General features: G+C 34.0%; 1 protein-coding gene across 1 annotated transcript; it reads right to left on the reverse strand.

The window, feature by feature from the left end:
* Positions 1-14,171: 14,171 nt before the first annotated feature.
* On the reverse strand, positions 14,172-73,953 carry LOC147072666 (cytochrome P450 4C1-like). The gene is made up of 10 exons (XM_085945936.1): positions 73,695-73,953; positions 53,826-53,912; positions 49,442-49,555; positions 41,657-41,836; positions 38,669-38,865; positions 35,068-35,134; positions 33,127-33,325; positions 23,252-23,403; positions 18,752-18,934; positions 14,172-15,973 (listed from the first exon to the last, which is right to left on the reverse strand). Exons 1-10 carry the CDS (start codon positions 73,861-73,863, stop codon positions 15,798-15,800), a joined length of 1,524 nt encoding a protein of 507 aa, XP_085802062.1. The 5' UTR covers positions 73,864-73,953; the 3' UTR covers positions 14,172-15,797.
* Positions 73,954-118,272: the final 44,319 nt, after the last annotated feature.

A 118,272-nucleotide genomic window follows, 5' to 3' on the forward strand; every position in this document is an offset into this window, starting at 1 on the left:
TTTCCTGTTTAAATGAGGCCGTTTTTCTTCAATTTTGTTTTTTAGCTGGTCCAATAAAGATGCATAATAATCCCCTGTTATTGTTTTTCCTTTTTCCAAATAGTCAACGAAAATAATTCCACGTGCATCCCAAAATACAGTAGCCATAACCTTACCAGCTGATTTTACGGTTTGCGCCTTCTTTGGACATGGTTCGCCTTTCGCAATCCACTGCTTTGACTGTTCTTTCGTCTCGGGAGTATAGTGGTGTATCCATGTTTCATCTACAGTCACAAAGCGACGAAAAAATTCATCCGGATTGCGTTGCATGAGCGACAACAGGGCTTTAGAGGCCACCACCCTATTGCGTTTATTGTCGACTGTGAGCAAACGCGGCACCCATCTTGCAGAAACTTTTTTCATGCCCAATTTGTCATGTAAAATAGAAATGACGCTACCTTTTGAGATCCCTGTAACCTCAATTATCTCACTCAACTCTAATCTTCGGTCACTTAACACCATATCGTGGATTTTATTGATCATTTCTGGTGTAGTCACCTCAACAGGACGTCCTGAGCGTGGTTCATCCTTTGTTGATGTACGACCACGTTTAAATTCATTTAACCAGTTATAAATAGTTGCAAGTGAAGGAGCAGATATGCCGTGAACTAAATCCAACTCATTTTTTATTTCCTTTGCTGTTAACCCTTTTATATTAAAATGTTTAATAACAGCTCTAAACTCAATTTTCTCCATTTTTGTAAACAAGCAATTTTTTTTTTTAAATGTATGAAAATAAAAAACAACAACCCGACCAATCTGATTGAAACTTCGCAGCATACTGAATCGGTAGTGCCGCTGCATGAAAACAAACCGCTTACAGTACTAGTCGCGCCACCTGTCGGCTTTTCTAAGGACTTATTGACCCACCCTCGTAGTATCATAAAATTTAGAATGGTTGGTATCAAATTTTGGGTTTGAAAAATCGATTATTATCGAAAAAAATCCTTATACCCTCTGCGAGTACAGCAGTAGATAAATTGGAATATAAAAATATAATGTGTAAAGGGCGAGTTGTATTGAGTTCACTTCTGGTTTGTGGAACGTCAAACAACATGATTTTCCAGGAGAATTGTAAGTTTCTTTTATTTTGTTAACTGTCAATTCATGGTGGAACTGCATTGTATTGTTGTTTTTATTTAATAAAACGCAATTTTTTATAGTACTTATTCCACTTTTAATTAATATATTAATATGTTAAAGGTTCTTTATTCACAAACTGCCAATTCCAAAAGCTAAGACAGATGATTTACCGAATACCTATGTGCAACAGGGAATCATTCCTAAGCGTCATCTCGAGTTTTTCAGTAATTTTATACCTATTAATACCTACCACTGAATTTCCACCAGCAGATTCTGAGGAAGATTGATTTTATTATTTGCGAATACGAACACCTATAGCAATTTGTGTTTTTGTATGATAAAAAGAAAATCAGCTTGATAATTAATATGTTAGTGTAAACAATATCTTTTCGGTTGCATGTTTTAAATTGTGCATGTTTCTTTTTTTGCATCATATTACAATTGAAAATTCATTATAAACTAAAAACATAGTTGCAGAATGATTTTTTTTAGTTTCATGTACATTCTAACTTCCCTTCCACCTAATAATCCTTTGATATTCCCTTTGTCTGATTTTACTTTGATAGTTGACATAATATTATTATTTAGGTACCTACCAAGAATTCGCAAGGACGTTGGCTTGAAGCGATTGTAATTTTTCTTTTTTGCTTTTAATTTTATTTCATTATTTATATACTTCCTTGAATTGGATTTTTGATTGAAATTGTTTCTTCTCTATTTTTTTCTGTATGCTAAATTTTTATCACATCATAAGGGTCTTAAATTTATTGTATGTTTTATGAATGAGAGTATTTTTTCTGACCTACCTATCTAACGACCCATACCGTAAAATTTTGGTGTAATTACCGTATTATGATTTTAAATAAGCAAAAAATCATAGGTAAAGAATTGTATCTAGCATATACAATGTTTCACCAAAACCATGAGGACGATTATAATGCATAGGTACAACTAAATGTATGTAAGAGGTTCCGCCGTAAACTATTGTATGTGCTTTATACAATACTTGGAACTAGAGATTCCAATCCCGGGATCCCGAACTATTTTCGATATCTATGAATCCCTGGATTGTGTAAACATAATCCCGAAACTTTATGGATTGATTTTTTTATTAATTATTATTATATATTTTATTAATGGAAAATAACAAAAAACGATAATATAACAGAAAAAACACTTAAAAACATATAACTACGTTAGAAATAAGCTGAGTTTGAATGAAGTTCAATTTATTACCCATGTGTTGCCAATTCATTTTATCTTTTCACATAAATTAATAAAAATGAGAGATTGGAAAAAACAATGGTTCCCACTTTCAACAAAGTGATTCGATCATGATCTTATATGTTTTACGACAGTTTCATAATTGGCTTAATTAGATTTATGAAGTGGAAAGGTCATAAACTATGATTTACTTATTTTAAATCTCCCAAACCCATTCATTACGTCTATACTATCAGAAATAGCAATCTCATATAATATAATATTATATAAACACTAAACACAATATTGATTCTACGAAATTTTAAAAGACTTTTAAATAGTTGACCATAAATTAAAAATTCCACATAATATAATAAATATAATATTTTAATTGAACTTCTATTTTTTATTTGTTACCTTTTCATAAATAAATAAAACTGTTTTACTTTCACAATATTATTCATATTACAATATTATTTACTCCATTAAACCTTTGTATTTCCAAGATTGAACGTCCACAATATTAACAATAAATGCCTTAATATTCACTATCGATAAAAATGCCAATCCCGGGATCGTCAAATTGTAATCCCAAAATCCCGGGATCAAGATTTTGGCTCGGGATTGGATTCCCTACTTGGAACAAATACTTGTCCGCAGTATAATGTTGTAACAGCATTTTCAAATAAACCACAAAAAAATATTAGATATCCTTTAATGCAAAACAAATCCAATAATAATAACAAAAACAATTTATAATAATTGACAATGAACATCCCAAATTTGGTGCAAAACATTAAAAAAGTCGACTTCTCCTGTAAAGTTCCGATTTTGAAGTTACAACACTTTACGTAGGCGGTGTCAAAAATACAGAGTTTATATTTTAACTACCTAGCGTCCTAGCCTATTTATTCATATACTTACGGCAAAAATTTACCGAGAATGATAACACCGCATAGTTTCGATTTTGTATGACGAATTTCAGCTTTGGCCGGGTTAAATTATACCTAGCCCAGTGTTGCCAACCGTACTAAAATTATAGTATTTGTACTATACTTTTGGTCCGCGCACTTACGTAATTATATACAGACATTTTAATACAGTTTTGTAGAAATATTATTGAGAATAACTAAATATTCACATTATAATTAATTATTATTAACAAAAACAAATAATCAATTCAAAATTGCTACTGAGGCCAAAGAAGTTATAACATTAACGAAGATAGTATATTATAACAATGATAAAATCAAGATAAACATAAATACAATATAGACAGGTAGATCTAAGTATTCCATAATTATTATCAAAATCCAAAAATAATCCACAAAACGTCCAGTAGGTACATAATATATAGTTGGCAAATCGATGTAATTAAATTAGAAAAAAAATAATAAAATTAAAATAATTGAGCTGAGTACAAAAAGGGCATTTGTCAAACAATACGATTTTCCAAGAGAATTGTAAGTTTTTAGATAATATGGATTGATCAAAAAATATAAAAATAGTTTGAAATCTTCAAAAACACTATAAATGTATGCATATATTTTTGTGTTACACTTCACCTTAAGAAACTTAAAAATACAAGAAAAATAGTATGTGGTAACTAGGAAGATTTATAAATAAAATTAAAAATTACATTGTCACGTACATTAATAAATGTGGAATAACAGTTAGGGAATTTGAAATTAGTTTGATTTTGTTTTGAAGGTCATCGATTGATTCCCACTGACCTGAAGACCGATGTACATGGGTTACGTAATGACCACTACAGTCTTTATGCGATGGTGGAATAAAATCAATCAATGCTTTTAATTTAAATTGTTTATTAATTATACTTAAAGTTAGAGGTATATTGGATTTATAGTTACTCGGTAGTTATTGTCTGCATCTTGAGCATTGATACCAAATATTTCAAAAAATATAAGATCGGAACTACATGAAAAAATTTATGTTATTTTACCATCACAATGTTTAGAATTAAATATATTATTACACTTTCGTTCATCCGACAACACTATAGCTTCTTGCAAGCTACTTATACCAAAAATTTTTAAAATATTGTAGTCGAGTGGAACAAATGCAATCATGTGAATCCGATCATCACAATTAAGTTTAGAACATTTGTCAGATCTTTGTAACGATGGAAATGTTAGCCTCACTACTTTATCAACTATTAGAGACACATTACAATCACATTTAATTTTTTTCAAGTTTTTGCTAAAATGATAGGGACTGAAAATGGAATCCAAAATTTCTGCCCTTAATTTGTATTTTTGTGACACTACTTGTTTTCCACTAACACAGTATACTAATTCACTTAATTTAGAAGTTCTCATTGAATCCACAACACTTTTATTAAAATTTTCTGCATCTAAATAAGTTATCACGAGTGCATGAACAACTGCGTCGAAGGCACACGTATTTTCTAATGCTATTAAATTAGATTTAAATGAAATGGCTGGCAATAAATGTCCGTTTTTTTAAATATTAATTGGCTTCACCGATATAACATCTGCAGTATCGGAACTCCAATCCGGTTGTATATTGAAATATGATTGCCGATTTCGTCGTTTCACAACATTTTGCCCTCGCCAATTTTCTTCCGGTCGTGGTCTTTGCGAAAAAATAGATTCTTCTGGAAAATCATCATCACTTATTTCTTTTGGAAGATCATCAAAATTTTTTTCACTTCCGAGAGCAGTGTGATATTTCGAAGACGCAATTTTCAACTGACCTTCCAGAGAAAATAAATGTTTGCTTAAAAACAAATCTGCCCTGATAGGCAAATTTTCATTTTTTAATGTCAAATTTTTTAAATCCTTAAAATAACTCTCCACATTCGAGGTAGTGCAGGAAAGATCGCAACTACTGCCATTAATTAGCGGTATCATGATGCCTGTCCATAACGGCATTTTAGAACAAATGCTCTTTAATGGCTTTTCCAGGCCAGGAAGCCAATATAAATTATCCTGGTTATTATCGATATTATTCATATCACTTTTCACATTATTCACATATTCTTCAAACCATTCGCATTCATTATCGTCTATATTTACAAAATTAACAGTATCATCATTATCATCACTATCAGTATGACTGTCTTCCTCATACTGTAATAAATTGTTACAAATTCCATTCGCCACATATGATATAAGGAATTTTTTAGCTGAATCAGTTTGAATATTTTCATGGGTAGATAATGCAACGAATACAATGTTTTTTATTACAGATTTTATATTTTCTATAGATGTTTCGTCGACCAATAACCCAATACAGTGACAGTAAAATTTCTTTAATCTTTTGTCTATCTCTGAAAAACATCTCCATTTTGTAACAGAAGATATAAAATGATTCCTATCAATTCGAATGAAACATCTTGGCCTCTGACATTGTTTATTCGACAGATATCTTATACTTTTTTTGATGTATTCTTTAATATCATTACAGTCGGTAAAGCAATTGATGACTGAATTTATTAGCGCGGAAGATGCATCGAGTCTAATCTCATCCGGTATTGCAGCGCCCGATTTAATCCATTGCTCTAGCCAAAAAGTAATGGAAAGTGTGTCGTGTGCTTGTGAGATCATTTGGATTACAGGGGTACCGCTAATATTATTAACTTTTAACACACCTACATATAAAAATATGCGTTTTGCCCTCGTGTAACCAATTGGCTTTGGTTGGGGTTCTATCGCTTTCACAAGACTCCCTGTTGCATCCAATGATAGTACAGACCAGTTTTTTTTTTATATTGTTTATAAAAGTCCATTTGTGATATTGTCCAATAGTGGACAAAAAATGGATCAAGTCCACAATTATGGATGGCACCTAAGAATGGCAATGTGTGTTTCATTTGCCAGATTGATAGAAGCACATTGCTGTGCAGTTGATTGTCAGTAGCTAGTTCATATCTTACTTGTCGGTAAATATGTTCCGGGTGTAATGTTGGGGGTTCCAAATCACCATAAGCCATTGTATTGTTCGCCAACTGTCTTTTATACACAACTGCTGATTGATGAGTCAATTCTTTCGCCGCTTCAATCCTTTTAATTCCAGATAAATGCCTTTTTGATTGTTGTGTATGCTTAAAATTTACATCGTAACCATCACATGAAATTATTTTGTCACCATCATAGTTCTTATTGTTTTCTTTTATTACACATTTTAAATACGCACCACATTCTTTGCATTTTGCTTCGCAAAGAAAACGAAAAGCACCTGTTCGAAATACCCATATACAATTAGTTTTATTGTGTTTGTAAATTTCGTCGTTGAGAACGTGCGTCCAAACTCCTTTTGGTGGTACAGTACGCGTTCGAAATTTTAAATTTGGATGATTGGGTTCATTCCTTATAGCAAAAATTTTATGGGGTTTGATCAGCTCCCACACATCCGATGATAATTTTAATTCAAATTTTAATGATACAGAATCTGAATCAGAGCTGTCTTCGATTGGGCACAACCGTTTTGTGGAAACATGTTCACTGTACTGACCTCCCAATTGAACAAATAATGCACAGTTATTTTTTCTTAACAAATTATATAAAGCTTTTGTAGACAATTTAAAGTTCAATTCCTTGGACATTCTTAAATAAACTTCATTTTTTGGAACAGGCACTTTCCGAACATCTTCAACAATTTCGTTTTTGAATTTTTCAAGACACTTCATTAGTTCATCGTCACAAACTGCTGCCTGTCTCGGCATATTGAAAAAAACTTTTAGACAAAAACAAAATTAATAAAAAAAAACAAATGCTTAACACAAAAATTATGAAAAACGATTTTACTAATCTAGCGACTAAATTTGTCTGTTCAGACACGTTTATTTACAAAATCATTCGCTACTCAACTAAATCACTGGAACAGTCCGAACAAAGCTTAAGAGGCGGTAAGAGGTTCAACGTTCGTCGTTGCAGGACAACTGAACTTGTATGTTCTTTCTTTTTCAAGGCTCGGTCAGTGTTGCCATCTTTTCAAAGTGGAATTATAGTACAGGACCTCCAAAATTATAGTATTTGGGGTAAAAATATAGTACACGTTGTCATCTGTTAAAAATATAATTAGGTACCAATAGGTTTCTTGTTTCTCAGAAAAAAATAGCGGAGAATACTAAATCAAACTAATTTCAACTTCCCTAACTGTTATTTCACGTTTATTAATGTACGTGGCAATGTATTTCTTAATTTTATTTAATGAATCTTTATAGTTGCCACATACTATTATTTTTTGTATTTTTAAGTTTCTTAAGGTGAAGTGTAACACAAAAATATATGCATACATTTAAAGTGTATTTTAAGCTTTCAAACTATTTTTATATTTTTAGATCAATCCATATTATCTAAAAACTTACAATTCTCCTGGAAAATCATCTTGTTTGACAAATGCCCTTTTTGTACTCAGCTCAATTATTTTAATTTTATTATTTTTTTTCTAATTTAATTACATCGATTTGCCAACTATATATTATGTACCTACTGGACGTTTTGTGGATTATTTTTGGATTTTGATAATAATTATGGAATACTTAGATCTACCTGTCTATATTGTATTTATGTTTATCTTGATTTTATCATTGTTATAATATACTATCTTCGTTAATGTTATAACTTCTTTGGCCTCAGTAGCAATTTGAATTGATTATTTTTTTTGTTATTATTAATTAATTACACTGTGAATATTTAGTCATTCTCAATAATATTTCTACAAAACTGTATTAAAATGTATGTATATAATTACGTAAACACGCGGACCAAAAGTATAGTACAAATACTATAATTATAGTACGGTTGGCAACACTGGGCTAGGTATAATTTAACCCGGCCAAAGCTGAACTTCGTCATACAAAATCGAAACTGTGCGGTGTTATTTCTTGGCATATTTTTTTTGCCGTATAGGAATGAATAGGATAGGTAGTTAAAATATAAACTCTGTATTTATTGGAGGCCAAACTTATAAAGATTCCGTGAAAACATTAAAATATGCAGTTATATATCAAGTGCTGTCATAATAATAAGTGACAGTATTTAACCGCTTGTAGGTAGTTATAAAAGTTATGTTAAGTAAAAGTATCTATGTTATATTATTATGATTCGTTTTATTTAGGCACAAGTTCGCATACCTACAACAGTTGTAGGTAGGTATATGAAGTACCATGTAATATGTTTGGTTAATGCAACGGGCGCTAAAAAATCTTGCTAAACTCCTGTGAAAACATTACCTATTTCAAATTACCTATTTTAGCATATCATTACGGAGAAACTTGATTGTACCATTTAAACACACGAAAGTAGGTAAGTATACAAAATATAAATACACTATTACCATTTAGTGCTGCCGATTATTAATTGTATAATCGGCAATATATTCTGTATCTGAACATGTCTATCTTTGGCAACAGTGTCTGCAGTCTGCAATAACGGAAAAGGCCATGGACACAATCCTTTGCTACCTTCAAACAAAACGAAAACACCATGCCTTCGTCTCATACAATCCACTGTTGCCCGTGCACACCTACTTATATTCGCGCATAAAACTTTACATTATCTTGTATTATTTTCAGGCTTTAATTATGAATGTTGTGTTATGAGGGTTAATTCTAAATTTCTACATTACCTAGGTACCTTTATTCTTCTAGGTAATCGTATCCTTCCATAGGTACATATTTTCCGGTGGAAACGCTTAATCTAATGATCCTTCCAGGTAGTTACCTACCTCCACGTTTCAATAACATCAGCTTCGGAAATCAGGCTAAAATGTGTACCTATCTATTCTAATCTATTTTTTCTTTCAATCTATCAATTGAGCTAGGTACTTACCTGTAAGTACATACAAAATTCACTTTAGTAGGTACCTACCTAAATGATTTGCTCATAACTTTTGTAATTAAATGGAAATAACGGTAATTTTTGCAGCACTAACCAATACTAATGTAGCACTAACGATTGGCTATGTTGGATTTAGAATTTTATTTGTTTTTCAAAAGTGGGCACTCCAACTAGACGCTTGTCATAATTTGATTTGCCCATAACTTTTTTATTTTAATGACAATTACGATAATTTTTACAGCACTAACTAACACTAACGTAGCACTAACGATTGGCCATTTTGGATTTCGAATTTTATTCGTTTTTAAAAAGTGGGCAGTCTAACTTGACGTTTTTTATAATTTGATTTGCCCATAACTTTTGCAATTTAATGGCAATAACGATAATATTTGCAGCACTAACCAATACTAATGTAGCACTAACGGTTGGTTATTTTGGATTTTGAATTTTATTTGTTTTTCAAAAGTGGGCATTCCAACTAGACGCTTGTCATAATTTGATTTGCCCATAACTTTTTTATTTTAATGACAATTACGATAATTTTTACAGCACTAACTAACACTGATAACACTAACGCTGATTGTGAATACTCCATCTAGTGGACAAAATACGAAGCTTACAATTTGAGACATTCAATAGGTGCCTCGGATAGGTGAAATATTCACTATTATTATAAAAATGTCGCACTTTTTTCACGCTTATAATATACCAATTAGAGAAATTAAAAAAAGACTAAAAGGTCTTTGCTAAAATTAAAATAAAAGCATTACATTGAATATTTATACAAGATTTGAGATATTATATTGTAGATTAAATTTGACGGCAGTCGATTTTGTTGTTTATTTCATAACTATGCAAGGTGAATGCTCCGCCTAGCGAAAACATAATATGAAGATTGTAATTTCTGGTAATAAACTGGGCAGGCCATGTCCAGCGCATGCCTGAGTCCCGGATACCGAAGAAGATCCTCGAAGGAAACCCAGGGGGGAAAAGGCCAGTGGGAAAGCCACGCACACGATGGGGTGATAATGTTACAAAAGATGCCAACCAGCTGCTAAAAATCAGGAACTGGAAAAGACGTGCGGAGAACCGTTCCGGCTGGAGGACAGTGGTGGAGGAGGCCAGGGCTCGACTTGAGCTGTAGCGCCATCGAAGAAGAAGAATTTCTGGTGAATTCCTTATAACAAAATGTGTCTGTTAATCCCATCTATCATCTCCTATATATTATTATCTTATGAGATTTTGGAAAACGCATCAACAGCTCATTTAAGCGACATTTTATTGTTATTTTTACACCTTCACTTCGAAATGTGTGCTACCGATTGAATTGAACACATTTCAGAAATTTTCCATGATTTCACAGGTACGTGACGTTTATATCCGATATTTTCTTACATACCGTATACGATCGCCATATTTACTGTTGACGCCTAAGAAAATTACATGCTCGTCGCTTAATACATTCTAATCCTTTATTGACAGTTAGAACTAATTATTTTTATTCAAATGTCACCATGTACACATTGGCGCACTTAATTTGCGGTGAAAAAACTATAATTTTGGATAACGGTTCGAAATCCTCGCATTGTCTGAAAACGCCCCTACTGGAATTATTCCATAGATCAGTGGTTCCCAAAGTTGACTGGACTCCGACCCATCTTACAAAAATTTCCAATCTTGGGACCCACCTCTTAGCTGTCAAGAGGGCATACATATTGGTAATGCTCAGATTCCCTAGTGGCGAGTCGTGGAACTACTTAATGCTGTTTTATTTGTTTTAATTGAAATAAAAAAAAATATTTTGTAGTAAGTGTTACCAATATGAATGAAAGACTGTTGAAATAAGAAACACAACTTAAATAAAAAAAATATTACTTAAATACCTACACCTGCAAGGTTTTTTTTACAAAGTTATTTTAATGGGAAGGATGTATTTGTTTCTTATTTTTCTTCATTACAGTTTTAGCATCAACTTCAACTTTAGTTACTTTTAATCGCAGTGAGTTTGATATATCCAATTTATTTCGGTATTTAGTTTTAATGTTAACCATAGCCGAAAATCCGACCTCACATGATATGAGATAGTAAAGAGGAGGAGGACTTTCATAGCTTCAACGAACAAGCAAGGATAATTATCAGCAACTGAGAGCCAGAATTTCGTTAACTGTTTACAATTGAAACTATTTTTCAGTGACGTATCTTCTGATAAATCAATGAGTTCTTCACTTGCTTTTGTTGACATACTAGTTGGTAAGTCGTCTTGAAATGGGTTACAAATCCAACGCAACGAATCAAACTTTTTCATCGCAAAAACAATAGACATCCGTCTCGCTCGGGACGTTTCGCTAGGGACGGGCTCACGACATGTGTTTCGTTTGCCGCGCTGTCGCCGACTGAGCTGTCAGTATGGCTGGCGCTAGCTCGAGCGCTAGCTGGCGATATTCCGCGACTGTGCTGCTATCTGTAGTGCATTGGCAATTCAAACTATTATTATTTTATCACAATATTTTCCGTAACTTAAGTTTATTTCATTTTTTAGGAATTATAAATAGCTGAATGAAATATCAAATTTATCACTTCCTATTTTTTTAAATTCATGTATACAGTGGCGAGGGCCCACTCAATATTCGCTCGCGACCCATAGTTTGGGAAACCATGCCATAGATAACGTAATTGTATTCCAAATTTGATTTTTTTTAAATACTTTGTGGCTGTTCACACACTATTTTTTTTATTGAATAATTACCTAAATATATTTGAGGCTATTACAATAGTACGAAATGTTTTTGCTTAATTTGAATCATTGCAAAGAATGAAAAAAATTTAAATCTTTATGAAAGACATCATCATTATTATAACAACGGGTGATATTATAGTATTGTAATATGTATCTACATATTTATTTCAATCCACTACGGGATGAAGAGCTCCGCAGACTGATTCTACTCTTATCGGTTATACGAATTTGTGATATTATTATCGTCCTTATCATCATCGACCTGGACCAATCCACTGCTGGATAAAGGTCTCCCTAACCTGATTATGCTCCTTTCTGTCATATGAATTGCTATAATCATCAACAACCAGGATCAATCCACTGCTGGATGAAGGGTTTCGCAACCTGATTCTACTACTATCGGTTTAACGAATTTGTGATATTATACCTATTTCTATCTTCCTTATCATCATCGACCTGAACGAATCCACGGCGGCCTCCCTAGCCTGATACTACTCTTTTCTGTCATATGAATTGCTATGTTTATCAAAATCGGTGATATTATATTTATCTACATATTCATATCGTCGTCATCATCAACCAGGATCAATCCACTGCTGGATGAAGGGTTCCGTAACTTGGTGATATTATATTATATCTATTTATAATGCCATTATCATCATGAGCCTGAATCAATCGACTGGTGGATGAAAGCCTCTCTAAGTTGTTTGTATTTTTGTCGGTCATATGAATTGCTATATTTATCAAAATTACTGATATTATGTTTACCCATTCATAATATCGTCATTATCATCATCAACCAAGATCAATCCACTGCTGGATGAAGGTTTTTCCAACCTAATTCTACTCTTCTTGGTCATATAAACTGCTATTTTTAGTAAATTTTTGATTTTATATACCTACGCATTTATATCGTCATTATCGTCAACAACCTGTATCAATCCACTGCTGGATGAAGGCCTCTTTAACCCAAAAGATTTAAATTTGAACCCTTGATGTGGAAAAGTGACACTTTATTTAATGGGGAAAATTATTCAGAAATTTTGATGTAAAATTAATTCCATTTCAAAGTGTTTTAATTAATCAATACAATATATTTAAAAGAAAAAAATATTTTATTTTGTCATAAATAAACATACAATTAAAAAACGTTATAAATAATGTAAATTCGTTAAATGATCCCATCTTATTATTACATAATATTGTATAGTCATGTGTCATGTATATTATCATTAAAATTTAGTTCACAAAATCTAAGTTAATCTGTCAATACAAACCTCCACTCTGTGGGGGCCCATATATGATCCTATTAGGATCGGACATGGTCAAAAAATTTTTTTTTTAATAAAAATAAGACTAAGTATATTGTTGAATCTTGAAATCCTTTTGATGGATGAATGATTGTGAATTAATATATTTTTATTTGATTCACAAATCAGGATGGATGAATTTGTTTTTGGAAACAGAGCTATGAAAAAAGCTCTTGACTGAATTTGAATGCCTACGATGGGCTGGCGTCAAGCGGGGCTTTATTTAGATTGATATCATATTAGTTGTACATGACCCGGATGATTTGACTCAAACGGCCTTTTCAATGGAGTGGCTCACCTCTCGGCATTCAACGTCACGCAAAGCCTGTAGCCACTTTGATGACCACTCATCAATTGGTGTTATCTGGGCATCCAGTGTTTGCTTTAATATTCCGATACGGCATATTCGAAAGACAAGATAGCGCGGATGACATAAATGGACACTTACAATGCAAATAATTGCCTATGACAACTCACAATAACACGTAGGTGAACACCCTTATTTATACCTGCAGGCCAGGTGTTTATCACTAAAGTGTGGAATGTCTGGGTATGAATAATGTACTTACATGGAAAAGTGTGTTATTCTATAAGTAGTAAGTGGGGTAAATGCGGAAGTCAGTGGTACATGGTAGATTTTGATAACCCCCGCCGCCTTAAAAATCAAAAAATTAATAATTTTTCAAAACAGATCTTCCTTCAACCATTTTTTTGCCTGCGCACCTGACCGATGTCAGGTAAATTATTTAGGTCTGTACGAAATCGCTTTACGTTCAGTGGAACAAAAGTATAATGGAGTGTGGGAAGATCCCAAGGTCGGTGGTTTAATCTTGATGGTGTATAGAGGCACTTGTGTGCATCAGGAGAGACTGACTGGCGAAGGAGATCGAATGACCGGGAAGAGTGTAGGAGTCTGTTGGAGGAAGTGAAGATCCACCACAAGCTATAACGCCTGAGAATAAGAAGAATATCAATTGTTAAACATATTTTATTAACACTAATATTTCCTATTCGCAATTGAGATTAAAAATCACTTTATTTTATTAATATCAAAATCCCATTAAGTATAACAATAATATATTAATTTTTATATCCCCTCCATCAAAAATCAATAATAAATTACTTTATTACAGATATTTTTCTGAAATAACCCTCCAATACTGTATTTCTGTGTGTGCCCTGTTAGGTTGGTAAGTATACAGTGACCGACATAAACAAAGTGGCGCCAAGCACACAAAATACCACCATATTATTATATTTATATAGTCACCTCAATACTACAACTAGATAACTTGATTTTCACTGTTTTTGAGATAACTATTGAATATGATTCTACATTTCCTTCTCTACAAAACGATAAAACTAGGTAAGTCAGAAGTTAATGGAAACTGTATTAATGTTGTGTTTTAAAATATTAGATAACTTTAAAACCATAAATGCATTAAATAAACAAAATAATATATCTACAATATTTTTTTATACAATTGAACATTATTTAATTGTTCCCAATTAAAGAAGCACAATTTTTATTTTTCGTTAATCAAGTAAAGTTTAAATTTCATTTTCCCAACAATGAACAAATTAGAGTTATCTAGTTGTAGTATTGAGGTGACGATATACAGTAGAACCTCGATTATCCGGACTAATTGAGGATGAAGGTTATCCGGATAATGCGAAATCCAGATAATCGAAAAAAATCATAATTGTCAAGTAAAAGTACATTTAGTATCACCAATTATTAATATTGATACCTATAATATTATATTGTAACTTCAATGTTAAACTATTTTTTAGTAAGAAATTTGGTTAAAGGTCGACATGGTATTAGAGAAGTGGAAATACACGGAGAGATAAGCTTTCAGCTGACATACCTTCAGCAATCACTTATAGATCACGTTGAAGATGTTTTTGGAGAAAGAAGAATACAACGAAGAGCTTATCTATAATGCTGATGAAACAAGAAATAATCAGCGCTCGAAATGGAAAAGTTTACGAACCGGAGCGCTCAGCATTTTTTTGAAGATGTTTACATAGTTACCAAGATTATCTCTAAATATATGGCCTCTAGCTCAGACGGTCAAAATATTTTTTCCACGAGACAGCGATAATTTTACAAATTTAAAGAACCAGAACGGCACTCCGGTCCATTTCGAGCCCTGGAAATAATTGAGGAAATATCTGCCTCAGAGTAGGTAACAAGATAAAGAGGACAAATGGGAGATTCCCGAGGGGGGAAATATTGGTCCTGTATTTATATACCAATAAAAATTGTTCATGCAAAATGTACTTTTCATTCCCTAACTATTATGATTTTTTTTATTACCAATCCGGATTTCTCACTATCCGGACTGATTGCATCCCCAATAATTAGTCCGGATAATCAAGATTCTACTGTATATTTTATTACCTATATATTTCAGGCTATCTTATACACAAAAATGCAATGAAAATCTTAAAAATAGAATGTACACATCCACTAGTGCGGAGACGATGAAGATCCGTGTCAACTCCGCAGGCGAAGAAATTTTCATGTCGAAACATGCTGCTTTTATATTCACATTCATTCCTTAAGCAGCACGTGATTTGACTGATCCTGCTTCACTGGTCAGAACTTGGGAATCTTGGCTGAATTGATATTGGGTATCCGTTAACCGGTCCTTGAACAACACCCCATTTTATATCCATGTTTTTATAGTCAGCGGTGGAGCTTATTTTTACACGTCTTAGTATGGTTGACAGCATCACCTTTATTGCCATCTTTGCGTATTGTATGCCTGAAATGTATAAAAAATATCACACGTAAGTTTACTTGTAACTGGAGCTATGTTTTATAAATTAGTTGGACACGGTTCAATGAATAAACAGAACGGTGACAAAATAGAACAGCTATAAACAGAACTAAGAATTTTCAGAATGGAGGAAAAATACGACATTTAATAATATTGAAAATGTCGTATTTCTATATGTTGTATAGATTTTTAATAACACAGGTTTTCAATACGCCGTAAAAGATCAAATTTCGCTAAAAAGCCTCAATTAAACGGGACTCAATTCGGTGTTGCCAGCAAGTTGTGGCTAGGTACAACGAATAATGAAAAATAATAACAGGAAATTAGCTATTTGAATATGTATTGTAATCTATCTAGTAACATAATAATATTGATTTATTTAACCAACAGTAGTAGTTTTATTTTTCCCCTGTTCTGAATTGTCATTGTTCTTTTTATCGCTATTCTGTTTTGTTGCCGTTATGTTTCTTCATGTTCTGTTTTATTTTGTTACCGTTGGACACAATATAATATTATGGTATATTAGTATTTTGAATATCAGACTTATCGCGAATAATTGGTTTTCTGATTATTTTCGGCAAAATTCTGTAACTACTGTCAATATTATTATAATAGTAAAGTTGTAGTGATTGGGGTTTAAATTTATCTAAACAAGGCAGGCCATGTTAATTTTTTTGAATTCATAATGTAAAGCCATTCTCGCATCCCGACAAAAGTACTAATAATATTGACCGTAAGTAGAGTTGGGTTTTTCCCGAGAAAATCTCAATCTCGGGATTCCCAGAAAAGAATTCCCGAGAATTTTCGAGATATCGGGAAATATAAAAAAAATGTAAAAATCCTGAAATCAGTGTTAAAACAGACGAATTCCAAAAAAATATGTTTTTTTTTGTATGTAAGAAAACAAACAAATAGATGTAGGAAAACAAAAATAATTCAAAATATTACCTGTTAAAATAGAATTTTAAAAAACACAGACTGTCAATCTCTCGTCTTTTGATACACAAAATTCCCTGATGTTGAAAAATTGCGCTCATTTTGAGTGGACGTTAGCTTAATATGCCCCGATCAGTCTTTGAATGTTTTGTGTTTTCTGTCCACTTTTTCATATGGGAAAAACGTTTTTTCAATTAATATTTGGTAATAAAGAAATCGCCCATTTCCCGAAATGTTAAAAATTTCAATTCTCGAGATTCGGGATGGAAATTCCCGTCGGGAAATTCCCGAAACCCAACTCTAACTGTAAGGTGCTCGTCCAAGAAAAATAATGCGCGACCTTTTTGCATTAATGTAGGTAGGTAGGTACTGCAGTGATGCAGTGACGTCCCGTGGGGGTAGGCAGATTGAGTTTCGCTTTGGGGCGGCAGTTACTTGAAGAGCGGCAAATCGGAAGAGAATCATTTGGTATTTGTACAGAAACGGCACGTGCACGGATGATACCAAAATACTGTATAAAAAAATGGGGCGACATTTTGGCGCTGCCCACGGGCGGCATTTTGTCTAGGGACGTCACTGCAGTGATGCCAACATAACATAGTTATTATTATTATTATAATATTATTATAATATTATAATAATTATTAAATTATTATAATTATACTATAATAATTTTGGTCCTCATACTATCTACGATAATTATAAAAAAGATGTAGTAGGTACGCCAAGTGTACTTAAATTATGCATATCTATACTACAATTTGGTATGAAATAGGTACTATATTTTTGTCGAATTCGAATGCATCGATTTCAAAAAAATTTAAGGGTAAGTCCTTTTTTTGCCGGAAGAAAAAAATGTAATTTTAGGTGATTAAAATCTATTTTAAGTTTTAAGTAGACGCCTACTATGGAAGTGTTACACCCCATCAAAATACGATTGGCTCTAATGGTTCTTAACCTGGGTTCGATCGAACCCCAGGGGTTCGGTGAGTCAGTCTCAGGGGTTCGGCGATATCGGTCATATCCAGCATGGGTGAGACAGCCGTTCACGTTTAATGTTGAGACAACAGATGTCAATCATGAATACCTTGATGAAATCATTGAAATTCAGCAGAGCCAGGTTCAACAGCAACTCTTCAGAACAACAACGCTCTCAACGTTTTGGTGTCAACAAATGGTAACGTACCCTGTTATTGCTAAGAAAGCTCTGGAGATTTTCATACCGTTTGTTACAACATATCTTTGCGAGCAATCCTTTTCGAGGATGCTGGACATAAAAACGAAGAAAAGGAACAGACTTTGTTGCGAAAATGACATGAGAGTGGCACTTGCCAACGTGAAGCCGCGCATTTCTGAACTGGTCTCTGAAAGGCAACAGCAGAAGTCACACTGATTTGCAGTAAATATTCATTATTATGTTTTTGTTTTTGTGTGAAAATCATGTTTTAATGGTTTTGTTCTTTGAACACAGTGATGTTGATGCACGGTTCATTTTGTGCACCAGTAAAATATATACCTATGTTTTGAATTTGAAAAAAATCATATTTTATTTTTCCAATTAAGAAGGGTTCTGTGAATGCGCATATGAAACTGGTGGGGGTCAGTACCTCCAACAAGGTTAAGAACCACTGATCTAATTTGAATCAAGTAAGATCAGGGTTGTGGTGCGTCGTAGTGCTTCAGTTTGCGTGAATTAGTAACACCGTGTTTTGACCCTATGGTGTTTATGCTATGTTTTTTTACCTTATAAAATAGGTAATATTATGTCAATTGCCATTCTTGGCGGCGGCGATCTTCTACAAAAGAACCGAATTCTTATTTACCCACCTATACAATTTCTTGGACCTCTGCTGAAAGGTATGTAGGAATATGGGTGACGCGTCGCACATTTTTCTGGCAAGAAGTTATCGGGGTCAAAGTCATCAGCTGCATCTCCCCATACGCCTGGATCCCTGTGAATCGCATGAATGGCGATCACACAGGCGGCGCCGGCGGGCAGGGTGTATTTATCTGAATAATAATACAAAATAATTACATACATAGTTAATAAAACAATGACTTAGTAGGTATATAGTCGAGTGTGTTTAGTCAAAAAATTATTGGTTTATTCTGTACTCAGATTGCCGGACCGCCACTGTCAAGGAATTCTGTGCAACTCTCATAGCTCTGCATACACCCTAACAAAACATGCACTAGCATATAAATCCGGGCCCTAATAATAATATATTGTACCTACTTACTATTTCCAGTTCAAATCCGCTATTTCTTATATCTTCTCTTACTTTACATATCTCACTCACAGTCACTGCTCCTTGCAAATTGCATTATTCAAAAATTTAAAAAATAAAACTGAAATAATGTCTTCAATCAATGACATATCATTATCAAGAAATTTAATACAGTCATGCAAAAAACACAAGCGGTAATTCTACAGGATAACATTAATAAAATGTAAATTCCTATCCTTGCAATTTGACGAAATTGATAAAACATGACAATTTGATAAAATTGGAGACCGTACATTATAAAATGTATACTATACAATCTCCAATTGTATTAGATTCAATATGAACACTAATTCAATTTTTATATTCAAATTTGAAAAATTTGAATTCAAGAATGAAAACTTAACCTAACCTAACAAATAATCTAGTATATCGGCTATTTTCAAAAATTTGTTTGCTGCTGGCTTCCTGTAAAGTGTAAACCGACAAGAATCGTGTTTTATTTAGATATGAATTTTATGTCAGTACTGTAACGACCCGAAGAGGTTGGACGGTCTTTAATATACGGCCATATATTTCCGATACAATATTTCACAGTTAAATGTGATACGGCAAACTGCACACTTACAAGTTTCCGGACATGGTTTTTTCGTGTCAATCCTAGCTGTGATGCATTTTTTTTTTATTTCTCTACCAACATTAAACAGAAACTTTTAACCGTGAAACATTGTTTAATTCAGTTAATTAGTACATGTACCTATATAATATACTTTCAGTTGTATTTACATAAGGCTATACCTCAGCTGGGGCGCGGTCTAAAAAGATCGTGACTAGGCGATGCGCGGATTGTGTAAATGACGCATGCCGAACGAAATATAATTTATCATAAAAATTAAGCATGCGTGCATTTAACGTTCTGTTTATTGTTCTATTAGTAACAATAATAACATATTCATTGACATGTTTTCTTTTTCAAGTAAATGGGTAACGTTTTTTAGTCATCTTTACACGATTTAAGAATTAATACCCCCGTCGCCATCACGAAACAAATTGACGTGTTCATAGCTCGACTTTCGCTCTCCGATTGCCAGCAAGTCCGAAATTTCGTCGCACCTATAGTTGAAAATTATTTGCCGTTTCACTGAAGTATGCTCTTAATGTGGGTTGTAAAAAAGAAGCATATTTACACGAATAAATTTAAATGCGTTTAAACTAGGTACTTATAGCGCATCAAGTTATACGAACACGTGACATATTTAGAAATCGTCTAAGGAAAATATCACAAATTTTTACGTTTTTTCCAAGTTTCTGACGCTGGAAGAGGCAGTAAAAGAACCAATGTGACCTTCACCAATGTCATTAAACCGATAAAATATACAATTCCGTCAACTATTAGTATATTATGTATGTGATTGACAATGACAATATTATAGGTTGGAATAAAAAATGCTGTCAAAGAAGCCAAGTATTCGTGGGTCTTGAGGAAAACGCCAGCTGTTTAATGTGGAGAACACAAATTATTCGTGTCCATAATTTTATTAATTGTTATACTTGCATCCAAATGACGGGACATACCTTGACGGGCGCACAATGGCGGTTTTCAGATGGTCAACAATTTTGTTGCATTTAGAAAATTTTCGGCATCATATTGCCAACGTGAAGATTTCTTTAAGTACCTAGTTAAGGCGATACTTCAGTGAAACGGCAAATAATTTTGAAAAGTATGTGGAACGATATTTCGCAGTACCTACTCGCCAATCGGAGACCGACCGTCGAGGTGACTGCACGTCGATTTGTTTCGTGATGGCGATGGGGGTATTAATTCTTAAATCGTGTAACGATGACTAAAAACGTTACCCATTTACTTTAAAAAGAAAACATGTCAATGAATATATTCTTATTGTTACTAATAGAACAATAAAGATAACTTTAAATGGACGCATGTTGGATTTATATGACAGATTATATGTCGGTCGGCATGCGTCATTTGCACTCGTGACCCGCAATCCGCGCATCGCCTAGCCACGATCTTTTTAGAGCTTGCCTCAACTGAAGTATTGCCTTAAATTGTTCAGCAGTTTTGTATTAGCTATGCAATTTAAAATTTTGCCTCTACATGCTACTCTCTTCCATGGGTAGGTACTACTCTTAGCTTAAGGGGGGACATGCTCAGCGTAGGTCAAAATGGAACTTTTATTGCATTTTCAAACCATGATCCTGGACATTCCTTAAACGTTGTAGATAATCTATTTATATAATTTTGAAGCCTTGTTATCCTTTATATTTATTTTAAACATTTTATGACTGCAAAAAGTTTTTTTATTACATAAAATAGTGTTCTTTTAAACCTCTCGCTCTAATGTTTTAGAATATAGTCATATTTCGGTAAATGAATGTGCAGCGGTGTTAAGATTTTTTACATTTATTAATTTTTAAACGCATTTATAAAACCATTAGTATAATTTATGACGAGATAATTTTTGTAAAATATTTACGGTAAAAAATTATATTGATAATTTCTGTGATCCCAAATTTGACAAAAATTAGGCATTTTATTATTCAAAAAATGGGCAAGATTAACACATTTGAAAATAGTTCGCTATGTTTTTGACCATTCATGTGTAATAAACATTCTACGAATAATGATTACTTTATAATAATTATTGACCTAAGTATAAGGTAGTGTTTTTTTGAAATACGCCATTTCTTTTGTCATTCCCCAGTGGTTAAGCTACAACATACGGCCGTATCCATATATTGACAAACTAAAATTGAAGTAGGGAGTAACATCATGTTAACGCGCGTGTTTGAACATATACTATTTATGTGGTATCTTAACAGCCTACCTCCACCCTTCGCCACTGCCATACACTCACAAATCGCAAACCAGTGGTTACATTTCTGTTAAACTTCGCGCTTCCCGGTTTAGAAGTCACTGTCCTACTATAACATTTTTTAGAATACATACAATGAAATAGAGCAGTGATGGCGAACCTATGGCACGCGAGACGATTTTGCATGACACGCAAATGTCATGCAAACATAGCCATGCGTATTTTTGTAGGTTTTTAATAATATTTTTATCAATAATATTGTTTACCAATCGATGCGCAAAAAGAAACGACAAAATTCATGCATAAATTTAATGACAGATCGCATTGTATAAAAAAAAGCAGGCAGATACTCTCCAAGAATAAACATTACGTGTTATTTTAAATGCATGGGTTAGGTTTTATATATCACAAATAATATTATCATATTACCGCACTGACCTTATCAGGCGCCGCGAACCTCTGATTTTGATCGATTTAGAATAATTTTACAATACTTGAGACCACTGTAGCTAGAAAGTGCCTTATCTTTACAAGTTGTGTTTAAAGAACTAAACTAAGTACTTAATACATAAATTTGTAGAGGCCGAATAACAACTATAAAATTCATCCATTGTTTAAGATATCAAGTTACTCTACAATTATACATTCCCACTGAATTTATTTTCTAGTAAACAACTGATCAAGTTCGGTCAGCGAAATCAGAGACGGTGTAATATTACATACCACAATACTTTATACCAGTACGGTGTATGAGCTGAGTAAACATTTCTCATAGTATTTGCTTACGACTATAATAATAAATAATATTTCTTTTCGCTATTCAATTTAAAACTGATTTTATATTTAGTTTAATATGATTATGTAACAGAATTTAATGCTAAATGTACTAACTTTTATTGTATAAATAACGAAGAACAATTTATCTCAATGTCACTCAAATCAAGTACGTAGCTCGTAACTATCATTGTATAATACGCTGCTAATAAATCTCACCCTGCTACACAGAAGACTTTGTCATTATCATCATCCTCTACCTGTGCATCGAACACCACACCACGAGTGACCCCCAACAGTGGCGACCAACAGCCAACAAATTTAATACTGAAGAGCTCAATTATATTTTTGAACTTTTTAATAGAACTATATTTTCCCTATGAAAAACTGCTCGGCACGTCAGACAGTCAAAAATAATATTTTACAAATTATGACACGTACGTAAAAAGGTTCGCCAATCCTAAAATAGAGTAACAAAAAAATAATTTAAATACCTATTTTGACTTCATTTTCCAATGTTCTAACAATAATGGGTGCGATAGGAAAAAGTCGACTAGTTTCTTTAATCACTCTGTCCATGTAGGTCATCTTGGCAAGGTCTTCTTTTGTGACAGATCTATTCGAATTACCGAAGATGTCATCAAGCCTGGAAAAATAAGATGACATCAGTGTTACACAACGAGTTGTTTCGAACAGAATATATTATAATGATGAAACACGCTGACAGAAATAGTATGGAGAGGTCGATTTCGTAAAAGATACACGAAATTATGTTAATATGTGATTTGTATTTCTACGAAGGAGGATGGGACTATCCAAAGGTCTGGTGCCGAAAGTCAAAACTTGGATTAGGTACTGAGACCAATATTTAACCCGGTCGCCCATTGTAAATCGTGTCGACTGGGATACGGTCATCAATGTTCCCTGTAAGGTGTGCGCGTGTGCGCGCGCACACCACCAAAATGTGTTCGCACACATGTTTTCATCCCCCGCACAATTCTCACACAAAAATATAACACAAAACAGAACATGACAAAACAGAACAGTGACAAAACAGAACAGCCAGGGGAGAAAATAAAACAATAATTTTTGTGGAATCTATTTGGGTTAGGTTAGGTTAGGTCATTATTTCGTTGTACCTAGTCACCCAATCATTTTGAACATATTATATTTATTACGATGAGATATTATCCTAAGCTCGCCGGCAAAGTCCCGTTTATTTGAGGATTTCTAGCGATTAGGAATGGAGATATTACGTATATAATTTCATTTGTTATGGCGTATTGAAAATCTGTGCTATTAAAAATCTATCAACATAGTACAGATAGGACAAATTCAACATTGAATTTATATTTTTCCTGAAAGGTCATAGTTATATTTAACGTTGTTCTGTTTTGTCAATGTTCTGTTTTGTCATGTTTTGTTTTGTCATGTTCTGTTTTGTCATGAAACCGTTTTGAGGGGGGGGCGTGTAAATTTACCGTACCGGGAGACGGTCCGTCACTGACAGGTGATACTTATTCTTTGTTTCGTTTATTTTATTTCATTTTAAATTCATGTCTAAAAACACTTAAAAATACATAGGTACATAAAAATACAATCATATCGTATACATATATTTATATAAAATTTAGGTGGGTGGTCGCAAGTCGTATCAGGTATTTAATACCAATGTTCTTATTGAATATTAAATAGGTAATTAGAGCATTACTGTCTGCAATGCTTCACAAACCAGTGGCGCACCCAGGATTTATTATTGGGGGGGGGGGGCAGAAGGAGGAGAATGGAAATTAGTCCCATAGGCTCTTTCCTTCTTCATATAAATATTTTTACATAATTTCACAATACACGGTGATATATTTGTACAGTTTCTCCTAGTTTTCATTAAATTGGAGGCATAGTGGCGGTAACCGTTGAGCGTGTCATCAGCGACTGGCGGATTGGAAGTGAACAGCGACCATGCTGGACATGTGTACCTAGTATGCTTAAACATTACTTAAATAATATCTGCTGTGCTACCCGCTTGGTCTAGAGCGGTGTTTCCCAAAGTGTGGTACGCATACCCCCTGGGGTACGGAAAGAGTTTGGTGAGGGTACGCGCTGCACCGGGTTATGGCTACGCCTGGTACAACAAGCATTAATACAAAATCTATGCTAGAAGGTTTATCGCATGCGGAAGAAGAGCAATTGTTGGAATTATTAGCTTCAGACGGATTCTTGCAAAATATCAAGTTTTAACAGAGAAATTCCTGAAATACATTGCCTTTTTCAACTTTATATCTATGTAAAGTTGCTTTTTCAGCATTTCTAGACATTAAGTCATCAAGCCTTTAGGTGTGGAACCGCATCTCAGATTAAAACTAATAACCAGGGAACCAAATTATGATGATCTGTCGTTTCAACATAAATAATTTCATCCTTCTCATGGTTTATAATGAATGTTATTTTTTATAATATAACTTTTATTTATATTTAATTATGAATGAATTTTATTTTTCGTTTATTATTATTTTGTTTATGTACTACAAAAGGAATATATTTTGATTGTTATTAAAGTACTTATATGCATTTTTTTTTGACGAGGAGTACTCAGTGTTACGAAAATTATAGAAGGGGTACACAGATGTCGAAAGTTTGGGGAACACTGGTCTAGAGAGCTACAATATTTATGCCGAATTCCACCGAAAAAATGTTCTTTTGATTTACACCACCACCGTAGTGGGTGTAGTCGTTCTTTTCGCCGAATGTTTATCGCAGATTTTTGGTTTGTTAATATTGAGGTTTCAACATATTAATTGAAAATGGACAAAAAAAGTATTATTGCTTTTAAATTATACACAACCTACTCAATACAACACAGCCTAATATCTCGTTTATCGGTCTTTTGTCTATTGCACTTGGTGTACTTACACCATGGCTCCCACATCCTGAAACGGGCCCTCAGGCTAGGGCAGTGGTCGGCAAACTGCGGCTCTTTGGCCCCTTGAGTACGGCTCTGCCACAGATGCTCTCTGCCATATTTGACATGACTACAAAGAAGAAACAAAGAAAATGGAAGAGGATAACTGTAAATGTAATGTTGAATAGACCAAGACTTCGCGTTTATTCAAAACTTAAATGGCTTACCGACCTTTATTTATGTGTCGGGAAAAATTAGCGCATTCAAATTTAGAGAGATACTACAACTAAAAACTCGTAATTTTGCGCTAAATATTCTGTCGATGATGCAAGGAAGAAAGCAGCTGAGGAGAAGAGTCTAGAAAAATAAAGTTCTGTATTTAATAAGGTACTGAATAAAATCTTTCAACAATGTTAATATTGCAAGTTTTGTGGTTAGTAAAAAGATTTCCAAGAGAGGAAATCAAGAGTAAATTGAGAAATCGATTTATTGATGAGAACCTGGAATCGTACTTAAAATTAAATCAACAACATACGAACCTGACTTACCCAAACTTTACAGGGAGATGCAAGGCCATTATTCACATTTAGTTTGTCAGTCATTGTCATGATTCAATTTTATGGATACCCGACTTACAATTTAATTTTTATTAATAAATAAGATCATTATTACGTATGATATTCAGTTTTATTCAGTGTACCTACCTATAATTTAATTAGGACTTAAAACTTTAACTAAAGTTTATTAAGTAAATTAGCAGTGTACCTACTTACTAACTACGCATATAATTTCAGTTTAAGAAATTTGGCTCTCAAAATAAATCTCAATCGTTGTACTGTTGATATTTGGCTCTATTGACTAATGAGTTTGCCGACCACTGGGCTAGGATATTTGACGGGCCCCCTATCCACCGCTTAGATTAAAGACAGTGTGAAACACTACATTAACGTTTTTCAAATTGTGTTTTAGTTCAAATTGAGGGTACTTATACAGTGAATTATTGGCGATTTTCAATACATCTACTTTAATAATGGAGCTGTCGAGTATCGACACATAATAATCTGAAAATATATTGGACAATTATATAATTTAAAATGTTCATAGTCATGAAGTGTAATAGCGCCGCAGGTGACTTTTTTTACTATTGAAGATAATTTATGATGTGTGTTTATCTCACTTATCTGGTCAACCCGACACGCCGGCCCCCCACAGCCTGGGCCCCCAGGCTAGAGCCCTGTCAACCCTCCCCAGACATACCACTCCAGAATTCGGGTGGACACCGAGAATTTCATTAGGGAACGGGTTTCTAAGAAAACCTGACATCAGTGCTTGGAAATTTTTGTGTTAGAAATTAAAATTTAATAAATTTTACTTAAAAGGGTGCTGGAGAATTACAAATCATTTTTTGCCGTGTTGTTTGTCTAAGCCCAAGGTATAGTTTATTGGCTTTCGATTTCAATGTGTAAAATCATTCTGATGATTTTCATATTTTGGGGGGGGCCAAGGCCCCCTGCCCCCCCCCCCCCTGGGTGCGCCACTGTCACGAACAACACGATATTTTCTGATATCGATACTATACGGCCATCTCTTTTTAGTAAGACAACTCACGTGAACTGAGCTACGGCTAAATTTATTTATTTATTTATTTATTTATTTATTTATTTATTTATTTATTTATTTATTTATTTATTTATTTATTTATTTATTTATAAAAAAGAGTATTACGGCATTACAGCTTTTGGCCAATGCGCCATAATACATAATACATACAAATATATAAAAATATCTTAATTACAAATAACAACTAATATGACAAGAAAGTGGAAAAGACAGCATGTGTAAATATTAAAGAAATATGATAATATATACAATTATAAATTTATCCTATTTAAAACGTCTACAAACATTATATAATTAATAAAAAACAAATCAACCTGTATGGTGCCATCAAATAAGCTAATTGCACGATACACAGCATCATGAAACATAACATCTGTCCTGCGACGAGGTATCTTGAAGACCGTGGAGCTGCGAGTGATATTGGTGGGAACATGAAAATTAATATTTGCCAGTATATGCGGATTGTAAATGAACCCACGAAGAAGTAAAAAAAATGCTTTAAAAGAACAATCACTCTTCGGGTAGACAGGGATTGCATTGATAGCATACCCAGAAGAAAACGAGTCGGGAAATTCATTTTATTGTCATTATCATAAGGAAAGAACCCGTATGTTCTTAAGTAGAGAAATCTAAGAAATCTATTGTGGACTCGATCTAGCTTAATTGTGTGCATGAACCTATTAGGACTCCAAATAATGCTGGAATATTCAAGAATACTCAACACAAATGATACGTATAATGTACGTAGCACTCGGACGTTTTCGAATGATTTTGAAACCCTCATACCAAAACCAAGCATTTTGCTAGATCTAGTACTGATGTTAAGAATATGCTGATTGAAAGTGCACTTTGTATCATGCAATACTCCCAAATCTTTTATCTCCGTTACCCTACTCAATATTATACCAGACAATGTGTATGGGAACAATAAGGTGTGCCTTGAACGATTGAATGAAATAATATTACATTTGGAGGTAGCGAATTCAAGTTTATTTAAGATAGACCATTGCGAGATAGCATCTAGATCAGACTGCAACATCGCACAGCATAATGGGGTTTCAATAGTTCGAAAAAGTTTAAGATCATCTGCGAATAGCAAACAAGAAGAATTGGTTATAACTTTGACAATATCATCAAAAAATATTAAAAACAAAATTGGGCCAAGATTTGAACCTTGAGGAACACCAGAGTTTGTTCTAAAAATCCGCGATTCATTCCCATGGTAATCAACAAATTGACGGCGATTTTTCAAATAAGAAGCAAAAAAACATATTATACTATATGACGCGCCAAATGTACAAAGCTTTTGTAATAAAATATCGTGATCAACACGATCAAATGCCTTGGAAATATCTGTGTACACAGAATCAACTTGAATTGACTTATCCATAGAATTTGAAATAAAATTATTATACACTATAAGATTTGTTACTGTGGACCGCCTAAGTCGAAAACCATGCTGCGAATCGGAGAGGCGAGAGTCTATTTGACGGTTGATGTTTATATGTAATATCGATTCAAATAATTTACATGGAGCCGAAAGAACTGCTATTGGCCTATAGTTAGAGATCTCTGATCTAGATCCCTTTTTATGAAGCGGCCTTAGGCGGGTTATTTTCCATGCATCAGGAAAAGTGCTGGATGCTATGATTAAATTAAATATATGTTTAAGCGGAAAGGATATATGTTCGTAACAGCCCTTAACCACATAAGGTGGCAAGCCATCTGGACCAAATGAACTTTTGGGAGACAAATTTGAAAACCCATATTCCATATCTTTCTCGTCAAAAGCTGAGATTTGAATAATATATCTTGCGTTGCAGACGAAGGACCAGCAGAATCGGGGTCAAGTAGCGGTTCTATTGAGCTATAAAGTGATTCAAAATGCTTAGCAAATGCATCAGATATAACATGGTTCTCTATAGGATCATTATTCAACGTCATCATGGCATTGTCTTTTGTAGTACTACTGGAACTAAGCGAATGAATATATTTCCAAAAACAATTAGGATCTGAGACAATATTTCGACCAATCGACGTTAGATATGATTTGTGAGCCGAAGAGATGTCACACTTCAATGAGTTTCTAAGACAGGAAAATTTACTATAATCTGCAGTCCGTCTATGTTTTTTCCGCAGTGCATGATAATATGCCTTTGACCTTAGATTATAAATAATTTCTGGCGTAAACCACTTAGGATATGAGTACTTCGGTAGATGAACGAGCCGGCGAGGGAAACAGGAGTCCAAACTATTATAAAATTTATTATAAAAAATAGCTAATGCCGTGTTTACATCAATTTGTTCATATAAAGAGGTCCAATCTGTAGTACTCAAAGAATTATACAGCGCTAAAAAATTTCCATTTGAAAAATTCCATTGCGGATTATGCCTATTCAGTGGAGGAATCGACGAATCATTTCTGTGCGATACATGCTTAAAAGATAAAATTGTGCAAGTAGAGGGATGATAGACATCTTCAGGAACGAGAGGCTCATCACACGCGCTGACCACCGTGCAACCAACGTTAGATAGCACCAAATCAAGCGTCCGACCGAGACTATTTTTCACAGAAGAAAATTGTTTTAAATTAAATAAATTATTAAAGCTGGTATAATCAGATTCAATTATACCAGCGGAATACAAATTAAAATCTCCCAAAATAATTAGTTTTTTGTTGGGCAGTACCAAATTTTCTATTATGTGAAAAAAATCACTGTATGTAGTCGCTGAGCTGCCGGGAGGGAAGTATACAGCGGCCAAGTACAGTGAACAAAAGTTAAAATTAACTTTACACAAATTAAAATCAAAATCATATTCAGTTAAATTTGATCTGGTTGGATATAAAGTTTGTGTGGATAATGCTACCCCATTTCTAATTGCCAGCAAAACGCCCCCACCTCGTCTACCATTTCGACGGTCTGTTCTATGCACAGAATATTCACTTCCGAACAGCTCATTGGCCGATATGGTGTCGTCGAGCCATGTTTCGCTTAGAGCAATTATCGATGGTCGGGCACACAATATACCCTCTTTAGATGTATTTACTTTAGTTTTTAGGCCTCTTACATTTTGATAATAAATCTCGCATGACCGAGGTGCGGAAGTTGTTGAATGATGCTTATTATAAGCGAGTCATGCTGAGGATGGGTGAGGGATTTCAATTGAGTAGTCCGTCATTGATCGCTCCCTCTGCTCCGCATACAGGCGAGCCGGACATGTTGCACTATGGGTCGGGTGGTCATATGGCCGCTTGTGACGGCGGCAGGCAACGCATTTTGGTGAAGCTTCCTTCACGGGGCAGTCCGCACGGTCGTGGCCTGGTTCGGCACAGTAAGAACAGGTGACGTCTTTTGCCGAGCATGATTTGGCCATGTGCCCATATAAGTGGCATTTATTGCACTTGGTTACCCCTAGATAGTTCTGGAGTGGGAAAGAGTCCCACCCCATGTACAGTCTGTCATCTGCAATGAGAGCAGACCACACCGCGGCAGGTACATACGTGATATAATGGCACCTGCCAGTCCTGGGACCCGCCTTGTGGCTGAGGCGTACGGCCTGGTAGGCCTCCTCAGATAGACCCGTTTGCTCTCTTGTAGAGTTGTAAATTGCCTCCCGAAGCTGGGGTTCTGTAGTGGAAGCCGGCATATTAAAAATAATAATGCGAGGCTGCTTTTTTCCTGCAAGTTTAACACTCAGAGCAGTCTCTGAGGTCTCCAGAGCGCTGACGAGACGCTTGGCCTCGTCCTCGGAGCGGGGGTGTACGATAACACCTCCGTTTCTGACGTTTCTAATTTCCGTTATTTGTACCCCAATATCCCTGGGGTTAAGGGACTTCTTGATGAGCTCTCTTGTCGTTTCCGATCGTTTTTCTCCTTCTCCCGTAGGGAAAAAGAGGACTCCAGGCCTTGGTGCTAGCGGCAACAGCGAAGGAAATGCTGACCCGGTGACAGCAGGTGCCGTGAATGGCGCCGCTGCCGGACGCTGCCGCCTTCCTAACGCAGTAGCCCAGGTGGTATCAATAGGGGGGGCAGTGATGGTAGGCTCCTTGTTGATTTGTAATGTGGCAGTTTTGAGAGTTTTCGTCTGCTCTCTTAAATCAGCAATGGCCAGGTTTTGATTTCCAATGCTTGATTGCTTATCACGAAGTTGAATCTGCAGGCCCTTAATCTCGCATTCCTGCGCTACGACTTTTATCTCCAGCTTGGCCATGCACAAATTCTGCCTTCCAACAGCCTCGGAAAGGCTTAGTAGGGCATTATGTAGCTTATCTTTAGAGTCAGCCCTAAGGGAGGAGTGCACTTCATGTAAGCACGTTTGTATGTCATCATAGATGACATTATTTTCAGGCTCGGTTGTGGTGTCCGATACTGCTGAATCTATAACGACGTTGCAGTCGCTTTCGACATCCGACGTACTCGGGGGTGCAGGCTGGTGGCTTCTTTGTTTGGTTTTCTTTTGCTTTGGCTCTCTTTCTCCATCTTCAGCAGTAGAGGCCTTATCTTGTTGTGATTTGGGGCTCTTCGGCGAGCGTTCCTTTTTTGACCGCTCGCGTACGCGTGTTCCGATTCCTGAAGCAGTTTTTGCAGGGCCTGGAATGTCCGGTAGCGATTCCCCACGAGGAGGGGTCCGTTTGAGCGGCATATTACTATGCCTTTGCTGCCAATATGATTTAAATGTCTGAACGGTTGCTACCTTAGGATTTTGCAAGATCACTTAGTTTTACCGGAGTGTAGGTCATTATAACTAAACACAAAGTACGATATTAAATTGTTGCCTTAATCCATAATAATAATAAGAAATTACAATATTAAACTATCCCGTTTATTTATTAACTACAAAATCGTTATTATTAATAATTATTATAAATATAAGATGAACTAAATCGAAACAATTTGTACAACGTTAACAAATTTTTATGAAACACCAAATTTAATTACTAGCTTAACACTAATTTAACGATTTATAATGATCGTTTATGAGCGAAATAACTAATAACATTATTTCGTATTTGTATTTGTACGTTCGGTACCGCGAACGAGAATCCTCGTGAAGAGGTAGAGAAAACAGTATTTTATATTAATCCAAATTAACTATACTGAATATTCATTCGACGATTCATGTTGAATTCCATAGCAACGAGCTTATAACAAACTCCTTCCAAAATTCCTTCTAGCTTTTTAGACGAGGAAACTTCGGAAGGCTCTATATTTTATATAATATTATATATTATATGGTATTAAATAATATTTTAATTTTTTTTTCATTTGTTTCGTGACATCTTCCAATGGAGGCTGGCCACCATCAAGGCGATCTTTGCCGTATCATACAAACCACAGAGGTTCAAATGCGGTCCTAAGTTCTTTGGTCCGTCTACCATTGGTCGTTTCTTGGATGACATGTTGAGAATTCTGTATTTTTGTACTCTCATAATATGGCCGATGTACCTACTATAGTTTTCTAGTTTTGATACTAAACAAAACTTCTCGGTCATTTCCCATTCGATTGAGAACGTCAACATTTTGTCAACTGGTTAGTCCAAGGAATTTTGAGTATGCGTCCATGCAGCCATAGTTGTCCTCAATCTCGTGCTATCTAGTTAGACCGGCTGTCAGAAATATTACATTTGACAGTTCATACCTCGAGATAGTTAACTCTTGGAATACAATATAATAACGTCTTCATCACTATTTTTTTTAAATTTTGGATTTTTGTTAAAAAAAGATTGGGGGAAGATTGCCAAAATTATCTCTGACGTTAGCGTATACTGCATAAACCATAAAAGAACAAGAGAAAATCTATTACGGAGTAAAGGATAGTCTGTTAAAAATTTATAAGAAATTTACTCACTCTTCGATCATTTTTTCTTGAACAAGTGGATGGCAACCAATCAGCATGATAGCAAAAGACGTAGTTTGCGCTGTAGTATCATTCCCAGCTGACATCATCGTATTGACCTCGTCTCGCAATTCTTCATCAGACCATTGACCTTCCGATAATTCTATTAACATATCAATGAATACCTTCTTTTTCGACATGGAGATATCACCTAGAAAATAATTGATTTTTATTATTTTTTTTCGACCATGTCCGATCCTAATAGGATCATATTATGGGCCTCCACAGAGTGGAGGTTTGTATTGACAGATTTTGTTTTTACGAGAAATGGATGTCAGCCACTTGCTCAACCTATTAGTTCCATACTCTGACTCATACACAAATTGAAAAACAATATATTGTGTACTTGTCAGACCCAGGATTCGAACCCGAGACCCACGATGCAATTGGCCAACGCTTAAGCTGCGCGGCCATCGTGGGTGTGATTTTTTGATTAGGAACAGTTATATTATTAGCGGAAGTTACCACACCCAAGGAAGGGAGGCTGGTGCATATGGAGTAGCAGATTGGCACTTTGCTCCAACCAATTGCAGCGGAGACCGCATTGTCATTCGCTGGCACTGACATTGAAGTCGTGTTCGGGATCGGGAAACCAGGATGTGAAACGCCTGAACTGATGGTATAGCTATAACACAATACTTTTAGGAAGGCAAACTTTGAATCAACACTGTAATTTGGTCCAGATCTTGTCCATCTTGTCGATGATAGGTTAAACTTGCACGCACACCAACGCCGTCAGTAGTTGCGTTTTTATGTATGTATCAGTAGAGAAGGGTAGAGGTAGGCTGTTAAGATCCGTCATAAACAGTGTACATTAAATTTTTTTAGTCATACGCATTTGTTTTTGTTGAGCTAAGGCTACAATTTACAGCTGATGGTGTTGGTTAGTTTTTAAAATCAATTAAACCCTGCTGAAACCACACCATAAGAGTTTTGTTATAGTTTGGGCGATACGACAAAATTGTACACACTTTTTTGTTCATACTTATTTGTTTTCGTTGGATTAAGAATGCATATTGCACAATATATTGTTGGTTCATTTTTTTTTAATTCATTAAGCCTTGCCTAACCAAACTATAATAGATAGAAAAATATTATTCTATCTATAAAATATCCATAGTTATGTATGATTTAATTGGACAATAATTTTAGACATTTTATAGATAGACGAGTATTTTTGACTATTACCTATTATGGCTTTCTTTCGCAGGGCTTAATTGAATTTTAAAACGAACCAAAACCATCTGTAAATTGTATTGTAGTATTATTTCAATGAAAATACGACTGACCGACAAAGTTTAGTGTACATTATTTATGGCGGATCTTAACAGCCTACTTCCACCCTTCGCCACTGGTATATATACTCATAGACAAAACGTTGCGGACCCCCAGTTGAGAAACAATGCTCTATGTAATCTAACCTCTATTCAATTCAACATACCGCAAGTTGTTGTTATTAGTCTCCCGCATTCTTGGTGTTTTAAAATAATAATCCGAAGTTCCACAATCAATTGTTTTTTTTTAAATAAAACCGTATTTTTTGTCATCAACAATAATTATTGAGTAGTCGAGTCGCAAAACCAACTCTGGAAATTATGCAAAATCCGCTTTGAGTATTTTTAAAACCCCCCTTTTTAATAAATTGCGTAACATTTTCCTGCGAATTAGGGTGCTTATCAGTTTATCATTTTATCAGTTGATATAGTGTACCTAATAGGTATAAAATAAAAGTTGTTTTTTTTGCGATTTTTAGCAAAAACTTACAAACGGTACCAGAGTGGGTTTTGTGACTCAACGACTCAATTATAAATCTTAGGATTTCTCGCTGGGATTTTTAAATACACCGTAAAATCGAAAATGTTAATTTAGATTTGTATTTTACTATTTACTTACTCATATAATCGGCGTCTTCAATATTATTCAGTTTATTATGATATTGTTGCTTTTTCACACGAATTATCTGAAAATAAGTGGGTAAGCGTTATAGTATACAAATAAAATTATGAATAAATGAACATACAGTCGAACTCGGTTATTACGATCACGCAAATAGCGAGATCTCGGATGTAATGAGGAAACATTCGTTGACATTTTAGTTTATGATTTTATCCATACATTTATTCACTTCTATAACGAGCTTCTTATCGGATACACCGAGAAAAAATACCGTCAAAATTTTTATTAAAACTGTCAAGGACGGACATGCTCAGCATTGGTCAAAATGGAGCTTTTATTGTATTTTCAAAGCATGATCCTGGACATTCCTTGAACGTTGTAGAAAATCTATTTCACTATAATAATGTCGACATAAATTATACTAATGGTTTTATAAATGCGTTTAAAAATTAATACATGTAAAAAATCTTAACACCACTGCACATGTATGCACTGAAATATGACTATATTCTAAAAGATTAGAGCGAGAGGTTTAAAAGAATACTATTTTATGTAATAAAAATACTTTATGCAGTCATCAAATGTTTAAAATAAATATAATGGATAATAAGGCTTCAAAATTATATAAATAGATTATCTACAACGTTTAAGGAATGTCCAGGACCATGCTTTGAAAATACAATAAAAGCTCCAACGCTGAGCATGTCCGCCCTTAAACGGTGATATCTTTTAACAGCCCCTCTCTTGACCGTGTCTTGAACTTTGAGAATGAGACAGAGTACGTCAATTTTACATATTGAAAATTAGGATGCAAGAGATGTTGTACTACAATCGCATTGATGAGACTAATACAATTTTCGGTTATGTTGATATGTCTGACGTGTAAATAAAAAAATCTTGTGTTGGGCTCATTACCTACTAGATGGCGCTGGTTCAGTTTTATCCGCTTGGGTTAGGCAGCACGAGCATATCCGAATTTGACCGACATGTCTACCAACCTAAATTTTCGCCGGATTATGAATTAGAGATGCCCGCCGATTACTTTTTTGATTATAGAATCCCTTCCATGTTAATTTGGAACAATGCAAATAACGGAAACGTGCTAAAGTGATAACCGTTAAGAATATACCTACTTCCCACCGGAATCAATGATGAACGAATTCAAAACGCGGCAGATGGCTCAAAAATTATATTAATTAATCTCTCATATTGTAATTATTAGTGTTTGAATGTTATTCGCCGGTCGGTCATAGAACTGAGAAATTTAATATTAAAATATTATATAACATATTCAAATTTATTCTCAGTTGTTATTATATTATACGGATTAACGATTAGGATGCATTTGACTTCAGAAAACGGCATTAAAATTTGTATTAATTACTGCTGTACGAGTTCAGCACAATATAATAATGACACCCCGGAAGTCCGGGTAGGGAGGGGAGTCGGGGCCGCACAGCCCAATCCGATCTCCGCGCTCGACTCTCCGGTCGGCCAGGCGTCAATTACGCCCTGGTAGCGTGCCGTCGGTCGGCAAGTGGGAGTCACACGACCAGCTTCCACCCTTCGACTAGCTCTGTGATTGAAATTGTTTAGGGCGGTCAATTGAAGCTGGGTTTTGGCGTTTTGGTAGAGCACGTTCAGTGTAAGGTTAGGTTAGGTTAGGTAAAGATGCAGGATTGACAGTTGATTATGTTGGATCTTCACAATGAAACACACGTGGTTCATAGCACAGAGTTTTATATTTAACAGTTAGGTTCACAACAAAAAAAACATACACAACACAATATCAATACACATTAATAATTTCGCCACAGCCCTAAATTTGTTATTGATGAGCGCCGTGGACTGCGGCAATTAAAATTTAAGGATCCAATCCTTCCACGTTCGTAACACGTGAACGCTGAAACTATTTTTCACAATCGGCGAAAACACTAGGAATGGTACGAGGAGACACCCTGTCCATCCTACCTAACGGCCTCGGTTTTACTGCCTTGCCAGCCTGGACACCTGCCGCGTGCCGCGGCCATGTCTCCTTTTTTTGGTTTTATCGCTGTCCCTCTCAATCTACCCCCGAACATTCACCCCTCTCTATCATTCTCGGCTTTTACCCGCCATGGGTTTTTTTCCTACCAGGTAGTCGTGTTACTGAATTCGGGGAATTGGGCTCAAAAGGAACAGCATTAGGTATATTTATTCCGCTAACAAATAAAAGTACAGAGCATTCCACGTGATCGAGCGGCGACAGAGGGAAATCCGGCTTGGCGGACTACAAGAAACATGAATGTGGCATCCATAACTTCGCTCGTACTTTACCCTTAGGGGTCCTCCATTCACGTATAAACGTGGAGGTATCAATAATATATTGTGTAGTATGGTATGACCTTTAAGACACCTGTAATTTTTTATGGCATTAACTGTCAATAATTATTCATAGTGGAAATACATTGTATTATTAATTTTAATAAAACGTAATTTTATCGTTTATCCACACCACCTCAGAGGGAAATGTTCAACTAGTAATAAAAATAAATACGACAAACCAGTGGCGAACGGTTGGAGGTAGGGTGTTAAGATTCGACGTTTTTTAAATTCAATGAAACCCAGGCTAATAGTTTTGGTATATTTTGGGCGATACGACAAAATAGTGCAAAGTGTCATAATTATTAAATTTGTTTTCGTTGAATTAAAAATACATATTATTACACAATATTATATTCTTGGTTATTTTTTTCAAAATCACCAAGCCCTGCCTACGCCAAACTATAATAAATAACAATATTATTCTATCTATAAAGTTATATAGACAAACGAAGATTTTTTGACTATTATTTATTATGGCTTAGTTTCTTAGGGCGTAATTGATTTTTAAAAACTGACCAACACCATCTGTAAATTAATTATTGTAGTATTATTTCAATGAAAACAAATACGTATGACTGACAAAGTTTAGTATGCTCTATGTATGTCACCTAATGAATTCAAAAAGATAAATTAATAAAAAAAAACAAACACATTTAACTAACTAAATAAATAAATTGAATATTATTAAAATATTAGTAGGTACCGTAGTGGTACAGTGACGTGCCGTGAATATAGGCAGGCCATGCTTTGCATAGAGGCAAAGTCCATTAGCGAAGCGAAGAGGTAGGCTGTTCAGATCCGCCATAAATAGTGCGCATTAAACTTCGTTAGTTATACGTATTTGTTTTTATTGAACATAAGGCTTCAATTTAAAGATGTTGTTGGTAACGTTTTAAAAATCAATTAAGCCCTGCCTAAACCAAACCATAATAATTTTGGTATATTTTGGGTGATACGACAAAATTGTGCACACTTTTTTATTCATACTTAATAATTATTTTTTTCAGCCATACGGTATATCGTCGATGCACATCAAATATGGTACTTATATGTGACGATTTTACGAAAATTAGCTAAATATACAGTTTTTTTCCTTTTTTTTTTTTTACCTTGTAAAATATGAACCATGTGATAATAACAAAAATTAAAGGAGATAGAAAACAAACTATGTGCTAACATTCAAAACTTCGATTCAAAAAACGATATATATTATTAATATTAATTATTTGCTTACGTGATCTGTAAAATCATGCATGGCTTTTGCATGAGTACACTGTTCTTTATAAGATGGTGTCAATTTATAAAGCCATTCTGCATGTAGCCACACTTGAAACAGTCGTCTGTAAATTACTTTAGATATCCCTGCACTTGCTCGGAGGAAAGGAGTATCCATACTTGTCTGTGCATTTACTTGGACCCCCATGGAAGATTCTAAAAGAAACACATCAGGTTATACAATAAATAAATAAACATATGCTGGAATCGATACCTAACAGTATACTGACAATTTGAAGACAGTCTTTTCAATCTCGGTATTTCGGGATTAGTATAGTGATGAGATGTGCCGCATGTACGAGGGTTCTCCAAGAATTAAAGGCCTTTATTATTTTAAAAATCAGGAAAATTTTATTTTTATAAAAAAAGCATACAAAATTTTAGGTAAATACCCCCACTATTTTACAACGTTTTTATTAGCTCGTATTCTTGTTTGTCCGGTGGTTGTTTGTTCAGTACAAATCTTGCAATCTATTTTTAACTAACTTCCCGACTAGCTAGACATTTGAAACTTTTAGAATATATCAGAACACAATGCCAATGCATTCTATTAATACTTTTAGCCATCTTTAATTAGAATTGAATTAATTTTCAGTTATTTCTGTTTTGTATGAATAGTAATTTTGACACCATTATTGATTGCTAGGAGTCTGGGGTTCTAGCAACTAAATGATTAATATATGCGTGTATTATTAATATGACATTTCAGTATTATTTCTATCAAGTACAATTTTTTTTTGATTTAGTTTAAGCTAGTCAAGTTTATTTATGATTCAACAGAAAATTTTAAAACGTTGTACATAAAAAGTTCTTTTACTATTATTACTAACTAGTATTGGTTGCTAAGAGGGTGGTCCTGGCAACTTAATTAATAATATATACGTGCGTTACTATGAAAATGAAAATGAAATGTCAAAATGACTTTTCAGTATTCTATATTTGTTTGTTTTTTATTTACTTCATATCAATTACAAGTTTGAGCACAATGATCATAATAATTCAACAAAAAAAATTAAAAACATTGTTATATGTACATTGTATTATGTAAAAATAAAAATTGTTTTGGCGGCAATGTCTGGGCGGAATTGTCTGGTCAGCAATGTCCGGGCGGTTTTGTCGGAAGCCCGCGCCTTTTTTTATAATAAGCAGTAGCGGTTCGTGAATATTATATCTGAGGGTGCTGCGGTTGATTAAAAATAAAATAAATGTTTATTTGGATTATATTTTACTATTAACATCAAAAGTATTAAAATTAAACATTATAAGTGTTTTTATTTCATTATAAAATTGATTCTTGTCTTTTTTCCTTGAAAGAAGGTCTATCACCTTTTAGTTGCTCTCGTATAGCTCAGAGCCGCTATACCTGATAACATTCGCAACACGAAAATACTGATAAAGCGGCATTACCAGACTAAACTCTGAGCGGCGAGCCCCGCTACCGGCGCCCCTCGTTCACCTATCGAAAATGGTATTGCATTAAATCACGCGATGGATCACTTTCATCGCAGTGTATGATAATTCTTATTGGATGTAACGGTGCGTGGACGAGCTTAACACCCTTAAATAATATTGATATTTTCATATAATATACATAAATTTATGTATATTATAATATTACATTTTTCTCAATTTGCTTGGGGGTGCTGCAGTCCGCAGTGCATATGGACGAGCCGCCACTGAAATAAGTGTATTTATGAGGTTTTGTGACAAATTGTAATATACGCGTTGGCCTAGAAACTCCCACCTGAGTAGGCGCAAGGTGAATTCGTGAGCTGGGAACCCATGCGCACGTTGCCACTACATTTCTATTGTGTATCACAGTTTCCACCTAATTGTTGTACCTTTTTTACATAGGTCAACTGGTTGGGCCATTTATGTTCCCATTCCACTCTTTATTTCCTAACCCACCTCCTAATCCTCAGTTTTATTGTCACCAGACAATCAATAAGCAATTATGCGTCATAAGAGACCGTGTTGCAAAGAGAGATTGAGTTGCATCTTGACAGCGGACGCGTGCGGGCTTCTAATAGCTTTCCGTCACTCAAGTGATTGACTCAATAGATACAGACTCATTCATAAACTATCATCATCATTCATGCACCCTCACATATCAGATGAGGGTAGACGAATGGTTTTCAATTAGGCATATTTCTCAGCTGGCACAATTTTTATTTGACTAGAATCAAGTAGAGTAGCTTGCGTTAGAGATGGGAAAACTGGTCGATTTTGAAGACTAAGTATACCTACCTACTACCAGTATAAAAAAAATACTATATAGAGCGTTTGGCGTGCGTCTGCGACAAAAGTTTCATACTCAACTGAAACAAAAACCAACTCCATATTAGTATTTGAAATACGTATCGGCTCAGGGAACTCGGACTGTGGTTCGGCTACAATAGAATCACTAAAAATACGCTGTGCTCCGCTTGTCGAAAAGTTCCATTTATTATAAAATTTTAAACACATTTTAAATTTATGAGTTGTTTTTCTGTTAGGTTACAATATTCTTGTTAACAAAAATGAATAACAGTGATTTTTTTTAAAAATCTTATACACGTTTTGAGTGGTCATATAAAAAGCCTAAGCCTGTGTTTCATCTCACCACTGTGCTGCGACACAAAATTTATGACTTATTATTCATACATTCGAAGGCAATAGACTTGTAAATTAAAATTTACCTATATTCAAGTGCTATTTCGTTCGCGCGCATTTAATGTCAATATTGTGGAAAGTCTACCAACTGAGTGCACAGATCAGCGACTCGCGATGATATCATCGCAAGTTTCTTGGAATAAGTTTATTGGGCCACACATACTGAGTATGGGTAGTTTCATCTGAAACTTGGGTACACAAACTGGTGACAGTATTTCCAACTCACCTCTAGTTTGCGTGCTAAAGTACTTAAAGAAACCTCTATAGTAAATGCGAAAAAAATCATGTTATTTACCACACAAAAAATCAAGTGTGCAAGGTCCGACGTAATCCATTGCATCAAACGTCCCTGTTGCATGTGACAGTTTGTCGATCATAATTTCACTCTTTTCAATAAAAATATCCATAAAGCTGTTCAAAATATTGTGATGAAACGTTGGGCCTATCATCTTTCGGTGATGTTTCCAAACGGACACTGAAAAAAAATAATACAGTTAATATTAGTCAATACAATTCGAATTAGGTAGATAAATGTAAAATTACGACTTTTTAGAAGAGCCAAAAATACGGCAAATAAGGCTAATTAAGTCTTACATGGCTTATCCCGTTTTTAGTTTACGCATATGATATTACCCCGTTTATACGTACATGGATTTACTGCAGGCTGACAGTACGTATTATCGCGGCCATAACAAAAAAATGCACGTGTAAACAAAAAAGTTCAGAAGCTTCTGAATTTTCACGCTACAATTGGACCGTGCTATATTTGCACCTGCGCAGTGAAACGATAGTAGCGAACCTGTCGGTAACACAACGATCACACCGCGTAGACTCATTTTGAGGTTAACCGATTTTCACGACCTGTCTAATAGTACCATAAAATGACAACATCATGTTTCGCTCACTCTTGAAGAATGAGATTGGGGAGACAGTCAGAACTTTTATGTGAAAACAGTTATTATCGCGATAGTTTTAAATACACACTATTGGCGAAACTGGTGCAAATAAATCCATGCATGTGTTTTTTTCACTACATATTATAGTATCTTTGTACATATGGTAGTTTGGTACATACAGTACCAAACTATAACAACATCGCGTCTCGGTTACTCTTAAGAGAATACTTCAGTGAAACGGCAAATAATTTTCAGCAATAGTTGCGACGAAATTTTGGACTCGCTGCCAATCGGAGTCGAAGTCGAGCTGTGAACACAATAATTTGTTTTTTGATGGCGTCGGGGTAATTAATTCTTAAATCGTGTAAAGATGACTAAAAAACGTTACCCATTTACTTGAAAAAGAAAACATGTCAATGAATTTATTATTATTACTAATAGAACAATAAACATAACATTAAATGGACGCATGTTGAATTTTTATGACAAATTATGTTTTTTTCTGCACGCGTCGTTTGCAAAATCTTCGCGTAGCGTTGTCACGATCGTCTGCACTTTAATGTGTAAACCATTATCATCGCGATAGTTTAAAATACACACTATTGGTGCCATTAAATCTATGCACGTACACAGGCGCTATATAATTGCATTGCGTATCACCATTTTGAAACGATACTGTTGTAGGTATATAAAAAAAATCATAGGTTAGAGATCATTCAACACAAAAACTTTAACCTCAATTATTATAATATTAAGCCATTAAACAATACGTATAAGGTAATTGGCAGAGGTAGAGATAACACAATGAAATAAAAACAAAGACCCTGCTCTCGAAATGGAAAATTATACGGACCGGACCACTTGAATAAGTGATAGACCTAGATAGTTTAGAGTGTTTCACAACTCTTCACACCTGCGGACCACGGAAAAGCGGAGAAACGTTTTGCGGACCACTAACACAGAAATAAAAATTTGATGTAGGAAAGCATTGTGTCATCGCGTTCAACTGTTGCAAGTTTTCAATGGGAGGGAATGCAGTGTTAAGATACTGAAACCGGGGGAAAACCGCACGCCAGCACAAAGAACACGGACTCTAGAAACGTCTGATCGCGGTTGATTTCATGACGCAAAACCATTAATCTATTTTAACAACAAAAACACAATGCATAAACGCTTGCAGGTGCATGGGTTTTGAAGATTTTGTTGGAATTTTCAGCAGACGCCAAAAATTCGAAAAATATCTGCGGACCACCGGTTGTGAAACACTGGTTTAGACGGTGAAATTATTTTTTTCACTAGACAGAGCGATAATTTCGCTTAGGTCCATTTTGAGCTTTCCAAAGAAGACCCGAGAAATCACACTATTATAAATGACATAAATTAGGTCATACATGTAATAAGTTTCAAGACACGACTGTATCGAGCAACTTACTACAGTATACTTCAGTGCTTGCACAATTTCAACACTGGAATTAAGACTGTATTTTACAACGTTTTTCTTAGCTCGTATTCTTATTTGTCCGGTGGTTTTTTGTCCGGTACAAATCTTGCAATAGATTTTAACTAACTTCCCGACTAGCTAGACATTTGAAACTTTTAGAATATATCAGAACACGATGCCAATGCATTTTTTAAATACTTTTACCCATCTTTAAGCAGAATTAATTCATTTTCAGTTAATTCTGTTTTGTATGAAAAGTTATTTCGACACCCTTATTGGTTGCTAGGGGTCTGGGATCCTAGTAACTAAATTATTAATATATAACGTACGTTACTATAGAAATCAATATGACACGTCAAGTACAATTTTTTGATCGTTTAAGCTAGTCAAGTCAAGTTTATATGATTCAACAGAAAATTTACAAACGTTGTATATAAAAAGTTCTTTTTATCTTGTAATTATTTATAAATAACTCAAGAATTAAATATAATTTAGATAGATATCATAGTTTACCGTTGATAAGAGGACTGACTAATGAAAACAGGTGTAAAACTGCATATTTTCGAGATATTACATTCTAATTCCAGGACCGCGATGTAAACTGTCAGATGCAATTATTTTTCAAACTTTTTCCTTTCGCAGAGTATTATCATGTTATTATCCTAAATTAGTGATTTTCACCCAATTTTGTTTGAGGAACCCTTAAAATATTTAAAAAAAAAATCGGTTTAATCAATCAAATTCGTCATTGTTTTATTAATGGGTCACGTTTCGCAAACCTTTACTGATCCTCTTATATATATATATATATATATATATATGAGTAAAACTGGTCGATTTCGAAGTGTAAGTATACTTACTACCAGTATAAAAAAATACTTAGTATCAAAACTTGTTCCAAAATACTTACTAGTATTTGGAATACTATATAGAGCGGTTGGCGTGCGTATGCGACATAAGTCTCATACTAAACTGGAACTAAAACCTAACTCCATATTAGTATTTGAAATATCGGCTTCAATAGAATCGCTAAAATACACTGAGCAGGGCTTAATATCCCATTTATTATAAAATTTTAAACACATTTTAAATTTATGAGTTGCTTTTATGTTATGTTATAATATTCTTGTTAACATAAAATGAATAACGATGATTTTTTTTATTGTAAACTGCGTCACCTCAGTACCTCACCACATTTCCGAGGGAATAATATGCTGCTACAGAAAATTTATGACATATTTGTTCATACATAAGATGATTTCATTCGCATGTATAGACTAATAAATTAATATATAAATGTATTCTAGTGCTACCTCGCTTGCGCGCATTTAATGTCAATAGTAATAAAATTGGTGATGCCAATTGGGAGGGCAATAACTCTGTTCAACCAAATCGCTCCGGATGTTGATATATTCCATCTACGTGATGATGAGTATAGGTGGACGTTATTTTATAAATTCTTAGAATAGGGTCTGTTTAACTCATCCGGTGTACTTCCTTGTAGGTACCTATATATTTTTTTTGTATTTACACATTTATACTGTAGAATAACTTAATACTGATCTATCTCTTTTGTTATGTACCGAATATTGTTTTAATAATATTTCGTTGTTTCTAAATGTCATGTTGTGAACGTCTTAAACTTATAATTTGTAATGTCCACAATATGTAAAATAAATAAATTGAATTGAATTGAAAAAAAAACTCTAACAACTAGCCAGCGACTCACGATGATATCATCACAAGTTTTTTGGGCCACACGTACGGGTATGGGTAGTTTCATCCGATACTTGAGTACACAAACTTGTGACCAGGGAACTCAGAAATAATGGGAACTGAAATACCCAACCGGTAAGGCTACGCAAGCAACCGATCTCGAGTAAGGTAAACTTAAACCGCGTGTTCAGAAAACGTCACTCTAAACTTGTGCGTCGGTCTGACAACTGCCTCAGTGCTCTCGGTTTTATGTTAATTTAAAATTGAAGATGGCAATATGTTCAGTAAAAGGTTGTAGTAGCGATACAAATATGAAAAATAAAACAAATAGCGCAACTACATTTCACAAGAAAGCATATTTTTGTTGTTATTTTGAATATATATGTCAATATCTTAACATGAATTAAAATTAATTTTACGCGTGGTATTTGACGACGCACAAACAATATTGGGTGTATTTGGAAAGTGCCACGTACACCATTGTATGCATATAATACGTGTGTTTTGTTTGAATAACAGGGCCGCATTTCAGACAGTATTTATTATCATCAATTATAACTGTTTTGTTTATAATAATGATTTATACAGTTGCGTATGCAATATGCATAGGTAAATGTGCATTTATTTACTGTCAATATTCATTTTAATCATAAAATGAAGAGACAAACACACTAATTACATAGTACAAAGTTAAACGATTTCAAATATTTAGTGAATAATTAATGATATTATACTATTGGCTTTTGGCATAACAGATTTCTACGGGACCAAGTACGGCGTACGACTTGGACTTGGAACTCATCATCAGGGATGGAAGGCCAGTGTCTTACGCACTGCACCACGAGAGCCGCCGATTATGAATTAAAAAACATGGCTAGCTATATTATTCCAAATTTTAAAACTACGTCGACATACCTAATCTTCATCGGCATTTTGACATAGCCATGATCTTTTTATCTTTTCAAATAGGTACCTTGTTTTGGATACCCATCTTGACCACCATAAGCACACACAACACCTTGTAATCGCTGACTATCAATTTATTTTGAAGTCATTAAATGTTTCAATTATGAATTATTCCTCACCGTTAATGTATTGTGTACCTACCTATATTTAGTATATTATAGAAGTGAAAATGCCATGTTTAGAACGATCTTCCATTACACATGCGACAGAATAGTCAAAAAACTTGATATTTGGTTTTTTCTCCCTGTCTCGATTGAATAAATCGTGTATAATATTTTCTTATTTATGTCCGTACCGTCGTTTTTCATATTTGTATACGAAAAATGAATAGCGTGTAAATAGATCTAGAGCTTCCAACCCTGTTTTTACTGAAACCTGATAACTTGGTAACCGTGGATATGTAAACTAACCAAAAACCGGGTAAAATTATTAGTATGTATATGAACAACTAAAGAGACAAACAGCGAAAATAGCTCGTGAGCGCTTTTTCATAAACGTTGCGTCGTAACAAGTAATAACATCGCCTGCCTAAATTACTCTATTACTTACTTACCCTTTAACGCTTTCGCTGCTGAAGAGATAATGAGATTTTAATTGCCCCCTTTAAAATGCTCGTTAATTACATCGATCGGCCGCCTGGTCATTACGCACCGTGTGCGTCTTCCGCGTCCAAAGTATTAAATGGCTTACTTTTATTGTTATTGATATAGTGTTAGTCAAATTCCATAGAATAAATAATAGCGCGGCGGTCTTTAAGGATTACGCGGGGCTCCGATATACCACGGCAAATCTGTAGGATATCGACAACTGCATTGGGTTTTTTGCTTATCCCCTAAATTGAGTAGGTACACGTCTTGTCTTGCCCGTAAATAATTTTGTTTCTATAAAAATATATTGTAAATAAGCAACCTAACCGCTAACCGGATAGTAAGTAATTGTCCTCAGGTTAATAATAATTGGAAGCCCTACATGGGTCCCATCATTTTTGTTTATTAGATTGATTTTTTTTAACTCACACCATTAATAAAATGTGTATTTGATGGATGACAGTAAGTTAGGCATAAGACAAAAATATATACTTTCTGTTAATATATTACTATAATTGCGATTAATGTTATACTTATTTAGAATTATCTGTTGTAAGTAAATATTGCTGTACTTATCTTGTTATTACTTAATCTTATATATTATGTGACGTAGGTATAAGTTGAATGGGATTTTTATAATTATATTTAATATTTTTTATAATTATTCTGTACAATGTGTTATTTATATTCATTTATTTCATATAAATATACTTTCTAAAAAACCAAATTAATATCCTTTTTCAATTTCTAGAAAGCATATTCCTAACTAATTGTGTGTGAAATTAATAACTATGTATGTTAATTTAAAAAAACGAGTTAAAACACAAATATTAGTAATATGTAAGTATTTAAAATATGTTTCGTATTAAGTCTGTCTAATGATAAGTAGTCATCAATAATGCGGCTCTGTGCGTGATGCGAAGGTCATTTTTTGTGCGTCCACACATTTACTCACACTAATAAAATCCTGCTTCACTTTCAAACGTTTGGAGAATAGAAGATCGGAGTTCTATTTATTTTCTTTTCTGTGCTTGTGACAGTATTTCCAACTCACCTCTATACCTGAGTACAAAATATAAGTATAGTAATATCAGAAATCAATTAATAATTAACGTAATTATGTAATAATATTATTTTAAGTAGGGACATATTATAGAGATTAAAACCCGCATCAATGGCTTTATGAAGAGACGCTTTACCAAAAATTCTAGCGTGGTGCTAGATGGTCTGCATAACATAGTTATGCAGACTTTTATTATTTTTCAGCGTTTGAAATAGATAATTTTACGTTCCTCTAGAGAATTTTCAACTTATATTAAAAATTGGTATTGTTTTATATCAATGGTGAAGGATGGAGTTAGGCTGTTAAGATCCACCATAAATAGTGCACACTAAACATTGTCAGTCAAACGTATTTGTTTTCATTGAAATAAGACTACAATAATTTACAGATGGTGTTGGCTAGTTTTTAAAATTCAATTAAACTACTGTGAAAACCAAGCCATAATAGATAGGTAATAGTAAAAAAACTCGTCTATCTATATTCTATGAAATATCTAAAATTATGCAATTAAATCATACACAACTTTGAATATTTTATAGATAAAATAATATTTTTTATCTATTGTAGTTTGGTTAGGCAGGGCTAAATGAATTTAGAAAAATTAACCAACAATATGTGAAATATGTATTCTTAATCCAACGAAAACAAATAAGCATAAATTAAAAAGTTTGCACAATTTTGTCGTAAATGTACCAACACTATTTTGGTTTGGCTTAGGTAGGGTTTAATTGATTTTTAAATACTAATCAATACCATCTATAAATTATTGTAGTCTTAGTTCAATAAAAACCAATACGTATGACTAACCAAGTTTAATGTGCACTATTTGTGGCGGATCTTAACAGCCTACCTCCACCCTTCGTTACTGATAGGTACCTACCTACATTAGACAGATACCTTAATGCAATAAACATTAAATTAAATTTTGTGTACTTATATAAATTGTCTATGAAAATAAATTGAAATTGATATTAGTAAATTGTAATACATAAAATGGCTTAGGCTCTTTAGGCGTAGGAAGGTAAAATCTGAGACTCTACCTAAATACTTACTATGAAATAGTAAAAAAAACTCTCATTAATTATAATAAAATTTATGATATTAATTTTTATGTCTACAAATACGAACGTGTTTTTATTATATTAATCATTAATCACTGTATTGATTTACAGGCTACATAATTTGAGATAAAATAAATATTTAATATTTTTCATATATATTTATAAAATATTCAATTTGGAGCGCTGAATAAATTATGCACAATTTATTTATGTGTGTAGGTTCTGAAATTGGTTGCACCATGGCAAGATAGATAGATAGACAAAGATAGATAAAACCGGTTGTGCTTGTTTAATAGTCCGGTATAACAGGAAACCGAGAGGTTAATAAAATTTCCAAATTTTTGTCTTACCATCTAAACAGCTAACAAGGCCGTCACCGATCCAAGGTCTAAAAAATCGATATATCGAGCCTTTCTTTAATTCTTTGTTGAGGATAATCTCGGCATCACCTGGCTTGGTTATGCCTGGAAATTAAAAAGAAACAAATTAAATTAATTTACCCATAATAGTATTCAATGACGTCCCTAGACAAAATGCCGCAACATTTTTTTATACTTACAGTACTTTTTACAATGACATTATTAATGGACAACTCACTCAATACAGTAGCTAGCAAGTAAATTCGCGCATAGCGACATTCGCACATGTATAGGTAGACGTCACGCAATTTCTATTATGCGATATCACGCATCGGGAATTTATAGCAATATCACTTTTATTATAATGGCGTTAGAACAGTATTTCTAGTGTCAATGTTCACTTGAGCGAGCCCGTTCGAACCATTCGGCAGACCGACAAAAAGCATCGGGAATTTATAGCAATATCACCTTTATTGTAATGGCGTTCGAACAGATAATGCCATTCGGCAGACCCGACAAAAGAGTGAATCATTTTTTTTGTCCAGATGCTTCGTCCATATTAATGTCATTGACTTTTTAACATCCTTTCATGACTTCAATATCTAAGAAATGTGTTGTATGGATACATTACTAACAATACCACTAAATCTAATTTAAATGCCATTTCTGTTTCAATAGACAATATTGCGAATCTACGATTTCAGATAGGTACATTTAAAAATACGCTTGACAACTACATAATTAACATATTTGGATAATATTTAAATTAATGTAAGTATGTACCTACCCACAATTCAAATATTATTTGCAAATCTACATGTGTCATTGCTTTTAACAATGGACAATAGAAGTAAACAAGACATCGCGAACCCGACAAAAAATAAAGTCCTTTTAAAACTTTTATAGTAATAATTAATACATTTTGTTTCCAACCAGTGAGCAGAATTTTTTAATGGAAATATATTTCCGTTATTACTAAGTTTAGGTAGCTATTTCTATGTATAAATAATGATTCTTTCCGCCCTTCGGGTAACTGCCGCCCCAAAGTGACGCTCAATCTGCCTACCCCCACGGGACGTCATTGAAGTTAAAGTCCCTCCACCAAACCCGCCCCGTACCACCCTCGGTCTTAATCGAGAGTATCACGGGACCCGTCAATTGGTGATGTGAAGCATCTAAAAATTGGCCTGGGAGTGTCCTGGGAGAAGATGCCCAAGACTTAGGTTGCTACGCTCAAAGTGAGCTCTGACTGAGTTTACTCTAATGCAAAGTGCCAGGGAGAGAAAAAGCACATGGAAATTACTAAAAAGAAAATGAACCTACTTGTTTTTTAAATTAAAGAACGAAGCTAATCATACAGGCAGCAAAAATTTATGTGAAGAGATCTTCACGCCCGTAGTAAGACGCCGCAAATCCCCACGGGACGTCAGTGATAGAATTGAAAATAAAACAAATTTATGCGTATTAGTGTGTTTTAAAGGCACTGGGACAACTGGATGCCAGGACAAGTGAGCGCCGGAAATAAATAGAAGTTCGTTACGATTTGATACAGGAAGTAAATGAGAAAGTTTAATAAGTTTCTAACTACGCTAACTAAAAATCAACGCGAAGAAAAACAACGTCTTGTTTAATAGCACCTGTCCTGATCCAGATTTCCCTCTGATTAGCGATGGACAAAACATCGAGAGCGTCGACAGCTTCAAGTACCTGGGGGTACACGTATCACGGGAGATAGCATTTTGCAGAAAGAGCTCGCTATCCGAATGGGAATAGCTGTAGCAACATTCAACTCGATGCGGAATGTCTGGGACTCACGATTGTACTCGGTCAAAACCAAATGTCGCCTATTCGACGCTTGCATTCTGACGGTGCTGCTTTACGGTAGCGAATCGTGGCACCTTACGAAGGCTCAGACCAACCGTATACTGAGCTTCGGAAACAGATGTTTGCAACGAATATTGGGTGTGCGGTGGTATGACTATAGGAGCAACGAGGAGATAAGATAACGCACCAAGCAGCCTCTCATCACGCTGAAAGTGAAGAGGCGACGTTGGACCTGGCTCGGCCACGTGCTGCGGATGCCAGAAGAGAATTTCAACCTGGCTTGCCTGTTCTTCAAGCCGACCGGATTCCGGCGTCCTGGAAGGCCGCTAAATATAATCTACAGAGTGTATACGGTGGAGCTACGGGATGCTGGTTTGACCTGGAACGAAGCAAGAAGACTGGCGAGCGACAGGGATTCTTGGAGGCGCCGCGTGGTGTCCATATGCTCCAGTTAAGGGGCGGATATGGCAAAAGAAGAAGAAGAAGAAGACTTAGTAGTTTCAATTGATTTTGCTCTTAACATTTTTTTTATTGCGGATTTATAATAATTATGCCTGACGCTTCATATATAAATAAAATAATTATCTCTCCGTTGGGGGCTTTATATATATTTATAACATTATGCATATTTGAAGTCTCACCAAATAATAAATAATATAATAATATTTATTTTAAAATGCCCATGGCCCAAGAAAGCGGAAAGCAGTGAGTTTGGTTGTACATTTAATTACGCCAATGTATAATTTAGACCAGTGTTTCTCAACATTCGTGTGACTTTTACGGGATTTCTTCCGAAATAACTTTTCATACAAAACAGAATTAACTGAAAATCAATTTTACTTAAAGATGTCTAAAAGCATTACAAATGCATTGGCATCGTGTTATGATATATTTTAAAAGTTTCAAATGTCTAGCTAGTCGGGAAGTTAGTTAAAAATCGATTGCAAGATTTGTACCGGACAAATAAGAATACGAGCTAAGAAAAACGTTGTAATAATAAAATAGTTCTTTATTGTAAAGTTGCGATTTTTTTCTGTGACACATAAGAATATTATATGCTTTTTAAGATGCCGGTACTCTTAAGGGCCCACATGCCCAACGAAGGTGAAAATGGATATTTTATTGTATTTTCAAAGCATAAGCCTGAACATTCCTTAAACGTTGTAGGTAATCTATTTATATAGTGTTGAAGCCTTATTATCCTTTATATTTATTTTAAACATTATTTGATGACTGCATAGCGTATTTTTATTACATAAAATAGTATTCTTTTAAACCTCTCGATCTAATGTTTTAGAATATAGTCATATTTCAGTACATCCATGTGCAGTAGTGTTAAGATTTTTTAGAGTTATTAATATTAATCGCATTTATAAAACCATTAGTAAAATATATGTTGACGTTAATATAGTGAAATATTTACGATAAAAACTTATATTTATAATCTCTATGATCCCAAATTTGACAAGAATTATGCATTTTATTATTTAAAAAAATGGGCAAGATCACCACATTTGAAGATAATTCTAAAGATAATGACTATAAGCTATGTCTTTGGCTATTGAAATGTGATATAACATCCTTCGAATAATGATTTTTTTTATAATAATTATTGACCTATGAATAAGTTAGTATTTTTTTTAAATACGCCATTTCTATTAGCATTTTCCAGTGGTTAGGCTACAGCATACGGCCGTAGCCATACATTGACAAACTATAACTGAAGTAGGGAGTAAGATCATGTTATCGCGCGTGTTTGAACATGTACCGAACCGAATAAAAATCGTTTTGGATTGCGGAGAAAAACACGATGCAAACCACATCCTCTGGGAATATCCGAGAATGTGCTCCGAGGGGGAAGAGATGCTCAAGTCGGTCCAACCAGCTGTTGGACAGACTGGGCCTTCCGACCTGGTCGCCACAAAGGCCAATTATCTTGCATTTAAAAAAAATTGTGTCGTCTTACTGCGAGCGTGAAGACCTCTTCACATAAATTTTGCTGTCCGTCTGATTAGCTTCGTTTTTTGTATTACATATTTTAAATTCATTTTCTTTTTGTCATTTCCTTGTGCATTTTCTCTCCCCGGCACTTTACATTAGAGTAAAATCGGTAAACGCAGTCAGAGCTCACTTGGAAAGTGGTGACCTCAGTCTTGGGTATCCGCTCCTGAGACATAACCAGGTGTAACGGATGCTTCACATGAAAACGTAGTCTCGTGATACGCTCGATTAAAACCGATTGTGGTGCGGGGCGGGTTTTGTGTTGTGGTGGTGCGATATAGTAACATACATAAATCTTAAAAAAATGTTATGTAATTTCGTTCAATTTTATTATTTTTCCAAGGGGTATGCATTTCTTGTATTATACTCTATTTACTAATTTAAATCATTACCATAGTATCCCGTATCCTCGATTGACGGCAATCCAATACGTACTTATGGATATAATTTTGTAAATAATCCTGTTCTGTCATCATAGTAGATGTCGTAGATATGTATCACACCGATTTAAGATAAGTACCATATAAATAAATATATTATGTTTACATACCTATGTACAGCAGTGGCCCGACCCACAATTTAAGTATTCCTGTTGGTATGGCCAATCGGCAGAACTCTATGCAGGCTTTAGAAATATCTGTAAAAAAAAATCAAAATTGAATTTAATACAATTTATTTTTTAATGTTGAAATTTAAATACGTAAACAAGAAAGTCAACCGGACCACAGTGACGGTTTGTGAATTTTTACATTTTGACCACTGCAGTTTGAAAAATATATATTCCTATTTTTTTTGACCATGTCCGATTCTAATAAGATCATAATATGGGCCTCCACAGTGTGGAGGTTTGTATTAACAGAGTTTGTTTTTACGAGGAATGGATGTCAGCCACTTGCTCAACATAGGTCCATACTCTGACTCATACACAAATTTAAAAACAATATGTTTACTTGGCAGAGCCAGGATTCGGACCTGGACCCCATGACGTCATGGGCCGCCGATACAATTTATTAATTAATACAGTTGAAATTGTAAATTATCAAAAAAAGTCTCAAATTGCAAGCTTTGTATTTTTCCGCTAGGTGCATCTGCTGACATACCTCTCCCCCTTGCGCGGTCATCGTGGGTTACTTAATAAATAATTATGGTTTTTTATTTTGTAATCGATTTTTATATTTTATAATTTCGATTTTTTATTTAAAAAAATCGGTCAAAAATGACTAGGGCTAGTATAATTTATAGCATTTAAGACATTTTTAACGTTAATATTGTGTAGGTACGTTCAATCTTGGAAATATATGAGTTTAATGGAGTAAATAATATTGTGATATAGATAATAATGTTAAAGTAAATCGATATTTAGATTAGAAAAGATAGCATTCATAAAATTCAGCGTAGAACAAGTGCCTGCCTGCACGTCCCTGGCACTTACGGCTAGACGCCGTTCGCGTCCCTGAACGTCAGTGGCGTCTAGCTGACTAAAAGGTAGATTACACGCCCTCTCCCGTCGATTAAAAAAAACTATGGTTAATTACTAGGATATTTTCTTTACACGGAACCCTTTATAATATTATACTATTATTTGTGTGCGCGCCTGTTACATGATATGCACTATGTCTTATTTTAAATATTTAAATATATTTAATAGATTGACGTTCTCACACTATTAGCAGATAGGCAGTGGCGTATGATCCATAGATGCTGTAAACGCTACGCACGCCTTGATTATTATAATAATATGACATTATAAATATTTATTTACATAAACAATAGCCATGAAATATATAACAATATTTAATTACTGATAACAGACAATTTAGAATATTAAATAAGAATCAGAGTTCGAAATGGACATTCATTCGTTTTGAAAATATGTCGTCGATTATTCTGTAGAAATATACGAGTATTTCAAGTTATTTGTAAAATGTTTTAAGTGTCTCAAAATACCTCTTATGATTTCAAAATATATATGTTTTATCTTTAGTAGGTATTTCGTTAAGAACTGATTATTTTAACGTATATTGGAAACCTTGGAATTTGATTTAGCGGTTTTGTGTTTTTAATAATAATTGGTAGTGACGATCAAAGTAAGCAAACACACGTTTGACATTGAAAAGGGTGCAAAACTACTTCACAGTCATACGGGTGATTATAAATTATTCTACCAAGAAATATTAGAAATAAATAGAGCACAGTTGCAGAGCTTACCTATCTTGAATGATTAACTTAGCTTTCCTGGTCGCCCTTTCTTATATCCTATATGATGTTTTACATATGAGACTATATTATGGTCAATGTTATTGACACAAAATTTATATATGTATGTATGAGATCGTATGGATGAGGATTTAGGTATGTATAGGTGTGTATATACATATATATTATGTTAGGTGAGTTATATATATTATATTAAGCCAGTTTATATGTATAGTTGTACCATGTAAGAGTATTATTAAAGACTAATATCTCATTAGTTAACGCCATTAATAATTTTCTTAGAATTGACGATTTACACCTCTTGGGTGTAGTATTTTTATTGTTTATAAAGAATAATTATCTATTATTAGGTTTTAACGATTTATTATAATAATATGCTATCGAGTGTATTGTTATTACTAAGATAGGGTTTTTACTAATTAGGTTTTTTACTGACACTTCGGCTGTTCATGGTTTATTTGTTGTATTTTTTTGTGACCTCTGACTAGATAGGTAGGTAATGGAGTTGTTACCTAATTTATTGTATTGATTTACTATATAAGGTAGAGTTAAGAGTGTTCGTTGTCGGTGTGTGTTTACCTTTGGTAAGTGTACACGACGCCTGAAGATGCCGAAAGGCGAAACCCGGGTCGCAAAAATGACTTAAATGGAATAATAGTACAGAGCTTGAATCCATTAGAATTTAAGTAAACTTCTTTTGTGTTTGATAATATTATCATAATACAGTATAACGCTTGATAAATTGACAGTCATTTCAAAACGACAACTTATTTATACCCTTCGGTCATTAGAATACCAAAATCTTCTTGCAATTAGTATGATATCGATAATATTATGACAAACACAATGAATAATATTATTTTCAAGTTACTACTTTGTTACAAATAATATTATTGTATCAAAATGACAAACCATGTCATGCAGATTTGATTGTCAAACAAACAAACATTCAAAAAATATTTAAATCAGTTAAATATACTGTATTAATTTTCAGTCATTATCATAAACATTTATCACCAATAAATATTATTTTAGGCAAAAACGTTGAAATGTTCGTAAAATTATAAACGCTGTTTACGTCAGTTTGAGGTTATGTTTATGAAAAAGCATTTGGCAACCAGTAACGTCGCTAGACAAAATGCCGCCCCTAAGCAGCACCAAAATGCCGCCCCATTTTTTATAAAGTATTTTTTTATCATCATTATTTCATGACTCCAATATCTAAGAAATGTGTTGCATAGATAAATTACTAACAAAATATATACCACTATATTTAATTTAAATTCCATACTTCAATAGACAATATTGCGTGTCTACGGTTTCAGATACATTTAAATATACACCTGACAATTTTTAGAACTTGAGAATGATTTGCAAAAATATTTGGATAAATTAATCAGGTCAGTATGTACCCACCTATAATTCAACCTTCGTTATTATTTACATCATGTTGATTCGTGAATTGGCTAAGAATAATAAATAACACTTTCCAATTTATTATTGTCTATGTCTATGTATCAAAAAATTATTCTCATAAATTTATTGCATAATAAATAAACGCTTTAGTGGATGATAAACATATGGCACGCGTGTCACCAAGTGACACGCCAACCATTTTTGTCTGACATAGTAATTACGGACAATGTTCGGTTTTTGTATGCTAAAGCAGTGAATTTTATGAACAGGAACGCTCGACAATTTTCCAAAAATTTGTAATATTAGATATATCATTAATATCTGTAACATAAAAATATCTTTTAGTTTTACATAATGTACTTTTTTCATCATCATCTTCGCCCAATACGCTATCGGCTATAACAATTAGTGGTAACATACAACAAGATACAAATATATATATTCCTTTTAATTAACGAAATTGTTTTCTAAAAAATACATTAATAATTATGCAAATATAAATACCTAAACGTATATGAATCTAATTGGCGTGGGAAACATTATTAAAAATACATGAAATAATAAATAAACTATTATACATTGGTTTCGTTGGTAGTTTGAATAAAAATATTCAACTAAGAGTGGATAGAAATATGAGTGAAGATACCTTGGCTTAAACAAAATAAATGCCACTTTATTTAAAGCTCTGATTTTTCGTAAATTCGAAATACTTTGATTATGTAAACTATTTTTTAATCAAATTAAAATCCATAGTATGCGAAAAAGCAAGGCCATGGTTTTTAATGAATTAATTAAAAAAATATGTATTACGCAAGGTTTACATATGTTGCATTATTTATTAAATATGAATCATTTTAAACAACCTCAGAAGTGTAGGTACATTATTAGAAAAAAATATTTACACCTTGTGGACATGTGGGATAATTTATTCTAATAGGTTTCTAATGTTATAGAAATTGTTATATTAGGGAAAATCTTTGTGAAAAATCGTCATTCAGAGCTTTAATAATTTTACCATATTCTTCAATCGCGTGTGCGCGCGCACACCTACCAAAATGCGTCCGCACACATGTTTTCATCTCCCGCACAGTCCTCACACAAAATATTGTGAAAGAAAGTTTCCTTCGCCAGATTTTAGTTCTGCTCGAATGCACGAAACCATCACATGCACAATTATTCGACTCATAAAAATGTCAAAAAGGATAGGAAGTGATATTTCAAATGCGAGCATTAGAAAGAAATCCTGCAATAAATTTAAACTGGAATGGCTCTCTGAAATCCATCAGCCATCTTCAATGCATTCGCAAATAGTAAGAATTGGTGATATATTTGTTTATTCAATATAAAAGCTAGCGAAGTAAAAATTATGCGTTCGAATTTGTCGACTATAAAATAAAAATGCAGTCATTAAAAAAGATTTTTTGACGAATTACGAAAGTCTCGGTTTCATACATTAATTGTTGATGAAAGTACGGATATATCTGTGCAAAAAATGCTAATTTTGTACGTCAAATATCGATGTGGGATAAAATTACAAGACTATTTTTTGTTGTTAGTGTTATTATCATATAAAATCGCTGATATAAGTTATATACGTTTTAATGAAAGATTGTAAGCATGTGTGTTTTGTGGGGGGGGAGGGGTGTAAATTTACCGCACCGGGTGACGGCCCGACTGCTCAGATGCGTTGATGATCCGCACACACAATAGAAAAATTAGGGGAAAACGTTGGTGGGCACCTAGTTAATTGTCCACCAGGAGTTAATGAGAAAATAAATACCTTCATTGAAGTAAATATTGATCTAATTGTTTATTTAATGTTTTCAGATGCCTCGCCGATATTCTGGCTATGGGATACAAATCCGACCATCATAGACAAGCGAAACTGGAGTATTTTAGACGTGTGATAAAATGTAAATTAACTAATTTTAAAATAAATATTTTATAATACACACTGGCATTTTTTCATATATTCCTTCCTTTTCAGGGTTTATTTACACACGAAACGTGGTAAGTATGATAAGAGAATGTGAAGATTAATTTTTCAAACGTATTATATACTTGATTTCAGTTTCATTCATTATAAGCCATTCTATTTTCAGAAAAAAAATATTTATTCTTACACCATTCATAATAGTATATGGATATATTGCTAATAAAAATACTAATACTCGCACAAAACCGATAATACCGGCACAAAAGTTCGATGAACAACTAACCTGCCATTGATAAATCCAATTGGTCGGACCATGGCCCCTACATTCTGAACCGGGCCCCCAGGCTAGAATCTTTGGCGGGCCCCCCTACCCATCGCTAAAGGTAAAGGCAGTGTGACTATCTACGGTTGTGTATTCCAAATAGTGTTCGAGGTAAAAATTAGGGTATTTTTAGCGATTTTTTTGTATTTCTAATATACCCACTTGAATTAATTATGGAGTTATCGAATATTGAAAAACAATAATCAAAAATTGCATCGCACAACCATATATGCTTTTAATTATGCTTCAAGTGAAATAGCGCCGCAGGCGACATTTTTTTACTATTAGTACAATTTTGTGATGTGTGTTTATCTCACTTGGCTGGTCAATTTGCCAGGCCGGGGCCCCCTTAAGCCAGGGCCCCCAGGCTGGAGCCCTGTCAGCCCCCCCTTGTGGGGGCCATGGGTCGGACAATAACCTAGTTCTACCAAATCACTTTGGATATTGATATATTCCACATAATAATTAGTAATTCTTTATAAAATGGTATCAGATTCTACTGGCAGTGTAGGCGACTCATTTAAGTGCTTATAACACATTCCAAAGTGATTTCGTCATGGCCGCAATGTCAAAAGAATATGTCCTTCCTCTACCTACTATGTTTTTGTGTATTTTGCTTTTTATACTGCTTCTATTTTAAACCTACCATGTTGATAATATAACTGCGTTTTTTCCTTGTCATGCTGTGAACTTCTTGAATATGTCATTTTAAAGTTCACTTGATGTAAATAAATAAATTTATTTTAATTTCAAAATTATTCCAAAAGGTGGGGACCTCTACGCCAGCGTTTCCCAATTACAATTTAGTCACATAAACCTTTTATATTTTGTACAATATGATGCAGTAGCGAAGGGCGGAGATAAGTGTTGTTAAGATCCAACACACATACTCCACACGAAACTTTGTCAGTCAAACGTATTTGTTTTCATTGTACTAAGACTACAATATGTAGATAGTGTTTGTTAATATTAAAAAATCAGTTTATTAAACCTTGCAAGCCATAGTAGATAATAGTAAAAAAATATTCGGTACTGTTCGGTTATCAGGAATACAGCGTAAAACACATTTTGAAAATACCCGATATACTGGATTATTTGTTAGTTTGGCAGACAAACGTATTTGTTTTTTCCTAATATAAAGTGGCGCATGGAGATAACCAGATTGACTCCAGACCATTGGACTTCTCAGTTCTTAACCGGACACGGTGGTTTTGCCTCCAAGCTCTGTCAGCTTGGCCTAATAGAATCTCCGACTTGCTTATGTGGCGAATTGCAGGATGCCGATCACATCCTCTGGGAGTGTCCCCATATGTCGGTTGAAAGGGAAGAGCTTCTCAAGTCGGTCCGACCCTCAGTTGGACCGGTCGGCCATTGCGACTTGATATCTACGAGGGAAAATTTCTCAGCTTTTAAAAAGTTTGCGGCATTATACGGCGAGCGAGAAGGTCTTTTCTCATCGAGAATTGACCGTAATACATTATATGGAAGTAGGGATCACGCACACTCTAGTGTACGCCAACCAAGGTCTTGGGAAGTTGCTCCTGGGACACTTTCGGCACAAATTTGAACAGCGCCTATCGTTCGTTACGCCACGGTATACGCCTGCATAACGGGTGTGGAGCCGTGGCGGGTGGTGGAGGGAAAAGCAAGTTTGGGTTAGTTTAGGTTAGGTTAGGTTGGGTTAAGTCAAAGAGATTGAATGACTGGAGAGGGAACACGCCATCATTTATGTACTAAAAAATACGAATCTGAGAAAGACAGTTGGTAATGTTGGTATTCTGGAGCTACTACTTCAAGTTCGTGTGGTAAAACAACATGGCGGATATAATATTGTTATTCTGTCGATCTTGAAAGAAGTAAGATATTGTCGTCTACGTTTTAAGTAAAAAAAACCATGGCCTCTTGCAGTGCAATAGGATGCAAAGCCAGGAGAAATGCCGGCGTATCTTTTCACAGGTATTTATAATAATAATATTACATTTTTCTTTACGTTTATTGACAAAAAAGTGTTGTATTATTATCTCCTATATATTATTATCCTAAAAGATTTTGGAAAATACGTCAACTTTTTTATTTAAACACCGTTTTGTTGATTATTAAAGGAATTCACTTCAATTTTTAGAGTCCCGAATCTACTTCCATTTGAATCGGGCACAATCTGATAAAACTCGACACAATCACAGATACTATCGTTTTTAAATCGCGTTTTATATCCGTCACCATACATTTTCGCATCTTGCAGTCCGTGTACTTCAAATTGATTATAATGTCGTTTAATACTTTTTATATAATCAATATTGCAAATTATCTAAATTAATATTCCACAAAATTATTCAAATCTGTAAGTAGCACATTGGCGTATTCTTGAGTTTTAACACAAAATAAATACATATTTCCTCACTAATTACTACGAAAATATAATCTAAAACAATGTCACTGCTTTTTATCTGTCAAACTAAAAGACTTAGATTGTCATTTGTTTTCTTTCGCAAAACAAGTTTATTTGACGTATCAGATTTCAAATTTAGAATTTGCAGGAATAAGTAATCGAAAAAATGTGACATTTCTATTAGCACCAGTGGCGGCCGGTGGTTTCCAAAATTGCTTTCATTGGGGGTGCACTCAAAATTTTCTTACCTTATTTAAAAAGCATATCAATTCAGCGTTGTTTCTGTTTAGCGAACACCTCAATCACTTCTCATTAAAGTCTTGAACTGTTTGTAAAAGTTTTTTCTCAATGCTTAACACAGGTAGACATGTTAAGTCAGTCCTGATTCATGGTAAGTATTTCTGAAAGACGATTTAATTCTTTTAATGGTTGAAAAACACTTTTCAATTTCCACAGATGTCATCGGACCATCCTTTTTTTATTCTGACTCTTATTATTATTATTGATAAAGTCTACGTTTACCGACATCATTTTAAAACACATACACTTCACTGATTGAACTATAATTATAAGTATTAAGTATTATAAATCTTTTATTCAAAATTTATCATTTTAAAACACATACACTTCCCTGATTAAACAATAAGTATATATATTGTTATGAATTTATTTTTATGAACAAAACTATCGAAATAACGTGACAAAACACCTAAAAAGCCGACTATAACGACGACCGCAGAAATCATACTGAATTGTACGAGTATGTAAGAAATAATATTTGAAGAAAATATAAAAAAAACAAAACGATTGTTTTGAATAGGTAGGTACGTATTTTTCGACTCTCGACAAATCGTCAGTTTCTTCGTCTACAAAAATCAATAAAACTCCAGCAAAATGCCTGCATTGTTAAAAATATGACATCATGTTATACATATTCACTCACTATGAGAAAGAACATGGTAACTGAGATTTTAATTTTTTATAAATTATATTCAAATATTTGCAAATATAGAAGGAATAAAGGATCGATCCAAAATATTTATGTTGATAATCAATTTTTATTCAATATCAGCCTATTTTCAATGAATTTATATGAGATTTAAATAAAAAAAATCTATTTTTTATCAATCCTGCTAAATCTCAGTTACTACATTTTTCCGCGTAACTTTTGAGCTGCGTCCCTAATGGTCATAAAATTTTATGTATTCATGAGTTATTTATCGTTTTCACGTGTCGGCTTGAACTGTTATTACCCAATGTAATATGAACGGCAAACTAAGATCCATATTTGTGCGTTCCGACGAGCGCACGAATTCGGTGACTGTTTACTGAGTATATGCTTTTGGTATAAATTTACATGGATTAAATTGCGATAAACGAGTGATGACTTATGAATAGCATTGTTGCACATTGAGTGATGTTTAGGAAAAAGCAGTGCAGCGCACATGTATAGTGTTAGAGAAGCCGCCGCTGATTAGCACCCATAAATAATCAATTTCAATCAAGACATTTATTGTAAGATGAAGATAATTTTAATAATTCCATCAATAAATTGAATAATTTCAGACTTAATAAATAAGAAACTACATTATATAGGTACATATTACGCTCTTCTCAATATTATAGTAAGTCGACTGTGATCTGACAATAGTATCTATCTGCAGTTTTGGCAAATTCTAGGTTATTGGTGTATTTTGTACAAAATGGTGACGGATCGAATGGAAATATTATTGTTCTACGAAAAAAATCCTAAAATGCTCAAATTTGACGTGGAAAATAGTGTCTATCTGCATCGAAGTGTCTAGAAACTAAAAAGAAATATTATCTATCTGCGTGATTTATTTTATTATGACATTACAATTTTCATACATCTTTAAATGACTGTTTTAGTACTAATATTAAATCATTTCACTTGAAAAAAAAAAAAAATACTGATACCGACAAAAACAGTTTTTTGAACCCCCTGAAAAATTGACCATAAATGTCAGATAGATACTATTGTCAGATCAACGTCGAAGTATCACACACTTCCATATAAAATAGATAGGTAGTTATCGTGATTCAGTAATAATTGTATTATTTTTACATTTCGTTGGTAAATGAAATTCATGTGACGTTTAATACAAGTAATTAAACATTAATAATGTTTAGGTATATATTTTATAATAATAATTACATATAAAATTACAGTAACCTTTCTTCTTCTTTTATATCATTAGTAACTATTAATATTAATAAAAATTAAATTGCAATAATGTTTCTTTTGATAATGATATTATGCATGTTGTTTGCTATTTCATCTTTTATTTCTTCTAATTGAAATATATACTTATAGTCAAATATAGTCGATTATGACCTTTATACGACACAATTAGGTACAATAAGTAAGTACCTACCTGTTTTTTTTTCCATTTTTGTACATGATAAAAATAATATTTTTTTTATTTCCCCATAAAGATAACTTGTTAAATAATAATTTTAGCATGTTGAAATTTATTCATTAGTATATTAAGAACTTACGAATTTTAAAATAAAGTAGCATTTTTGCTCCTAAGCAAAGCATATTATGGACACACCCCTTCAGAGTGGTAATTACGAGTATCTTAAAAGACTTATTATAAGAAATAGTGGGTGCAATCTAAGGTGATCCCATTGAATAAATAAAACGTATTATATCGCAATAATCTAAATGTATGAAAAATAAGACTATCCTGCAGTGGCGATGGGTGGATCCACCATAGATAGTATAGTACAGACTAAACGTTGTTAGTTATACGTATTTATTTACATTGAACTAAGACTACAATTTACAGATAGTGTTCTCATTCATTCATATTTAGTTTCGTTAAACTATGAACATACATAACACGTCATGTTGTTGGTTAGTTTTTTAAATTCAATTAAACCCTGGGAAACCAAGCCATAATAAGCATCTGTCTATAAAATATTTAAAATTATGCCATTAAATCATACATCATTTTGAATATTTAATAGATAGAATAATATTTTAACTACTATTGTTTGGTATAGGCAGGGTTTAATGAATTATAAAAAACTAACCAACAACATGACGTGTAATGTATGTTCTTAGTTTAACGAAAATAAATAAGAACGAATGAGAAAGTGCAATATATAAACATATTAGGTATATTCTATTAAAATGTCAGTAGTAGCAATCGGCGATTGCCAGCTGTTCTGCTAGGCCTATCAGTCTGAAGTGGTGTCAGACGATATTGTAAAGGCCAGACTCCAGAATAGACTACGCATATGACTCCGAATTTATATTGGCAGTGACGACTTGCAAATCGTAAAACTGACAAATCAGCGAAATATCAAACTGTCTGAGGTGAATGAAAATCTATGACGAAGGGAAAATTATGGCGCCGCCTATGCATACTTCACAATTATATTAATATCCAATACCGCCAAGCCGTCTGCAAGACCTAGCGAGACAGACTGGCGAGAGCCAGCTGGCTCAGCTAGTACGTTAATATTCGGTAAAAAATGTTTATTAATGGAAGAATACAAATGAGTAACAGCATTTCGGAACAATATACATACTATACATACAATATACATACAATATAGATTATTTATACATTGATAGTTTTTCCTAAAAGATCTTTTACAATAACAATTCACAACTTTTACATCAAACGTCAAATGGTTGTTTATTGCGAAAAATCCAGGGCCGTTTGCATAATATTATTTTGAACCCAAAATATACGATGTGTTTTTCAAAGTAAAAACTGTTAGTGCTAGTTAATGACATTCATTATTTACATAGATTTTACATTTCATTTCAGAGTTAAATATATTTTTAAGAATACCAAACAAAAAATTGTATTTATATGTATTTATGTAATGGAGTATAATATGTAGTAATTTTATAATGTTATATAAATTAAATTATTTCAGATTTCCGAAAAATGAAGTTCTTCGGAAATTGTGGATTGACGCAGTCGGGCGGGAGAGCTGGGTGCCATCTAAATGTTCATTACTGTGGGAGAATTAGATAATCACATGTATGATACTTCGCCATTGACAAACCACGTCACAAATTTAATGAAACTAGTTTCAAAAAATATTTAGAAATAAGATATCATTATTTAGCGAAAAATGCAGAGCAACCAATCAACCATGTTAGACAATATTTTAATAGATTAATTATACTTAGGAATCAATAGTTTTTCAAAATATTATTTTCTCAACGCTGACTTTCATACATTATATTTCAAATATAACCATTTTCGTTTTAAATAATCGATTTTTTTGTATGAATTCATATTATATTATATGCAGGGCTTCTCTGATAATAATATTATGTTAAATACCTAGATAAAATATTGTAATTAACTATATAATCAAATTTTCATTTTTTACCTACCTGTATTTTGTGTCTAATGGGTTTATATAAACAAGTCATTTTATACACAATATGTCAAAAACGAACCCATGTTATATTTTTATTTCATAAAATATTTTCAAAATACACATGTGTAAATAGGTAGGTAATATAATATTTTTTTTTTTGTTTCTAATTAACTGTAATTATTTGTGTTTTTTATTTTTATTATATGTTATTTTATATAGAACAATATGTAAAAACAAGACCATATTTCTTATTCCAATATTTAACCATTTGCTATTAACTGATTTCTGTATAATTTTTCATAATATTATTGTGTTTTTTGTGTTATTAAAAATAAAATACTTACATCTATTTGCATTATTTTTTCTTACCCTGACTCCTAATAAAGTTTTTATTGCGGGAACTTTTTATAATGAAAATACGTTTATCATAAATTGGTTGTAAGCTTGTGTTGATAAAAAAAAATACTCAGTGGGGCGTTTTTATGTCCGAGTATGGCCCATTTGCAACACAGTGTACCTAATTTCAGAGAAATAGAAATTTTTGTTATTTAAAAATTTGCAAAAACAAATTAAACTTTACCTTCGTTTTGTTAGTATTTATGTTACTATTTTGTTAGTATTAGTTATTTTTCTATAATCTAAGTTCTAAGGTATTAGTTATGAATTATGCCATTCGGCAGACCGACAAAAAGCATCGGGAATTTATAGTAATATCACCTTTATTGTAATGGCGTTAGAACAGATTATGCCATTCGGCAGATCCGACAAAAAGTGAGTGTCATTTTTTTCCAGATCCTTCGTCAATATTAATGTCATGGGGTCAGACCAAGGCATTTGGAGGATGCGTCCATACAGCTACATCTCGAAAGCGTCAATTCTCCGTAATATCTTAGAAAAGGATTGGGAGGAACCATACGCAGTCTCAGACCTAGATCTCGATTACTAATGAGGACTCTTATTTTGAGAAAGGGTCTCCATTTTAGTTATATTAATATTCACACAATAAAAGGATGGCAGGTTAGGTTAGGGATGGGATGGTTAGGTTTGGGGATGGCTGCTCCCCGTAAAAAAATGAAAACACTTTGATCTACAATAATTATTGCAAACAGTAAGTACTTAACAAAGTGTGTCCAATACGATTCAATCTAAGGCAGGGGTTCCCAACCCCGTGCCCGCGGAACGATTCGTATGTGCCTGCCACTATTCGACAGAGACAGAATTTTACAGAACACGCTAGCCTGACCTGACACACGCAGAAAACCCGAAGTGAACGAACGCCACGAACTGAGGCGATGAACGCCGAAACACGTGACAGTAGTCACGTGCTCGTACCGTCCCGATTGCTTCGGTGATAATCGGCTCAGTTCGGGTTTTCGGCGTGTACAAGGAGTGATGTGCAAATAGCATTCCCCGCCTGGAACCGCGTTGTTGTCATTGTGATTGCGATTGCTGCCCCGTTCGTTATTCTGCATACTGAAGTACGTTGGCTCAGTAAAGGAAAGGTTCTTACAAGATTTGTGAGTTTAATTGAAGAAATAAAAACATTTATAAACGATAAAAAGGAAAATTATGATCTAGCTGACTCTCGCTGGCTGATTGATTTGGGATGTCTCACAGACATCATGGAAAAATTGAATTCTTTAAATTTGGAGTTGCAGGGGAAAGACAAAAACATAGCTGAAATGATAAGCTCTGTAAAGTCATTTAAAGCTAAATTGGATTTGTTGATATCATATCTGCAGATCAATTGTCTCGTGCATTTCCCACATATGAATAAAATGCTAGGTAAAATTGTACTGCACAAGAAAAAATCTGTACCGGACAAACAAGAATACGAGCTAATAAAAACGTGGTAAAATAGGACGGCGTTTTTTTATCCATAGGGCAAGACTACTATGCGCTACTATATACAGAATTTTGCGATTTGATATTTTACAACGTTTTTATTAGGTCTTATTCTTGTTTGTCCGGTGGTTGTTTATCCAGTACAAATCTTGCAATCGATTTTTAACCGACTTCCCGACTAGCTAGACATTTGAAACTTTTAGAATATATCAGAACACGACGCCAATGCTTAATTGTGTTTTGTATGAAAAGTTATTTCGGAAGAAATCCGTAAAAAGTAAAACACTATTATTGGTTGCTAGGGGTCTGGGGTCCTAGCAACTAAATTATTAATATAATATATGTGCGTTACTATGGAAATCAATATGAAATGTCAAAATGACATTTCAGTATTCTATATTTATTCAGTATTTCTATCAAGTACAAATTTTTATGATTGTTTAAGCTAGTCAAGTCAAATTTATATGATTCAACAGAAAATTTAAAAACGTTGTAAATAAAAAGTTCTTTTTATCTTGTAAGTGTCAATTAATAATCTTTATTATTTAACGAATTCATAATTATCCTGGATTAGTCCGGGGAGACTGAACTCTAGCTTTGATTGTTTTGTCTACGTGTTAGAATTATTGTGAATGTATTAATAATCGTGTCCGGAAACTTGTACGTATGCAGTTCGCCGTATCACACTTAATCGTGAAATGTTGTATCGGAAATACATGGCTGTATATTAAAGACCGTCCAACCTCCTTGGGTCGTATAGTACCTACTGATATAAAATGCATGTCTAAATAAAACACGGTTCTTGTCGATTTACAGGAAGCCAGCGGCAAACAAAATTTAAATAATTACAAGATAAAAAGAACTTTTTATATTCCACGTTTTTAAATTTTCTGTTGAATCATATAAACCTGACACTTATATGTATTAATAATTTAGAACAAATAAGGCAATTATTGTCAACAAATCATTTTTTTGCTATTTTGCAACAAACAAATATAGAATACTGAAATGTCATTTTCATTTCCATAGTAACGCACGTATATATTAATAATTTAGTTGCTAGGACCACCCCCTTGGCAACCAATATTAGTGGATTGGATTACGGATTTCTTCCGAAATAACTTTTCATACAAAACAAAGTTATCTGACAATGATTTCAATTCTACTTAAAGATGGCTAAAAGTATTAAAAGAATGCTTTGGCATCGTGTTCTGATATATTCCAAAAGTTTCAAATGTCTAGCTAGTCGGAAAGTTAGTTAAAAATCAATTTCAAGATTTGTACTGGATAAACAACCACTGGACAAACAAGAATACGAGCTAAGAAAAACGTGGTAAAATAGCCGATATACTGGAATATTTGTTAGGTTAGGTTTTCATTCTTGAACCCGTGAATTTTGCCAAAATCAGCTATGAAAATTGAATTAATGTTTATATTGAATCTAATAAAATTTGAGACTGTATAGTATACGGTCATCTCTTTCCGATAAGAAAGATCACGGCGAACTGTACCAAGGTGAAATGTTTTTCGTAAGTAGGTACAATTTACATGTAACCATTAATAGTAATTGAAATGGCGAGTGTTGAACGAATAAAAGTGTATCAATCTGGTAAATTGGTTTCAAAGTTAAATATGCGATTGCAAATTTTACATAACTTAACTTTATATTAAGTAAATAAGTTTTTATTCTAAAATAATTCCCTATAGCAGGGTTGGCAAACCTTTTTACGTATGCGTGCCAAAATTTCCCAAATATTAATTTTCGACTGTCTGACGTGCCGAGCAGTGTTTCATGGAAGAAAATAGTTTTTAAAAAAGATGATGTTCTAGATATCACTCGCATAAGGTAGCACACGTACTTATAGCTTTATCACTATTTTCAATTAGGTACCTACGCCATTCATTTCGGTCCACCAATTTTGAAACTGTGCCAGAATTACTACGATTATAGTAAGATCTATCGTTGTGATTGCATTTATATTATGCTATCTTGTAATTTTTAATTTATTTAATTATATACAATAGTAATGTTGTACCGAACATATTTTCTGCCAACCCTTACCAGGAACATAAAAACGACACACGAACTCGGATACTAACAGGGTGACGGCTACACATCTCAAACTGTGTGGCATGTCATCAACAACTGCCCAATACTATAAAAAGAGCGATGTAGTCTCGGAGCTCTGTATACTATAGAGTATAGACAATATAATTAAGAAATACCTGACGAAATACTAAACAACACAACAGCACTTTTTTAATTCTGGCCAATAACGAAAATTAAAGACATAAATGGAGGAATGCAATAAAGGTCCACCCACATTGAGATGCATGTTGCGGACTATCACGTGAACTCACGGCGATAAAAATGTCTATGGTTTCGTCATTTTGGAGAATATTTTGAACGTACACTATCTCGTAAATTCACTGAATAATGACACTGATGAAGAGTGCCTACTATAATGTATTAGTAATTTGAATTATTATGAATTATTCATGCTAATTTTAATTAATTTTAACAGTTTCTACGTGTGCGTACGTAAAATACATGCGGCATGACATTCATAGATAATAGAACACAGCCTGCAGACCATAGATAATAGACAACATTCTCATAAGGTTCAAATAGACTATATGATGATCGGGCACATAATAATATGCTAAAAGCGTTTTAGTGTCTATGATCAAATCTATGCTAATCCGACATATTATACATACGTATTGTATGACAGCTATGACATCCTATTTACACTCTGACACCCTATGATACAGGACGCCAACATAAGTAACGGGTTTTTCGACATATTATATATGACAGATCGTCATAGAGTGTATTTGAAGCAATAAAAATACATAGTGCCAACTGCTAAAAACAAAAAAGAACGTCAGTGCTACGGGATGAGAGCATCAGTCTGATAAGATTTTAAACACCAAGAACAACGACATTACACATTCCCCCCCCCCCCCCCCCCCCCGTAGTGGCAGCCCGTGACAGCAGACGACAAGCACCGTGACATGCACCTCAATGTGGGTGGGCCTTTCTCTATTCAAAGCTCAATGCGGCCAACATTATGTAACAAACGAACACAATTCGCGAGATTTACACAATAACAAAACGTCACAAAAGTATTTTTACTAACTTTCTCCTTTAAGCCATCAAAAAAATCAAGGCAATGTATATGGAGAAAGATATAAGACATTATTCAATTTTACTATGTATTTATTATAATATAGATAGGCATATGAAATCGCCAGCCAAACAGCCATCATGCGAGAATGTGTCTGGTATAATGTGACCTTAACTTTTCGAACCGATAGTATGTCTTTTTATAATCTAATGTTATTTTATTATAAATAATGTGACATACCTACCTCAGGGACGTATAAAACATATAAGTCGTGAATATTAAAATAAAATCAACGATAAAAACATTTATAAATTTAACCTATTTAACACGTCCATAAACATTATATGGGTCTAGGCAGCGCCATCTTTAGATTACTAAAGCCTGAGCATATTTTTTTGCACAAGCAACGAGTGGTCCACTGTTCAGTTGTCAAAATCAGATCCCAGATTGCTTGACATATTGATTCGCTCTTTCTCGTTTCAAATTGAATTATAAAAAAAATCGCAAATCAAATATATTAAGTACCAATCAGTGTTATTTATAAATAATATACATTCCTGTTATTCATCAGCTGTCAATGTCAGACTAGTCCTTCACACAAAAACCGGTGGTAATATCGATTTCAATAAAATATATAGCATTGATCTATGCATTACATTCGTAGGAGGTGTGTTAATGTTAGTGTATTATTTATCATGTAACTCATCTATCCAAATCAAACCATTCCTTGTGTGAACACGACAGACGCGTCAGTATGTGGACTCTATAGAACGGTGACAGGCAATGACAAGTCATCCATAGACAACAACGGGAGTGGCTGAAAAAGTAGGACCAGTCGTTGTGAATGTATCGGCTTTCTACTTGAGCTTAACTGTGGCCGCACAACTGACATTGACAGTTCTATGGAAACGCCTGGTGGCCGCACCCAATTTCACTTTTGTTGTGATTGAAAAAATTTAAGCTAAATTTTATTTTAAGTACTAAAAAAATGGATCAATTTATTGAAAGACAAGTCCATTTAATAAAAGACATTTGAACATTTTAATACATATATATTTATTTAATAATATTGCAAATGTAAATTCCTGCATGGCTGCTTCTAAGTTTACATCAGCCATCAACTGGCTTCGATATTTGTTTTTTATGAAGTGCATTACACTGATTGATCTTTCACAGTATACAGTAGTAGGAAAAATCTACAATATTAATAAAGCAATTGCTGCCAATTCTTTGTCAACTTATAAGTTTGACCAAAATTTTTCAACCGTGTTATTATTAAAAGGGTTTTTAAGTACTGCAAATGATGTTAGTGACCGCAGCAAAATCCTCTGGTGGTCGCAGATAAGAACCACTGGTCTAAATATATTTAATATTGTTATTTAATACTTGGTGAAAATTTAAATATGCATATTAGGTAAATAATGATTTAATTGTGAAAATGTTTAGCGAGTTTTAAAGCAAAATGAATTAAAACTACTAAGTAGGTAGTAGATAGAAACTGATTAAAATTCTTTCTCTACTTTATGTATAAAATCGCAACGAACGTATATTAAATTTATTATATATAACATATCTGTTAAAATGCGTGGTTTTAAGCGTACCTATAGACATTTTTTTAGATTTTTTCACTTTTTTTCGATACGCGAAAGGAAAGGTATTGAAATCGTTCTTGGTAAACTAATTAAATTTCCTTGAAATTTTATTTTAAATAATTACAAGATAAAAAGAACTTTTTATATATTACATCGTTTTTAAATTTTCTTTTGAATAACATAAACTTGACTTGACTAGCTTAAACGACTTAATCGAAATTTTTACCTGACATGTCATATTGATTTCCATCGCACGTATATATTAATAATTTAGTTGCTAGGACCCCAGACCCCTAGCAACCAATATGGTGTTGAAATAACTTTTCATACAAAAAAGAATTAACTGAAAATGAATTCAATTCTACTTAAAGATGGCTAAAAGTATTTAAAAAATACATTGCCATCGTGTTCTGATGTATTCTAAAAGTTTCAAATGTCTAGCTAGTTAGTTAAAAACCGATTGCAAGATTTGTACCGGACAAATAAGATTTTTTTTCGACCATATCCGATCCTGATAGGATCATATGGGCCTCCACAGAGTGGAGGTTTGTATTGACAGATTTTTGTTTTTTACGACAAATGGATGTCAGCCACTTGCTCAACCTATTAGGTCCATACCCTGACGCACACAAATTGAAAAACAATACATATGTGTACTTGCCAGACCCAGGATTGGAACCTAGGACCCACGGCTTTATAGTCCAACGCTTAAGCCGCGGGGCCACCGTGGGTGTAATTATTCAAATAAGAATACGAGCTAAGAAAAACGTTGTAAAAGGGTTTTTTCCTACCGAATAGCTTGTCTTCTTACCCTGTCTGGCATGTTTTTTATAACGACAGTCGGCAACACAGGGCGTGACCAAATATATTGAAGGTACCATCCAATTTCTTTGGGCGTGACATAGTGAAGAAAGTATTTATTTATGATTGTGAATGATAAGTTTAAATTCGTCAAATATAATTGGTACGTATATATGTTTCTTCAAGTTTAATAATCACAATGGAAGAGTGTACGTGTGTAGTAGATCACTTCCACTTTTAATAGTGGATAGATTACAATCTTTTTGAAGTTGGATATGACTTATGTTGTATGTAAAATTAGAGCAAATAATCCTGTAAGCAGAAGCAAGGAGTTAAAAAAACCATTAATAAAGTTATTAAATATATATATGAACATATGACGTAAAGAATTCATACCTACAGTGTCCCCGTAGAATCGAAATGCGTTGCCTAAGAGCGGAACTCCAGGCAACCCAGGGATAAGGGCTGCCAATTCATATAATCTTTTTCTCGACGAATGAAAAACCACATAACACACCAATGGCAAACATAAAAGAACCCACAAAACTATATTGTAATAATTCATTTTTTTTTTAACTTTTATATTTACAAACTAACAATAAACAAACGAATTGAATACGTAACGTCCTTTCTATATAAAATAATATTCACTAGTGAGTTAGCACTGTGTTAGTCTGCAGTTTCTCGGATTGTAAAAAAAATGTTTAGAAATATACGCCTATAGGGTAAGGTAAGGTAATGTGGCGATACAGGTAATTTGGTGATAGTTTGTATTATTACGTGTATTCAAATAACCTGCCGTCCAAAAACTTTCAAGAATAAGTCATAGATGTTCATACTATTCTTTGACTTGGAAAAAAATATTTTCAAAGTGTTATCAGTTATAAGTTGACGTACACGTGTTTGTATAGAACGCTTTTCGGAGAATTGACACATTTTTAAATAAAATCTTTCTTTTTTCAACATTTAAGCTGTATCAAGGTAATATTCATACTATTTATGTTTTTATAATGGTTTTTCATGGTGCATGGCCTATTATATTTATCCATTAATACGGTTTTGTTATTATTTACTGAATTTAAACTTTACCGACTTACAAATATCATAGAAATATTAGGAGATTTGTCATTTTTCGACAGTTCATTTTTAGGCCATTATTAGGTGTTTTTAAAAATGAGTAAACCAGTGAAAAAAATTACAACAAATTATTTTATATTGTCTTACGGGTGCTTAATTATGTTTTAAAAAATAATTCTAGGTTATATAGACTATCATCAAATTACCTACCACATTTTTTGTTTGCACCTAAATGAGGAAAGAGAAGTGAAGGTGACGACAAATGTTACAGAACGTATTCATTTTGTTGATATACAAAAAAGCGGTAGACCTGGTGATGGATCAAAATTTTACATTATATAAAGCGGCAAAAGCCATGGGTATTCCATGATCATCTTTAAAAAAAATTCTAAGAACGAGGGAGAAGATAGAAATTCAACAAAGAATTTTTCAAAAATAAGAAGGTCTTTTCCATTGACAGTAGAAAATGAGCAAAAATTGGTCACATATATAAATAATATGCAGGTGTTGGGCTTCGGATTGACCGGTTTGGAGATAAGGGAGATGGCTGATAAAATTTCCAAGTCTGTGTGTCGTGATGCTTTGTTAAGCTCGGAAAGTGATTCAGCCAGTACGTGGTGGTGGAGTCAATTTTAAGCCAGATATAGTTTATCAGTGCGTCTGCCTGTGAAAAAGAAAAGATATTCTTTGGCAAAATGCTTTACTCCAGTTGGAGAGGAACAACCAGACGTAGCTGCAGAAGAACGAGTAGTTGTGGTAAAACAACGTGGATGCTCTCGAGTTTCTTCACTTCCTCCGTAAATGACTCCAAAAAACCAATCACAGCAAAATGACGACGAATGGATTTGTGGAATATCTGAGAAAACAAATTTTCACGACACTAAGAAAAAATGGAGCGAAATGGATTGATTGTTGTTTTTGTATGGAAAAATATCATGAAAAATGTCAAACTGGTGCAATTGACAACGTATTCATATGCGATTTTGTGCAAATTATGATGCTGCAATATAAATAGGTAGATATGTAGTCAAATCTTCAAAAAAACTCAAAATCATACAATATTATATACACCAAATTAAATACCCACCATCACCAAATTACTTATACCGTTTTTATGTACTTATACTATAAAAAATCGTGTATTTCCCTGGCTTTTGTATAATATGTATTTCTTGTAAGGATTTAATTATATATTGTCCTGATATTTCGACGTCTTTTATTTTTCTATACAAAAAAATAAGATTGTAAATGGAGCTTTTTTAAAAATTATCACCAAATAACCTTACTTCACCCTATATACTGTCATCAATTTCTTAATAAAACATAGGTAGGTATACTGTTTAGCATTTTAATAAGTTTCTTAGTAAACTGGTTTTTTTGCCAGAATTTTTATCACATATACAATTTCAAGGCCAGGATAATACACAAATTAAATCTTTAAATGAAAATTTTACGTATCAAACAATTGATATTTAGATATATTTTTAAAACGTTTTTCTTAGCTCGTATTCTTATTTGTACGGTGGTTCTTTCTCCGGTACAAATATTCTTAAACTTGAAGAAACATGTATACGTACCAATTATATTCGACCAATTTAAACTTATATTCACAATCATAAATAAATACTTTCTTCACTATGTCACGCCCAAAGAGATTAGACGGTGCTTTCAACATCTTTGGTCAGGCCCAGTGTTGCTGACTGTCATTATCAAAAACCTGCCAGACAGGGTAAGAAAACAAGCTATTTGGTAGGAAAAAACCCTTTTACAACGTTTTTCTTAGCTCGTATTCTTATTTGTCCGGTGGTTCTTTCTCCGGTACAAATCTTGCAATCGATTCTTAACTAAATTCCCGACTAGCCAGACATTTGAAACTTTTACAATATATCAGAACACGATGCCAATGCATTTTTTAATACTTTTAGCAATCTTTAAGTAAAATTGAATTCATTTTCAGTTAATTCTGTTTTGTATGAAAAGTTATTTTGACACCATTATTGGTTGCTAGTAGCAACTAAATTATTAATATTTATACTTACGTGCGTTACTATGGAAATCAATATGACATGTCAAAATGACATTTCAGTATTATTTCTATCAAGTACAATTTTTTTTGACCGCTTAAGCTAGTCAAGCCAAGTTTATATGATTCTATAAAGTTCTTTTTATCTTGTAATTATTTTTTAAATAAACTTCAAATTAATGGAAAAGTAACTGTTATTGCCTGCGTAGAGGTTTTCAAAGTGTGCGGTGATATTAAATTCACAGTGGTATCCCAATCATAGACAATTTTATATTTATTAAATTGATGCATTGACACAATGATAAATTCGCATGCTTTAGTTCATAATTGAAGGGGTTATCGCAAGACAATGATATGCCACATAATGATGCATTTGTTGATTTTGAATATAACCCATTCCCAGGGCATACACTCACGTTTTAGGTACTTAAGACACTTTTAAAAAAAAAAAACACAGATATCTCAATTATTATGATCAATGTTTAGTTCTTACAAATTCAATTTTGCTATAAAAATGGTTATAACAATAAAATGATATGCCATGCCAGTCAAAATTGATATCGGTCAGTCATCCACGCCTTCTGGTCCAAACAGAAAAATTAGATGTGAGATATATCGAACATTTTAATGAGGATAGTAATTTTTCCTGTTACAATAGTGAACGAACAAGAACATTAAATTGCTCATATCTCCAAACTATGTTTATATGGCATATCATTGACTTGGTGTATAAAATTCCCACCTCCGCTCCCGTTATGTATACGCAGCCACGTCATACGCGGCCGGCTAACGCCGCGCAAAATTTCACAAGTGGCGCGTAAATCAACGAAAATACAACGTAATCAAATACGCCAGCGCCCACTGGATTTGACGACGCATTATACGCGCCCGCCGCATGAATCATCGTTTTTTCGCGAATCACCGCTTCTCGGCGATACGAATGAAAGAAAATAAAATGGAGTCCATTCATTGAACACAGCGAGCAAAATCACGCTCTGGACGGCGTCGTCGATCGACGGGCGAGAAGTCATTATTTAATAACAGAGATCTCATTGTTTAATTTTATTGCATGTCCTATATTTTGCTGGTTGAATAATGTCATCGTAAATATTAATTACAAGTCCCGAAATAATATAATATTTTTATTGCTTTGTTATGAGAGACGCTGTAATAATAATTATTTTGTGCTGCTTGGGCCGCTTATTACATAGGTGAAGGGTAATGCGCGGCAGGAGACGTGTGATTATGGTTATGAATAAACGCTTCATACGCCAACTTCACCCGCTCGACGCGTTCTATGGGCGCTATCGCTTAGGCATAAAGCCCATTGACGCAGCGAGTGCGGCGCTCGCGCAAAATTTCTACAAGTGGCGCGTAAATCATCGAAAATACAACGTAATCAAATACGCCAGCGCACACTGGACTTGACGATGCCTTGTGTCCCGCCTGCCGCATGAGTCACCGTTTTTCGCTTCTCGGCGATACGATTTAATGAAAATACAAAGAAGTCCATTCATTGAACACGGCTACCAAAATCACGCTGCTCGAGGCGTCGTCGATCGACGGGCGAAAAGCAATTATTTAATAACAGAGAATTATTGTTTAATTTTATTGCGTGTCCAGTTTATTGCTGGTTGAATAATGTCGTCGTAAATATTAATTACAAGACCCGAAATAATATAATATTTTTATTGCTTTGTTATGAGAGGCGCTGTAATAATAATTATTTTGTGCTGCTTGGGCCGCTTATTACATAGGTGAAGGGTAATGCGCGGCACGAGACGTGTGATTATGGTTATGAATAAACGCTTCATACGCGGACTTCGCCCGCTCGACGCGTTCTATGGGCACTATCGCTTACGTGTGCCAGATCAAAGAATTTAAGCCCTCATTTTGTCCCGAGCAGAGCCGCACGGGACTGGTAATGCAACCTTGCACCGAAGTGCGAATGCACGATGTTAATTTATATGGCAACTATCAGAGTGACTTTAATTTGAAGAGTCGCAAGGGGAGTCGAGAGTGTCCCGCCCCCCGTACGCTCTGGCGAATTTAGTAAAGACCGCAAAATTGGCCTCGGTTGCTACCATGTCCGCGTGTCCTATTGGGCCCGAATGGGGTCGGACCCGGGCAAAAAAACTCCGCTCGTTCGGGGCCCATAAGTGAACAGTCCCACATGACGTGCTCTGCGTCCTGCTGGTCGTGTCCACATGAGCAACCCGACCCATGTCCTGCCAAACCAAACCCCTGCAGTTTGGCCGCAAAGTTTCCATGGCCAGTCATGAATTGACTAGTCCAGTGGGTCGGCACCAGTCTCCTCGTCATGTGTCTCATCGAGACATCTGGAAAGTATAGAAAAGTCTGGCGGCCCTTAGAGGAGGCCACCCATCTCGCCTGCCATGCCGCATATGCGGACTTGTAGACCAGCTCAGATACAGTCTTTCTGTAGCTCACGCCCTCCACTCTAGATGGCGGTGTCAGAAGGATACCGGCGAGAGTTGTATTGATCCTCCTCATAAGGAGAGTGATCGATCCTCTAATTTGAACGTGCAAGTCGAGGGGGAAAACCCCCGCAAGGACCGCCAGGGCATCCGAAGATGTGGTCCTATAGGCCTTAGTAAGGCCAATCAGAGCAGCCCTCTGTCCGCTAAGCAGAGCCCTCTTCACAATTGTCGATTCCTAATGTTATTATCAGAGACATACAAGCCAAGACCACCAAGAATGGCAGAGTTCACATTTACGCCGCGTTTAAGTCTGAAACAACATGTAGCTAAATAAAGATCCCTTCTAAATTTTAAGCTACAGTATGTAAGCATACCTAAGAGAAAGTCAGTCGGATAGAGCCATTGATAATATCCATACAGCCGAAAGTAAAGGAGTCTCAAAAATTTCTTTTGGACTCTCTCCACCATAAGGCCGTACTTCAACTAATGCGGGGCCCAAACAATAGACCCACTCTCAAGTCTGCTTCTTATGCTGTTAGCACCACAGACCTCCGCGTACCTAAAACCATAATTGTTTGAGAATAAGTTTCGTGGAAATGCTCTAATTTTCAATAGTTGGTGTGTGTGTTCATTTTAAGATTTTTATGTATTTATCTGTTTAAGATAACCGAAAATTAATAATACAATAGGTAAGTATGTAGACAATGAATTTGCAGACAATTATTATTATAACTAAAAATGTAAGAGACGTCACTAAGTTTATATGGATAATTTGACATCGCGGCAATGCTCATTTTGAAAGTAATGAATCTGTCAATAGATATAATTAGTGCAGTCATATTAGGTAAAAAATAAACCTTTACCTTAAAATAATTCCTCCAAAAGGGAAGCATTGCATAATATGCATAGTGAAGTAATAACATTCAGCTATTTTCCAAGATGGCTGCATTAGGACGCACAAGTGTTGACTTTTTGTAGGTATGTCATTACTAGATACTTGCACATAAAAATAACAAGGATTGACACTTTTTAAAAGGTGGCTTTATTAAATAATTTTAAACTTATAAATGCGTTTAAAAATTAATAAATCTAAAAAAATTTAATACCACTACACATGGATGTACTACCTACTGAAATATGACTATATTTACCAGGGAACTCAGAAATAATGGGAACTGAAATACACAACGGGTAAGGCGATAGCAGGTAACCGACTCGAGCAAGGAAGAACCCGGGTTAAACATGCACACGTGTTAAGAATACGTTTTACGCCTAATACTTAAAACAGCTCTCGGTTTATGCATTTAATTGCACGTGCATAATGCGTGCTTCATTTTCGTAGGACACTCACACATTCAAAAGCCTGCTTCACCATGCGGCGTATTGAATATTGCCTATCGGTATTCTATTTATTATCTGTTCTGTGATATTTACATTAGATCGATAGGTTTAAAAGAATACAATTTTATGTAATAAAAATACTTTATGCAGTCATCAAATGTTTAAAATAAATAGAAATGATAATAACGCTTCAAAATTATATACTTAAATAAATTATCTACATCGTTTAAGGAATGTCCAGGATTAATGCTCTGGAAATACCAAAAAAACTCAATTTTGCCTACTGGGCCTATTGCGAGGAGGGTGTGAAGGATGAGGATGATCCAGTAGTAAAATTTATCAGAAGAGACTCGAATGTGTGCGTGTTTGAGTAAATATCAGTTTATTCTCCTCAACAATACTTGAACAATTCTTACAGACAATATATTTAGAATTAAAGTTAAATTATAAAGTTAAATTATAAAGTTAAATTATAAAGGCGTGTTGCTATGAGAAAAGTTGAACTGAATACGACGAGCAGAGATTCGACTATATGTTTCAAAGATTTGACGACGTGTGTTATCAGATTCGCCCCGCTTTGAGCTTTTATAGAAGTTTGAACAAAGAAAGGTTATCTGAGGTCAGGACGTTGACCCGATGACCACATGTTACTTGTTTACTGTGAGTTTACTAAGTACCAGCAAATCTGATAAGTTGGCACATTTCCGGATCGCTTTATAAGGCCATGGAAATGCTGCTACAGCATACTCGTTACAATGTTGCTCAATAATTCTTATGAATAATTATATTTTATCAAGAGAGCAAATGTGTTTATGATGAAATTTGATGTCTTGCAAATTGCTGCGAAAGTTGTTTGACCTGACAGCGTGTGCCGTCAGTCAGATTATGAATCATGCCAACACGCTTTTCTTATCAACTAGTTTACATAGTAACAAATATTATTAGATACTTAAATATATTATGATTATTTATATGTAATGATGAGTTTCCATGCTAGTCCCGACAGACCCCCTCCCTAGCGATCTGGTGTGGCAGGTCGTGATGCAGGAAGGTAGACGGTGTGTAGCATGGTGACTCTTGCGTTATAGTTGTCTTGGTGGTGCTCGGGATCCTGGGACGTCTGTCCTGATGTCCTTGAGGATCCTTTTTGTGAGGTGTTTCTTGCAAAGCATCCACAACAGGAAACTGGTTGCTGCTGCGATGATGATGATGACCATTGCAAAAGTTGTCCAAGAAAGCTGGTTGGCTACTGATGTGTCATTTATGATGGTGCCACCCGCGGCGGCTTGTGACAGTACGATTTCCTCTTTTGTCTGCTGGGAACCCATGTTATCGGATCTTGGCGTTAGTAACTTGATTCGTTACTGCTCTCGTATTTCAAACTGGTTAGTCCAGCTGTGTGATCCAATATATATTGTTATTTTCTTGCTTGCGAAGCGTTTTGTCGTTGTGCAAAAACATACTGACCTGTATTTTGGTCACTCGTATGGTTTTTTTGCTTGCACTGGTTTTGTAATAACAATGAAACTCGTGTCGTCGTTTTGCAATTTGACGCTTGGACATTCCGGCGGCGCGTGCCGTGTGCGATATTTATGGTTTATTGTTCTTTCGCATTTTGTTGACCTAGTCTCTCCGGGAAACGGACACGTCTCCCGGCTCGAGTTACAAACTGTGTTTGTCCGAGGTCAGTTCCCTTTGTCGGCGTTGTTTGCGTATGCAAGTTATTTTCGTTAAATAAATATGCCGGTTTTAAACGATTGATTGAAACCGTGATATTTTTTCCATGTTTGCAAATGACATAAGTACGCGTGTTGCGTGTTATCACTTCATATGGTCCATTGAACGGTGATTGAAGTGGAGTCTTCTTTTTTGATGTCGTCATTCGTCTGGCTCGCTTAGATTTTTCCTTGTTACATGTGTGGTGTGTGCACTTTTGTTACAAGTTGTGAGGTGATTGACATAACATAGGTAGTATGAAAATAGCATTAAGTTATTATGCAGAAGCTGGGGTTGTGACTTGAATTATTTGATAGAGTGTCCAATTTAGTTTAGGCTTGTGGGTTCAACCAAGGTATTTTCGGGCCATTTGAAAACATTGAGTACGAGGGAATTTGTCATTCAGCTGCTCGTAAGATGAAATCTTCTGGCATTTCCTACTTGCAGTTTGTGCAGAAGTGTGGAAAGGGGTAACTTAGCTTGTGAGTGGATCCACAGGGCTAAGAGAGATATAAGCTGTCGAGGGCGTTCGCGCCTGCTCGGATGAGCTTAGAGGCTGCTCTGTTAGTACATATCATTTGTATGTGCGTTAACAGGGTGCAGTGGAATAGTTTGAAAGTGCGTTATTGAAACTACGAAGGGTTGAAAAATGGTTGGTTGAGTTTTGAGAAGTCTAAAGTTGGAATATCAAAGTCGCCTAGAACAGTTACTCATCGTCAGGAAACTATTTAATTATTTTAGAATAGGTATTTCGAGTAAAATGCCTTAGGGATGAAGTCGAGGGTTGCTGCTTCTAAATGTAACTAGAGATGCTAATTTCGTGGGTTGACGCTACGTTAATGTGTGTGTGTGTAGGAAAATCTTAAGCTTGCCTGAACGGAGTGGAGTTAGCATGTAGTCTGGGTGCACTTGGCGGATGACGATGGCCAAAGCGGGTTGCTTGGTGTACTCCGTCGTGACGCCTGTGATGCACTGGTCAGCTTCTGGCTACACCGGAACTGCCTCCTGATTTGCTGCGAGGTCCATGGTGCTCCGGTGATTCGGCTGCGCTGGCGGTTGGATGAATGTGACTGATGACTGCAAGGATGCGAATCCTTGGTGGGTTGGTGTGATTCATCCTGTTCGGCTACACGTCGCAGTCCGGCGACCAGTCGTTCCATCCTGGCGAGTATCATTCTGTTGTAGCTGCTGGCTCCTGATGACGGCCAGGTTGTGATGTTGGAGTCGTCTGACGGGCTGGATCTGATGGGGCTAGAGTCAGGATTCTCTGGGGCGCCAAATCTGATGGGGCCGCTGTCGGAGGTGTCCTGTGATGATTCTGAGCCGTAATCTGAACTGTCGTCTGAAGTCTGTGAACAGGTGTCCTCAGGCCAAGGTGATGGAATCCTGTCGGTTACTGGTCTGGTCTGTGGTGTGGTCTGCTGGACTGATGTTGTGGTGTTGTCTCCAGCAATGCTGTTATACCCAGCGAAATATTGTCCGGCGGGCATCGTGAAAAGCAAGTGATTTTAATTGAAACGAAATACGCGGGAAAACGGATGTTGAAAAACTTCGCGGGAAAACGAGATCGACGATTCAGTTCAACTGTTCTCAAAGAAAACGCAGTGTAAATTTATAAGAAATTAAATATGCAAGTAAAGTCTGTAAAGATTGATCAGCTGAATTGATTGATTTACTTTTGAGGGGTCACCACTATTGCGAGGAGGGTGTGAAGGATGAGGATGATCCAGTAGTAAAATTGATCAGAAGAGACTCGAATGTGTGCGTGTTTGAGTAAATATCAGTTTATTCTCCTCAACAATACTTGAACAATTCTTACAGACAATATATTTAGAATTAAAGTTAAATTGTAAAGTTAAATTATAAAGGCGTGTTGCTATGAGAAAAGTTGAACTGAATACGACGAGCAGAAATTCGACTATATGTTTCAAAGATTTGACGACGTGTGTTATCAGATTCGCCCCGCTTTGAGCTTTTATAGAAGTTTGAACAAAGAAAGGTTATCTGAGGTCAGGACGTTGACCCGATGACCACATGTTACTTGTTTACTGTGAGTTTACTAAGTACCAGCAAATCTGATAAGTTGGCACATTTCCGGATCGCTTTATAAGGCCATGGAAATGCTGCTACAGCATACTCGTTACAATGTTGCTCAATAATTCTTATGAATAATTATATTTTATCAAGAGAGCAAATGTGTTTATGATGAAATTTGATGTCTTGCAAATTGCTGCGAAAGTTGGTTGACCTGACAGCGTGTGCCGTCAGTCAGATTATGAATCATGCCAACACGCTTTTCTTATCAACTAGTTTACATAGTAACAAATATTATTAGATACTTAAATATATTATGATTATTTATATGTAATGATAAGTTTCCATGCTAGTCCCGACAGGCCCTTAAGTCACCGACGTTTTGGCGTGGTGCAGACTCGAATAACATATGAGAACTGCTTTTTTACTTATTTTCGTCGGACATAATATTGTAGATATGTATATTATGTAGAGTTGGGTATTTCCCGAGAAAATCTCAATATCGAGATTCGGGAATTCCCGAAATGATGAAATTTTGAATTTTAGAGATTCGGTATTTCCAGAAAAGGGTTCTCGAGAATTCTCGAGATATCGGGAAATATTTTTAAAAAATCTGTAAAAATCCTAAAATCAGTGTTAAAACAGACAAATTCCAAAAAATATGTTTTTTTTTATTTATGTAAGAAGACAAACAAAACAGAAGTAGGAAAACAAAAATATTTCAAAACATTACTTAAAAATAGAATTTCAAAAATCACATAAGTACGTCAATCGCTGCGTCTGACAAACGCGTACGCTGTTGCGACGCAAAATTCCCTGATGTTGCAAAAATTGCGCTCATTTTGAGTTGACGTTGGCTTAATTGTGCTAAATGCCCCGATCAGTCTTTGAACGTTTTATGTTTTCTGTTTACTTATTTCATAAAAAGAAATCGTTTTTTCAATTAATATTTGAGAATAAAGAACTCCCGAATCCCGAGAAAAGATTCTCGAGATCCGGGATTTCCCGAAATGTTAAAAATTTCAATTCTCGCGATTCGGGATGGAAAATCTCGAAAATCCCGTCGGGAAATTCCCGAAACCCAACTCTATGTATATGAGTAAATAGTTATAATTCGATAAAAGATACAAATGGAATTAGATAAGATCGACGTTGAACTGTGTTGGTGTGCCACAATATTTGTGTAAATTGGCAATGGCGTGTGTCTTGATTACATTAAAATGATTGAATTATTGATTATGATAAAATACAATGTAAACTATAAAATACAATGTAAACTATAAAATACAATGTTAACTATAAAATACAATGTAAACATGGTCTATAACTCGCAGCTTTTTTTGAATTAACATAATATTTGAATAATCATGAAAGCATGTAACAACCATGGATTGAATGATGATGAACGAATATTTTTACAAGGATATGTATATTATTATATTAATCATGTAGATAAGAGACCAGCTATTATTTAGTCGAGTCCAGCCCTCAAAATGAAAAAGTTTACAAACCGGAGCTCTCGATAATTTTCTGAAGATAATTACATACATACTGACGTGACCCGGCTCGCGGCTAGCTCAAAATGTTAACCGGGCTGTCACTAAGGATACTAGGGATGAACTAGGAGGTGGATCTCCCTTGTGGTAACACAACTTTTGATTATCCGTAAATAAAACTCTTGGTTGGTGTGATACTAAATTTATTCAGGTTCTATGTTCACATTTTAATAAAAACAAGTCGGCACCGAAACAACTTTCTCATTTGATAATTTCCCTCAGAACAGAAATTATCACATAATAATATTACAATGATATACCTACTATTCACATGCAAACATGTAAATGTTTTAATTTAACAGAGATGTTAATCGTGAGCAACCACTAATTTATTTATCCCTTTAATAGAGTTTTAACATAGTAATTTAAATGCAATCTTTAATATATTTTCCCCGTGTGACGCAAAACAGCTGAGCTAATTATTCCCGCGTATTGTTATGAAATTTCAGGTTCAGTAACTATTCTCACGTATTAAATTTTGCCATCTTATTTCTTCATTCATTTGAAGCGCGATCAGGATTTATTGTTGCTTATGGGTAGACACTCTACCAGTTATTTTTACAATATTTACTGGAATTCGCGAGTTATTAGCAGGTAAAAATCTGTATTTTATAACTACGCGTACATAGACATAAGTACGTGTTTACAATATTTTTACAATAATAGCTTAGCTCTACCTTAATCTAATTTAATAGGTATACATTTTTATTGTTCATAATTGTACAGCACATGAATTTATAAGTACTAATATTTCTATTTTTATACATTTCTAATACATGTACAAAGCTTAATCAAGCACGTACTTATCAAATTTCATGCAAACAACTTTTTACATGTTTTATTTTCAAAGTTCAATAATCATTAACCAAGCAATTCACATTTCAAAATGATAGCAACAAAATCTATCGAACGTGTATATTGGGGCCTTTGATCACAGCGTTAAAATTACACATGAGAACTCTCGATTTCAGAACTGAAATTTTTACATAAATTTTTCATTACATTTATTAAAATTGTTAACAATAATACATTTATCTTCTATTACTAAACGATTATTCTTACTTACTACTATATAGATATTACGTAGGTGTACTGTGCAAAAGCCAATTATAATTATGTGGCGCCGAATGAGCGATGATCATCGAAGGGACGTCGAAGTTATTGAAACAAAATAGTATTATATATAATATGTCAACGTTGGTAACGAAATAAGGAAAATTGTGGTAGAGATTTATAGGTAGGTACATACTTTTTAATTTATCCAAATATTTTTGCCAGTCACTCGCGAGATTTAAAAGTTGTCGGATGTACCTATTGCAAAATAGATATTCATAAATTACATATATTCAAATGTGAAAATAATACATCTGCGTAGGTACAAACCAAATGTGTCAGACATATCAACCAAATAGCATCTCAGACTCTGGTGATTTGGATAAGTATCTAACTAATATTATATTTATTCGCTTATTTATGTATTAACATCTAAATTTAATTTTGTATATCTTACCTTAGTAGTAGGTATATATTTTGTTAGTAATGTATCCATACCATGGCCCCCACAATGGGGGTATCTGACAGGCCTCTAGCCTGGGGCCCAGGCTCGATAAGTGAGATAAACACATATCACAAATTTTCTCTAATAGCAAAAAAGTCGCCTGCGGCGCTTTTTCCTTCAATTCCATTATTACTTAAAATTATGTGGTTGTACAATACAATTTTTAATTGTGTAGCGATACTCAAAAACTCCATAATTCAAATGGATGTATTAAATTATACAAAAAAACACTAAATATACACATCAATTTTACCAAGGACACCATTTGGAAAACGTTATTGTAGAGCGTCACACTGCCTTTATCCTTAGCGATAGGTAGGAGGGCCGCCAAAGATCCTAGCCTGGGGGCCCGCTTCAGAATGCGGGGGCCATGCTTCATACAACACATTTCTTAGATATTGGAGTAATGAAAGGATGATACAAAAAATGGGGCGGCATTTTGTCTAGGGACGTCACTGGTGCCATATCGGTGATTATTTTATTATTTATTCATATTTTTATTTCAACATTATAAACACCAGTTGGTCTATTATATTCTATAGGTATCGACCGCTAAAGTGATAAAGTGATAAATATTATCAAACTTAGGGTAGGTTTGTATCAAAGTATTAGCACTTATTGTAACAATTACAATAAGTTGGTTGTAATTATTACAATAAGTGCTTTATTTTAACAGCACCTCTCTTGCTGCTAGCAGTTAATATTTTCGAAAAATTATCGAGCGCTCCGGTTCGTGAATTGTCTATTTCGAGCGCTGGTTGACACTTGCTTTGTGTCATATCGTGAACGCTTTAAATTTACAATTTGTCATATTCATTATAATAATATGTCAAATAAATAAATTCGAAATATTGAATATCAGTGTCAGATCACGGGAGAGAAAAAAATGTAAATTGGTGTGATCATAATGAAATGACATTTCAATTTAAAAAATATCCTTCCAATAATCGGAACACTGTGCATTCGTATAGGTATTTATAATTGATAATAATTATTAATGTATCCAATATGTTCACCTTGTTTTCGTAAGCGCCAATATAATAATAAAGATACACATAAGTCATCAACTCATCACTGTTTCTTTGTCGGATGTACAATGACGTTTATCATTATCCGTTTAGTTGAGTCGTATCACTGTCGCAGCAGTGTGCGTCTAATGCCAGCGCTCCATTGACGAGCCCGAGCAAAAGTCCGAGGACAATAAATCATCCGATTTGTCTATGCTATGCTACTGATCAATGAACGAATAAAAAAGTCAAGCTGTCAAAAGTTAAAAATTGAGATTATAGTAATGTCCTATAATCCTATAATTTTGTGTTATTTATTATGTAGACTTGCATAAAATAATATAGCAGTGAAAACAACACAAGTTTTACGTTTTCTTTTATGAATTTCATAAATACAAATAAAAAATACTTAAGGTGATGTCTCTAGGTAAAGTTGTTATCGAAAAATAGCCAGAAAAGTTTATTAATCGGTAAATATATATTCAAAAGTAATGAGAAAAATAAAATAAAAAATTAAGATGTATCGTGGAGTTCTATATACCAAAAATACGTGTCAAATTCGGTACATTTCTATCGGGTGGTATGGATGAATGACATAAGATTTATTATCAAAATTACGATAAAAATGTACGTAAATCTATTACCTAGGGAAACGCTAAACGTTAATTGGAATTTATTATATCCTTATATCTTTTTTTTCAAATTTAAAAAACATCGATTTAGAGGTTAGAAAGCATGCAATTAAAATCGAAACATCTCGGTTCAGATGTAATTTATCGCAATAAACGCTTAGCGTTTCTATTAAAAATATTATTTAATAATTTTTAGGCTAGTTATTTAAATTTAATCTTGTATTTTTGTATATTAACGAATCGATTGTAAATAAAATGAATATTTGACTAGACTTTATCGACATATGCTGCTAACGCGGAAATAAATCGAACTATTTTTGAAACAGTTCTTGCATAGATTAAAAAATACATACACACACACATACATTGAAAATAAAGGTTCGCCAGGTACGAAGACAAAAACTGTGTTAATTCTGCTGTCAATAATTTTTGTTTGCGATATTGGAGCATATGTCAATGGACTACATATATCAACCTCCACTTTCTGAAATAGTGTTGTGTAATTATTTCAGATATTTATTACTGTTTTGACGTACCTACCTTTTATAAAGCGATTTTAAAATAAATATAGTTTCATAATAATATAAAGAAAGCATACGAGCGAAAATGCCTAAGATACTTCTGACACACATCAAATTTAATCTTTGTCTAGTAACTGTACAATTTATCCATATTTATGTTAAGTGTTTAAAATGTTATAAGTAAAAAAAAAATCGTCTATTCACGTGGTAGTCGCGAAAATTATGAACAATATACAATGTTAAAAATAATAAGAATTGTTAAAATTTCTAGTCCCAATATTATTCAAAGACAAATTAACCCGATCAAAACAGCCTCGACAAACTTCCACTTCACTAACTTTTGTTCTATATGTTTATCCTGGATACAGCGGCAAACACATTTTGAAAATAGCCGATATACTGGATTATTTGTTAGTTTGGGTTAGTTTAAGTTAGATTAGGTAATCCTAACAAATAATCCAGTATATAGGCTATTTTCAAAATGTCTTTGCCGCTGTATCCAGGATAACCGACTTGTATCCTAACTTTAATTACATACATACTATTGTACTATATTTGGGCCATCAAACGTTCATTCCTGTCTACGGCCTTAAAATTATTATCTACGTGCCTATATAACTGTATGCCGTCCTGTCAAAAAGTGGAGGTTGATAATTTAGTATGTAGAAAATAGAAGTTATTATTAGTCTCCATAAAATATAGGGTAAACAATTCAGTGAATGAACACATAAGAGGTGAATTTGAAAATAAATTAAACTAAAAACGATTAAATGAACTAAGAAAATTATAACAATAGGTAGGTACAATAAATTGTGTATAACCGTGGTATTACTAATTTTATGCCGTGATGCTTTGATAGTTGAACTTTTCATAATATTTGGATCACTATTTAGTTGCTCATTTATCTGCTACATCATAAAGTCGTAAATATTGTTTTTTTATGAAGCAATCATAAATACAAAAAATTAAGATCTACTTTTCAATCATAGTAGATACCTAGGAATATGGTATAGGTGTTGATAATTTTTAATTATTTATTCGAGATCTTCAGGGAATTACAAAAGTCCACACCTAGAAACCACTGGGCCAATAAGGTTTCTTTTTATATCTCCAAATCCATTTCACTTACACATTTATAGGTAAAATAAATAAAACTATCTTTTATTTTATCTTGCACTGTTCTTTAAAATCGACATTAGATTTTTTCAAATAAATAAAGTTCTGTCTTTTTCTTAGAATATTATGTAATCAGTGGTGCACTTACTTCAAATTCTAAATTTTTTTCTTACGTTTTACAATTTTTTTTTTAATTTGTCACTTATTTTGTCCTTGGGTTTGCTTATCAAGATTTGTTCGCATGTTTATTTACGTTTTTTCTTACCTCCAACTTCTTTTTTATTCAATTCGTTGCGTGTCTTACTTTATTCTTATCTCAGATATAGTTAGTTAGTTAATACAAACCGTCCACTCTGTGGAGGCCCATATGAACCCATTAGGATCGGACATGGTTGAAACGAAATGAATTGGGATGTCTATATAATATCGACATTGTCATAATTATAACTACAGTCGAACTCGGTTATTACAATCTCGGACATAGCGAGATCTCGGATGTAATGAGGAAACAGTCGTTGACATTTGGTATATGATTTTGTCCGTACATTTTTATTCACTGTTATAACGAGATACTTATCGGATATACCGAGCTAAAATACTGGTAATGTGTTGATCGTTTAAAGACATTTCGACCCTAAGCAATAAAATCCGATCGGACAGGATGCCGCCGGGGACAGATTACGTTTATGACACTAGTTAAGTGTCTAATTGTTGTTTTCGCCGACAATAAAAATACCTATTCTCTGATATAACGAGTACCGCTTATAACGAGCACATTCAGCCGGTCCAACCTTCCTAGTAATAACCAAGTACAACTGTATATTCCTTATTTTGTTTAATAATAATTCGAATGGCATTTGTTTTGCTATTCATTTCATATCATTCTTTTATTCCACCTCTAGTAGAAATTCGATGTAATTGTCAATTGTACAAGATTAAACTCAATCTTATAAACATTTGTACTTAAATGTTCATTTACTACTATAAATGAATTTTACTGTAGAAAAATATTTATATTAATTCGTATTGACAACGTAAAAAAATCTGGTTCATTGACTGGACAGGATACCCTTGTATTGCCACTGTAAAAAAAACTACGGTAAACAAAATGTAAAAATCATAAACACTTTAAATCAAATCAAATAGACATGTTAGAATTGTAAATATTTTATGGGGTAAATATTAATTGTAAATATTTTATGGGGAAAATATTAATTGTAAATATTTTTACATAGGTAAGTAAATATATAATAAATTTAAATGCATTTTTATCAAGCTTATGATTTTTAATATGTGGCGACACACAATATTTTATTTTATATTTTATTGCCATCTGGTTGCGATCGACGAAAGTTTTTAGTAACACATTTTTAGAAATTCATGGTAGATGCCTGTAGATGCCTTTAGATGGCGTTGAAGTCACATTTGATCGTAAATTGAGGCAAAGAATTCGCCTTAATTGATAAATCTCTCATTTTCTGTGTAATTTAACAAATTAATCATTGAAAATGTTTAAAACAATTACAGATTTCTTTTCGGTCCAATTGATCGCGTATTAATGTCTAATCGAATTTGCATTGTGATCGACGGACGAAGTCTGGCAACTCGTAGAGCAAAATATCAAACATGTTTGAAATCCAACGAGCCTGGTCTGCGGATTAAAAAGTCCGCAGATCTGGGGTGCTTCACGCGAAAAAAAGTCCGAAGACTGTAAATCGTCTGACTTGCATGCCAATGGAGCGCCGGCATAAGAGACTTGCAGCATATATGGTAGTTGTGATGTATGGCTATAATGATGTCGAGTTTATGGATTGCAATACCGGTATTTAAAAACCGGTATTCTAGTATTTATCAATACCGAAATAGCGGTTTTAAAAATCCAAAATACCGGAATTTTTGATATTAAGAACGCACACTTGTTTACGTTTTTGAAAATGAATTATAAGTTATGTGCTGCTAAAATGAAAATATATTGAGTGTATCCAACGGTGAAAAAATAATAAAACCAATTTCAACAAATATATTTATATAAGTAATAATCGCGATGAATTATCATAACATTATTTCGAAATAGAAAACATCCGTGACAAAATTATTATTGATGACTGTACAAGCGTTGAATTTAAGAAGCTTTTCCTGCAGCCGGACTTATTTGCACTTGATAAACTTTTGAGGGCTTTAGTTAAAATGATCAATATATTAAAATTATTTGTAAAAAATCACTAGTTCAACAATTATGAACAATAAATATTTTTAAATATCAACATAATATATGTATGTATGTAGGTTTTGCTATAAAATAATATTTTGAAGATATTTTAATAGCTATATTTATTGATAAGCACATATTTCCGTTTTTTTTAATGTTTTACCGGTATTAATACCGGTATTCATTAAGAAATACCGAAAAACCGGTATTTACATTTTCATTCGGTATTGCAATCCCTAGTCGGTTCAATTTCGTGTGCATTGCACCTTAAGGCAAAGACACAATGCTGCAAGTTGCCTGCCAGATGTGAATTGCATTATCTATTCATATATACCAGCGATACTCAACCCGCGGGCCACATGCGGCCTTTTAAGCTTTTATGTGCGGCCCGAAACACATTTATTATCAGGAATTTCATATATCTTGAGATTCGTTTCGACTTTGACGCACAGATAATGACACCCGAAGAGGATTGTCATTATGGTCCACATCAGACCTGGTATAAGAGTGTTGCTATTGCACACGATTAATTTAAAAAACACGCATAATTGTTAACATCTCAAAAATTATTTTGTAAAAAAAGAGGGGTTTCATGATTTTTTTTCGTGACACCAATAGTGATGCGGCCCGCGTTACTTTACAAATATATGTATTTGGCCCGAAGAAAAAAAAGGTTGAGTATCATTGATATATACCATAATCAAACTGACCCAGTACACACGTCAACATGGCGAGCATCTCGTGTCTTAGAACCTGAGCACAAGGCGCGTTTTGACGCGCGAGTAACTAGTCGCGCAGAAACGCGTCTTGTGGACAGGCTCTTATTGAATACGTTGGACCATGTTGTCAAGCCATAAACTATTCTCATATGTGCGTCAAATAGTTTTTAAATTTCTCCATTATATACGTATATAATATAGCAAGAAAAACAAAACTGGTCCATACCAGTCAAACTAGAACGTCAAAAATAATTCTCTGAGGGTTTGCAAATTTCGTTGGAGATTTTCGACAACTAATTATTAATGGTTACATGTAAATTGTACGTATTAAGTTTACCTAAGCCGCTGGCTTCCTGTAAACCGACAAGAACCGTGTTTTATTTAGACATGAATTTTATCTCAGCACTATATAACCCAGAAAGGTTGGACTGTCTTTAATATACAACCATATATTTCCGATACAATATTTCACGGTGAAGTGTGATACGGCGAACTGCATACGTAAAAATTTCCGGACACGGAAAATCATCATCATCATCATCAGGGGCGCGACAACTCGGTGTGTGTCTTGGCTTCCTCCAACAGCACCTGTCCCTATCCAGTGTGGCCGCTTTCCAATTCGGTACTCCCAGAATACGGCAGTCACTGGCAGCTCCATCCAACCAGCGAATCTTTGGCCTGCCTCTTCTTCTACGCCCTGCCCTATTGGATCGCTGGAAATCACTCTCTTTACCGGTTCATTGTCATTCATACGGCGCACATAACCTAGCCATCGCAGTCTCCCAATCTTAATTGATTGAACTGCGCTGCAATCTTCGTACAGCCCGTAGAGCTCAGCATTATATCTTCTCCTCCAATTGGTGCCGTCCCTGATCGGTCCATATATACGACGTTGAATTTTTCTTTCAAAAATGTTCAGGGCTCGTTCATTTCGCAGAGTTAATGTCCAGGTTTCCGATGCGTAGGTGAGCACTGGCTTTACAAGTGTCTTGTAAAGAGTGCTTTTAGTTCGACGAGATAGTATGCGGGACGGACACGGTAAATATAAACTTTTAAATATTGTTTATATTATTTTCCCGTAAATCACATAACCTACCCGTTATATAATGATTATAATATAGTTTGTATTAATGTTGGGTGCCTAATTGGTGTTGCGAATTCAGCCCCCGAATAATTAAATTCGCATCTGTTTAATGTCTTATAAACATTAAAACTGACACATTTGTAGCTGTCAGTATATTATTGATCAAATATCTATTTTTAATGTATCAAATTACTCGACTGCAATAATAAATTCCCAGCAATTCATATTCCGGTAAACAACTCTTTACCTATGTCAGCAGATTGATTGACTGTAATAATAAATAAAATTCACAGCTACTCGTATTTAAACCGCTGACTCGTTCAATGTAATTTTGTAGGTACTAGAATATAATATTTAGGTATTACTTTTGACTGTATAAATTACGAATAATGATTTATAAAAAGGTCACTCGAATATACGTTTCCAGTCTGTTACCATCGCAGTCTTTATATCGCTTCGCCCAACATCTGATTGTACCGAGATGCGGACCTCGGATCCGTACCTATCATAAGTTAAGTATTGTAACATAACTGCTGTAACATATTACTATTGTACCAACCGTTACGCCAAATAAAACTCGCTCCTGCAAACATCTTCGACTTCTTCATCATCATCCTCAACACCATAACCTACGACACATCGACGACTCTCAAAGTGATAACCCAGACATTATACGCTGCACATTTCTTGTGATTTCTATCTTTTTTGTGTTTTTGTCACACGTCTGGAACTATTAAAGGTGAGAATCCCGATTCGACGCTATCAGTCTCATCACATTCCTGCCTGGTGATTAACTTAAATACTTACCTCATATTTCAAATCAAAAGATTTTGAACCGGTTTTTGTAATGTTATTATCAAAAAATATCCACGTTATATACCACATGTCATTTTACGTTATTTTATGCAAATTTGAAGCGAACCTTTTTATAGATATATTGTGAGGGGAAGAGGAGGTTGATGGATATGGTAGGTAGATGGCTGCAAGGATGAGAATCCTTGGTGACTTGGTGGTCTGCGTGGTCCGGTGTCTCGTTCAACTTGTCTGGACTCTGGAGTGGGCAGAATCTGATTGGATTGTTGTGGCTGGCCTCCGATGGTGAAGACAAACTGTCGGAATCGTGGAAGCTATCATCGTACCAAGGAATTGGTGGTACCATTAGCGTGCACTGTAGTAGGTCATGGTGCGTTGTAGTTGTCGATGTCTGTATGTGTCCAGATGATACGTCTTCTTCCATGGTGAGTTTGGCTGAGGCTGGTCTGATGATGACCATTGTCGTGTCAAAGGTTCGCGGAACTGCGTTATGGTTGAACGCGGTAAACAGCACGACTCGCAATCCCGCAGAAAACGCAGCGTGAAAATGATAAAAATTATAAAATGGAGCCTGCAAAATTAAATGAGTTGAATTGAATGAATTTAATTTTTATTCCCACTTATGGGTGTGTCGAGGGTCACCACTTTATAAGTGATGATGATGACCACATATAGGATTGATCGGGAGAGACTTGAGTGTATTGCAGTCTATTGCAATTCGTAAATTCCCCAAATTTACGACTGTGCAAGAGTATCCGAACAATAAATATTAATTTACTTTTTACAGGTACGTTTACAGATTATAATTTATTAAAATCACGGTTATGCGTTAATTATAAATTTAGGCGGCAGTTACTCGAAGGGAGGCAAATCGAGGAGAATCATTCAATATATATATAAGAATAGGTACCTAAACTTAGCAATAACGGAAATATATTTCCATTAAAAAATTCAGCTCATTGGTTGGAAACAAAATGTATTAATTAGCATAACAGGTTTAACAAGACTGTATTTTTTCGTCGGGTTCGCGATGTCTAGTTTTTTTCCGTTGTCTTTGGACATCAATCTTTGATGAACAGCAATTACACGTGCAGATTTGCGAATTATATTTGAATTATATGTAGGTACATACTTTGGTACCTAATTAATTTATTCAAATATTTTTGTCATTCATTCGCGAGTTTTGAAAGTTGTCAGGTGTATTTTTAAATATATCTAAAACCGTGGACTCGCAATATTGTCTATTGAAGTAGAGATGACATTTCAATTAAATTTTGTGGTATATATTATGTTAATAATGTATTTCTTAGATATTGAAGTCATGAAAGGATAATAAAAAATACTGTATAATGGAGTGGCATTTTGACGCTGCCTAGAGGCGGTATTTTGTCTAGGGACGTCACTGGTAGCAATCCAAGGTCACTGTAAATAAACACGGCAACAAGATAGGTGTTCCATTGCCAAAATACGTATTAAGTATTATCAGTGCTCGAAATGGAAAATTTTACGAACAGGAACGCTCTATAATTTTCCGAAAAAACGGTATGCTTAATTTTTTTCTTTACATACGTACGTACGTTGGATGTATAAATGCAACAATAAACTTTGAACTTCTTACGTGGATGTATATTGAGCAAGTGGGTTGCAAAGGATTGTCAGCGCCGCAGGCGAAAGAACCTCGTCTCAACAAAGTATACCGTCAAGAATTGTATTATTCTTTACTCTTACTTTATCTACCACCCATAATCAGCAGGCATGTTACTTCTACCACCACTCGTCACTGCTTATAACTTATATTACTGTCTCATTTGGGATAGTTCAGTTTGTTAATTAATTAAACTTAAAAAACAACATATCCACATACCTACCATAAAGATTCAAATTAAAAATTAATTTACATATAACAAATTTTACAGATTATAGATTCAAGACGAGCACAGAATATTTAAAAAAAATCAAAGAAATAGTATTAAAATAGTGTTTAAAAATAAAGAAATAGATGCAGCAACTATTAGAAAAAATAGTAAGTACCTATACAGAGACGAGTAAATACAAAATTTATACAGTACATATCTGTACACCGATAGAGCTAACTACGCCATTTAATTATTTAAGAAGTTATAAAACAAAGAATTTATAAATCGTTCACATAAACTCGTCCTCACGCAGGAGGAATATACCAATATCCGAAGCGATTTGGTTGAACACACTGTGTAAGCGTTCTTAAGATAAATCAATCGGATAAAGCCATGGATGGCATCCACACAGCTTCAAACAAAGGATCCTCAAAGATTTCTTTTGAACCTTCTCCACCATAAGGGCCATTAGGCCATACCTACTTCTAAGAAAAGCTTCAAGCCATCATCATCAAACTACGTAATTATAGCATTTTAAATTACCAATGGTGTATCATTAATTATCGGCTTTTGAGCTTTGAGAATCGATGTCTCCGCCAAATCTTAGGGGTACATTGGTACGACCGCGTTACAAATACCCGAGTTCGTGAGCACAGCAGCCTGCGGTGATTGAAGTTATCACGAAGAGACGATTTACGTGGCTGGGACACGTATTCCGGATGCCGCCAAAGAGTGCGGCACTTCGTACCCTTGTGGCACAGCCTCAATGGTTCCATCGCCGTGGCCGCCTCTCCCTCACCCTACAGCGGTGCTACAAAAGCAACCTATTTGCTGCAGGTCTGACATGGCGGGAGGCGCATGGCGATGGACCGAGGGAAGTGGCGCCAATGCTTGCCCTATGCCCCAATATTAGGACATGACAGGGTAGAAGAAGAAGTATCATTAATTATATAAGGTAAAACATGACGGAAGGTGCAACTCGAGTTGCTAAATACGATTCCTATAGAATAATATAAAATTGTCATTAATCAGTAGGTACCTACCTATATTCAACATTATAAGGACTAATATTGTAGTGTATGTATATACCCATACCATAGGCCCCACATCGTGAAGCTGGCCCCCAGGCTAGGATCTTTGGTGGGGCCCCCTTCTTATCGCTAAGAATAAAGGCAGTATGTACGGGGTAACAATAATCTGTATATTTAGTGTTTTATTGTATATTTTAAAACATCCATACGAATTATGGAGATGTCGAGTATTGATAAACAATTAAGAATTGTTTCGTATAACCACATAACTATAAATAATAGTATTGTAAGAAAATTCTTTTTTTACTATTAAAGCAAATTTGTGATGTGTCTTTATCTCACTTATCTGGTCGATTCGCCTCGCCGGGCTCCTCCTGAGCACGGGCTCCCAGGCTAGAGCCCTCTTAGCCCCTCGTTGTGGAGACCATGACCTATATGTTACAATGATGATGCTTTGGTTACCATTATTGTAATATACGTACACTTACCACCTCAGATTAAAGAACTTACCACCGTATTTATTTAATCTATGACTACCATCTAAAATTATTTGTTGTCCGCACTGAACACGTACCTACCTAATTTGTGAGTGTATTTTAAACTAAACGATTCAATTTGTGATGTTTGTCCTTACCTTGTCTCATTATAGTCGTTATTATTGCCACGGTGATGAATAATGATAATACAGAACAATAATTTATTATTATGATAGTAATAAAATTTTATTGAAGGATATTCCTTTTTTTTTAAAACAAATTTACAAACAAAAATTAACTAAAAGTTCTCTACATAGTAGGTATCTATTATTTCTATTATTTTTAATGTAGCAAGTCACAACGTAGGTATGTTATTATAACACAATAGAAACGTCCCTTAAAAATAAACTAATTACGGTAGGCTATTCAATAGTTTCATACCAAAAACATTTTTGTAGGAAAATGGCATAATGGTGCATTCATTTATTATTCATTGTAAAAATAAGGGTTTACGACACGTCATAAATATTTTTAACACGTCGAGTCAATTGTCGAAATGACATTGAATCAGAAAACCCTGTTTCAACTGTATTGTCGATCTTAAATGCTTATCGGAGTGAATTCTTAATGATTTAGCAGATTTACACGAAGTACCTACTACTTAATTAAACCTTCATAAAATTTATAAATATCCACTCATATTTATCATTTTCAAAACGAAAAAATTCTGCTTGTGGCCACTGGTCAACAGCATTATATGTTATAAATAATAAAATATACTTAGGTATATGTAATATATAGAAAGGTATCGCCTGCTGAGATGTTTAACTAAATTTTAAGAGAACAAATTTAAATAATACAAAATGTTTTAAAAAACAAGCGATTATCACTAATAAGTAGATTTTAGCGGAATTGTACGATTTAAATTACCAAACTTTATCATATTAATTTTACCACCGAAAATTTTGCCCGCAAAAATAGATGTATAAAATTAACACGGCGATTAGATGGCGATGAAAATAAATAAGTTTTATCACTCACAATAAAATATAAGTAATAAATTAGTAGGTAAGTAAATTCGCAATGCATACCAGCCAAAGGTAAAAGCGAGACTATACTGAGATGTTTCATACTTTAGAAATTATTATACAAATATGTAGGTGCCAACTTTATTTTTTATTGAATTTAAGTTATTTAAGTACAAAAGGTTTTCAAACAATGTCAGCAAAGGCACAATTCTTTTGTAGCTTGCAGCTGTAGTTACTTTTTTATGTAAGTATGCAATTATTTGGAGTGTTTAGACAATGCATTTAGACACGGATGTATCGACACAAAAAAGAAAATTGAAAGAAATTTAGGGATGTCATAAATTTTATTTTTAACCCTTGCACGCCCGGCATGACATAACTTCGTTAATTTTTAATTTTGAGAAAAACTTTAAAAGATACATTCACACATAAATATCTCAATCTAACGAACCGCAACGCAATTTTAAATGAATCCACGAGCCGGAACGGTATATTTTGGAATTCCACGAACCACAACGGCGCTCCGGTGCGTTCCTGTCCATTTCGAGCGCTGAGTATTATAATATTACGTTCCAGACTAATCAACTTCCAAAACTTGTTATATTACAGTGAAACCTTGATTATTCGAACAAAACGCTACGCTGTAATCTAGATTCTAGAACATAGTTTCTTAACCGGTGGTCCGCGAAGATTTTTGGGTGGGCACTGGGCCGCAAAAATTTTCTGCAGTTCAAAAATAGTAAGAATCAATTTTTAAAAGCTTATATTAAATTTCAAGTCATTAATATTGTTCATTAATAATATTAAATGTAAGAAATTCGTAGTCGTAAGTCGAGCCTTGCCCTCGAGGTTATTCGCGACATTGTGTGAGAGTTTGGATTCGCAATATCAACACCTCCTTCTCCACATAAAAATTCGTTGGCTCTCAAGAGGAGTTCAAGTTATTACACGATTTGTTGAGCTGAGAGAAGAAATAAAAATATTTCTTATAGAGCTAAATTCGACTTTATTAAAAATTTTGGAGGACGACGAATGGATGGCTAAACTTGCATATATGGCGAACATGTTTGGTCTTCTTCTTCTCATTGCAGCCCATATTCAAATCCAGAAATGTCCACAGAAAAACTAAGTACGCTAAATTTAATATAAAAGCAGCTGAAATGGTGGACTGCTTTGAGAGAAAGATCCTAAGGTGGATATACAGACCTCTAATGATGGTAGGGAGTGGAGAATTAAGTACAACACGGAACTATACCGCTTATACCAAGGTTCAAAACTCTCCACCTTCATAAAACTCCAGAGGCTAAACTGGGCAGGCCATGTCCAGCGCATGCCTGAGTCACGGATACCGAAGAAGATCCTCGAAGGAAACCCAGAGGGGAAAAGGCCAGTGGGAAAGCCACGCACACTATGGGGTGATAACATTACAAAAGATGCCAATCACCTGCTAAAAATCAGGAACTGGAAAAGACGTGCGGAGGACCGTTCCGGCTGGAGGACGGCGGTGGAGGAGGTCAGGGCTCGACTTGAGCTGTAGCGCCATCGAAGAAGAAGAAGTTTTGTCTTCTTAATGAACTGCATATTTCTCTCCAAGGATTTTCTACAAATATATTCACATTAAGAAATAAAATATATGGATTTAAAAAAAAGCTGATTTATTGGAGAAGTCGCATACAAGATGAAAACATTGAAATGTTTACGCTTTTGGAAGAATTTTTGAAAGTTATTGATGTAAGCCGAAAATTTATATTAAAAATAATTGATGAACATTTAGGGGTTAATCAAAAATTTTAATCACTATAACCCAGTTAAATAAGACCCTCGTAAAGGAAATTTGTGGTTTCATAACCCTTTTATAGAAGACCCAAAGATCCAAAACAGAATTAACTGAAAATGAATTCAATTCTACTTAAAGATGGCTAAAAGTATTAAAACATGCATTGGCATCGTGTTCTGATATATTCTAAAAGTTTCAAATGTCTAGCTAGTCGGGTAGTTAAAAATCGATTGCAAGATTTGTACCGGACAAAGAACCACCGGACAAATAAGAATACGAGCTAAGAAAAACGTTGTAAAATGAAGCAAAAAGCATTTACAATAACATTTCAATATCTTATCAACAAATAATGTCAGTGTAAATGCTTTTAGAATATTTTTTGTAGTGTCCGTAGTGATGTACCTAGTAAGAAAAATTAATAACAAAAAGGACTTCAAGTTATACACATTTATATTTTTATAAAAATCGATGTTTTTTGAAATAAATATAAAAAATATAAAAACTATGAATTAGTCAAAAATCTCTTATGCGATGCTTAGAAAACAATAAACTAAATTTTAGTAATAAATATGACCATAAAATATAATGTAATAATAAGATGGGGTCCAATTCAACAAATTTACATTTTATTATATTTTTTACAATAATTATTGTAAGTTTACCTTAAAAAACTTAAAACTTAAAGAACTTAGAAGACTTAAACTTTAAGACTTAAAAAAAAATATTTTTCTTTTTAATATTTTAAGATACATATTTTTTAATTTACACAGTTATAATTGTAAATTACCAAAAAATGTCTCAAATTGCAAGTTTCATATTTTTCCATTAAGAAAACATTTGATGCTCTATATAATTGCACCAAATATTTATGTCCTCCGTTTACGAGAGGAGTCAGGCCACTCCGTTGAGAAGGTTGAGAAGGTTGTTCGACAGCAAATCATCTGAGCCACGATCCTCAGTCATGCGGTTCTGACGAAAAAGAAGTAATAATCTACTTACCCAAATAATTACAAAATTAACGCACTACCATTACGCCACAGTATGATATTCCAATCGTGACGATTATATAGTATAATATTATAGTTTAGAATTGTTCCGTTGCCTAGGCAGCGAATTTATTATTTTCGGCCATTTGCAATTCCTTACGTAAACAAACTATTAAACGTCAGTCAACGTAAATGGCAGTTGTTCCTTTAAAAATAAAAACAACGATAAATAATTATATAATTTAGTAATATAAGTTAAAGTGTATAGAAATAAACCAACGGCGTTCCAATAATCGGTCCTTTTTCTTGAGCGTGTAAAAAATGTAAAAAATTACAAAAAACCAAGAAAATTAAACACAACCCAAAACGCGAATTTTTATAATATTATTTTTGAATGGTTTTCTTCTGATCGGCCGATGCCATCTAAAAAATATGAAATCTATCAATATACCACCTAAGCTACTTTGACAGAGACACCTACCGGAGCTATGGATACATATTATTTAAATTGACTGCTCACAACGCGGTGGGTGTCCAAGATAAATAAAAAGCAAGATTGTTTTTTTTTTTCATTAAGGATCTTCAAAATCTAGACGTCAGAGGGAGGGACCTGAAAATATAGACAGATTCCAGCGTTCGAATTAAAATATTTTACTAACTGGAGCGTTTGACAATATTCCGAAAAAATAAAGTGTGTTCTATTTTTTTGCCATATATATTTATTGGATGTGAAATGCAATAACTGTCTTTGAAGTTCAGACATACAATTACTATTGAATATTTATATTCGAAATACCTAGGAACTAGAGATGGGAAAACTGGTTGAAACACTAAGTATACTTACTACCAGTATAAAAAAATACTTAGTATAGAAATTTGTTCCAAAATACTTACTAGTATTTGGCAGTGGCGCACCCAGGATTTAATATTGGAGGGGGCCAAGGAGGAGAATGTAAATTAGTCCCATAGGCTCTTTTTCTTCTTCACAGCTTAATGTCTCGTTTATCGGTCTTTTGTCTATTGCACTCGGTGTACCTATACCATGGTCCTCACATCCTGAAACGGGCCCTCAGGCTAGGATATTGGCGGCCCCCCTACCTACCGCTAAGATTAAATGCAGTGTGAAACACTACATTAACGTTTTTCAAATTGTGTTTTAGTTCAAATTAAGGGTACTTATACAGTGAATTATTGGCGATTTTTAATACATCTACTTTAATAATGGAGCTGTCGAGTATCGACACATAATAATCGAAAAATATATTGCACAATTATATAAGTAATTGAAAATATTCATGGCCATGAAGTGTAATAGCGCCGCAGGTGACTTTTTTACTATTAAAGCTAATTTATGATGTGTGTTTATCTCACTTATCTGGTCAACCCGACACGCCGGGCCCCCCACAGCCCGGGCCCCAGGCTAGAGCCCTGTCAGCCCTCCACAGCCATGACCTACACCAATCCGGAATTCGGGTGGACACCGAGGATTTTTTGACATTTCCCTTAGGTACCTATTGGGTTTCTACAAAAACCTGATTTCCTGAAACCTGTTTCGATTTTTTTTTGTTAGAAATTAAAATCTAAGAAATTTTTCTAAAGAGGGTGCTGGAGAATTACAAATCATTTTTTTGCCGTGTTTTTATTTGTCTAATCTATTGGCTTTCAATGTCAATGTTTTCGGGGGGGGGGGCAAGGCCCCTTGCTCCCCTCCCTGGGTGCGCCACTGGTATTTGGAATACTATATAGAGCGTTTGACATGCGTATGCGACAAAAGTTTCATCCTCAACTGAAACTAAAACCAACTCCATATTAGTATTTGAAATACGTATCGGCTCAGGGAACTCAGACTGTGTATCGACTTAGAATATAGAATCGCTAAAAATACGCTGAGCTCCGCTTGTCGAAAAGTCCCATTTATTATAAAATTTTAAATTTATGAGTTGTTTTTCTGTTAGGTTACAATATAGTTACAATATTCTTGTAAAAAAAATGAATAACAGTGACTATTTTTTAATTTTAAACATATTTTGAGCGGTCATATAACAAGCCTATGTTATATGCCATTCAAATTTTTACCGTTAGTAAGTCAGCCAGTGGGTTCGACCGGCTGAAACATGTTACATCTTGTCATTTCTTAAGTTTGTTGCATCATATTTATTGTTTCCTTCGGTAGTATTCCAGAATAAAAAACACTCTTCAGCCGGACGTCTCACAAGAAACACGCATTGTGTACCTAGTAATATTCAACCTTGTATTAGTATACCAGTAATTTTATGTTATGTGATTTTGTGTTATAAATCGGAAATAAAGGAAAACGTTAAATATAATTAATAATATCTTTTAATAATTCCAACCCATAACACCTATAATGTGCGTCATCTCACCACTTTGCTGCGACACAAAATTTATGACTATGAACTTATGATTATTTTTCATGCATTCGAACGCAATAGATTAATAAATTAAAATATACCTATATTCAAGTGCTACCTCGTTCGCAAAAAAGACGGAACACTCTCGCGTGGCCACACGGCACAAGTAAAACTGCGCAAACCTCATTACGTTACAACAAAAGTCGTCGTCGTGAAAACACTTTTTTTCGGAATCGCAGCAATGTTGTGTCAAGTGACGATTTGTTTTTGTCACAAGCGCTTTTCTATTGTTTATTGGTTAATAAAAGAGAAATAATCCTCCAGATCCAAGTGGACCAAACAATGGCTATTTAGAAGAAACATACACTCGCATATAAATCAGCATTTCTTGCTTAAATATAATATATACAATTGGCAGTGACGTCCCGTGGGGGGTAGGCCATGGCCCCCACATCCTGAAGCGGGGCCCCCAGGCCAAGATCGTTGGCGGGTCTTCCTACCCAGTGGCGGCTCGACGACTTTCTAGGTGGTAGGGTTTAGTAATTAATTATTATTAAATATAAATACCTATATACTTTCTCATATTATACATTATGTACCAAGCTATTTATAATAATATGATATTATTAATGAGGAAATGATTAGTTTTTCAGAATAAATAATATGATTAACCGAGTCGTTACACATCTAAAAAGCGTGCTTAAAAATAATATTTATTATATATAATAATAATATTAATGATTATAGACTAACGATTATCAGTTTTGAACAACTACATTCAGTTGGCGTTTTTACTCACCTAGGGGTCATTTGATTCGCTCCCCAGTATACGTATATTGACGCTAAAGCATTCACAACCTTTGTATAACGAGATTTGTACTGCGGTGACGGGATGGGACTGAGTGACCTCGGTCAGCGAAACATAGACGCCATAGCTTTCTTAATTTGTATATAGGTGTCACCGTGAAATGGGGCGTATTCAATGAAATTAATTATTGTATTACCGCGTAATCATCATTATGTTATTACATAATTTACAATCATTGCATTATTTATTTGTATAATAGTAATGTAATAGGTATCTCTATAAAATTGCGACGGGTTTAGATTAATAAAAAAAATTAAATAGTTCATTTAATCATATAATTCAGTAGGTATATTATGGCCAGGGACGGCTCTTGTATAGGAGCAAAGGTGCACTGATCTCCCAAATTATTACGTAACTATGTAATAATAAGTACGTATTCAAATACCTACATATTGTATGAATTAATTATTGTAAAATATCTTTAATTTGTCGCCCGTCTGCACGCATAAAATGCGCGTAATTTCTGGCGGCCTGCATGTATGCGTAGGTACGTCCTTCGTAGTATTAATTGTGCAGGAGAGAAATCGAACCGCCTGGCGATGATTTTTTTTTCACGCTGCCGATAATGTGGGCTCAGTTGTGATCTTTTTTTATTTCCGAACGTGCAATATTTACCTCACTTGGGACACTGTGCCTCCCAATCTGAGCTTACGAGCGCAGACGACATTTCACGACAATGCTGTGTTTGACTGGCGCGAATAATAACAACTCACAAACGCTTTTGAAGTCGGTACAAGATTCCCGCGTAATATTTCAAATTATTATATTATTATTTCGTACGTTATGAGGTAAATGCTACGTTGTTTGCCATATAATATTGAATCGATCAAAATATCGATTAGAGTGATATTGTGTTCATTAAGTTAGGTTTAGCAATCTCAACATACAAATACCAATTTTATAATAATTTTACCTTTAAAAATTAAATAATTTTATTATGCCTAGAGCAAAGTAAACTTGTAAGTAAGTAATTGATAAACTATTAATAACCTTTACATAATATAATATACATACTACAATTTTTTACGTACCTACTTATACTACTCTAAGAGAAGTAGTTATTTAACAAAAGCGTTACATTGTAGCAATTTCTACAATTTTAGGTATTTCAATAGTGTATGTGGAGTATGAGCGTTATTTTGAACGTAAAAAAGGATAAAATATTTTTTAAGAAGATGAACAAAGCAATTTTCCAATGTCAATTATTGAAGAAAAGAAATATAAATTATTCTATCAAATACAATATTCGTGTTACCGAAGTATTTTTCATTTTGAATACGTCTTTCAAATCAGTCCCATTTGGAGTGCAATTCTGGAGTTGAGGTGTATAAAGTATTAGCAATTTTTTAACAGATAGTAACTATATCCCGTTGAAAAATCACCGATCCATAGTATTTATCAAAATGATACAGCGCGTAGGTATATGCGGAGAATGTGGGATGCAAATAACCGAAAGGGGAGTATAAGATATGCCCGAATTGCGTCAGTATGTGAACTTCAACCGACCATAACCCGCGTACTACCTATCGGAGCTACACAAATGAGGAGTTTACGGCTTTGTACCAATGACATATTGTCTAAAATACTTGCATCAGTTATAATTTATGGAAGTTAGGAGTGTCAAACGTGGAAACTACGTTGGCACATATGAAATGTATTACAATAAAAATCGAAAAGATTTTGTATTCCTTTTGCATCATACCTATCATATCCAGAAGCTTGGACTTTATAACTTTGACAATAAATAAATGCTGTCGGTGAATGTGAGCGTCGTTTCGTTTCTCAACCCCCCCCCCCCCCAAGATGTATTATATATTTAAGCATAAGCCTACCTCCACTCTGAAGGCTATTGCCGATTTTTTCAATACCACAAAAAGGAAAATGCATGTCTTTGCATGCACTCCCTAATTTTATGATCACCGGCCGCCACTGATTATGGCAATGATGAAAATATCGGACATGTATTTTAGAACGAACCCTTAAGGTAGAGCCGCCCCTGCTCCTACCCATAGAATTTCCCAAATGTTGTTCCGCGAGGTAAAAATTAGTATTCAGCGTATTGTTGAGTACCTACCTACATCTACTCGAAGTATTTAATATCGACAAACTATAATCAAAAATTTGTAGGTATTCCACAACCATATAAGTATTTTACACTTTTAATATTCTTGAAGTAAACTTGCGCCACAGGCGACTTTTTTTACTATTAGAGCAAATTTTTGATGCGTGTATATAGTATAGTACGCGGACCAAAATTATAGTATTTAGTCCAAAAATAAAATAGTAGTTAGCTACCTACTTATTATTTAGTTATTATTTTCATACCCTTTTTACTATGCTATTATTGTACAACGGGTTTGGGTCGAAATCCCGAAGGTCGGAATCCCGAAGGCTGAAATCCCGAATGGCCGAAATCCCGAAAGCCTAAATCCCGAAAGCCGAAATCCCGAAGGCTGAAATCCCGAATACCGAAATCCCGAATACTGAAATCCCGAACGCTGAAATCCCGAAGGCCAAAATCCCGAAAAATAAAAAAAATACAAATAGTACCTAATAATTGCGCAATCTTAATCTTGAATTGCATAAATTTTACGAGACGAAAAATCATTTTTTTTTTTGTGGAAAAATGGGTTTTCAAGATAATTGTTAAGGGCGCAATTCAAGATAAGTGTTAAGATTGCGCTAAATTTTGCAGGAGAGACAAAAACCCATTTGTTCTACAAAAAAATGGTTTTTGTCTCTCTTGTAAAATTTGCACAATTCAAGATAAGTGTTAAGATTGCCAATTTTTACTGTTTGTATTTTTTTTTATTTTTCGGGATTTCGGCCATTCGGGATTTCAGCATTCGGGATTTTGGCCATCGGGATTTCGTCCGGCACCCTTGTACAACATGTAAACAAAATAATTTTAGCTATTTCTATATAAGAATTGATGACCGATACTTTGTTGCTAAGGGATGGTACCCTAAGAAGAAGATTTATCTATGGAAACTTGACTGGTTGCAATATTTTCGCTTTGGTCTATATATTTTTATTAATAAAAAATATCTAATAAATAAGATTGAGTTAATAAAAGAGGAACAGATTACGCTGATCAGATATCTGGAGGTGGTATCGCTAAACCTGTTTACCAAGAACTTAGGTAATAGAGATATTAATTGCAAGTAATTAATAGCCACAGTCATTTCAGAATGCCAACCAGACAGTGTTTTGAATAATAAAAACGTTAATTATAATAATATAGAAAACAATATTCATTTTATTACAAAGCTGACTCGAAACAGACCAGCGGTGACGTCAGATAATTACTTTAACAAAACACTCAAGACTAGGGAATCCAATCCCGAGCCAAAATTCTGATCTCGGGATTTCGGGATTACAATTTGACAATCCCGGGATCCCGGGACTGGTTCCGAGATTGGCATTTTTTTCCATTGTTAATATAAATGTTTTATATTTACACATAACATTGATAAAATCGGTCAAAAATAAATCTAGTATAATTTATAATATTTAAGACATTTATTGTTAATATTGTATATCTACGTTCAATCTTGCAAATACATAAGTTTAATGGAGTAAATAATATTAAATATATATATATATAAATGTGAATTTAAAACGAGATTGCTGTTTCTGATAGTAAAGACTTAATGAATGGATTAGCGAGACTTAAAATAGTAAAGCAAATAATCATGGCGTACTTATGGCCTTTCCGCTTCATAAATCTAATTAGTCAGCCAAATATTAAATTGCCGTAAAACTTATGAGATCATGGTGGAATTACTTTGTGAAAAGTGCGAAGCATTGTTTTTTTCCAATCTTTCTCATTTTTAATAATTTATGTGAAAAAATAAAATAAATCGGCAACTTACACATGGGTATAAATTAAACTTCATTCAAACTCAGTTTATGTCTAATGTAGTTATTTTTTATTAAAAGTATTTTTTCTGTTATATTTTCGTTTTTATTTTATGCTCCATAAAAATTGATAAAAAAATCAATCCCGAAATCCCGGGATTATGTTTATCAATCCCGGGATTCATAGGTATCGAAAATAGCTCGCGATCCCGGGATCCTGGGATTCGGGATCCCGGGATTGGAATCCCTACTCAAGACGACTAATAATAATTAATAAAGATGTGACGTTGCGAATATTGACTTATACCAGTAATACCATTTTTTTGTTCGGCCACAATCTGACTCACACATAAAAGGGCAGCGCTCGAAATGGAAAATTTTACAAACCGGAGCGCTTGATAATTTTCCGAAAATATTAACATAGGTGTTATCTTATTATATCTAAGTGCATATTTCATACAAATAAGTTTGTTCGATTTTTTGTTAAGTTATCTAGTTCAAATGGTCAAAATATATTTTCCACGAGACAATTTTGGAGATTTCATGAACCGGAACGGCGCTCCGGTGCACTCCGGTCCATTTCGACACCTGTAAAAGTGGATACTTCACTTACTAAAGGCTCCTAGCGGAACAATATAAAACATGCAATTTGAAACACTTTTTTATTATTTTATAGTATTTTAATTAACAATTACGTATCTAAAAATATTAATAAGAATTACTATTTTTGGTCAAAGGTGAACTTACAATTTAATTCGTTCACATCTTATTATTACATATTTATTTATTTAAGAATACAAAACATTGTGGACATAACAAATCTAAATTCAAGACGTTCACAACATGAGATTTACATTATAAGTCAAACAACACCCTCACAAGAGAGAAGAAGAGAATATAGAAAAAATATAATAATAATAATATAACAAAAAAAAATCAAAGTACCTAAGTACAATTTAATACAGAAAAATATAATTTTTGAAAACAAAAAACATACAATTTTATACAGAAAAGTACAGTTTCAAAAACAAAATGCAAAGTACATCCTTGAAAATGTCTATGTCTTTAGGGAGCGCATTTACTAATCTTGCACCCCTCGATAATGGTGCCTGATAGGCTTGACAAGAGGAATTACGTCACACGATTATTTTACTGTCATGTTTTATAATATTACAAAAAAAGTTTATTAAATTTTCTCTAATGTATAGAAAAGATTATTGACTATTTCCAAGTTTTAATATATCTTATATTTGTTTTTAAAAATACATCAATTTTTATAATATGTGCTGTAAATTCTGTTTGCCGCCTGAACATTTCGATGCTAGTTTACAGACTGTAATTCTATTTGATTGTCTGAGCTAGGTAGGTGTATAACAAAGCATTCTCACACACTTATTTTTATATAATATACATTAAAATGTTGAATATTTTCAGATAATTATCGAGGTCTCCGGTTCATAAAATTTTCCATTTCTAGCACTGATCATGATAGTTCAAAATGATTTGCCAAGTACGTTTCAGGTAATTTTTCGAATTCTCGTTTCCAGCTCGTCCTGTGATACGACATAAAAAATATTTACAAGATAAAAAGAACTTTTTATATACAACGTTTTTATATTTTCTGTTGAATCATATAAACTTGACTTGACTAGCTTAAACGATCAAAAAAAATTGTACTTGACATATTGTCATATTGATTTCTATAGTAACGCACGTATATATTAATAATTTAGTTGCTAGGACCCCAGACCCCTAGCAACCAATAATGGTTTCGAAATAACTTTTCATACAAAACAGAATTAACTGAAAATGAATTCAATTCTACTTAAAGATGGCTAAAAGTATTAAAAAATGCATTGGCATCGTGTTCTGATATATTCTAAAAGTTTCAAATATCTAGCTAGTCGGGAAGTTAGTTAAAAATCGATTGCAAGATTTGTACCGCACAAATAAGAATACGAGCTAAGAAAAACGTTGTAATAATAGTTAATATGTATTTACAATATGTAATATTGTTCGCATTAATAATAAGAAAATAAAAGAACATATATTTTTATTTGTGAACTTATTACCTTATTTTTAGTTTGTAAGAAAAAATCATTAGATATTTTTGTACTGTAGTTAATATTTACGATTAATTGTAAAGCAAATAATAAGCATATTGCTTGCGATAATAAAAGTAAAATAAAAGAACATCGTGTTTTATTTACATAGTATTTTTATGTTTGTCTGAAGTCATTATTAATTGGTATTATTGAAATAACCTGATATTGGATTTGGTATTGACATTAACTATGTTTAATTTCAATTTAGAGTTTTTTTTGGCTTTAAATTACTATTTTTAATGTTAGTAGACCGCCGCCAATAATTTTAAAAGAAGGTCGCCCGTAGTGGTTAAAAGTTTGCAGTGTTAAAACCTGAACATTATTTATAGAATCCGATTTGAAGATAATTGACGCGTTCGAGATGTAGTGCTCTGGCGTCAGGGGCCTTATGTTAGAACTTGCGAGTTGAAGTCGCCCGGTTGCCATGACGTCATATATGACATCATTGTGACGTACTACCGGAGTGATTATAGCATTCGAGAAAATAACGCTACTAAAATACTGGCGTTATCCATCGTCCCCATACACAAATAGGTGTTTCAGCATAATATTATATATGGTGAGCAGTGTGCGTTGGGCGGCTTGCGTCAAGCGTGTATTGGCTTACGTCACAATTACGTCATGTCGTCGGGTGACTTCATATCACCAGTTATAACATAGGCCTGCAGATGCTTATTAGTAGGGAGCGGATTTATATGCAACAAAAAACATGATTATATGCATGCACATATGCACTTAAAATCATTAAAATATGCACTAAAACCAAAGAAATATGCAGTTAAAAATTTACATTTTTATGGAAAAAATTGTAAATATCCACTTCACTAAATATTACTGATAAAAAATCGAATAACAAATTAATTATCTCAATCAATATAATACAATAATAACAAAAAATACAAATAATCAATTACAATTATTTTAAAAGTAGTTTGTTTACAAGTACAAATAATTGAATAAGAAATGCAATTTAAACTATACCTACACAACTTTAAAAAACAAAAACGTCACACTTAACTAGGTACTATTCCTAAATACTACATATTGTGCAATGGCATTAAAATTTTCCGCATATCTGTCAGTATTTTGTTTATATGCGGAAAACGACCTCTCAACATCCACAGAGGTGATTGCGCAAAATTTAAATAAAGGTGCCCGAGTTGACTTCACTTTTTCTGATAAATCCACAGCTCGAGGATGCTATTAAAAATGCAAGTGCATCTAAACTATCTTGGTACTTAACTAATTTAGTAATATTTCGATAAAATAATTTAAAAAACAAAAATTATAAATGCAAAAACCCTAAAATATGCATTTATTTATGAAATATGAACTAATGTCTCAAATATGCTCTAACGTCTCAAATATGCATTTATATGCACAATAAAATTTTATTTTTGGATTCTACGTTTTTCAAACCGGATTTCGGTGCAACTCTCATAGCTATGCATACACCCTATGCACTAGCACAGGGGTCGGCAAACCGCGGCTCGCGAGCCAAACGCGGCTCTTTGAGTATTGGCGTGCGGCTCTTTGCCAAATTCCCAATTCACATTTTTTACAAAAAGGTATAATTGTTGTCGTTTTAAATCCGCCCATTGCAAAAGTCGACAAATAAAATTTTTCTCCATTTCATATTGACACGAGCACTTTTGAAATGGATTTTTTTTGGTGGATTTGACAGTCAAATAGTTATGTAGCTCCAATGAGCGCTCTAAAACATCTACAAAATAAGGTAGATACTACGATTTTTAATACATGGTATATCTTTCCGAACTCGTATTCGAGTATACATAATAAATGTATGTGAACAATCATTTTCACACATAACTACAATATAAATAGCATTTAGAGAAGCCAAATAACCGATGAGAATTTGGAGTCGCGCCTATAATTGAAAACTACAAGTTACATACCAAACATACACACTCTCCAAAGAAATGCAAGGAAGGTCATTCATTGTTCACATTAGTTTTAAGGAATGCGTGAAAATTATATGTAACTCATTTTCTGTAAAAAATATATTTATAATTTCAACAATAAAAAAATATATATTTGCGTTAGTTTTATTCGCAAAATCTCCTTCACTTGATAAATAAACAATAACATTCACTGAAATAAATCATATTTATAAAAATATATGTATGGCTCTCAAATTTTTTTAACCGTTGTGATACTCATATTTGGCTCTTTTGGTCCAAGAGTTTGCCGACCCCTGCACTAGCATATAAATCCGGACCCTACTCATTGGGTACTCCGCATGATAAAACATAAGGGGAAGATAGAAGAAATTAGGTAGATACCTAAGTAAATTAGAATAACAAGCCAGCGGCAAACACATTTTGAAAATAGCCGATATACTGGATTATTTGTTAGGTTGGGTTAGTTTAGGTTAGGTTAAGTTAAGTTAGGTTAGGTTAGGTTTTCATTCTTGAATTTATGAATTTTGCCAAAATCGGCTATGACAATTAGTGCGGTTCCCACCTGGCTTCCACATTACTGACTAGTACCCTATTTTTCCCCATGAAAAACTGCTCGGCACGTCACAGTCGAAAAATAATATTTGTGATATTTTGGCACGCGTACGTCGCCAACCCTGCATTAAATGGAGATACTTTCCACTCGTGGTAGATACAATTGAATGAAGACTAAGGCCCCTCCAGGGTGGACGCATTCGTCGTAATGACATATAAAAACAACAATAACAATGCAATATAAATGATAATATAATATAATAACATGAAATATAAAAACAAAAAATAGTATTAAACAGTGTAAAGAAGAAATAAATATATCGTCGCCTTACTATTAAAAGCTTGTTGAGGGGAAGGAAAATACGTAATAAAAAAAATATGTTATAGGACAAAAATATGTTTCTCATTCTTATAGAATTGTGGTGATTCTCCTAATGTGATTTTTTTTTTTTGTATTTTTATGTTTAAATTTTGTCTAACAAACTTCATTTTTCCATAATATATGACTTACGAGGTCTTAATAGTAAGCGCTCGTCCAGCGTACGCGCGTTCGACGGAGCGTTGAGCGGCGCGCACAACCCAAACGTATAACCGTGTGTGAAAATGTTCGTAGACAACGTCTTTTTTAAAAATATATTCAATACTATAAAATACCACTTTTCTGATATTTGATGTTTTTAAATGCCATGACAAGAATAATTAAAATCATTTCAAAGAGACACATCGACAAAATACTGGTTATTGGTTTATTTTATATGTCAAATCACTGATATAATATATGTATGCACGAGGAAAATATTATATAATATATATATTATATACGTATAGCTAGAGTTGGGTATTTCCCGAGAAAATCTCAATCTCGAGATTCGGGATTTCCAGAATAGAGTTCTCGAGAATTCTCGAGATATCGGGGAATTTTAAAAAAATCTGTAAAAATCCACAAATCAGTGTAAAAACAGGCAAATTCCAAAAAAATATGATTTTTTTTATTTATGTAAGAAGTCAAACAAAATAGAAGTAGGAAAACAAAAATAATTCAAAACATTGCTTATTAATTTAGAATTTAAATAAACATAAATGTCAATCGCGGCGTCTGACAATCGCGTACGCTTTTTAAGACACAAAATTCCCAGATGTTAATAATTTTGAGTCGACGTTGGCTTAATTTTGTTAAATGCCCCGATCAGTCTTTGAAAGTTTTGTGTTTCTGTCCACTTTTTTCATATAGAAAATCATTTTTTCAATTAATATTATTTGATAATAAAGAAATCCTGAATCCCGAGAAAGAATTCTCGGGATCCGGGATTTCCCGAATTGTTAAAAATTTCAATTCTCGAGATTCGGGATGGAAAAACTCGAAAATTTCTCGAGAATTCCCGTCGGGAAATTCCCGAAACCCAACTCTACGTCCAAAGTCCATACTGGTGAATGATTATTTAAATCAATATTCAGTCCTGTATTTTTATAAATCTGACTATAGTTTGAGGTGATCGTGTAAGTAATGCATTACCTCAAAGCCGACTTAAGTATAAGCCGAAGCATTCGGAAACTTGGCGATAACGAGTGGTCCTACCTTTCCTGACCCTCCCACTGCTGTCTATGGTTGACCTATCATTATTCTATAGAGTCCTGTGTCTGTCGTGTTAACTTGGCAGAGCATTTTTATTGATTTCGTTAAAAACTGATATTAACGTATCTTTTAGACCTTAGAGTTCATGTGATTTAGTGGTTTTATGTTATTAATAATTGGAAGTGATGATCAAAGTAGGAAACAGACATAGCTTATAATTAGTTTCTTTAGAATTATCTTCAAATGTGGTAATCTTGCCAATTTTTTGAATAATAAAATGCTTAATTCTTGTGAAATTTGGGATAACAGAGATTATCAATATAATTTTGTATCGTAAATATTTCACTATAATAATGTCGACATAAATTATACTAATGGTTTTATAAATACGTTTAAAAATTAATAAATGGAAAAAAATCTTAACACCACTGCACATGCATGTACTGAAATATGACTATATTCTAAAACATTAGAGCAAGAGGTTTAAAAGAATACTATTTTATGTACTTAATAAAAATACTTTATGCAGTCATCAAATGTTTAAAATAAATATAAAGGATAATAATTCTTCAAAATTATATAAATAGATTATCTACAACGTTTAAGGAATGTCCAGGATCATACTTTGAAAATAGAATAAAAGCTCCATTTTGACCTACGCTGAGCATGTCCCCCCTTAATTCAAGTTAGTATGTACTTTGCTATTCTTCTTCTTATTGTGCCATCCCCTAGCGGAGGTCGGCCACCATCAAGGCAATCTTATCTTTGTCGTCTGCTACCCGGAACAGTTCATTGGAGCTGTACTCGTACCGTACTGTATTTTTATCCTCTCATAATGTGGCCGAGGTACTGTAGTATCCTGGTTTTGATACTACGTAGAACTTCTCGGTCCTTCCCCATTCGATTAAGAACTTCAACATTTGTCACCCGGTCAATCCAAGGAATTTTGAAGATGCGTCTATACAGCTACATCTCGAAAGCTTCAAGTCTCCGCGATATCTCATGGTTTAGCGTCCATACTTCCATACCATAGAAAAGAATTGAGAGAACATAACAACGTACCATACGCAGTCTCAGACCTAGGTTAAGATCTCGATTGCTAAGAAGGCGTCTCATTTTGAGAAAGGCGCTCCTTGCGATTCCAATTCTAGTTTTTATTTCCTGAGACTGGTCCCATTTCTCATTGACCCATGTACATTAATATTTATAATGGTCACACGTTCGATTGGTTCACGGTTAATGACAAAATTTGTGTTGGTGTCTGGTGTCGCTATTTTTGATACTAGTAATAGTTTTGTTTTCTTGAGGTTCATTTTTAAGTTCATTAAATATTATTAGTACCTATTAAAAAGATCCAAAACTGTAAGAGAAAAGCGTATATGGTAGTTAGGTACTTAGTTAATCTAATATATAAAAAATAATATTTGTTTGTATGTTTGTTTGTTTGTTTGTTTGTTCGTATTGAATGCACTGCCATACCGTTCATCCGATTGCAATAAAACTTAGTTAACTTATTGCTTGCACTTTTGTGAAGAGTATAGGCTATACTAATATATAAAAATGAATGTCTGTCTGTCTGTATGTCTGTCTGTCTGTGTGTCTGTCCCGTATGCGTTCCTATACCATTCATCCGATTGCGATGAAATTTTGGTAAGTGGTTGTATGCACACCCATGAAGGTTTATAAATTAGAAAAATCATCATCTTCTTCTTCTTCTTCATTCTATTTTCTTTTATTCGTATGGTTCCTATACCATTCATCCGATTGCGATGAAATTTTGGTAAGTGGTTGTATGCACACCCATGAAGGTTTCTAAATTAGAAAAATCATTATTTTCTTCTTCTTCTTCATTATATCTTCTTTTATTCGTATGGTCCCCATATCATTCATCCGATTGCGATCGTCAGTGGTTGTGCCAACACCCGCGAAGGTTTCTGAATTTGTACAACCATCTTCTTCTTCTTCTTTATTATATATGTATTCTTTTATTCGTATGGTTCCTATATCATTCATCCGATTGCGATGAAACCTTCATCAGTTTTTGTGGTAACACCCGTAAAGGTTTCGGAATTAGTACAACCATCTTCTTCTTCTTCTTCTTCTTCATTATTTCTTCTTTTATTCGTATGGTCCCTATATCATTCATCCGATTGCGATGAAACTTTCGTCAGTGGTTGTGCCAACACTCGCAAAGGTTTATGAATTTGTACAAAAATTTTCTTCGTCTTCTTCATTATATCTTCTTTTATTCGTATGGTTCCTATACCATTCATCCGATTGCGATGAAACCTTCGTCAGTTGTTGTGATAACACCCGCAAAGGTTTCTGAATTAGTACGACCATCTTCTTTTTCTATTCTATATTCTTCTATTTGTATGAGTTCCTATTCCATTCATCCGATTGCGATGAAACCTTTATCAGTTTTTGTGGTAACACCCGTAAAGGTTTCTGAATTAGTACAACCATCTTCTTCTTCTTCTTATTCTTCTTCATTATTTCTTCTTTTATTCGTATGGTCCCTATATCATTCATCCGATTGCGATGAAACTTTCGTCAGTGGTTGTGCCAACACCCGCAAAGGTTTATGAATTTGTACAAAAATTTTCTTCGTCTTCTTCATTATATCTTCTTTTATTCGTATGGTTCCTATACCATTCATCCGATTGCGATGAAACCTTCGTCAGTTGTTGTGATAACACCCGCAAAGGTTTCTGAATTAG

Source organism: Rhyacophila brunnea, unplaced genomic scaffold, assembly GCF_057557595.1.
Source record: "Rhyacophila brunnea isolate RB1 unplaced genomic scaffold, BYU_Rbru_1.0 scaffold_19, whole genome shotgun sequence".
Taxonomy (NCBI): domain Eukaryota; kingdom Metazoa; phylum Arthropoda; class Insecta; order Trichoptera; family Rhyacophilidae; genus Rhyacophila; species Rhyacophila brunnea.

Bases quoted from the DNA above. Each gene is read 5' to 3' on its own strand.
- LOC147072666 (XM_085945936.1), bottom strand. From the start codon at position 73,863: ATGAATTATTACAATATAGTTTTGTGGGTTCTTTTATGTTTGCCATTG. The intron at 49,556-53,825 runs GTATGTAAACAT...TTTAATTTCCAG, and splicing joins CGGGCCACTGCTGTACATAG to GCATAACCAAGCCAGGTGAT. The intron at 15,974-18,751 runs GTGGGTAAATAA...TATACATTTCAG, and splicing joins AGGTCCAAGAAATTGTATAG to GCATACAATACGCAAAGATG.